The sequence below is a fragment of the Porites lutea genome, chromosome 5 (assembly GCF_958299795.1).
Source record: "Porites lutea chromosome 5, jaPorLute2.1, whole genome shotgun sequence".
NCBI classification, from domain to species: Eukaryota; Metazoa; Cnidaria; class Anthozoa; order Scleractinia; family Poritidae; genus Porites; species Porites lutea.
The window spans coordinates 21,170,700-21,313,863 of NC_133205.1; the positions used below are offsets into that span (position 1 = coordinate 21,170,700).

The 143,164-nt window shown below is 39.2% G+C and overlaps 8 protein-coding genes and 1 long non-coding RNA gene across 13 annotated transcripts in view; 7 read left to right on the top strand and 2 right to left on the bottom strand.

The window, feature by feature from the left end:
• Positions 1-2,030: 2,030 nt before the first annotated feature.
• On the top strand, positions 2,031-8,307 carry LOC140938766 (probable iron/ascorbate oxidoreductase DDB_G0283291). The gene is made up of 5 exons (XM_073388295.1): positions 2,031-2,153; positions 5,418-5,645; positions 6,602-6,749; positions 6,921-7,171; positions 7,563-8,307. The coding sequence occupies exons 1-5, from the start codon at positions 2,099-2,101 to the stop codon at positions 7,859-7,861; spliced, it is 981 nt and encodes a 326-aa protein (XP_073244396.1). The 5' UTR covers positions 2,031-2,098; the 3' UTR covers positions 7,862-8,307.
• A 1,789-nt stretch (positions 8,308-10,096) lies between these two features.
• LOC140938076 (histone H3.3) lies at positions 10,097-10,507 on the top strand. Its single transcript, XM_073387616.1, has one exon. It carries the CDS (start codon positions 10,097-10,099, stop codon positions 10,505-10,507), a length of 411 nt encoding a protein of 136 aa, XP_073243717.1.
• Positions 10,508-11,518: 1,011 nt separating this feature from the next.
• Positions 11,519-26,403, top strand: LOC140937275 (isocitrate dehydrogenase [NAD] subunit alpha, mitochondrial-like). Its single transcript, XM_073386815.1, has 12 exons — positions 11,519-11,661; positions 11,777-11,812; positions 12,171-12,254; positions 12,516-12,630; positions 13,727-13,784; positions 14,196-14,325; positions 15,567-15,700; positions 18,152-18,254; positions 19,609-19,673; positions 20,199-20,283; positions 22,582-22,734; positions 25,784-26,403. Exons 1-12 carry the CDS (start codon positions 11,554-11,556, stop codon positions 25,856-25,858), a joined length of 1,146 nt encoding a protein of 381 aa, XP_073242916.1. The 5' UTR covers positions 11,519-11,553; the 3' UTR covers positions 25,859-26,403.
• A 424-nt stretch (positions 26,404-26,827) lies between these two features.
• LOC140937276 (uncharacterized) lies at positions 26,828-30,119 on the bottom strand. Of its 2 annotated transcripts, none has more exons than XR_012165449.1 (3): positions 29,993-30,119; positions 28,287-28,372; positions 26,828-27,333 (listed from the first exon to the last, which is right to left on the bottom strand). It is a non-coding gene; the product is annotated as an uncharacterized lncRNA (long non-coding RNA). The 2 variants fall into 2 exon arrangements; XR_012165448.1 differs by having other exon boundaries at positions 29,890-30,067.
• A 16,730-nt stretch (positions 30,120-46,849) lies between these two features.
• LOC140938818 (proprotein convertase subtilisin/kexin type 5-like) lies at positions 46,850-69,439 on the top strand. Of its 2 annotated transcripts, XM_073388345.1 has the most exons (18): positions 46,850-47,195; positions 47,371-47,475; positions 47,569-47,664; positions 48,521-48,623; positions 50,720-50,757; positions 52,241-52,317; positions 52,735-52,823; positions 54,486-54,658; positions 55,387-55,599; positions 56,310-56,410; positions 57,262-57,483; positions 58,475-58,767; positions 60,697-60,887; positions 61,385-62,018; positions 63,079-63,403; positions 63,906-64,123; positions 65,035-65,730; positions 66,526-69,439. In XM_073388345.1, the coding sequence occupies exons 1-18, from the start codon at positions 47,016-47,018 to the stop codon at positions 67,536-67,538; spliced, it is 4,767 nt and encodes a 1,588-aa protein (XP_073244446.1). In that variant the 5' UTR covers positions 46,850-47,015; the 3' UTR covers positions 67,539-69,439. The 2 variants fall into 2 exon arrangements, with proteins under 2 accessions (XP_073244446.1, XP_073244447.1); XM_073388346.1 differs by lacking the exon at positions 47,569-47,664.
• A 714-nt stretch (positions 69,440-70,153) lies between these two features.
• LOC140938820 (swi5-dependent recombination DNA repair protein 1 homolog) lies at positions 70,154-75,477 on the bottom strand. Of its 2 annotated transcripts, none has more exons than XM_073388348.1 (5): positions 75,376-75,477; positions 74,439-74,529; positions 73,616-73,714; positions 72,517-72,720; positions 70,154-71,239 (listed from the first exon to the last, which is right to left on the bottom strand). In XM_073388348.1, the coding sequence occupies exons 2-5, from the start codon at positions 74,493-74,495 to the stop codon at positions 71,057-71,059; spliced, it is 543 nt and encodes a 180-aa protein (XP_073244449.1). In that variant the 5' UTR covers positions 74,496-74,529; positions 75,376-75,477; the 3' UTR covers positions 70,154-71,056. The 2 variants fall into 2 exon arrangements, with proteins under 2 accessions (XP_073244449.1, XP_073244451.1); XM_073388350.1 differs by having other exon boundaries at positions 75,361-75,442.
• A 15-nt stretch (positions 75,478-75,492) lies between these two features.
• Positions 75,493-81,321, top strand: LOC140938819 (uncharacterized protein C3orf38 homolog). The gene is made up of 3 exons (XM_073388347.1): positions 75,493-75,690; positions 78,780-78,958; positions 80,550-81,321. Exons 1-3 carry the CDS (start codon positions 75,570-75,572, stop codon positions 81,126-81,128), a joined length of 879 nt encoding a protein of 292 aa, XP_073244448.1. The 5' UTR covers positions 75,493-75,569; the 3' UTR covers positions 81,129-81,321.
• A 12,498-nt stretch (positions 81,322-93,819) lies between these two features.
• LOC140936808 (GTP-binding protein Rit1-like) lies at positions 93,820-100,879 on the top strand. Of its 2 annotated transcripts, none has more exons than XM_073386308.1 (4): positions 93,820-94,026; positions 96,614-96,670; positions 97,426-97,499; positions 97,836-100,879. In XM_073386308.1, exons 1-4 carry the CDS (start codon positions 93,942-93,944, stop codon positions 98,253-98,255), a joined length of 636 nt encoding a protein of 211 aa, XP_073242409.1. In that variant the 5' UTR covers positions 93,820-93,941; the 3' UTR covers positions 98,256-100,879. The 2 variants fall into 2 exon arrangements, with proteins under 2 accessions (XP_073242409.1, XP_073242410.1); XM_073386309.1 differs by lacking the exon at positions 93,820-94,026 and adding an exon at positions 96,303-96,412.
• Positions 100,880-141,864: 40,985 nt separating this feature from the next.
• The window catches only part of LOC140938612 (uncharacterized), a 4,262-nt gene continuing 2,962 nt past the window's right edge, over positions 141,865-143,164 (top strand). Inside the window, exon 1 of the mRNA XM_073388111.1 lies at positions 141,865-142,005. The gene's annotated coding sequence lies outside the window, so the exon portion shown is untranslated. The remainder of the gene's footprint in view (positions 142,006-143,164) is intronic.

Genomic DNA, 143,164 nt, shown 5'->3' on the forward strand with positions numbered 1-143,164 from the left:
ATGTACCTATGTACACCTATAAATTACCTTATATACACCTGATATACAAGTATATACATTTCATATACACCATATATAGACGTAGTTACTAAAACAAGGAATGACCTACAATGACCTACAATGACCTACAATGATCTACAATGACCTACAATGACCTACAATGATCTACAATGACCTACAATGAGCTACTATGACCGAACGTGTAATCCCTGTAATGAGCTAAAATGAAGATTTTAGAAAAAGACAAAAAAAAAAGATCAGGGGACACGTGTGCGTAAACGTAACGCGTTTAGTCTACTGCATGACAGCCCATTTAACGATGACAGCATCTCTAATTATTACGCTTGGAGATAAATTTACAGTGTAATAATATGTGTATGATGATACTGTGACTTTTGTCCAAACCATCCCTTGCAACCTTTCGCATTAGTTTTATTTTGTCTTGTCTTTTTTTCAAACAAATTGAACAAACACAGTCACCCCAACAGCCGATCTGGGGGGATCTTCAAGGGACGTAAGGGTAGAGATGAACAAAGGAGGCCTTCAAATTCTGACCCTGTTCAAAAGAAAAATTGTTCATTTTTTTTTTAAGTACCCTGGCCTGTATAAGACATCATAAGACCCTTTAAATGGCTTTCGGTCCAACAGGATGCTCTGTTTGTAACGCTAAATAGTAAAATCCATATCCTGCTCAGCGGCCCATACCCATCTAGGCCAAATAAGGGAGTGCCTGCATGACTTCCGTCAATACAGGGTATGATAGTGCTATACCAGTAAAAACGCGATTGCAATAATCTATTTTCAAGTTTCTCAAGTTACCTGAGATCAGGCACAATTTTTGTTTTGCCTTTCCAAAATGTGCTTGGCAATTTAATACTATGAGCCTAGTGTCACATCCAAGCGTGACACACGACAAACATCATTGTCTGTCATTTTGTAGCTCATTGTAGGGTTTATTTTAACTCATTTTAGCTCATAGTAGCTCATTATAGCACGTAGTAGCTCATCGTAGATCATTGTAGGTCATTGTAGGTCATTGTAGGTTATTCCTTGTTTTAGTAACTATGACACATGTCCCCTGGTCTTTTTTTTTTGTCTTTTTCTAAAATCTTCATTTTAGCTCATTACAGGGGCTACACGTTCGGTCATAGTAGCTCATTGTAGGTCATTGTAGATCATTGTAGATCATTGTAGGTCATTGTAGGTCATTGTAGATCATTGTAGGTCATTGTAGGTCATTGTAGGTCATTGTAGGTCATTCCTTGTTTTAGTAACTACGCATATATAGAACCTATATACGTCTTATAGAGGATATGACACGGTGGGGCGAAGATATGAATTTTATTTTCGAGTGGCAAAACATCGATAAACTCACGTGTGAGATTATGGAAGATAAACCACTGGGGCCCTGGATGTAGTTTTTATGAATTTTACGGGTGGCATATTTTCCAGTAAAACACTCGTGTCTATATAATAATAATAATCAATATTGTTGTTATATGCCTCTTTTATTTATACAGTTTTATACAGACCAGCCTGCTCCTCAGGCGCTTCGTTTTTTGCATGGTAGAAGCGAGCGCGAAACGCTAGTGACAGGTGATGAACCGCAAGGAACCATGGGAAAGGTACAGACGGGAGGAGAAAGTTGTGTACCGTTTTAATACGGGCAAACCGGTCGGTCCATAATAGCACGCAAAATTCAGGCCTGGTAAATTTTGTCCCGGAATCGCGTTTACCGTTTGTACAAATCAGTTCCATTTTCTAAAAAACGACCGCGAAAGCCTGAACCCGGTTTCAAATATGGCGTTGAAGAAATGGCACACGAATTTCAGTTTGGAATATTCCGTCCGGAAAAACAGGACTACCTTTTCAGATGTTTTGTTGCTCCCGGAAATTTTCCGATAGAACGACCCAAAAAGTCGTATTCCATTTACTTTCCAACCGGATTTTCCGGAAAATTTTGGTGAATGGTAAACAACCGAAGTTACAGGCGAAGCCTGTTATCTCCTTTAATTTCCCTCCTTCCTTTGCGCGCACATTGACGTATGAGTAGTTTGATAGCGTGACTTTTGTATACAAGGCTCTGCATCCTGTTATCATGTCTCCCATACCAGTGATAGACATTTCTCCACTCTGGACACTCTGTGATACTGGTAAGCTCTTTATTTTTCTCACACTGACGCCAGTCACTTCGTTTTCAATCCAGAATTGACGGTGAAATGGTACCTTGCGACTGGTTGCGTGACGGTCAACGCTTTAAAATTTTAAAAACCCAAAACCTTGCAGCATTAATTAATTGGAGCATAAAACCAAACTGTGTCTTTAATGAAAAAAAAAATGTCTTTTGATAAATAGTTATTACCTTGCGAGCAGAGGCCCTTAGAACTTCTTAGATAAGTCGGGAAGATCTAAAATCTAACTAAGAAAATCGAATGGCCTCTGCTCGTCTGCTCGCACGCAGCGTATTGTAAGGGGTTATTACACACCGTGCAAGGTTAGAAGGGTTATGTGAATTGTTTTTCAAGGTAACTCACAAACCAGTATAGATTCATACAGACAGTAGTCTGCTACACAGGTTCGATTCTTAGCAGCCATTTGTGGAGAGGAGAGTTGTGTGATGACACTACAAATGGCCATGTAGGAGACCATACAGAACGGGGGGGTGACAACTCTAACCAAGGCTGTTTGGGCAGTCCTATTAATAAATATTTGTCTTTATGTCCTCCCGGAAATTTATTCGACCCTCCCGAATTTTTCGGTGGCATTCCCCATAAATGTTTAACTTCCCAAAATTGTTTTAACAATTAAAATTAAAATTTTGATTAGAGATCTTTTGCAGCTTCTTGTTAATTATGTAACTTGTTAATTATCCGACCTTACTTATTTTTTCGTCTAGAGGGATCATGTTAACACAGAAAGACTGTCAAACTTTTTAAGTATATAAAATCATGTTTTTTTGTTCTTTAATCACCAATGAATCAGGCGAGCAGTAAAGGGGCCAACCAGTAGGGGGGTCTGGGGGCATGCTCCCCCAGAAAATTTTGAAATCTTGGTGCTCTGAAACGCCATTTCTAGTGTTCTGAGAGGACAAATTCTGTCCAAAATGTTCTCTAAATCAATTGTCCTTTTTATGCTTATTTTTATTGGCGTGACTTTGCGTAGAAGAAGTCAATTTTATTTCATACAAGTTGTGCGGTTTTTGAAATTGCTCTGGATATCACTTTCAGCTAAGTATACTCTGTGTGGTGTCATTATTGTATGAGTATCATAAGAATTCATTTGAAAATTTCAAAACAACTGTCGAAATCTGAAATTTTCCTATCCCGAACGCATATTGATCGGGATTTTGGGATTTTCGAGCAAAATCGGAAGGATCCGACGAGATCAAGATGATTAAAGAGTCTTTACAGACACACTTGTTTTTTTCTTACATACTTCTTACGTACTTCTTTCAAGTTTTCCAGTATGCAATCAGTGGAATGTGCTCTTAAAGCTTGTTAACGTGCAGCGTAAAAATACCCCTGAACTAATGAATGATGGGATCTGGTGTGAACTGATAGTATGTGCCTTGCACTGGTACGGTTCTTGTGTCAATCCACTGGGGATAGCACATGGTCAATGGTACTCAAACTTCATGCTATTTTAGTTGGAAACGTTGCTGATTGGTCTTTTCATATCATGGGGAGTTCAGCCGTTTTCAAGTGTCAAAATACAAAGAATACAGCGCATACACTGGGTGCATATCACTGTATATATATAGTTTGATAACATGTAATATCAAATCTTTGCTCAATGTCCCAAAAATATCTCATATTTCCCGAAAAATTCCCAGGTTTCCCGATTCCCGGCAAAATCTCCAGATTCCCGGAATAATTTTTTTTTTCTCCTGAAACAGCCCTTGTTAGAGCTGTTACCCCCGTATACTGAGAAATTAAATGTGGTTTGGAAACTTGAAGCTCAAATTGCTAGGAGGGGCGTACCTGACTGTAAGCCAGTTAATTAAACACGGGCGTAAAATATTTTTTGGTGTGTTTTTTTTTTTTGGAATGGCAAAATTGAGAAAAAAAAGTCACAATCTTTTTTTGTGTGTTTTCATATTCCAAATGTTTACCAAGAGCATCATTGATGGCATGCAGCCCCTTAAGACAGAGCCCTACTGAGCTCCTACACTATTAAGTTTTATTTAAGTATAGACAGATGTCACAAGACTGTGCACAGGCAGACAGGCGATGCTGAGTCTCGCCCCAGTCTTGGCTGTATAGTAGCAACTGTTTTTGTGTCATAAATGTCTACTATGCGAGCAGAGAGGCTGTCTGGGCTCGTGCTTCTACATACACACAGGGACACGAGTATCGACACAGACAAGATGGTCTAAGAGTCTTGCACCAGGAAACCCCGCAGTTTGGCATTTGAATTCTTAACACCTGTATCCAACCTTCCTTTAGCCTTACATTTTATAATGCCACTCTGAAACAGCTTTGTCTATGTGTTATTCATATTGAATAGAAGTAGGGAAATACAACATTTACATTAACTGATTATAACTTGAAGGTCCAACTAAGTTACTTTACAGGCCGTAAAAACCCAGATCGTTTATCGCTGTAATTTCAGCAACATTCTGGTAGCAGACTTAAAGATGGAAAATGCCCAGGAACAACCCTGGCTATTGACAGTGGTTATTGGAGTGTGACTGGAATCCCAGCTTCTCCTTCAACTGCTACTGTAAAAGTTGTAAACTAATTAAGTGTCTGACTCTCCTCCCATGTATGGGAGATGTGTACATGTAGATGGGGGTGATAAGGTTATTACGCTACTCTGTTGCTACTCTCCATCCCTGTGTACAAATTGTAAGAGAAAACTGGGAGCAAGTTAGACATGAAGCATATTGTCATTGAAGAAGTCTGATTGGTTAGCTCTATATGCCACTTAATTTGCTTCAAGCGTTCCGAGGGGTGGAGGGGGGTGGGGTAGTCCCTATAATTACCTACATGCGGAGGCTCCACCCAAAAGGGGGTACATTCTTCAGGCTTCAGGTATACAAGAGGGTAGGGATTTTGCTACTTGAAGTATATGAAATGGTAGGGAAATCGGTCATTTATGTCTGTAAAAAGACCTAAAAGGGCTAACAGAACAGTTTATGGCAGTGAAGATGTTGAGAAAATGTTTTGCTTTTTTATTTATTCATATTTTTTTACAGCAGTTAAAAGGGATACAAAGTTCTTAACTGGGTATGTGAAGGGTAATCATTAATTTTATCAGAAGATGGTATACAAAAGGGTTACCTTTCATGTCAAAAATAGTATATAAAAGGGTAAGGGGTTGGACCTCGGGGCGGAGCCTCCCTGTATAAACTGTGTTGAGTATCCCTCCTCAGGCAAGCATTTCAGAGTTAATTCTTGTATTCTTGATTGTACCAGATGGCAGTAATACAGAGGTTGACCAAGGACTCAAAGATAAAGTTATTCAACAGATTCACCAGGCCTGTAGAGATGTTGGCTTCTTTTACCTCACTGGCCATGGGGTTGAACAGTCAACCTTGGATAAACTTTTCACCGTTATGAAGAGCTTTTTTGCTCTGCCACTGGCAACCAAAAATACCATAAATATTCACAACTGTGAGTCTTATACTGGCTACATTGAAGCAAGTAGGTTCCACTATATGCACTAACCATTCATTTCCCTCGAAACCATACCTGATTCCAGACTAAAATGGGCAAAATCTATACCTGTTTTGTGACCAAGAAAGGTGCAAAAACCCTACCTGTTGGGGTGGCAAATACCTATATGGCTTATATCCCCCCTCCCCCCCTGGGTGCCTAAGCAATTTAGCTGATGTTTCAAATCTTTTCAAATTATCGGTAAAAATAGAACCACATTATACACAGTGCAATTTTAATGGGAAACTTTTCAGACTTGCCAACCTCCCAAAAGGCAAGATTCTGAACCTAAAGAGCTGGGAAAAGTCAAGTGAGAAAGGGGTAATAAGTAAAGTGAGATGTCCCAAATTTCCAAGTGGAAGAACTTCCAGCAGGGATTTATGGGTAATTTGGAAGTCACATATCACTTCAAAGCTGGCTAGTAGTGAACATCAAGATCAATTTTCCGATTTAAGTTTTGTACTTTCTATATTTTGTTGGCGGCCACCTTGAAACAAGAGAAACAGTAAGTCTGCACATTTGGTAGCAGCAAGTCACTGTAGGGTGAAAGGATGTAATCAAATGTGACTGCTAAGTGTTTTCTTTGGATTGAGCTAGCTATCTACAGTGACTTGCTGCTACCACCAAATGTGCAGACTTTACCGTCGTGACACTTGTCAGGTCTGATTTTTTCAAAAAATTGAAAATTCTTATTATTATTAGCACAATAAAAAGCACTGAAAAAAGTTTGAAGTACTTCTAACACACCTCTTGTTTTTGGTTATTCTCAACAAAGTATAGCTTGACAAAGCCCATGTTTTCAACCATATTTTCAGAAAGAACTGATTATCAGGATTAACAGGGAGAAAGTCTTTTCAAGACCAGTACAGTGAACTGTTTAGTAATGTCTCAAAGCACTATGAGTTTAATGTAATATGGAATATATATATTTTTTCATGTTCAAGGATCAGAAAGAACTCTGAACATTGTTGATATCAGGGAAGGATTCTATTTTTACCCAGAAATGGAAAACAACCAGCTTCCAGATGAGAGGGACCTGCCTAGTTTTGCTGATGTAATTGCAGCATACTCAAAGCAACTGAATCAATTGGGGTACGATTCGAATCATATTGCCAATAAACAACTTACACTACAGCTGTACATGTACAAAATTATTTACAAAAAATAATAAGAATTAAAAATTAATGCATTTAATGAATAATAATTAGAATAATAATATACATGTCTGCAGATAATCAATCTAGTCCTGTTATGAATCAACAGATTACTGATGATGAAAGCTTTAGCAATTGGGCTTCAACTCCCAGAAAACTTCTTTGATGGAAAGTTTTCTAAACCCACATTTAAAACACTGGCCCTCATGCATTACCCTCCCCACCCTGCTGAGACAGACTCCTGGGGGGTAGGACCACATACAGATTATGGCATGTGTACCTTCCTATTGCAAGATGACATTGGTGGTTTGGAAGTAGAAATAACAGATGGAAAATGGATTGAAGCAAAGCCCATACCAGGTACATAGAAGACACTTTTTATTTATCCCCGTTAAAACGTTACTTTTAAGAAAATTTTACCAAGGGTTCTTGTTGAATTTCTCCTGAGTTTTGGCTAAAATTGCAAAAAAAAATAGTCACAAAAAGGGAGAGCTGGAAATTTTATACCATATATTAATATAAGAAAACAACATGCCAAGTTTATGACCTGCAAATGAGGTGGAGAGAAGCGGAGACTGGAAAATTATAAGTCTAGCAGCATTTGCATGGCTTTTAATTTTGTGGCTCTTGTTCCGTCAGGTGAAACAAGACCTGAAAAGGGCGTCTGCTCTTGCAGGCTAGAGTTGATAAATTCAATGTCATAGTCGACATAGATAAAATAAGAGTTTCAACTGTTTCAACTAACTTTCAGGTACATTTGTGGTGAACCTGGGTGATTGCCTGCAGGCCTGGACCAAAGGACTCTACCGGGCAACAAGGCATCGCGTAAGACGGTCTATCAACACAGACAGATACTCAGTTCCATTCTTCTTTAACCCTAAGGGAGATTGCTTAATAGAGCCCATTGAAACTGATGCAACAAAAAATCTGACTATCATTACTGCGGTCAAGGGTTTGGACATGCCATTCCGGTTTGCTGATCTCAAAATGTCACTGTTGCAAAAGAGCCATGATTGGAGTAAAGATTCTCCAAGACCTGGGACAAAGTAGTAGAACATGGAAAACCCAACAATTGTCTCATAAAGAATGCATGTACTGAGTTATATGATTTTCCTTGTAAGGTTACATACCTGTATCAATCTTGTATCCAAAGGCTGCAGGCATTTGGTCAGCATGAAGATGCCTATCTAACATGTTACTACTGTGCTGTCAGATAGCAAAAAAAAACCACCAGGCAGTAACCCATAAACAATTTGCTAGACAAAGATTCTTTTGGATTGATTAACGCCACAAACTCATGATTGAAACTGGAAGACATAATCAAACTTCCCTCAACAATAGATTCTCCCCTATTTGTAACTCTGGTATAATTGAAGACAAATTTCATTTTCACTTCCATTGTCCAAAATATTCAATCCCAAGGGAGAAATTCTACAATCAAATCCAACAAAATTTTGTCGACTTTAATCAGCTATCTTACACAGAATTAATAATTAAATTGATGAATTCACAGAACTTTTCCATAAATTCACATTTGTTGAAATTTGTCTCTTTATGTAATGATTTACGTACTAATTTGTTATCAAATTATGCTGATGACACTCGATTGACTGTGGTAATCATTGCATTGAATTATCATTGTTATAAATTGTAACTTTATGTTAAAGCTTTTGCAATACTGTAACTACATAATTATAGTCATGCAAATAAAGCTTATGTTGTTGTTGTTCTTGTTCTGGCCTACTATGGAAAACATTTTCTCTGGACTGATTACATTCAGCAAGTATCTAGGCCTCCTGTTATAGGTTGTCATTTTCACAGAATTTATTACTTTCTGTAAACACGAAAACAATAACATTCTCTTGCGGAAAGGATTTAAGCAGGACAAAAGAAAATTTGAGCCCTGCAATTGGAAACAGGGTTCGTACACATTTTTGAACAAAAAATTCAAGAACTTTTCAAGGACTTTCAAGAACACATTTCCCATTTTTCAAGGACTCCATTCAGTGCAAAAAAGGGCCTTGAGTCTATCTCTTTTTAAGTTCTTCCACAACATGAGTAATTTCATCCCAAAGGTCTTTCTGTGTACGCTCCTTTTTCTTTGGAGTTCTACCTAAACTATAAAGTTAGCACTGAAATTCAAGGACTTCCCTGCACCAACTGCAATTTTCAAGGACTTTCAAGGCCTTGAATTTTTATTTTGAAAATTCAAGGACTTTCAAGGTGCGTGCGAACCAAGTGGAAAGATTTTACAGCAGTGGCCATTGCAATATATAGATTATTGCGTTTCATACCTGTACCCACCCCCACCCCCCTGTTGAGGAACTATGAAATTCTTCAGGGGTAAGTTATAAAATTGAGGATTTCTTTAGGGGTAGAGTAAAAAAATATGGAATTAACTGGAAATGGGGCTTTGATTTTCACAAAATTCTGTAAGGGTACACCCATATTCTTTAGGGGTAAGACCCATATTCGTCAGGGGTAAAGATTTCCATATTGCCCCATACGTTTATCACTATGCATACATGTTTCGACTCTGTTCATGTTAACTATTTGTGAGAAAAATTATGAAATCGTTGCAGACATAATAAATATATAGGGTTATATGGAAATCTTACCAGAGCTTGTTTTCAACCAGGAAGGGTTAAGTCCCCAACCGAGAGGCATATGGATATTAAATGCAATGACTGCAATGGCCCAATTATCGCTACTTTTGACTTTAAGATCTGTTGCTGAAAGTTTACAGGTTACCTAATTTGCCCTTTCATTTTCGCTAAAATCATTAATAATATTTCCCCCAAAATATTGAAGTTCCTCTGGATAATTTTTAAAAAGTCTTTGCTATAAGAACTTTGTTTGGATGAGCTTCTGCTTAAAACTGATCATGAGTTGTTTGTTTCCAAAAGAACTCAATGATAAATGGCTCTTATTCCAGTGATACCTTGCGGTGTGTATAATGATAAGAAGCAGATATTCCTTCAAGATCGTGCGTGGATTTCACTTCGGAGAAAGAGTTCCCTCACCAATTATTCCTGCCAGACTTGCTGTAGTCTCTTTCACAACAAGACAAGCGAGCTTGACTTTTTCGCGGATCGAACGCAACCAATCAGAATTTAGCAGCACAGAAATTCGACCAATCAGCAAGCGAAGAAATTGACCAATGACGGACGTAAAATCTACATATATAATATTCAATCACCTTTGATTGACGCCATTGATAAATTTTAACCGCATTGAGTAGGAGAAACGAGGTAGAAAACATTTCATCACTGTTGAAAGTGAAAAATGGCTCGTACGAAGCAAACAGCACGTAAATCAACCGGAGGAAAGGCTCCGAGGAAACAGTTAGCGACTAAAGCAGCTCGTAAGAGCGCCCCATCGACCGGTGGAGTGAAAAAGCCTCATCGTTATAGACCCGGTACTGTCGCTCTTCGTGAAATTCGTCGTTACCAGAAGTCTACTGAATTGTTGATCAGAAAGCTTCCGTTCCAGCGACTTGTACGTGAAATTGCCCAAGACTTTAAAACTGATCTTCGTTTCCAAAGTGCTGCCATTGGCGCCCTACAAGAAGCCGCTGAAGCTTACCTGGTTGGTCTCTTCGAAGACACAAACTTGTGCGCTATCCACGCCAAGCGTGTAACAATTATGCCAAAGGATATCCAGCTTGCCCGTCGAATCCGAGGCGAACGTGCTTAAAGTCAACTTAAAATGTTTGCTGTACATAACTAGACTTTTATGGAAGTTTTCAAGCAAGAATCTGACTGAACTTATCATAATATACATGCGCTAGTGGCGAACGATCAAAGACATTATTCAAAATAATCATTTCTGTGTATACGTTTCCCGTTATTTTCTCTGTAACTTTCGTTAATTTTTAGTTTGAGTTGAATCAAATCATCTCATTGTAGTTGATTTTTGGCCTGTAAACTTGTGTGTTTTTAAGAGTTTTATCCTGGAAGTGTTGTTTTAAGTTGTCCGTTGTTATTTTGGCGCATTTTATTCTGGGCGACAAGGCGTCTTTGTTTCCCAAGAATTTAAAAAACGCTCACTGCCATAAAAAGCCCGTGTTCGTTGTCGAACGACTGAGATGTTGCTCATGGCCGTATTGGGACAAAAATAATCCCGTGTCGTTACTTCAGTAGTGCAAACTGGCAACCTTTCTGTAAATTAATTATATACATTTTTAACTAACCCTTATTTAAGAGGCAAATAAAACTGTCTTGTAGTAAACCAGTGTACAGTGACGTTTATAGTAGCTTTAGAACATAAACTTTCGCTATAAATACATGCTCACGGTTCGGAAGGAAATGTTAGCGGCGATTTCCCCATAGTCGATCCAGAGCGTGAAATTCGAAAAAATCTGGCAGCGACCTGTGAATCGATGCCCAAAACGGCAAAAGCTAAAAAGTTTTTAGCGAAGGAAAGCTGTAAAGAGCAATCGGGGAATTGACATCACCAGCCATTATAAGCCGTCGTGTGCGGCAGCGGCTGTTTCATTTTTGCGGGCATAGTCTCCTTCGATCTTCCTAGAAAATAGGAAGATCGAAGGAAACTGCTTTCTAGGAAGATCGAAGGAGACTGCTCCCTGCGGAGGATGGTATCTTACTTTGAGCAAAGTACAGTGATTCACGAGTGATCGACAAAAGAAACACGAGTTTTCCTTTTTCGTAATTGTTCGTCACCACTTCGGAATTCTTCGGTTTCTCAGTTCCAGTCTCCCAGAGGCAACGGCATCAACAAAGATGGCGGCCACCCGGTTTTGTAGGTTCAGAGTCCCATCTGCTTCTGTGAAAGTTACGACAAAAGTATTCGGCAAAACAGGGATTTTTAACCTAGCAAGGCAGATCTATGTAAGATTTCATTTATGACTTATTGTCTATACCTGTTTTTCATTTTCTGTGTACTTTCTTTATCAAACAAATGCCCTGGTTGAACCGTTCTCAAAATGATGTGACCCCGTTGCAGGTTCCAGGTACATGGAAACGTTCATACTCTACAGAGGTAAGTTACCTCGCTGAACCAATTTGAAATAAACTTTTGATTCTTCTATACCAACCTGGCCATCTGCTTTGAACTTTATGTTGTTCACAAACAGCATGCATGTTAATTATAAAACCTCAAGTAATATTTTAAAATATTTCTCCCCGGGATTGTCAAACCCAGAGCACGTTTTTTTTTTTACTATTATTACAACAAACAGTACTCAATTTAAGGGAGAATTAGCACAGAACCATAAATAGGAGGAGCTGCTGAGAAGAGACCTTGACACTCGACACAGCTTCTAGTAGATTTAACGAAGAATGTACTGATATTGCTGTGAGCATGTTCAAAAGCCATTTATATTGTAATCTTTTTCTAGTCCAGAAAGGTAACACTTATTCCTGGTGATGGAATAGGACCTGAAATTTCCGATGCTGTCAAAGATGTATTTGCTGCTGCCAAGGTTTGTGCTATTCTTTCTGTACATTTTTTGTTATGTTACACCATAACATAATTTATTACCTAACAAGCTAACTTTATGCACATGTCACGGGCTAACCCCAGAGTTAGGACTTCATGTTTTAGCTTGTTATTATAGAACATTTGAGTTGTCACATGTATTGTGTTATTTTGAACATTTTGACCCTTCAGATAAGAGACAGAACCAAGTTAAAATTTCTTGAGCCCTGTTGATATGAATCTCTTATTGTGAATTGACTTTTAGGTTCCTATTGAATGGGAAGAAGTCACAGTGGCCCCTATTCTTCTTCCTGATGGTAAAACAACCATCCCAGCTGCAGCAATAAACTCTATGAATAAGAACAAGATTGGACTCAAAGGTACCTTTACTATAACTATGATAAGACAAAAAATATAATAAATTATTAGTTACTACAAAGAAGTGGTTATTGCCCATTTTGATTAATTTTTTTTTATTTTGAGCAATATTTATTCAGGGGTGCCCAGTTCAGCGAGGCTGGTTTGAATGGGGTCCTGGTGAAAAGGAAACAACAGTTGAAAATTGACGTCAAAGTACAGTAGAATATAAAATTCATCTTATAAGTCATAAAGCAAACTTCATGCTGAAAGAAATAAGGTTAAATATTCCTTTTAACTTCACCATTGTATGGCCATTTTATTGGTTTTTACGAGCTCCGTTTGGTTTAGAAACCTGGCCTTAGTTACCAGGCCTGTTAAAGTGTTAGCAACTCCTGCTATTAGGATTGTGATTAAATTGCTTTTGAGTTTTGAGTTTTAAGCAAAACCTTTTTGGACAAGAACTCTTGAGTTTCGGACAACAAAAATTAATATAGTGCTTTTCTGAAGGACAAGTGGATAAGAAAATTTTTCTCTTACTCTGATTTTGTCCTAATTTACTAGATAAGGTAAGAGATTGTTGAGGAGAGATAATAAGAGACTACAGAATTCCTAAGCCCATCTGTTTGACTTTATTCATTGCTCTCAAAGTGCAAACATTTTGTGCTTTGATCATTTTTTTGCATGGCTTTAAAAGTCAAGCATTTTTTTCACTTGTGGAAAAACTGAAAATCTCTTTGGAAGTTCCCCAAGATAAAGCCAAAAAAGGGATAGGGCTAGAGAAGGCAAATATAATGAATTGCCTTCAGTTTTCCACCACAGTTTGAAACAAAGTAGCTAAGAATATTTAGCTCAAGCAGTGATGTAGAAACAGATTGAAAATGTTGTAAATGTTGTTTGCAGTGTTGTGATTCCCTGATATATTTTACTGTTTATACATATCCAAGAGAAGGACTTCTGTTGGATACACGTAATTGGTGTAAACAGTTATGTGAAATTCACACCCTTTAATTGGTTGACTAGAATGGTTCAAATGTCTAGGCTTAGCAACAACAACCACAACTATTTTCTTCTAGAGTATAGATGTGAGTCTTAAGAATGTTTGTTTTACTGTGATAGGACCACTGGAGACAAAGATTGGTAAAGGACATGTGTCTATGAATTTGACTCTCAGAAGGTTAGAAGGGTTAATATATTAACTTAAGAGGTCTAATTTACCGTACTTAATACTTGAGATGCCACAATACAAACATAAAACCTGTGACAATTAAACCCAATTGGATTGGAGGTATGATTGTTTCTTAATTTACATAGAGGATTGATGTCAAGACTCATTAAGCCTTTGCAGTTTTTGGCCTCATCTCAAGCCCTGTTAGGAATAGCTTAAATAAATTGAAACGAATAGTAAATGTTAGTGACAATGATGATATTGTTTTACATGTATTTGATTGTACATTTGTATAAGGAGTAATAATCCAATTTTTTATCCCCATCTAGTTAGAGGAAAGGGAAAATGATTGTGTTGAGGGTGCTAGTAAAATTCACTTTAAAACAAGCCGTGCTTTTTGACATTGTCTTCCTTCTCCAGGATTTTTAATCTGTATGCCAATGTACGGCCTTGCCGGTCCATAGAAGGCTATCCCACAGCATACGATGACGTTAATCTGGTCACAATTAGAGAAAACACCGAGGGAGAATACAGTGGCATAGAGCATGTGGCAAGTCAATAGCTCAAAATTTGTTGAATATAAAATTAATTATTTGTTAAATTTGATGGCATTTAATATTATAAATAATATGCTCAGATATTTTGCAAGTTGCCTAGTATTTGGTGTGTGGAAAACTACCATCATGTATAAGCAGTGACCTAAATGTCCACAAATAGTTATTTATGGTACATCAAACACTCAAATAAAGGATGTATTGTTCCATGTAGTAACAGGTCTGTTAGCAAGTTTTTAAGTTGCCGGGTATATGCAGCTAGTAGGTGGGAAACTGAACAGCTGTAAAGTTCTTTATGTTGTATTTTACTTATGTTTCGCCTCAAAGTAGCCAGGGGTCATGCTCATGGTTGCCGGGGGAAATCCCCTGCCCCTGGCCCTTTGTGACGGCGCTGAATAAAATCACCCCACAAATTGAGACTAGTCCAGTGATTTTGTTGACTCTTTGCTCCACCAGCAACAGAAACATGACGTAATAGTGAGCTTAACCAAAGATGTTTTGAGCAATGTACATCAACCAGGCCCCAGTTGTTCAAAAGGTTGATAACGCTATCCACCGGATAAATCACTTACCACTGGTTAGCGCAATTGGTTTTCCTAACGCTTGTCGGTTGGATACTGATTTATCCAGTGGATAGCGCAATGTGAACTTTTTGCATTCTTGGGCGGTGGTTTTGCCCAGATTTTTGAGTAAATCATCAAGATAAGAGTAAAGAAATCTAGCAATACACATTCCAAAATGAAAGAATCAAGGTATAAATTGAAAGGGAAAAAGGCCTCACCTCCTGTTGATGTGCATCCCTCAAAAACACCTTTGCTTTAAGTGCCTCCCGGGGGACTTAAGAATGGAATGATAGAGTGGGTTACAGATTGTGTTTATGAGGCTGTTTTAAGGTGAGGTGAAACACCTGACTAAGTAAGTGTCCCATGTTTTTCCAAATTGTTCTCTTCTTTCACAAGCAAAGACAAGGCAGCCAAGTTTGAAGTAAAATGCAGCCATTCATCAGAAGTCACTTAGCATATTTCTTTTCAGACACTATTTAACCTGTGAACGCAGAGGTTCTGGTCGTTGCCTCTCTCCACCCACAAAGTAACTTACGTTTTGGGTGGAGAGAAGTAGTGACTAGAAATATATCTGTGTTTCCAGGCTAGACACCATTTAATTTTTAGATTTTTTTTTCAGAAATATCTCTGCAACATCAATGGGGCAAATTGATAACATTTTATTTGCTTGGTAGGTTGTTGATGGTGTAGTGCAAAGTATTAAACTGATCACAAAGGAAGCTTCACAACGAGTTGCAGACTTTGCATTTAGCTTTGCTAAGGCAAATGGCCGACGTACTGTTACTGCTGTACATAAAGCCAACATCATGTAAGTATGAAATATTATTGTAAATCATTTGATGAAAAATGTAATGCAGTTACTTATTGTCTTTCTTTTGAGTGCCTATTTTGTAAAACCAAGTGTGCATAGAAAGTGGTGTCCTGTAGCCCGGGGCTAGTGGATTTTGTTATCAGGCTAGTGATTTCTATTATTAAATTGTCCGATGGGCAAGTGAAGTTTTTTGGGGGAACTCAAATTACAGAAGAACTGTAACCAATGCTCATCAAAAAATTTTTTTCAGGCTAGTTGAAATGACTTTTGGGCTAGTACGTGCTAGCTATAGTTTGCCCGAATGACAAGCTGTAAAACTGACTTTCTTTGCGCCCTGAAAACCTAAAACAGTTCATCAAATCCAAGTCCTTTAGAGACATCTGTCCAACCCCCTGCTGAAACTTGCCTTAATTTTGCCATGATGCTTGTACAGTTGAACCTTTATTAAACAGCCCTCTCCTAAGCGGCCACCCCCTATTAACCCTTTAAACCCTCAGATCAAAATTTGAATTCTCATTCATTACCCCTATTCATTTCCTACAGAGGTAGTGGGGAGAAGTTGTTAAAATATCACGCAAATTCATCTTGTGCACATGATCATGTCTGTAATTTTCATGACCGCTCTGTTTTACAAAGCATTGATATTTCAGGGAGAAATTTGATGCTGATCACTTTTAGGGCTTAAAGGGTTAAGTGACCAGTTATCAAAGTCCCCAAGTAATTGTAGAAGAGAATGGGAAATTAAACCTCTGCGGCCCCCACCTCTATTAAGCGGCTGCAGCCACCTTTTTGCCGTCCCAATGAGAGTTCTCCCATTGTTGTCACCTCTATTAAGCAGCCATCAAGCACTTGATACACTTTGTTTAGCTTTTTCTTTAAGAACATGATGAAGGAAAATACACTGCGAGATACAAAGCGACAACTAATTGTGGACCAGAAATGCTGGTCTCATCATGAGACAGTTTGTTTCAAAATAAAGTGATGTTTCTGATAAATATTATGCTAATTTATAATGAGCACCCAACCCCATTAAGTGGCCACTTAATAGAGGTTCAATTGTATTTTTGACCCCCTTTTGGGAAGTTGCAAATCTGTCACTTCATAGAGTGGCCACTTTGAGTATAAGTTTGTTGTAAACTTGATGCCTTTAACTCCTAAAAGTGATCAACCTTTAATTTCTCATACTACGTCTACTAACTAAGATTTCCTAGTCACTCAAGACAAAAGGCAAGGTGCCAGAAGCCACTGGGCACTGCAAGAGCATAGCCCTTTAGAGTTTAAAGAAAGGACCTCCACTGCCTATTTTGTTCTTTATTCACATTATTACAGTGAAAATTGGTCAAGTGGTCAAGTATTGCCAAGTAGAATAAGTCGATTATTTAAATCTTGAGTTCATTTTTTGCTTCAATATTGCATTCTTTAGTTGTTAAAAATTCACACCAAGCCTTGATTTATAACTGGAATACTGTTTGGATTTAAGTGAGACATCAGTCATGAAAGTGTACAGAGCACCAGAGTTCTAGATTGGGAATTCCTGTTTGTTTGTTTATTTGTTTATTTTCCCCTCCATTTATTTATTTTACAAGCCATTTATATTGTATTACAAGATTGAAGAATTAAAGATGCTATTTGTAGAATTAAATATCAGGTTACAAGAATAAATGGAGAGGGCAGGATAAAGTTATACTAATTACTTGCCCTTTGATTAAATTACAGTTTTATTTAGGTTAAAAGAGAAAAAAAGAGAAAACTATAAACTATGAAAAATAATGAAAAATATTCAAAAGAGAGGAAAAAAGAAAAGCACATACACACACACACGCATAAGAAAAAAATGTAACATTTGAGAGTCAGTGTGGCGATGATTAATACTGAGCAAGATAATAGTTGAAAAGTGCTCTTTTAAACAATTTTTTAGTTGTTTTTTCACGTATAGATAAAGGAATTCCTGTTATAATTTTGCAGCATCCTGGGGGAAAAGTTTACACTTTTGAACAGTATTATGCTTTTTTCCATGTATGATGAAGTCATTAATTCTTCAAGTCATACCTTTTAAGTGTCTTCAAAAGAGATATTCAGGATTTCACTCAAATCTTGGACATTTTTCATTTCAATCTTGTAGACAGCTGTCGCACTAACAATTGTTTAACCTATTGAACTCTGCGCCTGTGCCTTTAAATATTGATGCCTTTTATCCAATTATAAGAACTCCATTCTTAAATCAATTCAAGAAATGAGTTCTTATCATTTTGAAGTTTTAAATCCTTCAACTAAACAATGTGATATTGAAACCAATAAAGAACTCAATTTTGAAATACAGTATAATCAAGTTCAATTCTTCCTAGGAACGCTTGACCACTTTTCACGGTAGCTACGGTTGTAATAATTAACTATGAGTTGTAACAATTCATCCTGATGGTTTTGCTTTGTGATTTGCTGATAACTTAGGAGAAAATCTGATGGTCTGTTTCTGCAATGCTGTCGAGAGGCTGCTGAGAAGAACAAAGATGTCAGATATAATGAGATGTATTTGGATACCACTTGTCTTAATGTGAGTGTAGAAGGCAATAAATTACTTAACTACTATGGTAACCATGAGGTGTATGATAGGACCATTGCAGCCTTTGCACTGTGTTGCATGAAGGCAGTCAATAGACCAGGATATGGACCAAGAAATAAAATTTGCTACCCAACCGAAGCTAATAAGCCTGGTTGGCCTGTGCAGTCTCTTAGTCCTGGGTTTGCTGTACAGTAGATTGCACTCTCTCTTATTTTGGTAGGTCACATTATTATGCAATCAGTTGGACCCCATGCACACCTCCTGATGAATGTCTTCAGCCCACTGGGTCCGTTTAATATGGCCAAATGTCAGATTATCTCACGGATATTTCAACAGTACAGTAATGATCAGTGCATTCCCATTTTTATCGCCAAGAGTATGTCTTGCATAACAAAATTTAATGCAGTTAGAAACAAACAACAACAAAGAGCACCACCTCGCCTGTGTAGCAATTGTTTCCTGTGGTTTCAGAGCAAAGAACAAGGAACTAGAGTCAAAGAACGCGCAAAAAATGTCACTCTCGTTCCATTTTTCGTGAGGCCAAAACCGAAAATCCCGTTCGTTGGTCTTTCTTTGCTAAGAAACCAAACAGAAACGCTTGCTACGCAGGCGAAGCACCACATCATGTCATTGGTCAGCAGTCAGTTTAGTGAACCAGGTACAGACAGACTTGTTTGTGCATGCAACAGCTCCATTTACTTGGTACAGCATTTCATGGCGGCCTCTGGGCCCCGGGGGGTGGGGGGGGGGTACTTAAGGAATTTCTGGTTGGGGATGTGCCGCTGGGACCCTGGAACCCTTAACCTATACCAGAGCTAGTTCAACTGAATTTTGCCACCCTATACTAGAGTAAACTCCCCAAATCCCCCTATCCTAGAGTAGCTGTTTCCCTTGTCTAGATAAAATCTTCAACCAACTGATCAGTTTCCTGAAAAATGATACCCTATTCTAGACCCAAACGCTCTGATTTATATATCCTATCCTAGAGTAAACTGCTTGAAAACCATACCCTTCACAGCGGCACATACCTATATAGCCCATATATGGCAGTACCCCCGCCCCCGGGCTCTGGGGCTTGTTTAGCCTTTGTATCTTGCATTTACCCACAAATCTCCATTCCTTTATTTTTCTACTAAAGTTAGTTAAACAGGGGCCTGGTTATGTTTGCATAGGAGCTCAGGGCTGTGAGACGCAGATTTACCAGCTATTGTGGCATTACTGTATGTAGGGGTTGGCTTTGTCAAAAGTGGAAGCCCTGGACATACCAGGCATTCACCACTACCATAGTCTCTCCCTCTACTATGCGATGCAGTAGTATTATCATTTAGCATTTCTTTATTGTCAGATTGTAAAAGATCCTAAAGAATTTGATGTTATGGTGATGCCAAACTTATATGGAGATATTTTAAGGTAAACTTATTAATAACGATGACGACAACGAGAACGACGGAAGACGACGACGACAACGACGATAGTTTTTAAGGTTTTGTCGTATGAGACAGAGTATTTCCGAACTGTTTCTGATAGCAGTTCGTCAATATCTTCATGAACTTCAACGTCTCCACCAACAACATCCTCCCCTGAAGCCGCCATATTGAAAATTGTGCCTGTGGGAGACTAATTTCGATAGTTTTTGACACGTTCTGATTGGTTCTTTGTTTTGCTGTTACATGTATGTCGAAGTGTGTTCACACTAGTTTTGACCTTGCATAACCGAAACATAACAACAGAACGACATAAATAAACGAACAAACGACGTAACCACCTCCTTATGTCGTTATGGTAGTGTCGTTATGTCGCAAGTGTGGACCAGGCTTTATAACGTTCTTAACATTATAAAGAATAATTATTATTAAAGACTCGACTTTTTTTAAAGTAATATCAAGGTTCTTATATTATTACAACTGACATAATCTTTCTTTTCTTCCATTATAGCGATTTGTGTGCAGGTTTAATCGGTGGGTTAGGAGTCACGCCCAGTGGAAATATTGGAGCAGATGGAGTAGCCATATTTGAATCAGTGAGTGTGTTGTTCTTTGTGTTGTGGAGTTGCAGGAAGGAGATGTTTGCTCTTTGAGCATCAGTTCTATTAAAGCAGGAAAGGAGTGATCGGACTATTTATTAATTAGATATACAGTGTAAAGTAGTTGTGCGCCTGATTCTGGGCTCAATTCTTTAGTACTGGAACAATATTATACTACGGGTCAGTTACCGGTCGTTTCGATACAAAGCTGTTTCGATACAAGTGGTTTCGTTACAGCTTTATTCATTCGAGGTGTAAATACTTCCACGTACTTGGCTTAAAGAACGAAGATATTCACCCAAAATGTTTTCTTGTTCACTCGCAAACTATACTTGAAGTGAACAAACTTTTTGTGCAATTTCACTGCTTATGTTTGTATCGAAATGACTTTGTATCGAGACGATTCCTAGGGGTCTAATCACTGAGTAAAGCTAAGCTGAGCTAATTGTTCTACCTTCCTTTCTTCTAGTGAGGCTCTGCCTCACATCGCTTCCACTTAATCTCACTCTATCAGCGTGAAAAAATAAAAAAAACACTGGGAGTCGGTTATTTGAGCAAAGTCCAAGCCATGACGCGGGTTAAGAAGCTCCGTGGCCTGTAAAAGTTGTTTACAAGCGGCGTATTTTTAGTAGATTAATATCCTTGTTAGCCCGGCTGTAAACCTCCCTGATGCTTGGGCAGTGGCTTTAAGCCGTTGGCCTTGTCTCCCTCATCCTTCTTTCATTATATTAGTCAGTTCGATAGAGGATTTAAAAGAACCCACGCTACCGTTCTATAAGACTTTTTTTATCCCACATCATAAAGAATACAGCCAATTAGAAAGCTAGAAACCCGTTGCATATTCAACGGTATATAGCGGGTATTATATTTCTTCCTTTTCATTGGCTGAGAGCCAACCACGTGACCTGCAAATAACTGCCTACAAATAATGGTCTGCTCGTGCGCAAACTCGTCTAACTGTGTTTGGCGGCAAATAATATTCTGCTCATGCTTAAATTAAACCACGCTTTCCTCCTTCTTGCGATCGCTCTTGCATGAAGATGGCAGATCGCGTCGCTTACCTTTCAGAGTTTAAAAAGCAAACTCGGTGATCGAATGATAAAACAATTATTTGACTAGGTTATCGCAAAATATCGTGATTTGTCAGTGTCTCGCAGTCAATTATTTTCCTTAGCCTTTGATATTTTACTCAACCTCGTCCAATATCTGTTAAGTATTTCACGAATCCCTGCGATGCTCGCGGCCTTTACGTTTTCCCGCCGAAAACAAAGCAGATGCCGATAGCAGAAACTTTCATTCTACAAAAATTGCCAGAAGCAACTTTAACGAACATTATTAAACCCAAGTTTCAACTACCATTCGGACTTCTAGAAAATCAAAGTTGCAAAAGCGATACAAAACGAAATAAAACAGACTACAACAGACAAATCTATTTGTCGAGAGCAGCAAAAACAAACCAGTTAATCCGTGCTGAGATGGATCTGCATTTCAAAACAGCAAGTCTACCGAAATCCCGCGAGAAACGTTCGACAGATGTGTTACCATTTTCTTCAGGATTCAGGTAAAGTAGACAGAAGTGAACACGACCTTTATTCATTGATAAGCTGTCAATTATTTAAACATTGTTGTTTACAGATTACATTTATTGTTAAAAATGACTTTCTTTTAGTTTACCTTTTGTAATCTTTAAGGCCTGATCGCGGGTTACTTCATTATTAAACATGTTTAGGTGTAGTTGTGTAATTCTTGTTACCAACCACATTGGTAGCAATGGTAAATAATATAATCATATGTCTTTAGTGGTATTTTGTAACTGGCGATTGAAATTTTAACCTCAGAAACATGCCTTCAGAACTGAAATTTTTGTGTGTTCTTACAAATCTAAATGAATGAAGGATATCGATAAAGTTAACTGTAAAGATGAAGGTATTGGTAATGGGGCGATGGCGATGGCATTAGCGACGGCACACGGCCACGGCGACGGTGATGGCGATGGCGATAGCGTTGGTAATAATTAGTATAATAAATCTGACTAGGTGCTGCTAGTCAAAGGTTAATGGCCTTGATCATTAAACTCTCCATTCCTTTACTAGCCTGAGATCAGACCCAATTTTAGTAGCTTCCATGCATTCTCTCCTACGTGGTCGCGCAAAAATTGGGCTCTCTTTTTCATTTACGAACCGAAACGAAAATAGAGCCTGATCTCAGATTATCCTTTACTATTGAGAATGGACGAGTATTTCATAAAGCATATTGTCAAAAACCGTAATGCATTTTGGTTTTTATTGTTTTCAGGTTCATGGCACAGCTCCCGATATTGCAGGCCAGGACAAAGCCAACCCCACAGCTCTCCTACTAAGTGCTGTTATGATGCTCCGGCATATGGAACTTCACTCACATGCAGACAGTGTAGAGGGAGCAGTACTGGAGACTATCAAAGAAGGACAAGTAAGAATTTACCTGATCCCTAACAGTCCAAAGCTCTCTCCTCCCCAGAGGCTAAAAAAGTAGTAAGCGCGAAAGGAGCGATGAAGGAGAGAAAAGGCAAAGTTCTTTTCTTCTCTCTCCCCTACCCATCACTCCGCGCTCTGTTTTTTCTGCTCTCCCCAGCCTCCCTGTGACACAGTAGGGAGTTTGAGCAAAGACGACGGCGACGACGACGGCAACGAGAACGTCAAAAAATCAATAGGTTTATCAAGTAAAACATCAAGTTTGCACTTGCATCACACTTTTTTGTACATTTCTTTGCCGTTTATAGAGGACGTAAACAAGTGACGAAGAAATTTTCTTACTCTTTCTAAACTCGAGTGCAGTGCCCAAGAAATCAACTCCAGGGAAGTTTGCCTCCATTAGACAATTTTAGCGAATTGGAATAAACGCGACAAAGTCTGAAAAAACGTTTTCGCTGCCGTCGCCGTCATCGATGCTAAAACTCCCTAGAGAGTCCTCTGCGGTGGAGAGAGAGTTCAAGAATTGTAAAAATTCAAGAAATGCACCAGATTTCATGTTGTTTAGTTCTGAGGAATATATAGCGTTATGTGAAAATCCTGCTAGTGTAGGGGGTGTGTGCGAGTAACTCGCTCGTTACACGAGGTGGTACCGAGAGTCTACTTCTTTCATCTTGGTTTTTGCTTCTCTTTGCTTCCTCATCTTCTTAACTCCTTCTCTTACCAACTCGTAACTCTCTTAATCTTCTCTTCCTCTCTTACTATTAAGGCCCGGTTCAGACGCCGAACTTTTCATGAGCCGAACCTAATTCGAATTAAGGCCGACCCAAATTATTTAGACCGGCTGAATTGATTCAGACGCCGATCTTAATAATTCCAGCCGAAATAAATTCAAAACGAGAAAAAGGCTCATTTCGGTCAAACTACGTACAAAATACGTTAATAGTAATTTAGGCATTAGGTTCGGTGCATGAAAAGTTCGGCGTCTAAATCAAAGCTGTTCCAAATTAAGTCGCTCCAAAGGAGAAATTCCCGGCCGGGTCAGGCGAAAAGAACGGCTGAGCCGTTCCATATTAAAATAGGCGTTCCTAATTGATCCAGAGGCCGAACTTTTCATGTACTTAATTCAATGTATTAGGTTCGGCTCATGAAAAGTTCGGCGTCTGAACCGGGCCTAAGTCAAATAGTAACGATTTTTATAGCCAAAGGTGGACATGTTTGGGCTAGCTGACCGTGGGAATAAAAACAAAGTAAAGGAGCTCGGTGTGGGTAGTGTTTTGGTACAACTGAATGTACACGGCTATGATCGGCAAGAAGCTACAGACCAATGAAAAGCTAAAATGCTTGTTAAAAAACCCAAACAGGAACTTCAACTGGACTTATGAACTAAGGTCACAAACACGACCACCTACAGTTTGTATGAAAAACTAACCTCTGACAATGGCAAGCGAAGAATATTCTTAAAATGGCAGTAAGTAAATTCGCCAGCTAAGCAAAAATTCGAGTACTAGTAAAATCATAGAGCAAAACAGGAAATCACCCATGACAACATCAAGACAAACCTTGACCCACTTAATGAGACAAAAACCAAACTTAAAAAATGAGACAGGTCTAAAAAGTGAAATACTTCACAACACTAGCTTGTAAACGCGAGAACTTTTCCGACTCTCGCTTCTTCGTCTGCGTTCGCAGTCTTAAAACTCGTCAATAAAATGAATTATTTCAATGGTTAGATCGCGAGAAGGTTTTTGTCCTCAGACTCAAAAGTTGGAGCTCTGTTGCATGAGCATCACTGAAGGAGATGCTAGTTTTTCGTAATATTCAATATCCTGTTCTAGTCGGTTTTCTCTCTCCCATCTGCGGACTAACTTAGCCCTGTGGCTCTCTCGTATTCTGAGATGGGACGAGAAGGAACGGAGAGGAACTTGTTTCTCTAATTTATCGCCTCCTCCCCTGCCCTTTGTCCAAATTTCTTGCTCCTTACATTGGTACCCTTCCGGAAATGGCTTCATGTAAAGGAATCCTGAAATAATTAGTGACCTGATTGTCTTAAGTTGTTATGTAGCTGAAGTTTAACCCCGACAATTCGCGCTGGCTCGAGCTCTCAATGGCTACGTCTAGGTCACAAGACCGTATCGAAAATGAAGAGTCCCTCTGCTTCGGGGACTGACATAAACGCCAGTAAAATGCTCTCTACGAAACTATTCGTTGTGCTTTCTTTCTTGTAATCTCACTGTAAAATAATCCTGTTTTGTGCTCTCTCGCCGTCTGATATCATTACCCTCCATCTTGCAGTGTTTATGTTTAAGTTCCATAACCAACTTTTACCTTCAGTTTTTGATACCTTTTTTAATCCTGTTAGGAACATACATAGATATAACACTAGGTTGTCCTCCAGGAAGACTTATGCTAACCCTAAAGCCAGAACAAATTATGGAATTTTCAATTTAAGGTTCCAGGGTGCTAAAGTTTGGAATGATATAACTGATGACATCAAGCTCCTCTATCTCCAGCGTCTTAAGAAAAAGCTAAAGTCAATTCTTATTGATAAATATTAACTGCAGTTTTATCAACACCATATTTTTTTTGGCTTTCCGTTGTTTAATATTGGCATACTCAGGTTTCTTTTGTTGTCTTTCTTTTTGAACTAGTTTTTTTCCTTTTTTTTGCGTCTGTGTTTTGTGTAGCTGTGTGTAGTGTGTGGTACGTGACCCTTAATTTAATCATTTATTAATAACCTAAGTAAGGCTGCCTTATCTTTTTAGCCCTCAACGGTTATTATGGACAGCCTGTACCCTCTCCATATTCTATAGTAATATTTTTGTATCATGTAAATCAATGTAGGGTACAAATAAAGTTGTTGATGTTGTTCTCTCGCAAATACAGTTTCTCGCCCTCACAATTCTTGCACGTGCTCCAGTACAAATATGGAAGTAATTTATGCAAAGTCTTCCCGTAAAGGAAGGGTAAATCTAAACTTCTCGCACAACTCTTCGCCTTGAGACCAGTTAGTGTTCAAACTGTGAATTGTTTGTCTACTACCCTGACAGGTTTTGACTGGAGACCTTGGTGGCCGTAGCACGTGTTCTGAGTTTACACAGGAGATCTGCCGGAAGCTTGAATAGTTTTTTAACGTCTCTGAATCTGTCCAAGCTGGTTTTGGAGTTCATCGATGTGATTGGACCTAACTTTGATGGAGCCATTTTATCATTTGGTGATTAAGTTATCGTTTTCCACAGATGTATTTTTCCGGCCGTAGGTTTCTTCGCCTTTGGATATCGAAATTTCAATGGCAAATTTAAATTTTGTTCTTTCTCGCCACTCTCAATCCCAAGATTATACCTTCAGAAACTGTGAATTGAAATATTTTCTGTTACAACAAGCGAATGACGTTCTCTCCTTTTCTTCTTATTTTTGCGTATTTCAACTGTAAATTATCAGAACGTTACAAATCGAAGATGCTCTTATGACTAGCAACTTATTTCTATTAATGTTCTAAAATGATTTGTAAATTTTAAAATCAGGCTAGTTTATTTGCCCGTTGTTACAAAGTGGTCTTAGTTGATTGACTTTCGGACATAATTCCCTTGAGCTGTAAGATTTATGTAAGTTCAATTAGATTATTGCAAATTGTACATTGAAGTCATAAAGAGAGAAAGATAGACGCTGATTTATGTTTTCATGTGTTTGTGTCACCATACTCACGATCAGCAAAGGTTTCTCTCCCCCTCCCCCTCCTCCTTTTTTTTGCCCTGACGCCTACCCCAAGGGTTGATATTTCTACTCTCCCCAGTCTTCCTCAGAGACGAAATCAAAGATGGCGGTCACGTCAGTACGAATTTTAGACCCTGGGGACGGGCTTGGCAACTTTCGCTTGCCCAAAAATACGCGTACAATGCAGGCTATCAAATGGCGGGAAGCTTTTCTACAAAAACAAACGTGAGAGTGGTAACTACGCAACCGTGATAATCTGTTATGTACCACGCGCTAAACAACTCCGATAACTGTAAAATAACTGTGGAAAAATAGTTCGAAGGAATTAAGTAAAGCGATGAAGGGAAACCAACAAGGATGTGTAAAATAGTATAAACCCCTTTTGAGTGAAGGTTTTATTGTCTGTCGCTCCTCTTTTGTTTTTTCCCTTTTCTCTTCACGGACAGTTCTCTTCCAGGCCACAGTAATTCCAGTAGCGAATATCCTCTCCTTCTTCGCTTCCGGTACCAAATGGCCAATTACTTCTTCTAATATGTTGTGGATTAGTTGATATTGTAGTGCCAGCGCTAATAAAAATCCCTACATGATAAGTGTTGTCAATCGGGTCACGAGCTGCCACTATGTCTCCACGCTGAGGGGCGTTTACGAGTGTCCAATTTTTCAGCGTACTTAAGGTACCCCACCCTCCCACGCCCGCCCCTATGGGGACCCCCTCCGAAACCTCTGGCATTTTGACGCCGGCTAAGTTGCCAATGTCATAAACAAAATAATTGTTCTTGTTCGTGTTCCGTCCACTGCCGCTGTAAGCAGCATTCGACCAGTAGGCGCAGCCAACTTGTAGCTCTGCCCTGGCAGCAATGCCTTCTCTGATGGCGGGTACGTCAGGCTAAGAAGAGATACAGACCCACATGCGTCATTTTTAAAAATGTTAGTACCTATGCATTTAATTTATAACCAGTAGCAAGAAAATAATTGCCATCCAGATTGATTTTAAAATTGCAAAGTCTGAGGCTTTGTTCACACTATACGGGATAACGTTTCGTGCCGACACAAAAAGTTATCCGGTATTTTATGAACTTCTATCCGATATGTGACTCTCCACTTTAGATATCGGCCAGGCGCAACTTCGCACCGTTACAGAAAATCGCGCCGAAATCACGGTCCATTATGTGTAAACAAAAGCCCCATCCTCTGACCTATTCGGTATGGTTTTCGTGCCGGCGAAAAAGGTATGCGGTACAATCTAAAAATAGCCTTAATCGCGCCATGTTTTATAGTCATCTATTTTAGTAGGGGCATACATAAGGGTTTGGTTTGGAACTGAAATGACAGCAGCCGAAAAAACGTCGCCATTGTCACTAAGTTTCAATCTTGGGCAGAATAAAATGGAATAGCAAACTTCCTATCCCCCCGAAATCAATGAAGCCGAACAAAGAACAAAACGCGTTATTTTCGCATCCTTGATTGGGGGAGGGAGGGGGACGGGGTCTAAATTTTCAATTTACTTCTTAGCCTGCGTGCAGACGACTCCTATTTCATTATTCCATTGCTGCACGCATCGCAGCAATGGAATAGGAGTCGTCCGCACGCAGGCTGTATTAAGCGCGATGGCTCAGAACGTACTTATAGATGGAAGACTTGAACGATCCCGATCGCCGCCTTTTAATCTCCTTTTAATAAAATTAAAAAGATAAATTTAGATTTCGTCAAAGGTAGTCATCCGAGTTTCCTTTGAGAAACATCACGGCAAAAACAATGCTCGGGGTTCTGAACACAAAGGCACGTCTGTTTAACACCCATGAGTCCCCACTCTTAGCGGGAATCAAAGGAATGACGTACCTCAGCAACGATGTTGGATATAAGGCTGATTCCAAGAAAAAGTGACAAAATCGTCCGAGACTTCATAGCTGTCTTGATCCTGGGCTCTGGAAAAATAGGGAAATTGTGCATTGGTGAGTGAAATGGTAGAATGATAGTCTCTGTTGTGGAATACAGTCGAGCTTTCCTTAAGCGACCATCCGAAATACTAACACTTTTTTGCATCGCTTACGAGAGTTGGTCGCGTACAAGAGACGGACCACAGGGATGTTGCACTGGCGACAGGATCTGGCTCACCAGAGCTGCTTGTTCAAAAAGATTCTGTTGCAAAGAGTTTCTAAGTATGAAAGGGAAGGGGAAGGGGATTTAAGGCTACTAAAGAAGTACGGGCCTCACTGATACTCTGAGTTTTGTATTAGATACGGTAGACACAAGCGAGTGGGAATAAACCCGCAAGCAAGTTCTATTGGGGTGTGGGGGGCTGGGACACCCCCTCCTAAACTAAAGCTACACAGCAAGGGATTTTACTAACAAATTTTGGGGGGCGGTAACTGTGCTTAAATTTCTCCAGCTTTTTTTGCTTCAGATTTTCTATATATATGCCTGCAATTTTTCCCGGGAAATTTTAGTCGTCAGGAAGAGAAATTTTTACCGACAAATGTATAGAAAATTTTAAAAAGGGGTTCTAGCACATGTAGCTGCATGTAACACCCTCAATTTTTTTTCAGTAGAATCGTTAGAAGTGGAACTTTAGTTCACACTTCGTATTCTTTTTAGAACAGCCGTTTTAGAGAAATTATTCCGACATTTGATTCTCATACAAACACTGTAATTTCTCATTCGGTTGCCTACTCGTCAAGGTGGCTTCCAAAACCGGGATAAGGCCTATGGAGGCTCGACAGGGAAGCTGCTGAGTCACCAGGAACTCACTAAGGTTATTCCGATTGAATTTTGGATTGCTGGCATTTGCTTGCGCGTGAAACATGCTTGCTTATTTATGTCTATTGAAGCCTGACTTCTGCAATCCGTGTAACAAATGTTCCTTAACTGCAGAAGCCGACGTAAAATCAAAGCTATCTTCTCCTCAGTATGCCATCATGATTTTAGCAGCAAACTAAAGCGATCGATAGGTTTTAAAAATTCCTATGCTTAGTCAATAATCAGTCGATTGTCGTTCATTAGAAATGCGGAAGCGTATATGTATGTGTGGTATGTAAACCACCCGGGGTTAAAACACTGCTTGCATGTAGTAAGGATTGTGTTCTCATTAATTCTTGTCCATATTCACCCCGCTTCACTGAGAGAAACACTATCGACTTTTCAGTTTTCCCAAAACTTTATTCGCCAGTAGACATTCCCAAGTTATTTTTTATCTCATTGTCGCGTGCCTTCGGCAAATCGGAATGATTTTTGAGACTATTTAGCGGATTATCCTAGACACTCTTTCTTCACTACGCTGTCTTTGCCTTATGTAAAGTTAAATACAAGTTTTAAGATCGGGTATATTTTAGAACAGTTTTCGTCATAACGTCGATTTAACTTTTTCACTGAGTCATCAACGGCCAAGTTTTAATGACAGTGAATGGTCGTCAGTACAATGAACAAACTTGAATAAATTACTTACCAAAACTCTGTCTTTTTCGGAACTAGAAAAAACCTTTACAGTACCCTGTGTGAAGAAAAATTTGAAGACCAGGGGAAGCAAGCTTAACAAAAAACATCCATACCTGTTTTATTTTTTGACTGCACGACTCACCTTGCTTGCGAAATTAGAGCAAACACAAACAGATCCAATATTTGGGTTTCTAATGTGCCCTTTCCCACGCTACAATAGGCAGGAGGGGGTTAACATGGAATAATTGAACCGTCGGGCAAAAGGAATTTTTGGATTGGAGTAATGGACTGCTAGCTATATATATGTTTTTGAAAGATCCATATTGAAAAGAGTAGGTTGATCTCTTAGTTTAAAAACGACAGACAATTTTGCAGATCAGTTAGGGTACTATCAAGATGCTGTTGATTTTATGATAGAGTTTGATAGAGCTGACTGAACATCAAGTGCAGTCAAGCTTTCCAAATAGAATTTCTATGAAGCATCCGCTTTACAGGCTCAGGTGTCAGTACATAACTTAAAGGGGGGGCTTGACTGTATTTAAGAAATAAGGAAAACAAACATCATTTCAAACGAAACAAAGGACACATGACGCAAGTGATAAAGCCCGTGACAGAGATGTTTGTCAGCAAATAAGCTTTCTGAATGCTTAATTTGGTGTTGCCAGGTCTTGTCAGAACCATGGCTACTGCGCAGCTTTGCGCCATGGCGTTAATCCTAACACGTTACGTGCTGCTTTGCAATTTTGTGTGATTTGGTGATCAAGCCATCCGTAAATCATTAATAATACACGGTACAATGTACGTGAGCAGCAAATGCTAAACTGAACGACACGGCAGCTAGTTGAGTTAGTAAGCAAAAATCACAGGAATGTCAACATGGAGGAAGTTGTTTCTACAGTTAGTGACACTGGCTTTGCGTAAAAAGTAAAAGATATCACATTTATATCATTGCGAAAATGCTATCTATCGATTGGTTCGGCTCAGCTCCTGTCTGTAGAACTCCTGGTGGGGAGGAAGTGGGGGTTACTCAAAAACGTTTTATACAGGAAGGCTCCCCCCCCCCCCCCCCCCCAGGTCTAACCCCTTACCCTTTTATATGCCATTTTTGACAGAAAAGGTACCCCTTTCATATACCTTCGATTGAAAAATGGCCGACCCCTTTCACTTACCTAGTTGACAACTTTGCATCTCATTCAACTGCTGTAAATGCGCTGTCTTTAAAATGTGAATCAATCCGGCAAAACCAGAACATTTCTTCGACTTCCTTTACAACCATAAAGTGCATCGTTAGCCCTTTTGGGCATTTTTACAGACCGAATAAACCCTTTCATATACTTCAACTTGTGAAATCCCTAACTTTTTTTTACCTGAAGCCTAAAAACAGTACCCCTTTCCGGCGGAGCCAATCTCTTATAGGCCATTATTGGGAGTACACTCCCTGTCCCCCTCCCTTGACGTAGAACTCCGGTTTCTCTTTTTCTGAGTTGCCCGTCAGTCACTTCTCTTGACTTAAGAAATATGGAACTCTGATACAAAAAAAGGAACTGTTTGTCACATGGCAACTCGACTGTTACTCAACAATCGACAACAACCATGAGAAATGAATGTAAGAAATGAATCCTTAAGTTTCAATTCTTTCGTCGTTTCTCGTGAATTTTTACCCGGGATGACATAGGCAGCCAGCTTCTTAAATTCGGTAGCGCATTCCTCTCGTATTTTTCTTGGGAGTCAAAAATTGCCTTTTGTTTTTAACTTTCCCGTATCCCGCGCCCGTTCAGAAAAATTGTGTGATTTTATTGGCTGCAACTTCGAATCACTAGCAAGTCAGGTTGGATTGCACAAGCAGAAAAAAGATACTGCGTCAGCAAAGGAGGGAAAAGTAAGCTTACTGCGTAGAGGAGGTCAAAGTCAAGGCTGTGCTCTAACTTACAGCGCGGGCTCGCCTGAGGCGACTAAGACTTGGCCTCGGGCGACTTAAAATATTGTCCAGGTCACCCAGCCGCGCGACATGCTTGTGTTGGTTTCTTGATTTAAAGTCAAAAAGCTAGAATTTATTCCTTGCGACTTCCTTGCTCGGCCGCTTCGTGGCCTGAACAGAACGTTCCGCTCGCTAAGAAACTCTTGAGGTCAACGTGTATATAGCGTGTCAATCAAAAAGCTTTTTACAAGGAAATGTAGGGCACCAGGCGCGCGTTGATGTTCAAATATGGCTCCACTTGAATTCACATGTAGCATAATCCTTGACTCTGAACGTGATAAGCTGCACATTTTTCGATTTTAACAGCTTTTCAAAATTGCATTAATATTTTTTCTTCAAATAAGGATGGTTCATTAGTTAGTTTTAAAAAGAAATTGTTACTTCTGCCCTGACAGGCGTAAAGTATTTTATGAAATCTGTGAATAAACACAAAGTCGCCTCAGTTTTCAGATAATTAAATATTTTTACCTGTTTTTTACTGCTGTGTCTGCGAGGCTAAAAAATAACTTAAGATAAAAAGAAAAGGTACGAGTATTGTGATTTTTTTAAAAAAAGGTATGTAAATCTATAAAGTCCTGCATTGTCTTTGGTGTCGTGACAAGTCATTACGTATCGATTAAGTACTAAATATAAATGCGCGAAAGCTAACTTTAGTGGTCAAAGTAGAACTAGCTGGCTACCGAATCCAAAAAAAGCTCATTTGTCCCGAACATTTCACCGATAATATAAAACGAATACTTTCCAACAAGATTATTCAAAAGAGATAATAGTCTTGAGGCCGGGTTTTGAGGCGCCCGCGGTTTCTTTGCAATTCATAACAGCTTTTCCAGAAAGCTCCACGGGAACTCAGTTATTTCTCTTAACCCAAGTCCCAATAGTGACCAACCACAACTTTTCTCCTAACAATATCCATATGTTGCCAAGAGAAATGGTTATGAGAGTTAATAAAATGATCACTAAAGAGGAAATGCTTTGATCTGTTATTAAACACTCTCAACTAATTCTTTAAAAAAATGTATGAAGATCAGTATGGAGAATTTATATGTGGATATTGGGGCTTAAAGGGTTAAATGATTAGTAAAAAGAATAGATAGTGTCCTTATTTTTTACCCAAACTTTTTTATGAAAGTAAATAAACACACCACAATCTTACTCACGGTCCCCTCTTTCCCTCGTGTCCCTTTGTGTCCCCTTGTGTCCCTTGTGTCCCCTGGTGTCCTTTTGTGTCCACTTGTGTCCCCCGTTTTTCCTTGTGTCCCCTGTGTTCCATGTGTCCCCTCGTTTCCCTTGTGTCTCCTGTGTTCCTTTGGGTCCCTTGTGTCCCTCGTATCCCCTTGTGTCCCCTGTGTCCCCTTGTGTCTCCCTGTGTCCCTTGTGTCCCCCTATGTCCCCTTGTGTTTCTTGTGTCCCCTGTGTCCCTTGTGTCTCCTGTGTCTCCCGTATTCCTTTGTGTCTCCCTGTGTCCCTTGTTTCCCTTGTGTCCCCTGTGTCCCTTGTGTCCCTTGTTTCCCTTGTTTCCCTTGTGTCCCTTGTGTCCCTTGTGTCCTCTGTGTCCCCTATGTTCCGTGTCCCTTGTGTCCCCCGTGTCCCCTTGTGTCCTCTGTGTCCCCTATGTTCCCTGTGTCCCTTGTGTCCCCCGTGTCCCCTTGTGTCCTCTGTGTCCCCTAGTTTCCCTTGTGTCCCTTGTGTCCCCTGTCTCTCCTTGTGTCCCCTGTGTTCCATGTGTCCCTTGTGTCTCCTGTGTCCCCTGTGTTTCTTTGTGTCCCTTTTGTCCCTCGGATCCCCTTGTGTCCCCTGTTTCCCCTTGTGTCCTCTGTTTCTCTTTGTGTCCCTTGTGTCTTCCTGTGTTCCTTGTGTGCCTTGTGGTCCCTTGTGTTTCCTTATGTCCCCTTGTGTCCCCTGTATCCCCTTTTCCCTTTTAAAAAACATGAAATATTGGGCGGCGTTGCCCCTGTTTCTCAAATGGCGCGAAAACGTTGATGGGTTTTATTGGTTTCATTTGACACGCACGTTCAGGAGTTCAAAGGATATGATATTTCATGAAAATCAAAATCAAAACACAAAATTCTGCTTGACTTGTTTAGAAAATAATTTGATTAATATTTAATAATCAACTAACAGCTCACGGATTTATTAATTTAGGCCACCAACTTGGAGGCCCAGGCACCCCAGCTAAAATGTTTGGGAGTCCGAAGGGCTCTCCGAAAGATTTATTTGTGTGACCATCTTTTAGGCCTTGGCACCGCAGGTAAGATACTTGGGAGGCCCTTTCCGTTTCTCTTCACTCCGGCGGCGAAGAGCGAGGAGAAACGGATGTTTTCGCAGGCTAACTTTTGTTTGAAATTGCTAAATCTGAATGATATCAAACTCAGGCCACTAAAATATAGCAAATAATAACCATAACCTCTAAACCTTTCGAAGGAATGATTAAATAACAAATTAACTGCAAAGAAGGCTCTGATTGACAATCTGAAGAAGATAAAACACCCATTGCAATAATTATTGCAGTTTTCAAACCTAACCTAACCGTTTTTCAAAGTTCAACCCTGTTGTTTGTAACTAATGCTTGTAACTAATGCTTGGGAGGCATATTTGTTTGTCAAGAAGTTGTGACTTTGTAATTTACAAGTTATTTCTTATAGCTAATGTTAGGTTCCATAGCGAGTACGGTTGATTGGGGGAATGGTAGCCTGCGTGGCATGACGGTTTTTGTTGGGCACGCTAAATAATAAAGGCGGGCGAGGGAGGAGAAACCGCAAGGAGATTGGGGCGGGAGCTTCGCCGCTCTTTCGCGCACGCTTCCGTTCAGTCGTTCTCCCAACAAAACCGCTATGCTACGTAGGCTAGGGGACTTTACTCATTCCTGATACATGTACAGCCCCTTGACCAGGTCTAAGCTTCTTTTGGCGCCGAAACAGTGTTAAATGTGTCCACAGGATTGGAGTAGTAGTACTAACCTACTACTAGGGGCAGTTAAGTTCTCCACAGTAACGCCAGATCACGATCTGATCTCCTTCATCGTTTCCGGTACCAAATGGCCATGTACCTTTAGCAATGTCTACTGCATTAGCTGACACCATTGTATCAGGGCTGACATAAATTCCTACATGGTAAATTCCACCACTATCTAGGTAGTGAGCTGCAACGATGTCGCCACGCTCAGGTGAGTCCACAGCCACACGTTTCCAGTAATTCAGGGTACTCAAGGTACCCCAACCTCCGTCCCCCGTCTCTATAGGGACCCCCTCCGAAACTTCTGGCATTTGGGCGCCGGCTAAGACACCAATGTCATGAACAAAATAGTTGTTCTTGTTTGTATTGGGTCCACTACCGCTAAGGGCAACATTGGACCAGTAGGCGCAGCCAACTTGTAGCTCTGCTCTTGCAGCAATTCCTTCTCTGATGGCGGCTGAATCCTAAAGGAAATAAAAAACAAAGACCGACAAGTGACTGCTTCGTCCCCATTCGCTCGCGATCACTTTTTAGGGGAATATTGAATTAATTATTAAGGAAAGCGGGGGTGAAAGGAATCCCCGCTCCCGCTCTGTGCTCGTTCCCATCATGCCTCTCTCGCGCTCTTCGCTTTCGGCTTCAGCTCTCTCGCTTATCGTCTTTTCTGTTCTTCCCACTAAGGCTTGGGAACGACTGTGGAGGAGGCAGAGCTAGTGATGTTCATCTCAGTGTCATTCTGGTCCCCAGAATCTCCTGTTGCCTTAGCCGGCGAGGCCTGAGCACGAGGACATGCCTCGCCGGCTAAGGGAACAGGAGGCAGAATGTTTCAGTGTCTGACAGGAACCAACAGTTTACCCAGGCTAATTTATCCAATAATTAAGCTTGTCCGACTTGGAAACGCAAATTGGCCTCATAAGAGTGGTAATCCCCTCCTTTAAAAGCCCGGTCAAAATATAAGCCCCTCAACAGGCCTTTACAAAGAAAAGTAATCCTGCGGGGCTTATCTTGAAAATTTTGCGGTAGCTAATTACTGAGAGCTAGGTAATCCATCCAGACCTCTCTTAAAATCTAGATTCAGAAAATGATACAATGGTCTTGAGAGAAATAAAAATCAGCTTCCTCCTGTTTACCTCATATAATTCTGATAATGTGCAAAATCACAAATGGACGAATATGCTTTAAAGGTATTCTCATTATCGTGGGCGACAAGAGAAGCCCGCAATCCTAATATGCTGGTTTCTTTTTCACATGCGCGGCAAGTATGTAGCCAGCATTTCGTCTGGTCTTCCACTAAAAATATATGAAATACATAGGCCGCATCTGATCACGCCCGTTTTGACTTTCTCTCACGTGAAACTTGCGCATAGCACGGAGTTGTCTAGCGTTGGAGCAAGCGCGTTTTGCTATTCTATTAACATCGCCTTAGATTATTCTCTCTTGTATATCGATGTATAGCCAGCACTCCATAACCTTTGGTTATCATATCAGTAACATAGGAAGAAACATGGGTGAGTGTTCCTGTAGAGGGCATAGATTCTAGGTATAGATTCGTCTGGGTTAAGTTAAGAGATCAGCGATCTCGAGTCTTGATCCGAAGAGTGAAGGCCGAAAAAAAAAAAAATGACGGAAGCACAAATGAGTAAGCTAAGTTTTTTTGCTTTTAAAATTCTTTGCAGCAGGGGAGCGTAGCGTGCGAAGCAGGCGCCGGTTTTACGAGGGCGAAATGAGAAATTTAGATGCGGCGCGCGTCCATAAGACAAGCCAAAAACCTAAGCAGCGTCTGCCACGCAAGCTACCACTTTCGGTCCTTAAAAACGACTTAAAAAATACCCATAAGACGCGCTCAGCTTTACCTTGACCCCCTGATGGCTGTAAAACTTAACGTAACTTTTTCCTGTACATCATTGTAATTAAAGAGAAAATCAAAGAAAAGTGCTAGCTTACCGCAAAGGCGCTAGGGATGTTGACGATCAAATCCATTCCAATACAGAGAGACAAAAACAGCATCAGCATCTTGATTCTCTGTTCTGAGATAACATAATAAGCAAATTAGTGGATAATATGATGTAGCTGGCCATGATAATAGAGTCGGTCAGGAGCCCATAACCCGGTCAAAACGCCAAATTCTTTACAGTATTGTTGTCTTCCTCTTCATTGCTAGTGAGTTAATTTTCGTATTTTTTAGATCGAGCAGGACTCTTAACTTCTTGATTTTGATATAGGATTTAGGGACATTTTGGGTTATTTTGTTTGCATTATAAAAGGTTTCCTTAAATCTGTGAAAAACTTGATAAAATACGTAAGTAAGTAAGAAGGTTGTGTATGATCGTCAGGGTGAACGTAGTGCTGAATAAGACTGTTGTCGACAGTGACTGACGTTTTGACAACCTGTGGGGTAGTTATCTTCAGAGTCAAAGTGAGTTGTATCACGTCAGATGATGGTATTAAACTCTGGTTAGCTCAGTCACCTTCAACAACAGTCCCGGTTTCAGGACTACGTTCACCTGGACGAACATACTTAACCATCTGAGAGAGAATCTCATCCTCTCTCGACTCAACCTACTCATGATCATGAAATGACTCCTGGGTTCTGACCTTACACAGTCATACGAGTAAGTATGAAAGATAATGAACGCACCGGTGCAAGTTTTTGGCGTAATATTTGGTTACCTTGTATTGTTAGTCCTTGGCTACTTTCCTTTCTTGGGTTTTGAAATAAAAGCGCTGAGGTTTCCCTCTAAACATGTAGCGGTACAAGTTGCGTCAAAGTGCAAGCTGTCTACGTGTATGCGGACAAAGAAGTAACAGCACACTCAGTTGAAACTAAACTTTTTAAAAAAATTGTAAATTTAGGCCCGTTTCTGACACCGCACTAACGCCTGCGTGGGAGGCTATACATGAGCCGAATCGAATTCAAGTTTAGGCTGACTCAAACGATCATTATTCCAGCCAAGCTAAATTCAAAAGAGAAAAATGCGCGTTTCGGTTAAGTATATCATAAAAATTTATGCATTTGCGTTGGTTCGGCTCAAGTGAAGTTAGGCGTCCGAATCACCGCCGTTTCACAGCCGCTATTCCCGGCTGAGCCGGGTGTAAAAAACGGCTGTGCCGATCCAAATGCAATTAGCTATTTTGCATGAATTGATTCAGCCGCCACACTTCAAATGAATTTAACTCATTCAATTCGATTCTTGTCATTTCAACCGGCCCTAACAGGAAACATCGCATGTCTTTACTACCGGCATTCCTATGCAGTTGAAATCGAGTCAAGTTCTGCGTTGCAGGTGCCGGCTTTTTTAGCGGCAAGGGAAAAAGTTTGAGAACGCACGCGCGCTCGCGCGCTCTTTTAAGAGATCTACAAATTAAACCTAACCAAAAAAAACTAACTGGCGCTTGCCATGCCGGCGGTAAAGACTGGGTCACTGTTGCTGACAACTTCTGCTCTCGTATTGGAACAGTATCTTAGCTGTCGATAGTTGGTAAGAGTGAAAAAAAAAGTTACCTCAGCTAGAAGGGTGACCCTCATCCAATTTACCCTTTTTCGATAGTAGGGTCATCCTCCTGAGCCGGGCCAACGTTTCTCCAAATAAACGTTTTGGCTCGCCCAGCTCGGCTCAGAACATAAGCGAGCGCTGTTGTCAGCTCTTTGCTCGGGCAAAGGGGGCATCTTTTTTCTCATATAAAGTTGACTTGGCTGGAAGGGTGACCCTCCCATTCCGAGACAACTATCTGTACAATTCTTCATATAAACGGAGCATATGTTGCAAATGAATCCGGTCTAAAATTTTGCACTACCAGCACTTTATTTACCATTTTTGAAAATGAAAAAACGCATTAGTGTCTCAGAGGACGGCTTACACATTGTTAGCTTGTTGTTTTCATAACAATGGAGATGTAAGGCACCGGAAAAATTATCATAATCTTCAGCTGTAAACACAGCAAAGAAGGACGGAAAGTTGAAAAAAATTGTATCTTAGATCTGTTCTATAGGATCTCATGTGCACTTTTGTTAGATCATACCTGTCATAACTTCTTTACAACAGCTTTTGATTTTCATTTAATTTGTTTTAATACAACAACTGCATATGGATGTAAGCTTTCTGTAGTAATTGTTCTTCCGTCAGCTGTTTCGTTGCCCCTTAATGTCCGTTTAGTTTCTCTCTTTATTTTTTCAGGATATTGGGAGACAGTTTCTTAGATACAATGAAAAGAAAAGCATGATGTTGTTTGCCGCATAAGCGCAAAAAAGATTTAAATTTCAGTTATGATTAATATCACTGTCCAGGAACACACATTGTCATGACAATATAGAACATCGCGTCCATGACTCTTGCCTCTTTCTATCCAAACAACGAAGCGAAAACTCGGTGATAAAAAACCTAGGTTTCCCAACCGACAGGTTTGTTTGCTTTTTTTTGTACACAGGCCAACCGATGAACAACGAAATCCGCTAATTAAAATACCGAATATCGTCAAAAGGGACTTTATTCTCTAGAGCTATGAGATTCTGAGCAATGCAGAATAAATCTACCTGTTTAGCTTACAAATTTAATCTTCTGAAGTTAAACGCGAATAGTAAAGTAAAACCTGAAGAATCTGGGTGCAATTTTTGCACAACTTTTTTCGAAAGTGGCGGACCGGAGGAAATTCGAACGTTGTACCTGGTTTGGGATAGTCGTATGGATTGTATTGATCGTTCTAAAAGTTTTTGGGACGATTAGCACAATATGGACGATCAGGCCAGGGCAATTATATGAAAGCTTACCTATTTATCCATGAGACTTCAGATCTAACTAGAATGTCCCGGATCGCAAGGCAATAGCCCGGATCACCCCGCTTTGAATCGAAAGTGTTTTGTTTAGTGTGGTAATCTCAAAACTTGTCTTGATCACTTGAACAAATTTTGAGGGACTCTGTCAATCGAGGCAACCCGAGCCATTATTTGTAAGCCAGGCTACATTCAAACTAACAATTAACTTTACATGGGCCTATATTCCAGCGATCGCAACTTTGGCTAAAGAAACGTACAGTTGAATATATTTTATTTTTAAACTCTGCTCGTTATAATTATGTTTAACCTTAAACACTATCTATGGAAATTGATTGATTATTTTGCAAGTATCTGCAAACAGGTACTATGCCAAAACGGACAAAACGTTCGCTAGCAAACAGGTGCTCCTGAAAACTGTAAACATAGGGCACGAAGCAAATACAACTAGAATGATTCTTTTTTTCACATTCTTTATAGAAGAAGTTTATACTACATCGTAATTTACGGATTAGCCGAGGTTATTCTTTTACACGCAGTTCCGACCCCAGTAAACATTCATTAATCGTTTAATCTGGTCCAAGCATAGCACTGCACCTTGAAAGCCAGATTTCTACTCGGCCGTAAGACGAGAGACTAAATGATTCAGCTCTTACCTGACTTGTGATGACTATCTCTTGTACGGCTTGAACTTGCTCGCAAACAACTTTTAAAAGCTGCAAAATGGAATTTCAGTCCTTCGCGAGGCTTAGTGATAAAAAGCGCTTATTTCGGTAGCCTCGTTTCGAGGTTTTTATGTGGGACTTACGTACTTATTTGGTGGGTATCCTGTTTCATAGGTATCCTGTTTCGTGGCTTTCCTTTCCTGTGAACACCACGAACCAAGCCTTCAACATGTTCCAACATTTAACATTGAAAACATGACTGATCTGAATGCTAAGGGTTGGTAATATATTTGCCCAATCTTTCGACTAGACAAAACTAGTCTTAATCAGGGGCTAGAAAAGCTTTCTTATGGTGGCCCTAACTGTCACAGCAAAACAAGTACGCAAAACCAAAAACCTCACGGCAAAACCAAATACTTCGCAGCAAAAGCAAAATAGCTTTGGTTTTGCCGTGGGTATTTGCTTTTGCCTCTGGGTATTTGGTTTTTGCTGTGAAGTATTTGGTTTTGCCGTGAGGTCTTTGGTTTTGCCGAGAGGTTTTTAGTTTTGTCCTGAGGTATTTTGATTTTCCCGTGAGGTTTTTGGTTTCGCCGTGAGGTTTTTGTTTTTGCCGTGAGGTTTTCGGTTTTGCCGAGAGGTTTTTGGTTTTGCCGTGACAGTTGTGGGCCACCGTACTTTCTACCCCCTGGTAAAAACCTAGTTTTGTCTAGTCGAAATATTGGGCAAATAAATTACCAACCCTTAGCTGTCCGATCAGCCTTGCCTTCAATTTTAAGTGTTATTCTATATTGCTGATACTGATTTACAACAAGATCCGGCTTTCCATCGCTACTGTTTGTCCAAGTAGGCCTTGCAAGAATTGTAGGCTAACATTTTCAAACCTCTGAGGTCACTGTTGTTTTAGATTTAGTTCAAATCAGCTGGGAGGGGGGAGTGCTCCTGATCCAAATAAATGAGTTTCTTTTAATTACTTTCTACGTCAGTGCTTCTTATTCAAGCAAAGTGTCTATGACAAGTGGCGCGGACAAGTCTGCAGCTACTTGTGAATCGCAATTCTCTCTGGATTGTTTTTAAAAATTTATCTCGTTTGGCCGCATCAGTACAGAGTATTACAATAAATAAGGCCAAAGAGAAGAAAAAACTATAAAAAGCTAGTATCTTTAAAATATGGCACTGCCATGTAATTCAATAACTACGATAATAATTAGATAACAAACAACCAAGGAAAACATACGTCTGATAAAATGAGACATTAACGGTTAACAGTTGAAACTATGAATCTGAATAAGAAAATCATGGAAACGTTGAAGGGTAAATACTTCCCGGAAGGCTAAAATAAGTCATTGTTGGGCCCGGAAACCCTGCAACCCTACAAAGCCTGCGATTAAATTAGCCCAAGTTAGGGCTTGATTATAACTTGAAAAGTCCGATTCTAGGTGGGATCCAAGCCTCTCTCTTCAGTCACCTTCAAGCTGAGTGAATGGTCAGCATTTCTGCTGGGGACCGGTCATTATTTATCGCCTAGGGGATGGGGGAGGGGGGGGGCGGGATTTGGGGCTAAGCAAGGTGAAATTTAGCCGATCCCCCCTTTGAATGTTACTTCACTGAAGTGATCCCCCCTAATAACTTTTGATAACTTTCCCACCCATGTCTTCATTTTCCAAGCAAATTTGAGTGGTCCCCCCCTGAACCCTTCCAAAGTTTTCAGTGATCCCCCCTTTTGGGTTATCAGTTACGACTGATCTCCCCTTTGTTCTCCTAAAATCAAGTGATCCCCCCTAAAATCCTCCGCCTTCCTCCCCAGGTGATAAGAAATGACCGGTCCCTTAGGCTCGATTCCCGCTCCTCTCTCGGTCCTCCCCGAACAGCAGCTAATCGAGCCTACATTTCTTTCACTGAGGGTTTCACCGGGAATGCGCCAAGGTTCTTTACTGGGGCCCAACTATTTCGGAAATGACATATGAGCACTCCCAGGAGATCTTAGTATCTATTGCCGACTATTGACAGCTTTGGAAGTACACGTACTGTCCTGCGCAAATGGAGATTATAAATAAATCTCGTTTATTAAATACTCAAATTAGCGCCACGGTGCTTATTACTTAAAATGATAATTATGACGGATACTTAAATGACGAATATTAAAAGTAAAAAAGTTCTCTGATCTCTTGGTTGTCATGAACTTATTGAATGGTCGAGAAGAACCAGGTCTGAGGTTATAAGGTTTAGTTCTTTGTACTGCAGAGGACACCAAGCACGATAATGGGTGGTCACGGGGGTCTGTCTTCTCAGCCATAAATTTATGAAATAGGAGCTCGCGTCTGTTGGAAAGTGTAGTTTCGTTGGCTAGCGACAGTGCGTAACTGTACGAACAGTTAAAATATATATTTGTAAGTGCCTTTTTTGTACGCACTCTATTCTATCTGACAGATAGTCAGGAATGTCTTGCAACACGCCTGCACGGCATATTCTAAAATCTGTCTAACACTACTTCTAAAGACTTGTTCTTGTTGTTCTTGCACGCCAGCTCTCTTTAATAGTCTGAGAGCGTAAAGTTTCTTTGATGCCTTAGCGGTAATATAGTCAACATGGCAGTTTCATTTCCAGTTCTCATTAATGATTACTGCAAGCAAATTGTATGATGAAATTCTTTCTACCATTTGATTTCCTATATGCAGGGTCTCATCATAGTGTTCGGATTTTCAATAAAGTTCACGACCATCTCCTTACATTTTTTGGGGTCAAAATGATAAAAAATAAAATAGATAAAATGCTACCATCCATCAATCTCCAATATACACAGGCTCCTACCATGCACTTTTTAGATCTAGTACTTGAGAAAGTCATCTCCCATATTTACCTTAGGAACACTCGATATGATAATCATACATCTCTAGTGAAGCCAACAAAGAATTAGGCATAGTTAACTATGGAATCCTGCTGTAACGGAGGGAGTTTATGAGTACTTACGCCCTGTTTTTACTGTGCGGCATGAAACATACTTTACCGCAAAAATCTTGAGTGCAGAAAGAATAGCATCCATAGCCAAAAGAAAACAGCCCAAAACCCAGTTTCGAGCAATCTTTTTACCCAGTGTGATATTCATAAACTGGTCCATGAACTCTAAAATTAAACATAACTGCGTCCAGTCCTGTCTGTCTTTGAAAGCAAGTAATTAATTAGCGAGCCTTGCCAATAAAACCCTTGAGACAAATAAACCGCGCAAGTGGAAAAGATTATTTTCCGGAAACATGAAATGAAACCCTTATTGAGATTTTGTGGTGGTTTCTCCACTATAGCTGACATACCGTACCTCTAGGAACTCACGAACTTAAGGGTCCGCGCCCTAACTGACAGTACCCCAAAATAAACTGCTGTAGCGATAGCCTTAGTAGGGATATTACAAGCAAGCCTCTTTCATTTCTCATCACTTTCTTTCCTCCTAGTCTTTTTGGGGTTCAACAATGCAGTCAGGAGACCAGACGACAGTTGGAGAGAAGGCTTTTCACATTATTTCCATATTACAAAAGTGTTTTATGTGTATTAAAGGTGGGCACTTTTTTTTCATATTAGAATTTACTTAAAATGAAGTTTATCTCGAAGCGGTCAAGTAAAAACACTTCTTTTGACCTTGTTTCAGTACGCCTAAAAATCGTGCCAAAGCCCACTTCCGGTATGCTGCACCGGGGGGGGGGGGGGGGTGGATGCTCGTCATCTCGCCTAGGGGTGTAAATTTCGGATTTTGGTCTCACTTAGGATGTTCTGGGCAAAACGCCATCATATTTAGCCGTAAAGGTCTCTTATTCGTCTGTGTTTTAAAATGGTCTTTTTTAGGGGTCAAAAAATGGTTGGGTCACGCCCAGTTTGGTCTCCTTTACGTCGGGGCTTAATTCAAAACCTGACAAAGGGAACGGTGTTGTTATTATTAACAAACTTGATTATTTAATTCAAAATTGCAGATGAGCATCCACGCCCCTTTCATATGGGAGTACCCTCCCGGATTGCTGCAATTATTAGTTGCAAACTATTCAGGGGTAACTTATAATCAATGGAGGCGAGTTTACGCTGACAGATACATACACGAGGGTCTGAATGGGGTTAACCGACTAGCGACAAACGGTGAAAATTATAACTGACTACCCACAAAACGAGAAAATCATTTACCGACTACCGGCAGGAAAACTGTTAACCGACAACCCGCATGGTCCGACATTGTAGGGATGTTTTTAAACAGAAATAAATCGTATTTTTTTCTTCCTCAGTCTTATCAAAAGTATTGCGTGAAGGTAGATCACGTTAAATCCCAATTTCTTTACTTATAGAATTTCATGTCATCAACTTACTTGTGTCAAGGTTCGTGCTGCGGTAACTTCTCGGCAAAACATTGTCCTGTTTGTTTGTTTGCTTGTTTTTTTGTTTTTTGTTAGTTTTGTTTTGTCTGTGTTTTTATCACCCATAGGATCTATTTGCAAAATACAACTGAAATTCCACAAGGGGAGATTTTTGCAAAAAGCTCAATGGAGCTTTGCTTAAAATCTTCCAGCCTTATGTTTCTTGATATTATTATCTTGTGTTAAGCCTAAGATTTTTTATGTAAAGGATGTAAGGTAAATAAAGAAATCTTATTACAACAATTTGTAGCTGGGAAAGCTAAAATTTAATGCAAAAGCTGGCTGGTTGTCAACAAACCATATCAGCGATAATCCACTACAACAAAATATGTCACTTAGGAAAGCTTCCCTTTCAATTCGTGTAAAATTAATGACTTGTCATGTCAAACGTAATTAATATTCGATATTCTTTTCCTTCCGGCGGCACGCCGTCGTTATACTCGATCAAAACACCTCTACTGATATCACATTTGACAATTATTGAGTCAATATAAAAAAATATTATGATCAGTGAACGACGGAAATAGGCTACTGTAGCTGAAGTTTAAGGCTTAGCTAATATAGCACAGTGGTCTTTTTATAATAATAAAAAGGTTTTTAAAAATTTTTATGAGTCAGTGAGAACGTTTTCTTGTAACTGGTTATATTTTTGGGGAAATACGGCGCAAATTGCCTCATGGATAATCAAATATTTACACGTTATTTTATGATTTCTATTCTGGGACAGGTTTAGATCCGTTGCTAATTTTGTTCCACTGATTTTCACGGCTTAGTTTAATTTCACACGAAAGGTGAATTAGAATAAAACATATTGTTTAGTTCACTGTCCTAAAGGTACACATTCATTAAATAGGCGCGGTCTATTCACCATTTTCGCTTTTTCAGACCCTTAAACCGATATTGAATCCCAGGCTTACGAAACTTTGAGCTATAGTGATTCAAGTTTCTATCACTCCACTTAACTGCCTGCCGGAGACAGTCTTACGGCTTCGCTTCAATCCTCCAATACACTAACTGCCTGGGCCAGTAGCAGGTGCTGAATTCAAAATATTCCAATTGCGCAGGAGGCCCTGCTTTAATTATTTTAAACCAGCTCTCACAAAAAGCCCTCCTAAATTGGGGAAAAATCTATAAATTCTACATTAATTTTGAAACATTACGATACTGGAAGTTATATGACCTTTAATAGTACTGAAGAGTAGCTCATAGGGGTTTCACATGGACAGGATTTTATCCACAGACTCAAACCGGCTAATCGATCTATGTATCGGATAATTACCGTATCTATCTTGACTATCTAGTGTGGTTAACGCATTGGATTGACTTCGTTTAATAATTGGCTTTATATTTGAATATACAGATAGCTCCTGAATTAGATACATAATCGAGGCCAGAATCAGGCGTCCAACAGTACACATGGTACAGCGGTAAACCGTTTCGACCCCTTGCACTCAGTCACGATTAAGCCCAGCTTCAATGTGACATGGCGTTTCTAGCCGTCCGTTCACTGTAGTCTTACTTAGTTGAGCAATGATTTCGAAATCACAGTTTTTTTAAGAGGCATAGAGAGAAAACCAAAAGGCAGACAGTAAATATGTGACCATTAAGTTCACCCAAACCAGTCGAAGGCGACATGGAATTCACCTTAAGATCTTGAAAAATTAAAACAAGGCAAGATAATTAAAACATAATATGATGATTTTCTTACAAGTGAATGATACAGATATTGTATTGCACGCAAATAGCTTTGTAAAACCTTCTGAAGGTCAAAAATTTGACAAATAGACATCGATCAAAATGATAAATCATGATAAATGAACAAGTCGCCAGTCTGTGGCCAACTGAAACATGTAAGATAAATTACTTATCTTTCCTTTCAGGCTTTAAACATACACATCTCAGATTTGTAACCAAAAATAAGTTTTCTTTGGTGCGCTTGCGTCACCTCCTACTTCGAAAGGAAATAGCCGCCTGTGTAATCACAGCTTTTACACAAAAGCAAATAACTACGCATCGTTCAATTTTTCTTTCTGGTATACTTTAAGACACAGCGCTAGCAGTTCTGTGCTTAAAGGAAGGGGTTTTCTGTTCCGACTCAGAAACATGAGCCTATTTCCTGGTTTATTTTTGAGCGCTTCAGCGCTAAAAGCCGTATTTTGAAGCGCGATCTAAAGGAAGTAGGAGTCACCTTAGTGACGTCACAGAGGGATTCCTTTTCGGCTGTTGACATTCAGCATACATTTCCATGCAAGAGATGAATTAAGAACCAGAAATTTCACGATACCATCCTCTTCCACTCTTCGGGTCTTTACCTTTTCTTTTTTTACCCTCTAGTTTTTAGTCCTTTTATGTTAGTTCAGTTTACTACTAATCATTATCTTTGAAATGGCTGCAAGCTGTAAATACATTTTCGTCTGTATCGCCTTTTCCGGACTGTTGTGGGACTTGGCGACGTGTCGTAGCTTTCGAAAATTATATTCTAATACATGGGTCGTCCAAGTCGACGGGGGCCAAGAAGAAGCAGAGAGAATTGCTGCAGAGAAGGATTTCATACTTTTAGGACAGGTAAAGAAGAAAATTATTGATATCATTCCTTGAGATTTTTATCGCGTATGGAATAACATCCCTCGCTCTACGCGACCGTTCGATCGTTTGCAGGGCAATTCAACTGATTATTCTCTTATTGTTTCCTGGTAACGGGAGTTTTGCTTGATCTAAAAAGATGTTGTTTACTCTTGAGGTTGGAAGTTTGGAAGGATTTTACATGTTCAAGCATAAGTCACATCCTAGGCGATCGAGACGCGATGCAGTGGATCTAACCTGGGATCTATCCGATCATCCAAATGTGAGTAGTAACCTTTAGCAGCTTATGAACTTACTGTATTGCGTGTTTGTATACGATGAAAGCTTCATGAAACGGAATTCATGTGCATTTTAGGTCGTTTGGGTAGACCAACAGATTGTTAAAAGACGCGTAAAGAGAGATTATTCTCCGCATTGGAACGACCCTGACTTTGGAAAGCAGTGGTTTCTTGTAAGTGTGATAATTTAGCATAGCGGCAGTTTATTTAGAGATCTTTACAGCCAAATCGCGAGGTTTAGTCTCGTTATAAATGAAGACATCGACACATTTTTATAATTATTGGTCATGTAATGTCAAAGTCGATCGTAATATAACGTTCCTGTGTATTGGTGATTTTCGCCGTAGAAGGGTAAATAAACCCTTTTAAAAGCACCAGGTGGGCTCATGAGGTATTGGTTAACTAAAGGTTGCGAGTTTATTGTAAAAACATAGTGTTCATCGTGTTATTAAGAAACAGACGTTCCGGTATTCCGAAATAAATTGTTACATTAGTCAAGTAAGGATCTTTTTAAACATTGTTGTTCTTGGAAGGACTATTGTTCAATGCTAAGTTGTAAATTAATCATTCATTCAGATAATTATCATGTGTCGCCTCTCCGTTGCACAATATTTTTTAACGTTGTTATCATTCTTTCGGGCCAGTTTACAATGTATACGTTTTATCAGTGATGATTCCTTGATAAATCGGAAAGAAATTTGGAATCTTTTCAAATCTAAATTGTTTGTTTATTCATTCAGCCGGTTTCATCCATTTTGTATGTTGGAAGTCTCGTGTTAAGGGTGGGGGTAGGAGATGGGAGGTGTGGGGGAGGGAAAGGGAGGGAAGGGGAGGGGGTTATAAACAGCCAGGCCGCTTTGCTCTGGGTCACAGCTATTCGTTTGAGCCTGCAATATACATAGCAAGCAGCATTATTCTTAACAACAGAGTCAAAGTAAGGAATCTAGCCATTTATTCAGTTACATGACAAAATATTGCTCTTTTGAAGTTACAACACTGAAATTTTTTATTGATACTCCATATTTGCAGCATAATACAGACAGCATATTCAGAGGTTATGACCACAATGTTCTTCCAGTCTGGGAACAGGGTGTCACTGGAAAGAATGTTGTTGTCTCTATTCTAGATGATGGTAAGTCATAAAAAGCAGAAACTGGTTAGTTTGCTGCCATTATGTTATCAGTGTTTGACTTTCAGGAAAAAATGTTGGGGCCAGCTGACCTCATTTTTTCAATTTCATTTTCATTTTCATTTTTCGTTTTTTCATTTTCAGTTTTCATTTTTGGTCACCTGAGAACAAGTATTCTTGTCACCAAAAATTATATTTAAGAACTAATGGAATACAATAAACTTAACATATTTTACTTAGCCTTAACAGAAAAAGAGTGCTTTAGACTTATTTTGAACTTTCTTTCGAACGGTTTTCGCTTGAGGCTCAATTACTAGCCGGTGTTTGGGAAAATGAACCCACACTCAAGCGTAAATCTCCTCAAACAGGTATTCAAGCAATGGAACACACATTTAAATAAACAAACTTTAGGAATCACAGAAAACTTATTTGGCGTATGAAAGAGCTAAATCAGACCGCAAAATTTGTTTTGCGTCCCAAAACAAATATTTTCAGGTTCAGGAATGAACATCAGTGAAACTTGATCCATTTCGCGGTTGCCTATCATTTGATCGAAAGTCTAGAGAAAGAGGAAACGTCGCAAATGTTTTCGGGCAAAGAAGTTGATTTCTCGAGAAGTCTGTTAGACAAACAGCATGAGTTCAATGGTACTTCATTAGAAACCAATAAAGTATGGCAGAGCTCTTATTTGGGTCGTCATACTCAACAGAAATTTGCATAAAGTTGTTTACAAGAAGTTCGAGAAATAAGCGCTGTTCATTTTAGATTAGCTTAAGCTTTTATCAAACTAATCTGCTATCGAGTCCACAATTGACATACATGATGTTTGACATAAAGAAATAATAATATTGTTTTAAATCAATGCGCTTAAAGTCATTCCTGGAGAAACACAGGACGACCTGTTGAGAATTGGGATGATTTGCCCGAAAGTTGATAAGACTTCTGTCGAATTCATCACTTGTGATTTTTCACAATCCTCTTTCAAGTAAAAGTCAAATGTTAGATGGACCAACTGTTAGATCACATAAGAACAATCTGTAGAGTGTTGGAAGAAATCGTTGAAGCGTTTAGACAAACTGTTAGAGTGTTAGAAAAACTGTCAGCTATCCATTAGTTATGTAAAGGATAACAAATTATCATTAGTACACTTTTTCCCAAAGAAGAAAGTCATCTATCTTGGGGGCCAGGTTGGCAACCAGGCATGAAAATTTAGTCGCCACTGAATAAAAGCTGGTTGCATTGGCGGCCCCACAGGTCACAACATCGAGCCCTGGTTATCCTCCTAGATGTATGCATTAGCTTTGTTTAATTATCCCCTAGATGATACTTCTGCAATTTTTTATTGATCTGTTCATTCCTTTGGGTACAGATTCAAAACAAAGTATGATTATTTTATTTCACATTCCACAAGACAGAATCCTTGTAAGAATACAAGGCATGCCATTTTTTTCACACATGCTCACAACATCAATTTCCTAATATTCAAATGTTTTTTAAATTTTTTTATTCCTGTTTTATATGCCAACAATTCTGGTTTTCAAGTTTTTCCTTTCATTTACAGTCCCGCTCAAAAGTAAGTTGACACTTGAAGCTCAAAACTCGAGACTCGATCCTTGCCTCTCGAAGCTTGAACGCTTCAAGTTTCCAAATGCAAGGATCGAGTCTCGAGACGGGAGGATCACGTTTCGGTGATCAAGGATCGAGGATCCAAGAAGCTAGGTTTTCCGAAAAAGCGATGTTGTACAGTCACGTATAGGTGATCCAACTTGATTACCTAAACCTTCTGCAGCAAGTTTGCACCTACGTGCCTTCTTTCCTTCTGACATCCCAAGCGTATGCCTCTAGCAGCGCCCAAAGGCCCCTCACAACTTACTTTTTCTTGACTTAATCTTAGCTGTTCCATAGAAATCATATGCTGGACCCTGGATTTCACGGGCTATAAGAGCGCTTCAATTTTTCTCACAGCAAAGCTTTTTTTATTGGTTTGATCTAGTAGTTAGTGTCTGCCATAATGATAAGTAAAGAGTAAAGTGTAACAGCATAATTTGAAAATCAAGAGCATGATGCTACATGTATATCGTTTGTTTATTTGTTTGTAGGTATTGAATATACACACAATGACTTAAAGGCAAACTATGTAAGTTACTGAACGTAGATTATTTCCAAAAAATTATTTTGCTTCCTCACAAAAATGTCTAAGAGATTAAAGGTGATGTTACATGGGACGATTCACAACAACAATTTTTAGTTTAACACGATGTTGCAATGTTGGAACAATGTTGTACCTATTCGAAACAATGTTGCAAAGCTGTGCTGCGCTAAGAATTGTCATTGCGAATTATCTCGTGTAACATTACCTTAAAACAGTCCAGCTTGAATGACTTCTCCAGTTGGACTGGATCATTCCATATTCGAAACAATATTGCAACAATGTTGCAATGTTGTGTTGCGTTAAGAATCGTCATTGCGAATCGTCTCGTGTAACATCACCTTAAAATGGTCCAGCTTGAATGACCTGTCCAGTTGGACTGGATCATTCCATACAGTCTACAATACTTGTCACATATCGTTAAAACAGAAGCCATTTGTCTTGAATTTTCTCACAATTTCTTACATTCACTCTCCACACCTTTGTTATCACTCAAATGTGCCCCTCTCCTTCCCCAATGTTGAGCCACATGTATTTTGGAGCACTGAGGTGACTGCAATCCCAAATCAACACTGGGGAGGGGAAAATCACACAAGTGTTTCAAGATTTGTGACGAGTATTGTAGCTTGTACCAAAATTCCTGAAAAACCTCAAGTTGGTTGAGTGGATGACACCCAACAAGTAGAGCTTGCTTTTGTCTTCTTCTTGATTTGGGAGGAGAAAAAAGGGCTTTGCCTGAATCGTCTTAAACTTATAAAGGTGCCACAGCCCAAACTTGTGGACTCAGCGTGCAAAGAAAGTCATGTCTGATAGCCTGGGGCTAGTGGATTTTGTTATCGGGCTAGTGAATTCTGTTCTTAATTTGCCCAACAGGCAAGTGATGTTTTTTGAGGAATTCAGTTTGAAGAAGAACTGTGAAATCAATTAATTATTCGGCTCATCAAAAAGCTTTGGGGGCTAGTTGAAATGATGTTTGGGCTAGTAAATGCTAGCTTCAGCTTGCCCAAATGGCAAGCTGTAAAAATGATTTTCTTTGCACCCTGGACTAGTCAATATCGTATCCTCTCCTCTTCAAACAGCTTTTTTGAGTTAAGTGTGAGCATCTGTATATTGATAAAACGACGGTCATTATTGAGCCCGCTGCACTAAGCACACGGCTTTTAGACCAGGGTTCAAAACTGTGTTCTAGTAACTTGAAGCGCATGTTCAACTCTTCAAAGATCTAACTTGATTTATGCAGAGTGTTTGATAAGTTCGCCAAATTGGGCAAGTAAAAGAAAGACTCAGCTGGCAGCAGGGTGATTCCATATCCACCTAAACTCTGTTATAATGAATATACATGAAAGTATGTTTTTGCTTTCTTTCTTAACTCCTCCACCACCTACAAATTAAATGAAAAGTAGTGAGGTATTTACTTTCCCGTAGTTGAAAATACTACACTTTTTTTCTTTATATTTTTTTACTTTTTTAGGATCCCAAAGCTAGTTATGACTATAATAGTAATGATGCAGATCCTGCCCCTAGACCAACCTGGAATGATGAAAACAGGTTTGTTTGCCAGCATAAAAGATTAGAAGAGTACTTTAATGTTCTGTTTGTGAAAACAATTAGCAAAAACAACAACAATAAAATACTAGACATGCGCTTGAACTATTTTGGTATGGTTAGTTCAGTTTACAACTTAAATTGACCTCTGGAAAAGATGACAGGGATCCTAATTCTGTCCATTCTGTGTATCGGAATGACACCATGTATTTATCTCAGACTGAATTAGACTACGCAGATTTAATTACCATTATGTAATGGGTATGTAACAGGTCAAAATTAAATTCAGGTTAAACCTTTTTAAACAAGGTTGATTTTCAATTTCCTTTGTCTCCTAGCCACCTAGGTTAAAAAATTTTGACCTGTAACAGATATTCAGCGTAAATTAATGTTTTTGACATGTTGGGTTGTATTTTGCAGGCATGGTACAAGGTGTGCAGGAGAGGTGGCAGCCACAGGAAACAACAGCCTCTGTGGAGTGGGAGTAGCACCTCAGGCTAAAGTTGGAGGTGTGTATGTTATTTGACAACTACATGTAATGAATGACAGTCAATCACACCTCTTGACTATTAAATACAGTCGCACCTCCACTAACAGTCACCTCTCCACAACGGCCACCCCTCTACAGTGGCCTCTTTATTTTGTCCCAGCGGACAGTTCATACATTTACTCTTATTTAAAGCTCTCCTTAATTACCACATCTCTACAATGGCAGCAGCCACTAATGCTTGTCCCCAACTGCCAAAAAAACTTCTCGACAACAGCCAGTTTTTTCAGTGACTGATCAAAAAGTCAAGAATGCTCATGAATTTTTTCGTGGCAATTGTATTTTGATGTTGTTTAATTTATTTTGCTGCAGTAAGCATAACTTGTCTATGATACTTCTAGTGAGTGTTGCGAACCTTGCACATTGTGTCACGTTAAAATTTTGATTCAAGACATAATTCAAGCTTTTTGTGTACTTATCTCTACACATTATATATGATTGGATTACCATGATTATGGGACACAGTAAGCATAAATTAACACAGCACAAAAATTCATGTTGTGCTCCCAAAGAAAAACTTTGTGATATAACACCCCTACCTCTCCACAGGGGCCACATTCTTCTCTCCTCAAGCTGGCCGTTGTGGAGAGGTTCAACTGCAGAAAAAGACAATCAAGTCTTCTTACTTTGGGACTTGATACGATGATACAGTGTTTAAGTATCATAACAATGTGTACAGGAAAGATCAGATCAGTATGAGATTTTAGGAAACTCCCCTCCCACCCCTCCCCTAAACCGACATTTTTAAGAAGTTTGCATGCTACAACTGTAATGTTGAGTTAGGGTAGGGGTTGGCAGGCAGTTGCTCAGAGTCTTGACCCTTTCACAGCCAGAGTGTTTGATAAAGGTTTGCAAGGTGACCCTAACTTTTGAGTCCGTGAACGAAATCCTATGGTGTGACCATTCAAATGAAAGCTCTTTGCCTGTACTTTCACATGATACTATTTACTAATTTATTTCTCAAAATTTTAGACAATGAAATTTGGTCGAAATTTGCCTTTGGCCACATTTGACAGTGAAAGGGTTAAACATGTACTTATATATCTGAGAGGTCTTAAAAAGGCTGCATAGAAGACTAGTGTTCACTTTAATTGATAATTTGAGCCCTTACTAAGTGTTACCAGTGGAAAGGTGTCCACCATAGAGAGGTAGGATATGCTCAGTTGGTAGAGCACGTGGCAGCAGAGCAGGAGGTGGTGGGTTTGATTCCTGTCGTGGACCAATACTTGGGGTCTTAAATCACTGAGAAATGAAGGTAGTTCCTTCACCCCGCCAAAGGCTAGACTTTTGCTTAGCTCGGATGACCATGTGAAAGGGTGTTAGCATCTATAGCAGGAGACGTAAAAATAGTGTCCTCAATAATTAGTAATTTTTTAATAAGTGCTAAATTTAATACATTGACACCCAAATAAAGTGCGTTTTTTAATTTATAGAATGTTAAGCTATCTTTTTCACTTAAAGAAAACTTTCACCTAGTAAGGGAATGATATTGACTGTCTTTCTTGGGAAGAGAGTAAGTCAGCTATGACCAGCCATCCCTCAAGAGGACGTGTCTTCCTGATAGGGATGAGGCTTTGCAAAGTGACCAGAGTTGACTATATTTTATTGTTGTATGTATCTTCAGGTGTACGGATGCTGGATGGTGATGTAACAGATGCGGTAGAGGCGTCTTCATTAAGTCTCAACCCTCAGCACATAGATTTATACAGCTCAAGCTGGGGACCAGATGATGATGGGCGGACTGTGGATGGACCAGCTAAGTTGGCAAAGAAGGCATTTGCTGATGGCGTGCAAATGGTAAATTATAATTTTAGAAATAATATTGTACTTATTGGTAATCAACAGTGCTTCATTTGCTGGAGCATGAAACCAAACAGTTTGTACATGTAAAGGCAATTTACTCCTCCAAATTACCAAACCTGGTAATCAACTGTATTGTGTCGATTGCTAGCAATAAAACACTGTACATGTTTCTTTATTTGTGGCAAATTGAACGTTACTTAATACCGTAAGTGCTCTATTAAGCCCCCCCCCAAGGGGGCTTATCTATTTCAAACACATTTAAGGAGGGGCTTAATAGAGACAGGGGGCTTATTTGAGAGGGAACGGTGGGGGGAGGGAGCTTATTTAATTTGGCAAAGACAGTGGTATCAGTTCTCCATAAAGCACTGGAATAAAAAGTGGAAAAGCTCAAGTACAAGAAGTTAGAGGTCGTGCAGCCGAGGATCAAAAACAAATCTGAACTTCCAGTTGGTGAATAAACCATCCCGGATCAGTCTACACGAAATTTTTGCAGTTGTGATTGATTAATACAGTCTATCATTTATTAGTGAAGAATAATAAAGGGAGGGGAAGGGGGGGGCTTATTAACTTGCTTCCCCTGAAAAGAGAGGGCATATTAGAGAGGGGAGGCTTAATAGAGGTTTTACAGTATTACATGTACTAGCAATGTTGCTCCTTTCAAGAAAATGAAATTCAATAATTCAGTACAATTCATGTAATATATATTTTCTCTCTTGATTTAGGGTCGTGGTGGATTAGGCTCTATTTATGTGTGGGCTTCAGGTAATGGTGGTAGAAGCCAGGACAGCTGCAGTTGTGATGGTTACACAAACAGCATTTATACGCTCTCAATTAGCTCAGCAACAGAACATGGCACATCACCATGGTATTCTGAATACTGTGCATCCACTCTGGCTACCACCTTTAGCAGTGGAAATTTTGACATGAGAAAAATAGTATGTATCTTTTCCATTTTTTTTTAGCCAAATACCAGAGAATATGATAACTAGTGTAAATGTTTTTCGTAATGAATGACTGGATTGGTAAGTGGTAGGTGTTTATTGATAGTGAAAGTGCACTTTTAGCTAGTTTACAGGCACTCCTCTCAGATCTCCCTAATAGTAACACATAGTCATAACATAGTTCAACTCCCCAACCATTAGGAGGGAGCTAGTCAGCAACAGATCCAGAGGGGATGAGGTTCTAGGGGTTCCATCCCCCCTCCCCTAAATGCATTAATCAGACCAGAAACAGTCATGAAATTTGATAGCTGAGTGCTTTGATCTTGGGTTTATTACCCTTGTTAAGGATAACACATTTAAGAGAAATCAATGTGTAATGACCAAAAAGCTAGTGGGGTGGAAATGATTTGCTGTAAAAGGGTTGTTAAAAAGCATGTTGAGCTCAAGTTTGGACTCCTCCAATAAAGAATTTCTGGCTCTTCCCCTGCCAGTTAGCCATTTATAAGCTTTGCTGAGGAGTTTGATGCAGGACTGCTGTAACACAACTCCGACTAATAGTCAGGGCGGGACTCTTAAACCAGGGCCTGCTGCCCAGATTGCATATTTTGTGACACAGTGGACGCTTTTACCTTCTTTATGAGTAACAAAGTTTTCTTTGGCAAAATTAGGACAAGTGTATAATTAATTTGTTTTATCTTCAAAAGGTTACAACAGACCTACATGGCCGATGTACAGACTCACACACAGGTACATCTGCCTCAGCTCCTCTTGCAGCAGGAATATTAGCGCTTGCATTAGAAGTTAAGTGAGTATCTGGGTATATTTCTTGGCCTATTTTTTATTTGTTTGATTAGTGCACTGGAAATCGTAGTATAAGTGCGTTGTTAACTGCAGGTGGTTTTTGCCTAGTGGTGTGTATTGTTTAGCAAGAAATGATGTTTAGAGTGGTGTAGTGACTGTACTAATATTAATGTGCTTTGTTTTATCAGTCTCCGGGGGGGGGGGGGGGGGGGCAGAGACCATTTTGGAGTAATAAAGCAGGCATTACGGTTCACTGTTCCTCCACTTATCATGCATTTGCAAGCCATCGTATTATTTTACAAACCAAATAAAAAAACATGGCAGTTGTCACTTGGTATACCATCTAATACAGTAAATATTTTGTATAAAAATAACTTATTTTGTTACTCTTTGAAGCTCCCAAAGTTTCTCTTGCGGTTCTTGCTGTTAAAACAGACTCCTTTGCAACCTCAGCTTTACAGATAATGTCTGTTCTCTGCTTATGGTCATCCAATACCTTTATTTGATGTTTGGCAGTCATCTTTTCTTCATTCTTAGTTTTCTTTCTTTTTTTCTTCTCTTTTTTGTTGGGGGTGGGGGGGGGGGGGGGAGTGATCTCAATTATTTTGGGATACAAGGGAGTGAGGGCACCCAAAAAGATTTCTAATGAAGAGGCGGGTCATCTTATACTACGGGAGATACTCATCAAATCCCACACCCCCCCCCCCCCCCCTTGCCCAAATGAACGGTCCCTAAATTGGCTTTAAATTTTTTACAGGTTTTTTATTTTTGAAAAATGTGAAATACAATATGTGGATTCTTTTAGAGGAATTATACCATCATTGACATGCACATAATTATGTTATTTGCTTATAGCCGTAACTTAACCTGGAGGGATATGCAACATTTGGTTGTACGTACCTCCACCACAGTACATCTTCAGTCAGATGACTTTATTGTAAATGCAGTTGGAAGAAAGGTCAGCCACAAGTTTGGTTATGGTTTACTTGATGCACTAGCACTTGTCAATCTGGCAAGAAAATGGAAAACTGTCCCACCACAGCACATTTGCCGCGAGACACCAGAAGCACAACAGAAGTAAGTGTTATTTTAATTAAGAATGTGCCAATTATTATTTCATCAAAATGTTGAGACTCTCTATGGGTTCCCGACGAAAATGAACAGAAGTCGCGTCGATCACTGTTGATGGAACCACGATCTTAGAGATTCAAGCGACGATCGCATTGCAAGAAATAAACTATTAAACGTCTCTATTAAACTGGCAAAAAAGTGTACGTGGTTGGTGTCGCTGCATTGATTGACCGGGTAGTTGTCGACAATGTAACTCTGTAGTAACGAGCACTGATTGGAGGATCCAACTGGAACTGGAATTGGATTGCCATTCCTATCAAGTTTGACAACGATAGTCGTGTGATGACTGCAAAGAAATCTGGCAAAAATTGTGCTGCACGTTCAGAGTTTTTAATTATTATTTTCTCGTTACCGTCGTCAACTTCGTGGTAGCTCAAACTCGCTATTAGCTCGCAAAACAATTATTCAGATATGAGACGATTTCGTTGAAAAATCGACAATTTGACGGAAAACGCACAACGCAAACGATGTTCTCAGGTACCCACAGAGAGCCGAGGCTCAGTGTTCACTTTGGTACCCACGTTTTGGCTTGAAAGTGTCCTTGAAAAGTCCGATACTGTTCCACAGAATTCACCTGCAGATTTAACAACAGTAAAAGCCATCCTAAAAGACTGTGTAGTAACCAAGAAGGATTTCATTTTAATAAAAAACTCAAGCTTTAGAAAAACAGTTGAACCACTCTCTCCAAAGTGTGAAAACAATCCAAGTTTTCCCTCATGTCGTTGCCGAATCAACAAGCTCTAAACATTTGAGTAAATTTGCCAGGTTACGGTGCTACCGTCTTTTTATTTTAACACAGATCTTATATTAGTACTTTTTAGGGCCCCTGTTGATACACTGTAAGCAGTTTTTATTTAATTTTACATTGAAAAAATACGGAAAGTGTAACCCTGTTGAAATAAAGGTATCTTTTAATTGTCAACAATTCGCGTTCCAGACCTATCCCTGGTAAAGGCACTCTGAAGGTGACCGTTACAACAACAGGTTGTGAAGATGACAGCCACCATGTCAAATACCTAGAACATGTGCAGGCCGTCATCACGCTGAGCTTTTCTCGCCGAGGTGACCTCAGCATCAAACTAATATCCCCTCGTGGCACGGTAGCAATTTTACTGGCTCAACGGAGACAAGACTACTCAAGCAGTGGTTTTACTGACTGGGAGTTCATGTCAACTCACACCTGGGGTGAAGATCCGAAGGGAACATGGACGTTGGAAATCGAGAACCACGGTAAAATTTTGAAATTACGATCGTTTCGCTACAAAGTCATTTTGCTTCATAATGAAGTCGTTTCGCTGCATCAAAAAGTCGATTCGCTGCAACCAACTTTTTGTATTAAACAGTGTAAAACAATTTAGAATGAACTACTTAATGGGCAATAACGCATTAAGTCAGCGAAACGACATTGCAGCTTCGCAGCGAATCGACTTCATTATGCTGCGAAACGGCTTGTAGCGAAACGACCATACTCCGAATTATGGATCTCTGTGAGTCTGTCATGATCAGTTTTGGGGAGCCATGTTGGCGCAGTGTTGAGAGCACTTGCCTCCCACTAATGTGGCCTGGGTTTGTATCTCGGTGTTGACGCCATAAATCTGTCGGTTGAGTTTGTTGTTGGTTCTCTCCCTTACTCCGAGAGGTTTTTCTCCGGGTACTCCGGTTTTCCCATCTCCTTAAAAACTAACACTTTCAAATTCCATTTCGATCTGGAACGCACGAACACGTTTCAACGAGTTCTTAAGAGCTCCTAAGTGCTCCGTGGTTAAATAAATAAATATACGATAATTAATTAATTTGAAGCATTCATTAGAATACGGTTAAACTCTGTCAAAGAAAACTGTTCAGGGCACAAGGAATTACATATTAATTTTTATATAATTATGGAAAAAACTCGTTGGTCTAATCGTTCAAAGCATATTTGTATGTCCCGCAACAGAGAAATTTTGCAATATTATTGACAATAACAATTGTTTGAGAGATTTAGCATTAGTTTACGACAAACGGCGAAGCGTCAGAGTTAAGATTACAATCTATTACATTAGGAAATGATCATCTATCCAGGAAATGATCAGCTATTCAAGATAATTCTTATGGAAAAACAATTGGCATGAAGCTACTTATTTTCATGAAGATACGATGAACTGTAAACAACAAGTTCATGTAAAGGGAAAACTTTGTCTGTGGTACAAAGTGGTATTTGCCGTTTACTGTAAACATGATTCGAGATCTCTCTTTTTATGAGTTGTAGCGCCTAAGTGACCTCAGATAAGCAAAAATGGTAAGCAAATGGTTAAAAGCCTGTCAGGCAAAAATATAGCAACAACTGAGGCAGACAACTTTCAAGTTCAGATTTGGCATTCAAGACCCCACATAAAAATAATGGTGTTTCAAAATCTTGTTTATTTATTAATTTCATTTATTCCAAAGTAGAACAATTACAATAATTATCTCGCAGCATCTGCTTGCAAAGAAAGTAATGTCCGATAGCATAGGCCTAGTGAATTCTGTTCTTAACTTGCCCGACGGGCAAGGGAAGTATTTTGAGGAATTCAACTTACAGAAGAACTGTGAAATCAATTCTGCTCATCAAAAAATTTGGGAGGCTAGTTGAATTGACATTTGGGCTGGTAAATGCTAGCTTCAGCTTGCCCGAATGGCAAGCTGTCAGAATGACTTTCTTTGCACCTTGCATATATACACACACACAGACTACACACCTAAGCAATCATAAACACGCAATTATACAATTTATTTACTACACAGGATCAGCTTATTCAAAGCTATGCCTATCGTTATTTTACAAGTGCAGGGGTAATTTTCAAAAAGAAAAAAAGAAGAAACTAAATAAAGTACTTACAAAGTCCACTTGTGTAATCACTTTTGTAAAAGAAGAAAATAAACAGATTACCAGGTCCACTTGTCCATTAGCTTTTGCATATAAACTCTTATTCTTAGTGCAAATAAATTTTTCCATTTCTTACTTACTGTTAACTCTAACTATAAAACTGTCTGTCTGTCGGAAGTTTCAAAATCTTGTTGGAAATGTGGAAAGGAGACATTAAAAGTTTTTAGGTACACGTAGTTCTCGAGAAGTTATCCTGCATTGTATCACGTACACCTCCATGTGTTCATATAAATGAAAATGGGATTGTTTTTAAGGCTCTTCAAGTAACAGTGGTGTTCTTAAAAACTGGTATTTGGTAATGTATGGAACTGAAGAACCAGCTGTTTCCAGTGATTCCAGTAAGGAACCAATTCCTGCCTGTAGCATGGAATGCCAGAATGGCTGTACAGGACCAAGAGCTGACCAGTGCAAGGACTGTAAACACTTTAGGAGTAGTACCAGCAATGTAAGTACACGCTCATTATTAAAGCTCTGTTGGACGTAAACTGTCTTCACAGAACTTCCAGAAAATTTTAGTCTTTTTATAGTGAATGTGGGCTCACAAATTCTATTTGATTTGCGCACTTCTTAGGGTCAATTATCAGCTACTGTGCGGTAAATAAATGTGCGCTCTTCCCCCCAAAAACAGCGGGACTCGTGAATTTGTTATGATAATCATATATTTCCACCAATTAGCTCGTTGCCTGCCGAAATCGAGTAGGCGGCATGAACTATTTTTTCCAGAGCAGATTTCAGTAGCGGATATTAAGGTATCGTATTTTCCAGCGGTTTAAGCTTCAAAACCTGGCAGATTTACAACAAAAAGCCTTGAGAAGCTGGTGAATGGTGAGGATATTTTGTAATTTAACCAACTGTATTAGGAAAGTCACCTATTTTCCAGTCTGCGTGGACAGTCTGCAAGTGACCAGCTTTTAATAGAAATATATTTTATTTCAACTGTAGGAGTGTGTTGCTGGTTGCTCCAAGTCAGAGTATCAAGATGATGCTGGAAAGCTTTGCAAACCATGCAGTCACACATGTGCAACTTGTCACGGACCCAGCACATCAGACTGTCTCTCTTGTACTCCTCCACTAATCCTGCACAATGGAAGCTGTGTAAACTTTTGTCCTGATGGCACATTCACACATGTGCAAGATTCTGTCTTGATCTGTGCAAAATGTGACTTCACGTGTCTGACATGTGCTGGCAATGCAACTGCCTGCGCTTCATGCACATCAGAGTACAAGCATGTCCCTGGTCGATGTGTGAAGAAATGTGGTGAAGGGAAGTATGTCGACGCAGAAGGACTATGCCACTCTTGTCACCCATCCTGCAAAAATTGCGATGAAGGCAGTGCAAGTGCCTGCACAGAATGTGCAGCCAAAGATAACCAGAAGTTATTTCTACACAAGGGTGAATGCAAGGCTTCTTGTCCAAGTGGTTTCTTTGAAGAAGCAGCAAGTCAGGACTGTAAACCTTGTGATTCAACCTGTGACAGTTGCACTGGTCCGTCCCCATCGCAGTGCATGTCCTGTAGTCAGGGGCTTTTCAGGATAGGAGCTCCAACTGGCTCGTGTAAACCAACCTGTCCAGAGGGTAAGAAGTTTGATGTACTTGAACTTGAAGAGTAGATGTGTTTCATACTGTACTCATTTTTTGTAGAAAGTCGATTAGCATTTTATCCCGTAGGGGTCTCCCAGTCTCTTGTACTTGACTGAAAGCGTTACAAAATGTATCAGTTGCTGGAAAGTTAGGGCTGTGGAAGTGAACACAACACAAGGATTATAGTTACGTCGAGACTTACAGATTCTAGATATTTAATCCAGTGAAGAAAAAATGGAATAGATTTTATTTAACACGAAGTGCTTACAAAGCGCGCTGTTGTGCATCTACGACTGGAGAGAAGACCGCCATCTCTATGTGATCATTCAAAACATGTGAAGCTCTGACCAACAGAATCTTCCAGGGTTTTTTCAGCTTTTGACTAGGACCAGTTAGCGAAAATCTGTTAACACGGCTGGATAGAACGCCTTCAAACTAAGAAACTAGTAAAAAAAATGCCAAGTTTGAAAGTGATTTGTTGAAAAAAACGAAGATGTAGCTCCTTTAAGTCGCAGAATTGTACAGACGTTTGTATGATGGGGGCAAGTTCGTGCCCCCACCATACAAACGTCTTTAAAATTTCACGACTTTTTGGAGAAATATCTTCATTCCCTTTGGACGTATCACCCTTAAACTTGGTTAGCTTCCTAATTTTAAGGCACTCTTTCCAGCGGTGTCGATGGATATTCATCAGAACGTGAAAAAAAAAAAAAAAAAAAAAACGGAAGGGTCTGTTGCAGAGCGAAGGCAGTATCCTCTTCCTTGAGTTTTGACCCAAGCATAGGTCATTTTGAGGTCAAACTTGGTCGATGTTTTGGGGGACAAATTTTAACCCGGTTTTCTGCACAACTTTAAATAGAAGAAGCCATAGCAACCCAAAAAAGTCCCATAGTGCAATTCGAAACAACACCCACCCAGTCTACGCTCAGCCTCGAATTAATCGGGTAACCATGGTAACCTCCTACTCATTAGACCAGCGCTGTGCCAAATGAGCCAACCCTACCATAAAACTAGACAGTGCATCCTCAATCATACATCACTGTTCTCTCTTCAGGCCAGTATCCTGAATCATCTAATGGCACATGCACGCCTTGTCCATCACTGTGCAAGAAATGTAACCCTTCAGATCCCAGTAAATGCACCAGTTGTCCTAAAGGCGAGTTTCTTTATGCACATGGATGTATACCTGCTGAGCAATGCCCAGTGGGCACGTATGCAAACGGCACAACTGGGAAGTGTGAAACTTGCCCACTGGGATGTTCATCGTGTAGTCAGTCTTCTGACATGAAGTGTCTGGCTTGTTCAGAAGGTTTTGTCTTGTACAAGTCTAAGTGTTTGATACGATGCCCTGAGGGTACCTTCCGCAAGCATTCCAACAGGTTAGTGCGAGTATTTGTATTCTGTATGGGATGAGCAAGTCATCCATACTGTCCTTGAAGAAAAATTGTTCGAGATTAAGATTAAGAATCTTGATAAGCAAAATTTGTACTTGATAATTGGTCTATATTGGTTGGTGTACGTTCGGCAGAAGTGCTGCAATGAGCAGCGTGATGTCTTCATGTGCTGTGTTAAAGCTATTTTAGTAGCAAGTTCAAATCTCGCGCGTAAACTAGCGGCGATTTCATGGCGACTTGTTGTTATTGGCGAATTTCTGCGCGAAAGTTGCCAACAACCTATCTTTGTCTTCTTGTCGGTTACCTTTTGATTTAAGACCCATACACTACAGTTACCGCTGCGTAAAGATTGGAAAATTACACCAAAACCGCCACGAAATCGCAGCAGAAATGGCGTGAAACTTACCGGTGGACTGAATAAAATGACTTTTGAAAGTAGCGAGCCTGTCCCTGTTTCCTTTTGATCTACTTATTTTACCATTAACAGTTGCGTGCCATGTAGCCCATCGTGCCAGACATGCTATGGTGATAGAAGTGACCAGTGTCTCTCTTGCACTCTTCCAAAACATCTCATGGGCTCTACATGTGTCTCTGAGTGCCCAAAGGGGATGTTCCACAGCCAGGTGTCTCATACTTGTGCAGCTTGTTATGCAACTTGCGAATCGTGCAGTGGACCAAACGACAACGACTGTCACTCTTGTAAAGGTACGTAACTACTATTCCTTATTACGAAAGGCTGATCTTGGTTTTTTTTCTTCGGTTGCAAATCTTCCGTTCGCCACTTAAGAGCTGAGGAGGAAACCGGGCCGAGTTAACTTTTGCAAAGACTTCTGGGACTGTTGCTAGGACATGGAAAACTTGGCCAATAGCTGATCGGCGCGTCCAACGATCCCAGAAACAATTGCGGGAGATATCTAGGTTCCAGTTCCCTTCTCATTCCCGAAGTGGCGAATTGACGTACATGTACTTTGCTGTCGGACTACGAAAGAAAAATCTAATCATGCGTGTGATAGATATTCTGAAAATAGTAAGGTTAACCATGTTGTGTGTTGCTTGTTCTTTTTACCCCCCTGAGTAATTCTCTTAAGAGTTTTCGTAAGTTTTACAACCAAAATCGTATTTTAATTAGGGAATTGTTCATGCATCGTTCCCCAGAAGTGTTTTTCACAGTTTCATTTTGAATGATTTACTTTATTTATTCACGTGAACAGTACACTCTGCCAGAAGCTGACCAACCCTCAAGAGTCGAATACTTTGTCAATTCCATCACAACAAGAACCTACCGTGAAAGATCTAATAGATGCCCTCTCTCAAATAAACGCCTCTCGTGTAATAATGCTACTACGCTGTCAAGTGTATTAGACACCCCTAGTAAACGCTCCCTATTTGATAGATGCCCCCACCCCGAGACAGATAAAGGCACAGTTTTCCGTGCTGAATGATCAGCCAACCCTTCCAGACCTCAATTGTACGTAGTAATTCCTTATAGCGAAAGAATAGTAAGATTGTTGTTATAAGGTGGATGGGCTACAATTTTTCCACCATTTTAACTGAAACCAAAATATTCATAAGTTAGTCTCTACATACTCGGTACTTACCTGTTGTTCTTCTTTTAGCCGGCTGGTCTCTTGTTGGCGGCAAGTGTCAGTCATCTTGTCCAAGTGGTAATTTCAATGGAAGTGAAGGTTGCCAGGCGTGTAATCCGGTTTGCCTTGAATGCAATGGTCCATCTCAAGAAGACTGTCTCAGTTGTAGCGACATTAAATTTCTTAACCTGCAGACAAACCAGTGCTCTTATGAATGCCCCGAAGGCTATTTTGGAGATTTGGACACCACCCATTGTAAGCCGTGTCCCGCAGGTTGCAAGGAATGCAAAAATGGTGCAGAATGTTTGTCCTGTGGACCAGGCCTATTGCTTGTTGGTAATTCCTGCCAAACTCAATGTCCCACTGGTCACTTCCACAGCAATGTATCAGACTCTTGTGAACCGTGTGATGGTATGTGCAAGGAGTGTGTACGGTCTGCCAGCAACTGTATCAAGTGCCGAGACCATGAGGTGTTGAGTGAAGGGCATTGTGTCAGCATTTGCCCAGCTGGTTCATTTCTATTGTCAGACAATAATAACTGCATGCCCTGTCATCCGTCCTGTAAAACATGCACAGGGCCTACCGACAATGATTGCACAGGCTGCAATGCTGCTTCTGTTTTGACAAACTCAAGGTGCCTGGCATCTTGTCCTTCCGACTACTATTTTGATAAAGAAGCGAGTCAATGCCGACCATGCGACTACTACTGTTCATCTTGCGAAGGAGGTAAGCTTGTGATATAATGTAAATTGGATGAATAGGTGTAGTCAGTTGCATCAACGATGTTCTGAATTGGTAGCTTACATCCTTACGTCTAAAACAATGTAGGTGTGATGGAAAAATGGGATACCTTGCCGAATTATAAGTTTAAAAAAATTAATTTAATCCCTTTCATTGTATACAAGTCGTTATAGTCAGACACGAAAAGAGCAGCGCCGAAGGATTATTATCGAACAGTTCATATAAATGGAACAAGCAAAATAGTTTTATTACGTTTTATAGACATAAATAATTGATAAAGGAAAACATTGCCGTGAAGCAGGTCAGTAAGTGGGATCCTGATTTGGATAGCTGGCCAAGTTCCTTTCCCAGCAATCTCCCCTGTTAATTATGGACATTCGGCCCTCCTAACAAGGAAACAGAGACCAATCCAAACCAAAATAACTCTTATGAAAGGCTAACGTTAGAATAGAAAATTCTGTTCGGCTACCATATGATGGAACCTTTATTCTTGGAACACGAGTGGGAACAGGACAAGTGTCCCCCGAAATAGAGGTGTCCCTTCAATAGTGGTAACTAATACAAATGTTGTATAAACTGTTTGTTATGGGAACAAAGTTGTGTCCCTTTGATGGAGGTGTCCCCTATAAAGAGTTGTGCAAAAGGACAAGACAATGGGTGTTTCCTCGGAAAGGAAGGCCCAGTGCACTGAGTAGATGCAACCTGTTTGCTTTTCTTTCCAACACTACTGATCAAACCAGTTTCCCTTTGCTGAATGTCTTTATCTCTTTCTCCTTTCAGGCAATGGTATCAGAAATTGCACCAAGTGTGTACCTCCGTTTGTGTTATTTAAACACTATTGTATCCGAGAGTGTCCCAAGCATGGGTGGGTATTAGACAAGAATAGTCAGAAGTGTATAGAATGCCATGCGTCCTGCTCAAGATGCATTGGACCCACGGAAAATGACTGCATAGCGTGCAGTCGACATGACATGAGCCTTGTTGGGTTTTCGTGTAAGAAAGAATGCCCTCATGGAACATTTCCCAATCGCTTGACAGGAGTTTGTGAGAGGTGCCATCCAAGGTGTGAAACATGCTCAGGACCTGGCGAAATGCACTGCAAAACTTGTGCAAAAGACCTCTTTCATAATAAAAGGAATGGAAGCTGTAGCTCACTTTGTCCACCAGGGCAGTTTTCAGTACAAGGGAAATGTAGCAGTTGTCATGCAACCTGCAGAATGTGCAATGGTCCCGGTAGTTCTGACTGTCTGGACTGCCCTGATGGTCAGGTGCTGCAAAATTTTACTTGTGTCAACAGCTGTCCGGATGGCACATATGTCACTAAAAAGGATGGAATCCATCAATGCCGGCAGTGTCATCCAGTCTGTGACATTTGCCAAGGACCAACAATGAACAGCTGCATCAAATGCAAGAAACCGCTCTACATTGAGGGCAGGTTGTGTGTCACGCAATGTTCACGCGGTCATTCCCTGGATGAACACACAAGGACTTGTCTTCCTTGTGGAAGTGAGTGCAAGAATAAAGCTGGAGCTCGGAATCGTTCTGTTCATGACCAAGGTAATCAAGTCCTGAAATATGTACTTGATGATTCCCACAAGAACAGTTTTTCATTAGTTGCTGTTGCAGTTGGGTCTGTTTCAGTAGTTGTTTTTCTTCTTATTTTTGGAATTCTCCAATTCCGAACAAAGACGATTCTTAGAGGTAGAAGAGGTATCAAGGCAACAATCACGAAAAGTGAGGATGAGGAGGAATGCAGGGCTTCTCTTATAGAAGGTGAAGAAAACAGAGCTTAAACCCCTTTCGTCCTTATAGTTGATTTTTCGAGCTGCGGGTTTTTCAGTTATTATTGTTATTATTGAATTTTACTTTTATATTATGAATAATATAGGGCATATATATTCAATTTTATCGAGATAAGGTTCTTTTTAGAGCCTGATATTTAATAAGTACTTCTGTATAGTGTTAATACACGTGCAATGTACTTAAACGGGTCGTATCGATCTTGGCGTCGCAAATAACTATCTTCTCGAAGTTTAGCATACCTGAAAATTGGAAAGTTTGTCATTCAGCCATAAATGTCTTCGGTAGAAGCTGTCGTAGGTCGTTTTTTATCCATGTTACGTAGCGGAAATAACAGCCATGTTGTGTTCACTCCAGGGGAAGCGTGGCTGTTACACTGACTGGGAATACATTATGCCTTACCATGTGCCTATTGCAACGCATTGCAACAATAACGATAGTAACACGTTTATTCTAACCGTAACTATCACTTTCTCAACGTTTTCTGGAACTAGCCTTGGCGTAAATACGCATATTAAACGCTTAAACGTTGTTTTTCTTGCGCAAGAGTGCATCATGCCTTGCTTACACATTGCTTGAAAAGCGAGACTTCATACTTAATAACAGTAAGTTCAGCTATAAATGTTACCCGTACTAAGCGTCTTCTTTAAAAGAAAAGAAATTGCGCATATGTCTCTGAGAGAGATGCGTTTCGTTGAAATGACACTTTTACTCTAAACATGTTTTCATTGAATATGAAAGGCAACTTTACTGTTTCCATTTTGAAGTACAATAACACGTGAACTATCAAGTCATATCTCTGCTACACATCTAAAATGTTAATGCGAACACAAAATTTTACTTACCAGTTATATCCTTCAACGTTTAACTGCAGCCCTAATAGTGATAGCATCAACTTTGTCTTTGTAATATCAATGCTTCATAAAACAGTAGTAACAAGAATTAAGATCGTGATTTGCTTGATATTGTAACAGCTTCTCCCCACTACATCTATAAGAAATGTATGGGGGCATCAAGCGAGAATTTAAATTTTGATACAAGGGTTTAAAGCTAAAATCAGAGAAATGCTCCGTGTGTAACAACTGTTAACGGTTAAATTATGCAGTAAGCTGAACTGTGATGTCAGTAAATTTTGCTGCTTCAAAAGTGAGTACCAGCCAAACCAACAATTGTACATCATAAATATGTATCAATGAAATGTTACAATACGTGTACACTCTTTTTTTTTTTTCATAGGAACCTTTTTTATAAGAACGTTCAGCCTGAATGTTGCCTAAATATTAAGAACACGCTAAGAACACACCCGAGACTCAGAGAAGAACGATTTATTTTTCACTGCTTTTACTTTCGTAAATCTAGAAAACCTGAATTTATCTTCTCTGGGTAATGTCCTACATGGAATCAGAGTGCATGTACAATTTTGTTCTTTCAACACATTCCTACTGTGTATGGTCTATAATACATGTACATTGTACTTGTACAATTCATTGATGTGAAAACTATAATCATTGTCTTATCTTGTCTACATGTAGCTTAAAAGATAAGAACGACGCGGGCTCAACTCGAAAAATGGACGTTCTTATAAAGAAAGAGTGTACCGAGATGGAATCCGATTTCTTTGTAAAGTGTGTGATTATTTTTTGTAATTTATATTTTCAAAAATTAATGTAAAACTATACGCGAAGTATTTCGTAGTTTATTGACTTAATATAGAGCGGGGATCTTTTTAAAATTGATAGGTGACTAAATTGTTTGCTCTGCAACAAACAAGTCGACAATACACTATTAATAATAAGGTTATAGATAGAATGATTGCAATATTTACGACTATAATGCAAGTCGTGGAAAATTTTAGAGAAATATGAAGGAGAAATAAAGATATTTTTGTACAGAATTGATTGCTTTATGTACGTGCTGTTTTGCTGTTGATGTTTATGATGTGTGGTGGATGCTAGAGTGGTGGGACACCTATAGCGGACCTGTATACCGCTATTCACAGTTGTGCAACATAAGGGATCTATACAGCGCAGCTATGGATGACTTTACTATCATACATAGCCTGGGACCAGGCTCCGCAATGGGGAAAAGCAAAAAACGGATTGAGACAGCAGAAAAAGGGGGTGTAAAATTTGATGTAGTTGTAATATTGATAGACTAAAATCAATATGAAACTTTAATCAATAAGATCTCAGCAGCTGCCTTTATCAGTGCCCACTTTACAATTCATCACTATTTCATTTTTTTCCCAAAAATGCAACAGCATCCTGTATAGTTTACAGTTGCTTTGCTAAATCTCTTGGTAAGTAACAGCATGTAAAAGATAACAACCCTTAAAATATTCTTTGGCACGGTAGGATGGTCAATAAAATTGGGCAAAACACTGGGTCACAGCAGAAAGGGTGTCAAAGCGTCGCGTATGACTTCAAACCCTGGTTGCGTGACACTACGGTAACACGACTCAGCTGGTATACATCTGCACTGTTTTCAAAATATTACGATGCAATCGGAATTAGAAGACGACAAGGTAATGTTTCATGATTGTTGAGTGCCAAGAACATGTACAGCTCTAGGAAAATCTACTCTTTGAAAGAGAATTTATTGCATGCAGTTTCTCATATATTCAGTTTATTTTATCAAATATATTTAGCTTTATGATATGGGTAGTTTTGTTTTCACTTTCAAAAGTTCTTCGTATATTCTGAGTTGCCTAGTCCCTGTACGGCGTTTTCCCAGGCCTTCTTGGTCAATTCAATTCGGCGACGTATCCGAGGCAAACGGGTGGGAAACGCCTCACTTCTTCGCTCGAACCACGTGGGCCGAAACGCTTTGGCCGCGCGGAATAATGAGGCCTAGGGACTAGGCAATATTCTGAGTAGCATACTACGTAAAGCCAACACCAGAGATCAGAACATGTGTCAATCCTGGTCGCTTTTAAAAGGTTAGAAAAATGTAAAATAATATAATCGTCATCTTAAATAGTGCACGCGGTCGCTTTCGAGAGGTTCCAACCAAAGGGCATTGACTGGAGGTTTTGGATCTGCGGTCGCTTGTGGGAGGTGGTCGATTGCGAAAGGTGGTAGCCTGCGTGGTAGGCGTTCGAAACGGAAGGGAAAGGGAATTAGGGCGCGAGACCACGCGCTCTCGCGCGCCCAAATTCCCGTTTCCCCTTTTAACGCCTGCCACGCAGGCTAGAGAGGTGGCCGCACATGGATATTTAATTGTATTTTTTGACTTACGGAAATCACGCAATGCAGTAATTACTTTTCGCGAACATGGCAGATGTTTCTATCGCCAGTTTGAAGAGTTGCAAAAAAAAATTCATCACGAAGTCGCCCGTAGTTTGCTTTGGTGATTTGAAATTACACCTAACATTGTTGCCAAAATAGTACAAAAAATCGCCTGTGTAAATGGGCCTTTACTTGCCAGACCAATAAAACATCCAAACCAAATGCATGTTCACTAATAATTATTTTACAATGGCTTATTATCATGGCTAATTGTAAATCCACATTCAGTAGAAACTTTCATCGTCTTCGGAGTAGTGAATAAGTTCTTTATCAACCTGCAGGTTTGATAACAGTTGTCCCATGGTGGGCTGAGGATCCATGTGTATTTTGCCCAACAGTCTTTCAGCGGCTTCTTGACTCACTGTCCGCCACTTGTCTATAAGAGATTGAAGCTGGGTCAGGTCATTCTACAAAAAGAAAAAAAAACCGAAACATTACAAGTTAAAACTTTTACATTCGAATACTTAGCAGATGCTGGCAATATCCTCTCTTGCTTGTAAGCAATTACACAACTACCCTGATTGCCTGATTGACCCATGCTCGTGGCTTCGGCCTTCTGCCTACCCCAAAGATTCCCGACGCATTCCACAGAAAACCTCTGGTACCTCAGTGTCACACAACATTAAGCAGCCATTTGAGAAATCCAGGAATATCCTTATTTGAGAAGCTGTGAACATGAAGAGCTTCCGTTGCATTTCACGTCCTATTTTCCGTTGGGCTCACAATTACTAGGATTGTTTTACACATGCGTCCTTCAGTTATTTTTCTACTTTTTTATTCAGGTTCTGATTTTCTCTTGTTTGTGTTCCATGTTGGACAACATCATGCCCAAAAACGAGTGTATCAGTTGCATGACGAGGAAAAAAATCGTTTTCACGTGGGCCACTTTTATAGTCCACCGCTAGAACGTTTTGTGACGAGCCAAAGAACGGCTGCGTAGAAGATTAGTCTCCTTTCTTTGACGTATCTTTGCGCCTCACTATCACTACATATCAATGAGGAGGGACACAGGGATCCAAATATCTTATCTCCCGTCCCTTTTTTCTTGGCTTCCTTCTTTTAGCCCCTTGTTGCAGTATTAAATTTCCCCCTATTACTCGCGCTTCCCACCCTTTAACAATTCTCAGATCCCACCCTTTCCTTTTCCGCGTCCCATACCCCTCCTGCCCCCTACTTTCCTGGGCTTCCAACCCCCTGTCAACCCCTTCATTTCATCCAAACGAAGTGAAGAAAAAAAGACTAAAAAAGGCGCACAAGAGCCATAGGCTCAAACGGCAGGAGCTTATCCCGGTTTCCTTAACATGAAGCAAGCCTAGGAGTATTGCTGCTCCCCTGGACGGGATGCTAGTCCATCGCAGGGTTACCCCCAAATAGTATGTCGCCGGTACCCATATATACACTTGGGTGAACAGAGACAAAGTGGAGTAAAGCTTCTTGTACCAAAAAGACGCGGCAGGCAAGGCTTGAACCCCGGACCTCTTGATCGTAGCCTGCGAAACATCCGTTTCTCCTCGCTCTTCGTCGCTGGGGACGTTTCGCGAAACGTCCCCTGCGACGAAGAGCGAGGAGAAACGGATGTTTTCGCAGGCCATCCAGATCGGAGTACGAGGTGTTAACCGCTCGACCACAAACGCCTCCTCATAAAAAGAAAAAGTATCTATGAAAAGTTTGTCCAAGAGACTACCTTATTCCTATACATCTTGACAAGTTTAAGTTTTCTCAAAGATTCCTCCTTTGTTTGGATGATTTTTGTTAACTCTCTTTTTCTTGCAAGTAACTCATGTGAATGTTCATTTTGATCGCCTTTCTTAGAACACAAGTCCATTGGTGCCTTTAACGAAGTGTTTCCATAATCTTGCTTGCTTCTTTTAGGTGTATTATAAATTTCCTGCAAAGTAACGACATTTTAAGATTATTATTTTAAGTTATTTAGGTTTAAGATTGTGCATGCTACGTTTCCATTTTGTTGAGAGCAGTATGCTTATAAATTTTGCACCTTTAACACCAGAAAGAGTTGCTTAATAGAGGTTTTGTTTGCAGTGATTTACTGATAATTTTTGAGTTTTGACTGTAACTAAACTATGTAATTATTTCTAAACACTATGACTTTCCCAGTGTTGACAAAAGTTTCCAAACCTAAGGCAATTTTTTCCAAGCTCAACAAAAGTGTTCTATAGAGTTTTGTGCCTTGTCAAAATCTTGGGTCTGAGATGTAAAATAAGACATCTAATTTGAGTGTTTCACCGTGGTTTATAATCATCTGAAGGTAACAAAATTAGTGTCTCTCTTGCTGTATGTTTACACTATTGAGTTCAAGAAGTGATCTTTATCCAATGGAACAGTTTCAGATATGATAATCCCAGCTGTGCTCTAGCTGTGCTCAGTTGCCGTTAGCAACTAACAGTTGTGTCTTTAAGTGACTAGGAAATCTTAATTTTTCCATGAAAGGTGTGGGCTCCATTCAAAATTTCATTAGAGCCCAACCTTATTGTACTTAATAATTTAATGTTGCAACCCTTTACATGAGGCGCACAAAACCCCAACAAGGTGCAGTACACTTTTCCGCTTGCTATTGGCATTATCAATATAATAATTACAGCCGACTCTCTCTTAGCGGACACCTCTATAACATGGACACCTCTGTAAAACGGACACTTAGAGTTGGTCCCTGCCTTTCTTTACTCCCTTTATTTGACTCTCTATAAGACGGACACCTCTCTAAGACGGACACTTAGGGCCAGTCCCAAAGGTGTCCATCTTAGAGAGAGTTGACTGTATTCTACCTTGCTACTCCCCTCATAGGGACGTTTCATCACAGGTGACACAAATGGAGTTGATGGCCTTCGCAGTCCACATGACCTTCTACCAAGAGCTGATATACTCTGTGTTTTGAAAAACACAAAAGGCATGATTTCTTTTATTGATACCTACCATCTTGCTTGCATGTAGCAGTAAGATGAAAGTAGTGTCTTACAGTCTCTCAGAGGGCAAATCTGAGCTGATGAATGGTAACTGCCAGTTCTTGCAGTTGAGTCTGTTTATTCTAGACAACAGACAGTGAAGAACTTAAAATGCCAGAAAACGATGGCAAAATACAAGTGAAGGTGATCGTTGGGTCATTTTTAGGATGACTAAAGATATCCATGTTTATAAGCAATTATAATGACGTAAAACTTGACCAAACTGGATCTACACATGTTCTTGTACAAAAATAATTTTACTTGCACTCCTGCGCACCTGCAAATGAAACACTCTGTTTCATCCACAGATTTCAAAGTTTTTAGACATGTTAACTAATATGATGTCTGATATGAAGACAGCAAAACATTTATGAGTGAAATCAGGACAAGGAACCACAAACCTGGCCATAATCCTAAAACCTTCAGCAGGGGGTTCATTACGCATCGGAGATTGGAGAATTCTCCGTCTATTATGCCATATTCTCTGGCTAACGTTCTGTAGCCTACATGTGTATGACAATTGTTTTATTCAGAGGTGGAGCCTCTTTCAAAAAGGTTGAAGTTCTTGGTACATTTTTTCTTTAACCAACATAAGGAGTTAAAGGTTAAGTTGTTTCTCAACCAGAAATACCATCATGATTAGTACCTTAGGAGTTGTGGAAGCTGTGGTCTCTGTAGTTGTGGGTGTCTTGGGTTGAAGCATAGTATCTAGATACACAACTTTTCTTTTAATTTTTCTGCAATCCGAAAAGAACATTTTGTTATTAATGACTTTTTTACACTATTATTCACACGGCTGTTGCATGAAAGTAAGTGACCAGTATACATCATCAAGTACACTGTGACAGAAAACTTACACTTGTCCTTTTTTCTTATGGCTGGGGTATTCTAATCATTTTGAAGCTATTAGAATGTCCTGTTGTCACATTTTTATGGTCTTAATTAACTGATAACATTTCTCACACCTTATTTCATTCATGTCATCCAATTCTGTCTGTAATCATAATTCTGATTAAACATATTGGACTCCATCAGTTCTGTGACATGGCTGCCCAATTATGTTTAACCAACACAATGTACTACTGCAGAACAAATAAGACTCGCTATTCTGTCCTGTGACTATTACTTACACATCATATTGTCCATATATATTCCGAGCAGATGATCAATAAATAATCAGTTGGCCAAAGGATAAAGATTGTTTAGGGCGTTTCTTGTATTTGACAAAACAGATCAGATGTGAAAGTTCCCTTCCATAGTCAAAGATAATGATTGAAAATAATCTCTCAGTTTATGTTTATAACTAGAAGGAGTAAGTGAATTACGAAGTGAGAGAGGAATGTCATTCCAAATTTGAGGACCCTGTACCCGAAGAGAAAAAGTAAGTTGTAAGTTGTCTTTTTGCCTAGTGAGATATTGATGACAATCCGAGTTAAGAACGAAAAGAGATGAAAGAGGAGAGGGCAAGAGAGGAGAGGGCAAGAGGACCTGGTTTGAGATCTTGCTTAAAAATAAGCTTATTACAGGGATGCTAACATTTCAATACTGAAACCTAATTTTGTGATCACCTCTTCTCTTCGTACCTTGATCAGGTTTTCTGGATTTTTTGCAAATCCCCCACGAAAACACCAGTATCCGCCATGTTAAATTTGCGCGCCAACAAATCAGCGGTCACGCAAACGACGCATGAGCAAGCGTACATCTCATCCAGTTTCCAGTCTATCTGCGAGTAGTGCAAAAGAGGAAGTGTGTTGTGGTGGACGGAAAAACGTGGGAAATGTTATCCGACAGAGAAAAAGAAGGGTGCAAAACCATCTTGAACAAACTTCCTCAAAAGGACTTGCTAACTCTAACAGATACAGTGACGAACCGAGTAGTAACTCCTGAAAATACCCAAGGTATTTAATTATTAAAAATTCATCCATGGATTGAAAACAGAGGAATGCACTGCCACAGCTTGCACTCATAATTTGTACAAGCTGTGGCAGTACTTCTGTACAACGGTTATTATCATTCGATGCAAATGTTTCTTCCTTTTCATTGGCCGAGAGCCCACCATGTGACCTGCAAATAATGGTGTGCTCGTGCGTTTAACTGTTTTTGGCTGCAAATACTATTCTGCTCATGCGTAAATGAAACCACACTTTTCTCCTTCTTGCGATCGCTCTTGAATGAAAATGGCAGATTGCTTCGCTTCCTGAAGATATTCCTTAAAAAACAAACTCGGTGATCGCATGATAAAACAATTATTGAACTCAGTTATTGCAAAATATCGTGATTTGTCAGTGTCTCGCAGGTCAATTATTTGCCTCAGCCTTCGGCTTCGGCAAATAATTGATCTGCTCACCACCGACAAATCACGATATTTTGCTCAACCTCGTCCAATAATTGCTAATTGTTGTACAAGTTGTTAATGGCCAGCTTGGTGCAGCTTTTCCTACCACAGGATTCTGTGTATGTCTTTTAAGGGGCATACACAGAATCCTGTGGTGGGAAAAGCTGCACTAAGCTTGTGAAAAAAAAAAAAAAAATTCCTTTGTGAAACTTTGTAGGTTGATAATAGTAATTGTGTGCTTTCCATGATGACATGCCTTTGGTGCTGCTGTTCCATGATACCAGATTCTGGTATCATGCTCTGATTAGTCAAATGTCTTCTTTTTGACAAAATCGCGGTGCTGTTGACAATATCGTGCCCTTTCAATCACAGGTAGTCCAAGCTCTCTATGAAAGCCCTGAGCAACATTATCCATTAGCTAATTACTTATTTGTACGGCAACAATTATAAGGCGTTGTATGAGAATTATCCTATTTCTACGGTGGCCCAGAAGGGTCACACATGCAAATTAAAAATGTTGCTGCAAACTAAAAATTTTACCCGCAAATTAAAAATGTTGCTGCAAATTGAAAATAGGACATGCAAATTAAAAATCGCACATGCAAACTAAAATATTACAAACATGAAACATGAATGGGCCAACAGCTGTAAGGCCAGGTCCCACGGCTCAGACCAGGTCCTCATCACTCATACTGTGCGCGCAGGACTTCTCATTTTTAATTTGCATTGATATGTTTTCTATTTTCAGTTTGCAGCACAATTTTTAGTTTGCATGTACTATATTTAACTTGCAGGTAATATTTTTAGTTTGCATGTACAATTTTTAATTTGCATGTACTATTTTTAATTTGCAGCAACATTTTTAATTTGCATGTGTGACCCTTCTGGGCCACCTTATCTTTCAAGCTTGCATTTAGTATTTTATTATGTTTATTTGTGTGTTGACTGTGTTTCAGGCCTCTTAGGATGCCGAGAACAACACTATCCCTTTAGGCTAATTAGTTATTCATACAGCAAGAAAATTATGAGACATTGTATGAGAAATACTCTTTGCTGACTAAATTAATAAAATGTGCATTGAATAGCGCTTTGAAGCTTACCTTTAGCCTTTTCTTGTTTTTCTTTGCGTTCTGACTGCATTTCAGACCTCCTAAGCACTGTTTAATACCTCTTTTTGAGCGACAGTTTTTCATCCAGACGACAGTAGAGAGAAGAAAAGAGAAGGTTCACTTCATTGACGATTTAGGACCTTTGAAATGGGAATTTTGGCATTATTTATCAGGACATCTGTTTCTGGCGGAAATGTCTCCATGTCGCAAATGTCGTGGAATTTATCCCCACCGCGAGCGGAGTCGGTCAAGAGAGGTTTGCCAACCTTCCCTTCTCTTCTCTCTACTGTCATCTGGGTGAAAAACTGTCGCTCAAAAAGAGGTATTAAACAGTGCCTAGGAGGTCTGAAATGCAGTCAGAACACAAAGAAAAACAAGAAAAGTCTCTTGTTTGGCTTTTACTAGTTTTAGCATTTACAAGGTCCGCCTCGCTTGTCAGTCGCGTAGTTAACAAACCAAATACACAACTGACAAGCAATGCAGACGACTTCGTAAATGCTAAAAACCATGCATGCAAGAGAGAAACCTCTGCTCGCAGGCTGGTACAAAGATAACAGCAGTTGAGGAAAATCAGGGAAAATGATTATTACTAATTCTTACACAATTTTTAGCAGACACAAATTCAACAGGAATACACTCAAACTGAATAGTCTGTCGCATAAGGTGCTAAACTTACACATTTCATTTCTCCTCCACGGAATATCAACTCTACCAATAGCATTGCTATATGTATGTCAACAAGCATTATAATGGGAACTGCGAACTTGACGGATATCCTTGAAAGTCTATTCGACTGTTCTTCCCTGGTCGCACGTGGCACATTTTCCTCTGAAACATCTTTATTTCTCTTTGCCCAAGCTGCTGTTACTCCAGTTGGCAATCAAAGTCAAGTAGATCTCTTTGCTTGCACTATTACTTCATTTCGAATTCAAATATTTTTTTACAAAAGTGACATAATAAGCTCACTCTGACATCCATGACGAGAACTTGACGTGTTGACATTTTAATGATTAGTTAATTACTGGAGGGTGGATCAGCGGCATCAAAGGCATGTCTCCAGGCTCTGCCACCCTTCCCTCTCCCCAGACTACCTCTCGGCTCGCTTTGCGCCCCAATTTTTTTTTTTTCGCCAATGCTGATTTTTACTCCTTTTTTAGCCTGGTCTCAGGCTAATATGGCAAGGCAGGTTTACACTCTACAATTTGTCTGTTTGAAGAAAAAGCAAATTTACAGCACACTGCGACTTAATTATTGAGCCAATCTCTTTAACTAAAGAAATTTGCTGGGAATAAAATTGGCTTAAAATGGAGCCAAGTCATAAAACATCAGTTTACACAAAAGGGTATGGTTCACGAATCAAGAAGCACAAGGGTGCCTTGGTTTTGAAAATGCACACATATAGGTTATAATTTACATAGTATTTACGACTATTTAGAAATTCTACTTCTTGTGTTTTATAAAAAACAAAGTTGGGAAATTATCTGTACTGTTATAGCTTTTGTCATTTCCCACCATTTATGTGCTTTTTTCAAACACTTGACAGAGGCAGTGGATGCCATAATAACATACAGTCATACTGCAGGTCAATTGCTGAGAAGGAAAAAGGTCAAACGTGAACACATTTACCAATACCTTGCTGAAAATGGTGTTGTTGAACCTGGTTCATCAGACAAGCCAACTCTGATAAGAAGATTGCTTCTGTATTGGGGCAGTTCCCAAGAGGTACACTGTAGGCTAAACTTGACACTACAACCCTGGAGACAGGGTTGTAGTGTCAAGACAGTCCCATCTAATTTGTAACTTTTGTGCCATACTACCATCTCCTCTAAACAGAAAAAGTAAACCCCCTCCCCACCCTCTATTCAAAGTTGTTTTGGCCTAAAAACCACCATGTGTAATTATCGTGTTATCATAAACAACATTGGATAAAGCCAGGAGGGGGAAAAGTAAGCATTTATCCAGTGATGGTTTCCATTTTTGCCAGGATAATGAGAAAAAACAGGTATTATTGCAATGTGTCTCAACTGGTTTTGTCAGAGTTCGTAGCTTGGGATATATCGTGCTATTTGCTATCTTTCTGAAAAGCTAAAATTTGTCTTCACATCATTATTGAATTCCAAAAGTAATAGGTCCAGTTTTGTTACTTTGGATGGCTAGGATAGACATGGATTGAAACATCAAAAAGTTGAGGCAATTTTTTCAAGTTTTAATGCCATGCCTGCAAAAATTGCCCCAAAAATATTATGGTTAGTGGTCCTTGATGAAGCTCATGTGATATCTTTTTAATAACTCGACAGGGGGCAATTTGTGTGTGGGTAAAGGAATTAGTTAATTACTTCAGCACAGAATTGACCTATTAAAACAGCAATATCCCAGCCCCTCTAAATAGTGAAAATTCCTTCGAGGGAAAGGTGTAACAAAGTGTTTATAAAATTAATAAAATATATAAAGATTGAGATATAGCACATCAACGTAGAGATTCTTGGTCTAGCATTCCTTGTCCAACTGGGATTCGAAATATTGGGTTTTGAGGCGAGGGGAAAACCGGAGTGCTCAAAGAAAACCACTCAGAGCAAAGGGGAGAACCAACTACAAACTCAGTTACACATGGTGTCAACACTCGGATTTGAACCCTGGCCACATTGGTGGGAGGCGAGTGCTTTCACCATTGCACCACCCTTGCTCCTCCTCACAAACGACTCACACTTAGACTGCAAAACAGTCGGGTTTTTTCTCAAAATCAGTAAAGAAATCGATAAAGCGTGGCGTAAGAGTAGCAGGGCGTGTGAGGCGAGAATCCCCTCTCTTCTTTTCATAAAGCTTCCCCGTTCAGATGTTCGCACCATCGATCAGTGCTTGCGGTGTGGTTACAGTAAGTGAAAAATGAAATGATGTAATCTGCATGACAAAAAAATGATGGTCAGTTCAGCTAGGATGAGTGAGACAATATTGCTGTGTACCGAACACATTGTTCACACAATTCCCAGATATCTAGATATCTGATGATCTCAGAATGGAGCATTTCTCATAAATAAATGAAAAGCAAAGTGAAAAACAGAAACTATGAAAATAAAATGATTTATATTTAAACAAATATTTTAAAGCTTTTAGTTGAACAAGGCAGCGCAAAAGAGATCATGCGATCGCGAACCCGGGACCGCCGGATTGCTAGTCCAACGCGCTGACCACTCGGCCACGCTGCCTGTTGTTATCTTTTGTATCCATTCAGTCCGGGAATTAACCGATGAGTAAACCTATTGGCCCATTCATCTTATGGACAAGTAAAGAATATTTTCCAATTTCTTCCTTTCAGGACAGTGACAACGAAAATGAGAACGAAAGTGAAAAATTGGCGGATAATGGAGAAGAACTTAGAACAACATCGTCAAATCCTTCAGGGACAGTCTCTTGTAATTCCTCTTTTGATACTAATGTTAATGGCCAACAGTTGGCAGAATATTTTATACCCTGGTTCTACAAAATCCTGAACACTTTTAATACTTCAACGGATGGAACGTCTCCAGAATGGGGTCCGCAGCATTTTTGGGCAGATGCTCGAGCTTCTGTTCTGATGGTGTCGGATGGACAAGAGCATGACGAATGTCAAGGAGCGTTGGCAGTCAGTGAAAAGTTCCGTGAACTGGTCTGCAAAGAAAAACTACTCTTTAATGCCAACGTTGGTGGGGCAAAGGGTCAGATAGATGCTTATGGACTTGTAAAAATCTCAGTTGGAGGGACTGTGCATAGATTTTCCAGTTGCCTGGGCATTTTCGAACAATCATTTGGACTCATTCGAGACCCTCAAATGCAGAATAACTGGAAAATAAAGTTTACTGATTTGAAGTTAAAGGCGCATGGCGTGGAGGGTGAAAGTAGAAAGGCGATTACATAAGACTGTAAAAGAAGGCCCTGATGATTTGAAAGCAGACACTCTGGAAGGCCGTGGGTAGACCTCGTTTAGAAAGTATTGTCAGCATTTTGCTGGAACTGGTATACAATTTCAAATATCCAACGAACAGTTGTTGATTAACATGGAAAATAATCGCTAGTTGTGCAGACTCATCCAACCCCCCCCCCCTCCCCCCCCCCTCCTCCTCCTTCCCCCACCTCGTACACTGCAGGGGCTTAAAAGCCTTAGAACTATACTCCAGGTGAACTTTAAAATTGTATTATTGCGCGTCGGAGTTTTCGGCAATAAATTCACATGGAGAAAAAACTGTATGAAACACAGGAAACAAGTCGAATTACTTTACGTGGTTCTATTATAAAAGTTAGAAGAGTGAAACTCTTAAAAATCTGAAAATTACTATTTCCCCTTATTAAAGTCTCATTTAACAATAAATAATCACTCCAAATGCTTCAAGGTTGTACCAAAGTGGTGTTAGAGAATGTTGTTATAATGGGATGCTGCAATGAAAACCTGTGCAGCCGATCTGAGTATTTGGAGGGGCGGGGGGGCGGAGAGGCGCAAAAAAGGGGAACAGCAAAGGGAGAGACCACGAGGGTCTGGGCAGGGTCTGTTTAAACCACACTATTCGCTATCTCAGTTTTTAAGAGTTGAATGTGTTGGGAATTGGTCCAGTTCTTTTTTTTTCCCCCACTATATTAAGCCAACGAAACGGTTTCCCGTTGTCTCTTGTTACTGACGGAAGAGATAGACATGGATTGAAACTTATTTTTTTTCAAGTCATTACTACTAGCTACCAACAAAAATCAATAAAAAATATAATGGTTATTGCTCCCTGATGAAATTTTTTTGATATCCTTTATAATTTTCAAAGCAGCAATTTGTGTATGGGCAAGAGCCATTATGGCTCTTGATATGGGTAAAGGTATGTAATGACTTGTAACATCAAACTAATTGCAACAGAATTGTTTTCAACGCCATTTAAGTAAGAGAGGCCTATCTAGCAACATACTAAAAATCCGCCAAAATCCGTTCGGTGGAACATGTCAAAATTAAGCGTGAAACATTTTGAGCTTTTAACACAGGACACCCACGTTAGTTGAAATTATAAGTTCAAACAAAAAATGCACAAAATGTGTTTGTTACTTTTATGGGAAAGTGAAAGAAGAAAGAATAACTGCTACCTAGGTTTCGGTGATAAAAACCACTTTGTTTCTTTTTCTCAAAAAGGATAAATATTTAATACGGTTTGCTTTTGCACAGGACGCCATGCTTCGCTCAAGGAACCCCAAAATAACAGGAAGCGTCTAGAGTAATAGAGGGAACTGTTGGCTGTAAAACTACAACAAATTTAGTCGTAAGGCTTTAAATCTGAAAATGAAAGCCGTTACTTAATCATTAGATTTTAAAATATATCCTTTTTAAATCAGAATTCTGAATTCATTTTGCCTTCGGCTTTTGGTCTTTTTCTCAGTCAAAAGACTGCAATTTCCGTTCTGTAGGTTCTCAAAAATCCAGCAAGATAATGCTTTGGCTTTTACCATTACCAATTTCGTTAACGTACCGTCATCCTCAAATATGCAAGTTTTACTTTTTTGAAGCTTTTCGTTTTCTTCTTGTTAAAAGTGAATGGAGAGGAGGGGAGGCTAGTTTTACTAATTCTTTACGATGCACAACAATGCAGAGTTTTTGAGCAGGTTAAGCTCCAATGCCTATGAATTTAACAAGAGGGAAATGCGTTTTCATTTAAGGAAAAGTCACCTTCGCAAAAAAAATTATAAAGGTTAACGGAACAGTCATCGCATAAGAACTTTGGTTCCAGCAAACGTTTGTTTCAAGAAAGCGAAATAGTATAATAGGGAAGCTGCTTTTTAAGGGAAAGACAAACTCTGGGTAGCCAAAACAATGCGCATGTAAAAATACCTTGTTAGAGTCTATGGAGTAATGGAAATTCCCCACGCAGAGCATAATTCACGCAACTCAGTCAGAAGGTAACATGCAGTAAGTTGAAGTGTTACACAACGCTCATCCGAAAGGAAACATAGGTTCCGCAAAAAGAGGTGAGCCATCAGAAGCTATGTCAGGCAAGCCCATTAATGTTGTACATATGTCCACTACCTTCGCGCCTTCATTGACCACTGCAATTATTTTCAGACGTATAGGATCCCATGATCGTTTAGAAAAAGAGGTCCTCATTTGCCAATGGACGAGAACAAACTGGTCAAGGTTCAGGGTTGTTCTAACAAAAAAAATGCAAGGAGGGAATATAAACGCCTTTAAACCACATAGCGATTAAACTACTTATTCATCTCACCAAGAAATTAACGGCTGCCGCAAACTGAACACTCAGATACACTAAACTAAATCTGAGACTCGTTACAAGAAGAAGATTAAAAAAAAACTATAATGATAATAACACTTCGCTTGGTTTTCTGGATTTCCCTTAGGGACTGTGCAATAATTATCTGGAGGGGGGGGTTCTAAGATTAATAGCGGGGGCCTGAACTTAAACCAAAGCGCAGGGTAGGGGGGGTAAGAGGTAATTTCTTAAACATTTGTAGGGGGGGTTAGAAGTTAAACTGAGAGGTCTGATCTCAATCCATGGACTCAAGATAATGTATATTACATGTAAGCTAATCAAAATCAATTTTTGGAATCTTTTAAGAAATATTAATATTAACAGCTTCAAAACCTTGTACTAAAAATGAACAGTTTATCTCAACAATATTAAACATATATTCAAAAACTTGAGTTAAATCCCGAGTTGGTTTTGAACCAGCACTTCCGCTTCCCCAACGAAGCATTTACAGGAAAGCAAGTCCCTCATGACTCGGCGCAGAACGAGGCAGAACGCACTAATGCTGCAATTGGAGAAGCTCTTACGACAGGAAGTCCGGTCGCCCCACCCAATGACCCTTTTCATGGGCTTCCTACTGCAGAATTGGAAAGAATGTGCTTGAAAGACATAGAACAACACTGCATTGCCTGGGAGGAAGCAAATACTTGGTCAATTGCCAACCAAATTGCACAGCGCATTCATGACGAATCGGGTCCTGGAAAGAATGACTTCCTGATCTCCCTTGCCAGCTACCATCCGGAAAGTCACATCCAGACTCCTGCTTCATCTCTCGAAGTACCTTCTTAAATGGAGGAAGGCTTCTCCACAGCAACGACACAAAATATGCGGGAACGGAGTTTTTTCAAAGCTTCAAAAGATGAAAGATGCCCATGTGAAGCAAGGACAATACTACCTTGAGTACTTGAAGTTTTCATGTGACCCAACCTGCGATGAATGCGAGGAAGAAGGTTGGACAGGTGGCATTCCCATTACACGATCTCCATTGCCAGCCCTTGATCCGTCCTCGCCAGGAAAGTATCTCCCAGTTGATGAACCTCGTTTGGCTCCAAGCGAGGTTGACAGTATCCTTCCTAGTGTACAAGTGAAGAAGATGTTTGTTGAAAAGAAAGTGACCTCTTCTGATAACCAGGCCATACGGCAAGCATGCTTAAAGCTTAACATCGACGAAAGTTCTTGCAGAAGATATCTTCAGCACCTTGAATTCTTGGCTCTAAAAGCAGACAAAAGAAATCTGGAAAGAAACACCATTCCAGAAGATATTTGTTGGGAGAGCAGAGACGATGTTGAAAAACTGACTAACAAGCAACTTCGGCTCTATCTAAGGCAAGAAGGTCTAATAGTATCTGGAAACAAGGCACAATTAGTTGAGCGAATACTTAAGCATGCAGATGGTTCTGTAGCAAGAACATTTGATGAAGACATCGAAGATGATGATGAAAACATGCCCTCCAGTTCTCATGATGATACCTCAAGTGATTCTGAGGACGAGTCAACCGAGTATGAAGGTGGTTCATCAGGCGACGATTATGTGGAGCGCAGCTTCCAAGTTTTATTTATTGATGATGCAGACATACCAGAAGTAGTGTAAAGGTAAAGAGGGATGTAGAGAGGATCGGAGGTTGGGGAGGGGGGGTTGAAAGTAATCTCCCCTCTAGACGGGGGTGGACAAGAATTTATTTTAACTTTAATTCAGGGGGGGTGCAACTTTATTTTAAGGCTTACTTTGCTAATTTTAGAACCCCCCCCCCCCTCCAGATAATTATTGCACAGTCCCTTACTACAGATTCGGCCAGGTGTAATGAAAAGCGCAGAGCGTTACGATCTGTGAAAAAAACAAATAGACGGAATCCGAAGCAGAATATTTATTAACTCACTTTGTAAAGTACAGAGTCGTAATCCTAAAAGACGTTGCGCATGTCGCGAGAAAAAAAAAGAATCCCTGATTTCGGTCACACATATTGTCTAAGGTTTGAACATATTTACCTCACAAAACTGGGAATAGGTTAAACAGTTTGAACTGATACAAAGCTATCGTCCGTTGCAAACATTTAGTCGCACGTATCTTGCAGCATGGATTCAAATTTAGTAGCTGACCGAAGGAGATCAAAATATCAAATCAAATCGCTCACCATCAGTCAGCTACAAAATTAGCATCCATGCTGCAGGATATAAAAAAATTACAAGCCTGTTTAACTGCTAAAATACTTACTGCATTTCTGATATTGCGCAAAAAAAACAGTTACTAATATTTTTAACCATATTAACACAGACTGACTAATAATTTCCATTTTAAATACCGTCCTAGAAAAAACAGAATGTGGAAAACCAAAACAGAATCTGAAGACAAACGAGTAGCTGGGTAACCTGTGCAAAGCCTGCAAGACGGAACACTGACCCACGTGCTTCTCACACCTTTAGTCGACGTTTTTAAAAACAAAACTACTCAAAATAAATTAGCGATGTTCTATCGAAAATTCTTGAGGAAAAAAACAACACAATTATCAGATGTTTTGTCTGAATTTGTGATCTTCCTGAAATTGGGTGTCCTGTGGTGAAAGTTGAAAATCTTCATGGCCAATTTTTCTCATATTTCACCGACCCGATTTTGGCGGATTTTTAGTATGTTGTTAAATAGCCTTCCAACAATTAAAGGGCGTTGAAAAAAAATCTGTTGCAATTACTTTGATGCTAAACCACAATTTGACTGGACTATTGGCAGAGAATTGACTTACAACAGCAATTTCCTCTCGTGTCATAGCCCATAAAAACTCGTGGTCGTGTGCCAAGATCTTTGTCTTGGTTGACAAATTTGAGTCCTTGAGCAGGGTCATTTTAGCGACAGCCTTGTCTCGTACATTTTCTACAACGTGGAAGGGGGAGTAGGCGAGGTTATCACTCACAAGTGATTCAAGCTCCAGAAGCAAATAGATAGCGTAACGCAGGGATCGCGGAGCAAGGATGAGAGTGGAAGAGGGTTGGGGAAAGGGGTGGGTAAACTGTGGTTACTGCCAGTGTTTGGGGGTGTTCCGGTGTTCTAGGTTTTCGAATATGCTGCCATCGTCAGGTTCTTTCGTTACTAAGCTGATTAACATGTTTGATGTTTCCGTTTTTTGTTCTCGAAAATGATAATAAAACCGTTTCAAATATCGATGGCAATATAAAGCAACGTCGGTAGTCTGAAGCAAAAAAAGCAGTGACTGCTTTTCTTGCTTCCCTCTATCGACGCTTCTTATTGCCTTCAATAACAAATACTTTTTCTCCGAACTTAAGGAAACCGATCGTTAGGAGAAACGTTTGTCCAAAAGTAAATTAATTCTGAATAGAAACAGAAGTCGTTATCTCCATTATTTCACAGTGGAAAATCTAACCGTTCTTTCACCTCTCGGAAGACTTTGAAACCAGGCGACCCGTACGCTGTGGGTAAGAAAGTCTCAAAGAAAAGGATTAAACTCACAAAGAAAACCGCGCAAAGTTTACAAAGTGCTCAGCATGTAAAGGAAAAATCTGGAACTTCATTTTGTTTTGTGTGTGTGTGTTTTTGTTTTTGTTTTTTTTTCAAGTAATGTATCTGACGATTAAAAATAAACGCGGTAAAATATTCCCGCCCCCCGCCCACGACTTTTTACCCTCCCCAAGCCCCACTCTCTCCGCTGTCCCTGCAACGACAGGTTCACTGAGTTCCAACGCATACTTTGTTTTTGTGTCATTGCGTGAAGAGACAAAAACGGCTGCCGGCGAGGGAGACTAAGCATGCTGTTGTCTTGCGGTCGATCGGAAACGAGATGTGAGAAGGATACGTGCGCTTCACGTTCAAGCGCCCCGATTTCCCGCCAAAACCCACAATCGTGTGATGTTCCCTTGGCAGAAATGTCTAGTCTTTTCTTGCCTTGACCTTTTGTTTACAATTAGTGGTCTGTAATTTCTCAACAGTTTGCCCATACCCGAAGAAATAGTATCGAAAACTCACGGACGTGCCTCGGCTCTAGGCCAAAGGAGGATATTGTCAAGACTCGGAAAGTTTTCTCCACCTTCCGTTGAAGGCCAGTTAAGGTTGCCCAGACTCGCAATATCTCTGTGGGAAAAGTCAATAATTAATTACATAGAGTTGGATATAACTTCCTGAAAATATATCGAAATGATATGGGAAACAATCTTATAGAACTGCTGCCTTACTAAAACAAATAGCAAAAAAAAAAAGTATTTTGCATTTGGCAGGCTTTACTAAAAAAGAAAACCAAACTGTGCATGAGAGAATTTTTATGTGTTGAGGGTTTCTGGATTATTGTTTGCATGCATGAAAACATTACTCTGGCATTACTCTGTTAAACGTGATATAAGCCGAGTGACAAGGTCAAAGTTATATTGGCTTGTTATTGTATCGTCACTGCTATACATAGTCCCTTTTGCACTGAAGCACTCAGAATTTTACGACATAACTCATTTCTTGTTATTTTATAATTCCTTATTTAGGCCCAGGACATAAGTTGTTCGCTCTTGATGTATTTTCAGAACAATCGATCATCGCACAGGCTGCCTACACTTAAAATTCTTTTACAATTATGATATACCCATGCAGTAGAAGTGAGACTGGGGGAAAGCGGTTTCACTGAATATTTCAGCGTAAGATTTAATGAGGTTCAAATACCTTATTTATTCTAGCAAACCAGAAGAAACACCCCGGCTTTTATCAAATTTTTAGCCTACTCAATGCGTCCTTTAAGTCATTCAAGGGCGGCGTTCATATAAAAATCACATTCCTAACACACTGACAACAACTACGAGAAATCATTTGTAGAACAGAAAGTTCTTAAAAAGACTTGAAGGGGCTGTGTCGAGGTTGTCTAGGTCATTGGCCATGGGTTAATATTGCCTATAATTTTTTTTTCGCTAAGGAACTTGACTTTAGCGAGAAAATAATTGGTAAATGACAAAATAACATCTTCAGTGTCAAGCAAAAATTTCTCCCAACTCGACACTATATCAAACATTACAAACAACAACTGGAAAATATATTTTGAACCGGTTTGTCCATTCGTGCCTTTTTTTGCATTTGCTGTGCTATTTATAACTTCTTTTAATGTTTTTAGCCGTTTTTTTTTATGTTTACTGTTTGAATTTTGATCAATTCTGTAGACTGCAAAACAGTCGGTTTTTTTCTCAAAATCAGTAAAGAAATGAGTAAAGCGTGGCGTAAGTCTTACGCGCGCGAAGCGCGCGAGCCTCACACGCCCGTAGGGCGTGTGAGGCTCTCCCCAGTCTCGCTCTCTGTTTTCAGCCTCGTTTGACTGCTCGCGCGTACTTGAATACGCAAAAATACGGACTGTTTTGCAGTCTATCAATTTCGTGACACAGCTCGTTTAAAGTTCCATTGTCTCTGGCCGAGAGTAGAACCTGGATTGTGTAGATTACAAAGTTCTACTGAGTTTTTCTTGATCCTCAAATGAACGCTGCAATCTTTTGATTCGGCGCGGCGTTTATTGGTAATTTTGCTTCCATATACGGCGATCGAGATCGATTTTAAAAATACCGTAAATGGTACCAGTTCCCTTCCGCAAGAAATGTAGCCTCCTACTCAGGCATTTTTAGGGGAGGGATGAATCAAAGGCTCCTAGGAGCGAGCTCATGGATGAATTGAAGTAGTGTAGAAAAAACATTCCATTTTGAAATTCAGGTGATTGAAACTGCCTGGGCCTTGTAACAAATTAACCTTTCTCCTTAGTTTTCTTATATTTCATGACTTTCTCTCTGTGTTGATATATTTGATAGATCATGTTTACATTAATCTTTGGCATGTGTTTTTTGGCATACAGTAATTAGCATTTGGTTTTTGGCATCTGCTTTTTGGCATACAGTGTTAAGCATTTCGTCAGCATTTCTTCGGTAACTTTTTGGCATCTCTATAGCACTCACGCTTTCCACCAGCGACTAGCAAGCTCCCTTGCCCGAAGCTGTACGTGCTCTGACCTTTTAAGTGCTTTTAAAAAAATGTTTCCATATGCTGTTCACAAAGAGTGCGTAACGGTTAGTATATGTACTACGAGCTATTAAGTACAGAATGCAGGCGTTTATGGCTAAATTAAACTGCTTTAGAACGCGCTTTTGCTAAACACTAGCTAAAAGTTATTTTAATAAACGGACTAAGCTCGAAGCTGTGTGTGCTCTGACCTATAGACTGTAGCTAAGTAATTAAGACGCAGTCGAAGTATGCGATTGCCCTTCTGTACCTGAATATTTTAGAAACTTGTTTATTCCGGCGCAGCATTTAGAAATTACATCAATAGGACTGACAAATGGAATCAGCGACAAAGAAAAGCCTACTGGGCAAATATCAGCTAATTACAGAATTCAAGCAAAATCGTCCAAATAATAATAAACCGCAATAGATACTTCTCAACGTCGCTTTAACAATTCAAAGACCGTTTTTTTTGGCAGCTAACGCTCTTTGGCTTATTTGCTTTTCACTGAATGAAATCCCATCGTCAGGCTGCGATAGCTCTTTCACACTCCAGTCGATCGCATCCTCTCCACATAAAGTAATATTGAGAACAAATGTGCACAATTCGTCGAAATATACAACAATGATGCATACTCAATTATTTCAATGTCCTTTTAACAATTCCAAGTCCATTTCTTGCAAATGATATAGTCAGTGTTCTTTAGAATATTTCCATTTATACAAAACCCATCTTCGGCTGGCTACTCTATCAGGGGCACCCAATGAGAATATAGTTCAAAACCACTTAAACATAGCATTGTTAAACGTATTTTAGTATTTAAACGGTATATATAGGCATATTTTTATCCCCTATAAATTTTTCATCTGTTCGGATTTCCTAGCTGAAAGTCTAGTGATCCGAAAATTATAGGGATCAAAACTTACCTTTTCGAAAATTTCAGCCAGAAAAAAGGCTCCCGAAAATTCTAGGTGACCTTTTGAGGGTAAAAATCCGTTAAAAAATGGGCAATTATAGTAGTTTTTAGATGTTCGAAAATCCTAGGAGAGAGAGGCATGCAAAAAAATTTTACAACAAATGTTCCGAAAATTCTAGATCTCAAATCGTCTTCCGAACAGATATTTTCCGAAAATTGTCGTTGGGTGCCCCTGACTCTATGATGTGTCGGGAAAAAATGTAGGCCTTACTAGCACCCTCTAGAATATGCCAAACATATGCTCACAAGGCACTTGGAACAAACGTAATACTGAGAAAGGGAGGTAAGAGTGCAGTGTTTAATCTGCCTTTAATGAATAAATTAATGAGAATCGAGTGAGTGAGTGAGTGAGTGAGTGAGTGAGTGAGCGAGTGAGTGAGTGAGTGATCGAGTGCCATTCGAGTGCCTCCAAAAGCCCATGGCATGACTACGTCACCCATGAGCTAAAAACGAGCTCCCCTAAAAACGCCTGCGTGGGAGGCTACGAGAAATGGAGCGAGGGCAGCTTAAGAGGCGTCGAAAGCAAAGGAAAGCTTAATGAGACCGCAACTAGGATGTGCCCTTAGGATGCAATAAGAAAATACCGATAGGTTGGCGAGAGAAACACTCTTCTTCTGTGTACACAAGAGTGAGGTGTAAGATCAAGTTTATTTTGTTTGTTTGTGTGTCAATTACAGTGAGACTACTCGAACTGGGGCCGGCAATTTGAGGAAGATTATCCGATGGCAACGTTTTTCTGAAACTGAAAAGTTTCTCAAGCTTTTTTTCAAACGGACCAACGAAAATTCAAGATTCTAGAGAAGCCGTTGATTTCGAAAAACGTAATTGAATAACTGCTTCTTCCAAGTGTCCCGGTTCGAGTAGTCGCACTGTAATATCTACAGCATGAGCTCCTGGAACTTCCATGCATTTCTTACGTAGATATTTGATACCAACCTCATCCCCAGGGTCTTCTCGTTTTCCGATATGGTGAGAGAAGACCCTGGGGACAAGGTTGATGGAGTGCGGACGAAAATTTAACGAGGGAAACTTTAACGAGTGGAGACCAGCGCGAAAAAGGAGAGTCTCCCCTCGTTTTTTCCTCTCGTTTTCTTTTTCCGCTGGCCGCGTGCAATTTAACTCGTTTTGAAACAGTCGAGGTCACTCAGTTTGTTTGAGTTTTCCGCAACCCCATCCAAATACTGTACAGCATATGATACAATATACCCACCCCCGAGACACACACGTCCCTTTCGCCCTTCTGGGTATGGTTTTGGAACCATTTCAGGTTTAAAATTTAATTTCGATTTTGCCGTAAAGACCTCGCACGGAAAAAATAATCATTTTGCTCTATACGCGCCTAAATAGTCTCCCTCGCAGGGACAAACCCGGTTGCGAGGGAGACTGGCCTCCTGATAAATTCTTAACGAATACTCCTGGATGGTTTTAAGAGGCTGCTCACGTGCTTCCAAGACCTCTTGCATAAACTGATCAGCATCCATCCTAAGCGGAGTGAGCGTTGTCATGAGATGATGCTTATGAAGATTAATATCAGCCTTAACTAGAATGGTCCTAAATCATGATTCATGTGAGAGACACGTTCAGGTTTTATTTTATCTTTATTTATTTTCATTGAGTCTCTTATGGGCTGGGCATGGGGCCGCACGTACCCTCTGCGTGCTTTCGGTCAAAGTTTAACATTTCACTCTGCAAACTAGCAACAAAATTCTCCACTGCAACAATTTTTTGGTAACTGATTGAACTCCATCACCGCTGACCCCTGAACGCCATGTACTAGGCCTAGGTACAAAAATCCAGACTTTTAAGGAGTCAAATGGAATTTTTAGTAAAAATTAGGATTCTAGGAAAATTTTTAGACATTTTAGGATTTTTAGACGATAATGTTAAGAAAAATACAGTTGTCATGTTTATGGCCTCGCTCGGTTATGCCACATGAAATGTCAAACTTTACTAAGTGCTTCTTGTCGTTATCGTTTGTTTGAAAGAAAAATTATATGTAAACGAGACGAACCACTTACATTGTCTAGTAAATAAATGTGATTATTGAAAAAAAAAATTGGGATAAAACGGGATTTTTAGAACAAATTTCGAGGTTTTTTAGAGATAAAATTGGGATTTATAGGCATTTTTTGGAGAATTTCCAGATAGATTTTTGGGGTATTTTCGGGCCATGTATTCCGGGGGGTACTCGGGATTTCAAGTGACGGAGATGTTCGAATGGGGGCAAAAATCAAAACCCCAAAAAATCCCTGGACCAAAAATTAACCCGAAGGAAAACCCTTGCCGAATTTCCGAGCCTTAAAAACCGTAGCCGAAAAACAAGCAAGTTTGTTTTTATTTTTTACTCGTAGAATGGCTACCAACGCGGCTGGGATACTCGTGGGCACTACCACGAGTCCTCAGATTGTTTTGAACGTCCTCAAAAAATCGTTACTTAAATCCACCCACACAAAAACTTTCTTGCCAAATTTTCCTACCCCAGAAAATCCCAGAATCGAAAATTTCAAACCCCAAAATAACCGGATAACCCCCCCCCCCCCCCCCTGGGCCAGGTATACGTTGTTTTCAAGTTAAGGAACCCATCCTGTTTTATTATTACTATTATTATTATTATTTTCTTCTCTACGAATGTTGAAACATGCGAGGTATGTATTTAAGAGCCAACGATTAAATTCGAATATTAAACGATATCAGGTGGTATTTTAGTTCTCGTCGTAAAGTATAGAAGGATATTATTGAAACTTTTCACAGCACGCGTTTAATCGGATACCGGTAATTGCTACGTTTCAGTTTGATGCTTTTTGAAGAATAAGTCCTAAAAAGAAAGCTTATCATGATTCAGTCAAAATTAATTTACACCCAAATTGGGAAAAAAACGTGGAGTGGGAAATGGGTGGTTGCTTTTGTGGGAGAAGGCCCCGAAAGACTTCCACACTCCACAGTGAGACGTGCCGGGGATGCTAAACGGACAATTCATAAAAAAAACCTAATCTGGGCATGGCTAGAATGGCGTTTCTGTTTTCTTTTTGTGCTTTCCGTCTTGAAAACCGCGTGCCCTGCAGAGCAACCAAAATCTGCAATTCCTACCCCTAAACGAAGACCGTCACTTCCGAAAGGAGTCCGATTCGGGAGGAGTGAACTAATCTTGCATTGGTTTGTATGCATTAGTCACGTGGAATTATGAAAATAGTGTCGTTTCTTTTTATCGGGAAGTCGTGTTGTGTCCTATTTATTTGCTACCACAAATGTGACCAGCCCAAAACAGTGATGATACGAAAGTGTGTGACCCGTCAGCAAACTCTTCAGGTTTGTTTATCAACTTCGTAGAAAGGAACCAATCAGGGGCTGGTCCAAAAATAACTCCGGTCGCCTATAAAATTAAACGCAGAAAAACAATTCATGCAAATGAAACGAACGTTTACGCTGCGCATTGACAGGGAGCATTCGGGAACGAAGAGATCAGAGCCGGTATTCATAAATCATACTGGAGCTGTTATATAGTGCAGAGAATGCATCCAACGACTGCCTCGTTTCTTGGTGGTCTTCGCATTTACAAAATTGTGTTACTTGGCGAAGGAGGAGTTGGCAAATCAGGTGAGTACGAACTAACGATACGAGCTCAGTCTGGCGTAAAGATCTCACGTCCCTTGACCAAAGGAATTTGCGAGCAAACATTCAAAATTGATCGCTAATCACTGAACAAAAACCATTTCCTGGATACTCTCTTTTTTAAAGGAAAAATTATGGTGATATCAGCTCCGGAGAACTGTAAATCCGATTAGGAGACGTTTTTGTTATGAAATATCGCTATGCGCCATCGCCGCCGAAATCGATCGATCGACCATGAACTGTTTGTTTGCACTTTTACAACGCTTTCATCCTTTGGTTAATTATAAAATGCTTGGAATACCACCAGTGTGTTTGTCTACAGTAGAGGGTGTACATTTCGCAAATTTCCCAACTTTATTGTTTATTTTGTCCGGAATTCTAACTTTTCTGGCATGTGATCAGAGGGAAATGTAACAAGTAGCGGCTTGAAACAATGATTTTAGTAATTTGTCTGTTCCACTCTATTTCTTGCCCGGGGAAAATTTTTAAATGCTACTTTTCTTAGATAAGCAAACGACGTTTTTCTATAAAATCTCGCAAGGGTAAGAAAACTTATCATCTCGAACATATTGTTGTACATACCATTTGCAAGTTGTTGTGAACTGGTGTTGTTTTGATAGTGAGAATGATAATAACATACTTATGTTCCGATGTTGTTTATTTCAGTGAAGTGTGACGTTCGATTTTCAGCAAACCTTAAAGAGCTTACTATGTTTGACCAATTGTGTCGAGATAATTAAAGATTGCTACGTTTTTTGCTTTAAATTCTTGTGAGCTATCACTAAAAAATAATTATTTCAAGTTTTTTTGAAACGTCATCTTAGTGAAGAGAGGTGCTCGCGCGCGAAACGCGAGGTCGCGTGCGTTTTGGTGCTAAGGAGTGTCTTAAGAGGAAATGTAACAGAGTTCCAGATTTATTTCAGCCTGTTGAAATGAGTCTAACGAATGATAACTTTTGAGAATTTAGAACTGAGGGAAGATGCATCCTGCCAGGATGCAAAAACAAGGACTTCCCTTCTCCCCAGTCAGCTGAACTCAAGACTTCCTTGTTTTGTGCATATGGTTAGGAGCTACATCCAAGCAGATGTCTTTGTGCATTATTTTAAATTAATTTGACAAGTGTATAGTAAACAAAGCCAACTTTCATAAAAATTTAATTGCTGCTGTTACAGTATTGGTCTCACTCTTAAGTAAATGGCTCTATCTGTCTTTAAGGGAAATGGAATGCTACAGTTTCTACTGAAGGGAGACAGAGTCTTGGCCTTAATGAGCCCTAAGAGTGATTAGTATCAAAATTCTCCTTGTGATATCAATGCTTTATATAACAGATTGGTGATGAGAATTAAGGACATAATCACACAAGATACGATGAGTTGATACTTCAACAACTTCTCGCTACTACTTTTACAGGAGATGTATAGGGGCAGCAAATGGGAATTTGAATTTTGATATTAGGGCTTAAAGGGTTAAACGTCTCATTATAAATAGTAGTTTTGCACTTTAATTATGAGAAGTGACACAGAGATGTAGAGGTGGAAAACACGAAAGCCTAAGTTACTGACAAAAAGCAAAATTATGTTGTTCTTCCTGTTATTAATTACCCGACATGAAAATCATTTTGATAATCCCCTTGAGTAAAGTAAAATTAATTATTTTCCTTTTACCTTTTTCTTTCTCCTCATTTTTATTATTACTGACAGCTTTGTTGTTGTTGTTGTGTATGTTTTTTTTTTAACGTATTTGCCTTTGTGGTGAGCAAGATGTAAAAACAAACTTATCTAATAGAAATCGGTTTTCTTTTGTTGCTTTGCGAGTTACTGTAGAGCCTGTAGAATTATGACTTTTTATCCTTAGTGATAGTGTTGTGTTAGAGCAGTTTTCATTTGAGTGTCGAAAAGTAATTGGTTTTGCACTTTCTACACGATGCGATTGGCTTAAAAGATTCGCGCCACCTTTTCATCCAATCAGAAGTAAAACCAAAGCCAATTGTGACGCGCTCGCATGCATTTTCCCGCGCTTTGCGTCAGCCACATGTAATTACTTCGAGTTTTGATTGGTTCAATGTATTGTCTGTGTCCTATGTGATTGGCCAGAGTAATTACTTTGGTTTTGGTTTTACGACACTCAAACGAAAACCACTCTAAACCTTTATAAAAATACCATCATTCAATGTCTGATATGCTGAATCGATCAAGGACACTATAAGGGATCATACACAAAGTATGTACTTGAAATCCAAGATGGTGTCTGTTGACATATTTTCTTTGTGGAACATGTGCTGACTGTCTGACATAAACACAGATGTTGATAAACCCTTCACTGCTACAGATGAATCTTAATTCCACATTTTTAAAATGAATCAGGTCTTCAAGTAGGTTGACATGAAGAATTAGTCACTAATTTGGCTACTTATGTTAAGGATTTGAGCTGGGGATTTGAGGTCCCCAATTTACAGAACAAATTGGCATCTGTAGGTACAATTTCTAGTGCAATGCCTTACCCCTTGACCTTCATGGTCTTTTTATGCAAATGAAAATATGACTTATCAGATGTAATCTGTTTTATTTTTCAGCTGTAACAATGCAATTTGTGTCCCATTGTTTTTTGGATTACCATGATCCTACTATAGGTGAGACGATAACCAAACTGTGAATTTTTTTATTGATTTATATCGCTATTTGACAGTGTTCTCCCTAAATTTTAGCACGGTAGGTAAGGGATCATTCGCAGCCGGTAAGGCAAAAAATGTGCACCACAGAGGTGCATGTTTCTGGGGGAAGGTGGGCAGTGGAGTGCGGGACATGGCTTCGCCCTTGCTGGGAAATTTAGGAGCTAAGTTCTCTGGAACATCATTCTCTCATTTTAAGACCTATTTTATGCAACTCGGCTGTTCTCATCTTAAAACAACAATTTAAAACAATTGATTCCAATAATTTTACTCTGTCTTCAATGTTGTTTCCAAAATGCATGGCCCATATAAAAAGAAAAGCTGTGTATACATACTTTAGCACTTTTCCACATATTCATTCATTTTCTTGTGGCATGTGAGAATCAGATCGGATCACAACTTGTGTATTTTTTAAAAGTACTTCTTTAATTTTAGTAAACCTTCAGTTTGTTGCAGGCAGTAAGAAGTGACTTGCTTCAGACGGTAAATTTTACCGGTTACTGCCTAATAGGGAGAACACTGTATTTAATTAATAATTAATTACACTACTATTGTACTACACATGTAACATTAATTTGTTCTGAGCCATCAAAGTTTAATTGCTTATTTCTTCTTTAGGTTTTCTTGTGAATTATTTATGTGATTTTTACTTTGTTAACTAATTCAATTAAAAATATCTTCTAATTTATGATAAGTTTTTTTCATCTTGTTGTTAGAGGATGCATATCAACGTCAAGCTGTTATTGATGGTGAATCAGGGCTGCTGGACATTTTGGATACCGCTGGACAAGTAAGCTAATGCACTTGTTCAAGTTGCCTGCTTTAATTTGTTTTATATTTAAGAGTATACACAAATAAAATGGCACCTTCTTCTGTTGTAAGTAACTTTTATTAAATATGATTATTATTGGTTTGATTTTCTGGGAGTTGGGTGTACTTTCTTCAGATGTTTTGAATTTTTTTATGATAACTTTTTTTTAATAATCTTTTTATATAAGTTGTGGCAATTGTAACAATGGTGGCATGGATAGTTCTATTCACAGCTTCAAAAGATACAATTGTACCAAAAAGAAATTTGTTCGCTCATGGGAAAAACAAACTTGATTTTCTGTTCTTTTAATTGCAGCAAGAGTTTACATCTATGAGAGAACAGTACATGCGAAGTGGTGAGGGATTTATCATAATGTACTCCATAACAGATAGACAAAGTTTTAGAGAGGCTTCACAAGCCAAAAAACAAATTGAGCGTGTGCGACGATGTGATGACATACCCATGGTTCTTGTTGCGAACAAAATTGATTTGGAAAGTAAACGAGAAGTCACAACAGAAGAAGGGCAAGCACTCGCTCAGGAGTTTGACTGTGCATTTTTTGAAACATCTGCTGCCTTACGGCATTTTGTGGACGATGTTTTTCACAGTTTAGTACGACAGATAAGGAGAAAGGAAAGACTTGGGACAAAGTCAGCTCAAAAGGACAAAAAACACCGCAAGAGAGCAGGAACTATTCTGCAAAACCTATTCAGGCGCCAAAAGAAAACAGCGTAAGAATGATATGAAAATTGTGCTTCAAAACTGTAAAACTGTTCATACTTACCCGGACCATAATCAAATCAACACAAATTTCCATCTTTGGAGTGGAAAGTGATACAAAAGAGTGAAACAACATACACATCACGGCTTAGAAGCTGTTCGTCTAAATTTGGTCTTGTAAAATAATTTTTTCCTTGTTTTGTTATCCTTAAACTATCTTGGGTACTGTATTCCCTTATTTGCATGTTTCTGGGAAGGAAATTAGGCGATTGGATTAATTTGAGAGATTTAGAGTTACGTTTATGGGAAATATGAATTTGTGCCACATGACCAAGTTTTCCCTTTACTTGTCTTTAACTGTTCTTTACTTCTACAAAAAATAAAAGTAATTTCACATTATTGCCATCTGTAAGAATATATTATTTTAGACTGTTTTTATCTGTTCATTTTCTATTTTGAGAAATTTTCAACATGAATATTTGCTGTTATTTGCCGTTTGCCTCAATCATAGCTCTAAATCTCTCCAACATTAGGAAAATCCAACTAGTGGTCTATTATCAATGCAGCGTTCCGATTGGCTGAGCTACTAGGCTATATCATCTGTTATAGCCCACTAGTAGTGAAAAGTGCCATCTTTTTGGTGGCCAAAAAGGATTTAAAGTTTACCTTGAACTAGCTAAAGTTGTTTTGTCTCGATATTTTTGACCAACTATTTGGATTTTTTCCTCTCGCCCTCATGGCCTCTGAGTCAATAGCCCATTCAGGCTTGAGGAATAATTGTTAATTATCTTTAATGTGATAACTATGCATATTATCATGACTGTTTAAAACTAAAAATATTCAGAAACTTTTTTTTAAAACCTAATACTACCCTTAACGCCATAAAAAAGTTAATATGCATCTGCAAATGCCCCTGCATTTTGTTCTTGCAATATTTGCTAACTAATTGGGTCAGTGTTGACAAAGTACATACCAAGAACATGCAATTTAAAAGTATTTGCATATGATCCATACTACATATTGACCAACAACCCTCCAAGTTAAAGTTTTGGCTCGGTTGCCATTTGGCAACCAACTCTTATGGTTTAGGGAGCTCCAAAATTTTAGGCGCCATGGCAACCAAAATGGTAGCAACTTGGAGGGTTGATCAAGCGTGTAGTCAAGATGGCAATGGCTTAAAATGGACCAAGAGGTCAATAAAAATGAAAAAAGAATAAGGCCAATATCCAGCCAACTTGACAGAGCTGCGTCAATGAAGGATCTATTATACAGCCAAAAAGAAAACAAGATGGGACTATCTTGTCCTCTCATGTAGCCAATCAGAAAACAGGATTAGCTTCATCTTGCATGCTTTTGGATTCTGCCATATACCAATACCAAAAACAAAGCTAGGGAGTTAATTATTGCTTTGAATCAAAGCAGGTCAATGTCATTATTTCTGCACAGAAATGGAGAGTGACCTGCCACAGATAGCAAGGAATTTATGGTGTGTCCATATAATAGAAGTATATTGTTCCCAAATCATATTTTACAGTGTAATTAATTTTAGATTTAACTCAGAAAAAGAAATCAACAAAGTTTCATACGGGGAGGCTCCACCTGGGGTTCAACTTTTTACCCTTTTAAATACCATTTTTGACAGGTGCCCCTTTTATATATGTTACAGGTAACATTTTTTTAACCTCGGTGGATTCTCAATTTCCCTTGTTTCCTAGCCGTAATTATTCATGAATTAGGGCCAAGAGACAAAGCGAATTGAGAATCAACCTAGGTTAAAAACGTTTAACCTGAAATCAAATTTGACCTGTAGCATATGCATCCTTTTGACAAGTGGTACCCCTTCCTCATACCTAGCGTAGAATGCTGCATCCCTGTAAATGCATTGTCTTTTAAAAAACCAGAATGTTTTCTCAACTTTGTCACATCCATAAAATGTTAGCCCTTTGGGACATTTTACAGACTGAAATGACAAATTTCTCTACTCTTTCATATACTTCAACCAGTGATTTCTCTACCCTTTCATATACCTGAAGCGTGAATAAGGTACCTAATCGGGCTGAGCCTCTCTGTAAAGGTCATTATAGGGAGTACCCCCCCGGCCCAAGATCACTTTTTATGAATTATAAGAGACGTAGGCGACGTGAAGGGAGAATTTGTACATCAATATCAAGGGTTAAAAGTCTTGAATGCTTAAGGCAGTGAACTTTAGGTGCTGAAACAATATGGAAGAGCAAAAATTATCTTAGATTTTAGGCTAGGTTATATGATATTGTATATTTTACAATTTGATGAGATGAAAAAGGATCACCCTAATATTAGCGATAGGAAATTTTATAGAATTTATTTACTTTATCATTATAGTCTGACGCGTAGGAAAAACTTCACAATTTCAGTTTTATTTTGCTTGAAAGTTAAATATTTGTGGGCCCAAAATTAATTAAGTATTGGCAAATAACTGCATATATTTTTCCTCATTATTTATGGCTGAATGTATTCAAATGTAGTTGGACTGAGGATTTCTTAGAATAAAGTAAATGTAAATTGCTCTCTCTTACACAAAAGTTTTTTAAAGTACAAGTTAATGAGGTAAATAATTTTCTTGTAAAGTATAGCCTGAAAAAACAGTCAACATTTGATAACGTCATCACTGGTTTATAATAACAATAATATAATAAGAACTTTATTGGATAACACAATTACTGGAAATTCGGTAGTGTTTATGAATGTGTTCGTCATTTCAATTCCAAATGAATAAGAAAGAAAGTGTTTTATTATATAAACACCAATGAATTAACAGGTGAGCTTTCTTGCGAAAACAAGATATCTTCACACGTGAATTATCACCGTTGCTATGGCTGCATAATAAATTGCGCCTTTCAGAGCAAAAAACTTTTAAAGTGAAATGGTTTGGTATTTCATTGATGTTTACATAATAAATAGAACATTCGGCTCTCACTGGTGAAATATTTTTCAACACTCGAAGACAATTTCGTATCTTCGCGTGGCCATGTTATATTCTCTATATAAGCTAATGGCTTTTATCAGGTGCCCATCTCCTGACTTTAGGGAAATGTTGCAGGCGTTCTAATCTCAGCAAGAATAACATAATTTCTGTCTTTGAAAACATGTATGTTGCGTTTATTAACCACCTCCAGGTCTGAAAACGGGAATGGGTTTTAGAAGCCAGGGGTCCGTTTCTCGAAAGTCCCGCTAACTTTTCGGGCCCGAAATCAAAACATTCAAATCGAAATACAAAGAAAAAGAGCGCGGGTCCTGGATAGCAAACTACTCCATTTTGTTTCATTAACTGATAGTTTTATCTTGTTAAATGCAAAACTATTGAAACCTCGATCTTTAATGTAAACGGAGACAGCTTACCGGGCCGGTTAATTATCAAGACTTTCGAAAAACGGGCCCCAGGTCTGAAAACGGGTGTGGGAAGTGACATCTTTTGGTCTGAAATAGGGTCAGCCAATTCGGAGAACCGGGCGGCACATCCCCACCAAGAATTCCCAGTAGTGCCCTCCGGTAGGAAGCACAGGATTTTATGTTGTACTCCTGTTTCGTGTGACGCAACGATAAGTTTTGCTAGAAACATTGACAGCTGAAAGTATATCCGCAATTTGCTATGCAAAATCTCGAAAAATTCAGTCTCAGCTGTGAGAAATGGGTAAGGCAGCCAATAATATCTAAAAATAATTTTCAGTTCAGGCCCCAGTTGTTCAAAAGGTAGATAACGCTATCCACCGGATAAATCTCTATCCACTGGATAGCGCATTTGGTTTCACTAACACTTATCCGCATAGGGATTTATCCGGTCGATAGCGCTATCCAACTTTTGAACAACTGGGGCCAGATGGCAGATGCCCTGAAAGCGATGACGATCGGATCCTGCCAAATAAGTTGTTTTTCTCCGTTTTTTTCACTGTTTCCAGGCCATTCAAACTCTGACAAGACAGATTTTTTTTCTTTCCCAATTTTATTTCCATATAGATGTAGGCTTTAAAGGAAGCAATTTCATTTTTATACTGTTTTAGCCATAGATATAACCTACTGTTAAGACAACACAACTGAAATGTTTGTCAGCTGTAGGACAAAATGCTTTAAGTGAATACAATCGTGGAGGCAAACGACCGCGGACCCCAGAAGTCAAGTGAGAAACTGCGACATTCCTTTCTGTGAACAATGCAACTTTCTATCGCTTTTATCATAGTATACTTCTCCTGCTCTATTGCTAGCGCTGGTCCGATTGTAGCAAAGCTAATGTTATTCCACGCTCCTGCAAGTAAAACTACCGTGTTTTCGCCGCCGAGTGTCTTGACCGTCTCAAAGGAAACAACGATTGACAAACGTTCAGTAGACAGCCACAAGGTACCAAAAAAGATCTGCTTGCCGGGAATGTGGACCTGCTTACCGGAGAAGTTTTCAGAAAATACAATGAAGAAAACCAGCCCCAAGTGATGATGGTCCGCCGAAGAAGCAGTGAAGATGATACTATTAAAGCGGCCCAGATATGAAAGCTTGACTGTATTCATTGTTGTAAAATTAAATGAAGATGGCAATTTTCGTCTTTGGTGTTACGGAGGCTAAGAATACCCAGGATGGATGAAGATGTGTTACATCAAAATCGAGTTTATAGAACAACAGGGAACTGCATGGATTTTCTAGAAGCAAACCCGCACAAATCGCCATAAGTATCGCTAATGTCCTAAATTTGCATTGCTTGAATCGTTGCTTTGAGACCTATGAAAAACATAACACGGCTATTTGGGTGTTTCTTGGTGTAGCGGAAGTCATGCATTGCTGGTTCGCTTGTAGAGTGTTGTGGTGGCATTACGTCTTCAAGGTGGTTGATGCAACTAGAAGCATCGCCAAGAAACTACCAGCAATTTTTTTGGAATGTTTAATTTTAAGAGCAGTTCAAATATTTAACGGACGTTTTCTTACTTAACCTTTAATTTCCAATAAAATCATTTTCTAAAAAAATACAGGTTTGAAAGAAGTGTAAAAGACAAGTTAACGCACCTTCATGGGCAGGAGTAGCCTGAGGAAACAGCCGACATCTCACGACACCTTCACTGATTTCCCCGCGAAATTCATGACGTCTGATAAAACGAGCTCCGAAATTCCATATTGATGACGTACACTTTCCAGATCTAGGTAGTACGTCTTCTTCCCTCTCGACATGACCAATCAGAAGCACTACCCCGATCTGGGTAGTGATACGTCATCAGTTTGGAATTTCTGCGCTCGTTCCCCTGACGTAATTTCCCAGGAAAACCATTGATGGCGCCGTCAAATGTCGGCTTTCTTAGGCTTCCGCAGGAGTTGATGCCATTTTGTGACATTGTACCTTCATTTAAGTAATACTGTTCGTAATCTAGCACTTGTTAATTTACCTCATTTACAGCAACTTCCAAAGAAACATACCTTTTGATGTGACTCAGGTTGAGTGGTTGGCTGGTTCTTGGCGTCTGAGATAAAATCACTGCATGCCCGTGGTGTGGATAAGATTCTTCCCATTGTTTGCCTGTATGATGCTCTCGTAAACGGCGCTCACCTTAAAAGCATCATTTAACTTGTAAGGAAAAGTAACTCACCTACAATAAGCAGTCAAATTGGGTTGCTCCGTTCGGAACTTATCTAAACCCATGCACAATCCAAACTCTTCCCCTTCCCCTCTTTAAAGTTGGGGTGTTTATTGTTTCCTACAGGTCAGACTCAAACAGCGGCACAACATTGAATGGAGGCGATGTGGGAGGAAAAGCTTCATTTTGATTCGAAGTCGGCAACACGTCAAAAAGGCCCTATAGGGAAAAGTGTCAAAAGAGTCTCGACGCTGTATGTTACTAGACGACGTATGTTACTAGATGCTAACTGTGATAAGCGGCGGAGCAGGGGGAACAGGCGGCGTTTGTTTCGAAATCGACCGTTTCCTTAAATCACTGACAAAAGTTACTGTAAATCGTTTTTTTAATACTATTTACTTTAAAGGTTCCAATGTCTCTCTTATTTTGCCGAGATAGAATCGTAATTGTCTGGATGGTGTAGATTAATAACTTGTACCGAGTTTTTTGTCATTGTTCTCGAATAGACGCCGCATTAATTAGGTGCGGCGTTTATTCGAGGGCGGCGTTTATTGATCATTTTGCTTCCACCTGCGGCGTTTAATCGAGGGCGGTGTTTAATCGAATAAAATGGCCTTATATGGATTCATTTTTCGAATCGATAGGTGCATTAAGCGCCCTCGCTATAAAATGGTCAGCAGTGATGTTCGAATTCATGGAGCGGTCGCATGGCAAGGCGCGGAATTTCAGAAAGATTTTTGAGCTTTAAAGATGTTCAACCTCCATAGCAAAAGAAATATGACTTGTTGCACGGCTGTAAGGGGGTATAATCAATTACTTGCAAATGTAACGAAAGCTTCCCAACTCTGGCTGGATTCGGGAATTAACGATTGGTGAGTTCTCTCTGTTACCTAATACCAGCTGTTTATACCAGTCTTAGTACAGATAACTCGATTTCAACCTTCTTAGTTGTTAGTAAATAACCGTAGCAACAAATAAAGGTTGTACACTGTATTATTTTGAACTAAACTGACAAAAAATGTATAGACGAACAATGCACGGCCCGGAAGCTAACAGCCCTCTGTATACTAACCTGTGAGTACTGGCACCTCTTGGTTGGGAAATCTCCGTTTTGGCCCAAAAAATTCCATACTGATGTGCATGTACATCTGTTCAGAATCTGGTCAGAAACCCTGATTGGAATGGTTGACAAATGTAACTTTAATAACTCAATCAGTTATTGTTTACAGATCTCAGAAAAGAGACAAAAGGTCACAAAAATCAAATCACATGGTAATGAATCTACCAAGAGATGATCATTTCCTTGGAAGATATTTGATTTAAACTTGGATTCTTTCAGTTTTGCCAGCACCAAATACACAGAAAAACTCAGATTTTCATGTGATTGACAAGGAGGAACAGAAACCAGAACAACCGCCTTAACCAGATTAATTATGTAAACAATGATTTAGATCAGCAGAATAAATTCTTGAGGCTAAAGCAAAGAAATCTATCTGCTCATGAAACATGTCCACTAACGTAAAGTGTATGTAATCACAAGCTCTGCTGTACATTGTATGACTATTATTTTATATTCTCTGGTGTGATTGAAATAGTTGCTCTTTAACAGGCTTATGTCCACAGTAATAAGGTATGAGGACTTGCAAGTTGGAGGTTGATTGTTCTATTCTAAGTTAGTGGTAAGTTAATCATGAATCTTTTTTTCAATCAAGCAAAGTTAGCTTTTGTAATTTAAGGCCTATATAGTTCAAAGCTAGTTAATTTAGTTCATGTATGTCTTGTGTATTCACAAAACCATAAAACTCAAAATGTCAGTCAATTCAAGATGAATGTTTTACAATAGCAGGCAGCAAAGGCCAAGATTTGTGTGGTCATTTTATTATTTTGATATTACAAATCCAAAATGTTGAGTAGGTGGCAAATATTCCACTGAAAGCACAGGTAGCCCAAGCTCGAAATATGAGCATCGGTGAGCATCGGCAATGTTGCGTAACATTCAAAATAAAAGGATTTGTATGGGAAAAAACCTATCGTTTCTGTAACCTACGAAAATGAAAGGATTTCAATAAAAAACAGCTTACCTTACTTAAAATATGTGTTACATCTCTGCTGTGTGGTCCACGGGCTGATTTATGGCCATAAAACGGCCATAAATCAGCCCGTGGACCACACAGGAGAGACGTAACGCATATTTTAAGTAAGGTAAGCTGTCTTTTATTGAAATCCTTCCATTTTCGTAGGTTACAGAAACGATAGGTTTTTTTCCCACACAAATCCTTATATTTTTTAATGTTATGCAATCACCGATGCTCATATTTCGAGCTTGGGCTACCTGTGCTGAAAGTGGCAAAACTGCTGGCTGTCTGCTCATTTTAACTGTTTTGAAACTCTATTATTTAAAATATATCTGCTTAAAAGGTTTCTTTATTTACCAGGGATCAGAGGGATCAATCACAAAAATGAGTAAAAATTGGGATCAATAATAACCCACACAACTCTTTATGCCCTGATTTACAGTATGTCAGCATCTGCAACTTAAAGGGTTCAACTTTGATAAAGCTTTTCTATCATGCTAAAAATAATAATGAGGAGTTAACATTCAATCCCCAGATCATTGAAATAGGATTTTAGTTACTATGCAAGGGTACATGTATAATCAGTGCTGACCCCAACAACCCCTTTGCAGGGTTCACAATAGAATTTTGTACAGCCATAATATTACTGTGCTAATCTTACTGGCATAACATATGGCATGCTCTATGAATGGATTTACTGGTTGATGCTCTTTGACAGCCGTAACACTTACCTGTGACACCAATGACAGGTGTTACAGGTTGTGGGTTCAATAATTTATTATTGAGAACCATGATTGGGAAGGCCAGACTGAGTATAATATTTTTTTTTTCCAAAATAATAGTCTGTTGACAATAATATTGGCCCTTCACCATGACATATAGAAAAAGTAGTTATTGCAACCAAAGGCGAGTATGTAAAATAAAATGTTTCCCCCAAGAATAACTGCTGTACAAAATATTAATTCCAGTCCTTTACCTCCGTTTAATATTGGAACCTTTTTTAGAGTTATTTTCTCTTTTCTGATGTCATGATTAATGTAATATCATTCTTCTTTTCATCAAAAAATTTAACTACAGTGACAATCTATTCTCGACAATTCAAGCAGAAAGGGCTGCCTGGCTCAAAAATCAACTTACATACATGTACATACATTCCTGAACCACTTAAATATTAACCCATTCGCCCCTGAACTGCCCGTAACCCACCCATGCAAATCCACATCCCTTCTACCGCTTGTGACATCATCAGTTTTAACAGTCAAGGACAAATTTAGCTAACTTGTTTAAGGTGAAGAGATCCTTCAAACCATACCAGAATGAGCATGATTCAGTCAAGCACACCAGGGAAATGGGCAAACAGGCATGTAACATTGACCTGAAAATTACCATGAAAATCTTGTTCTACTAACCACCTACCTCTCACTTCATCTGATCCTAAGATCTTAAGAGCTTTCCCTAAAAAGTTCACACCAATGTGAAGCCTGCTAGAGCATTAGCAAAAGAAAAAAAAAAACAAGGAGAGAAGAGGGGAGGAGAGAAAGCAAAAAGTGAAAGTCAAGACTGCTGTGTCATTGTTAATCACTAGCGTGGTTTTAGGGGAAAACTGGCTCTACCCGGATTTCAAGGAATTCCATAGATAACCAGGCTTTGTTTATTCCGTTTAAGCCTGGTATAGCGTTTTTTTCAAAGATCTGCTTAGAACTAGGACTTACCAGATTTGCAAGTTTTCCCTGGGTAATAAGGCTTTTTGATCAGCTTGGTTCAAGCCTCGTTAAAGGGGCTAATTTGTCACAAGGTTAGTTTCAACCCATTTCATCCTTGCCGTCAGTAGTAACAGACAACAGAAAATAGTTTTAATGCCTGAGTGTAATCTTAAATAACAAAACTGGACAATTATTTTTTGGATCTCAATTAATGCTTTTTAAAAGGATGGTAAATAGCATGCCTGGTTAATTCAGTTCTTCAAAAGCCTGGTTGATGATGATGATGATCTATATTTAAGTGTCTGGTCTTCTAGCTGGCCTGGTAAGGCCTACTATAGGGAACACTAATTAAAATACCATCAAACTAACTACTTAATACAAGAAAAATATTTACAAAGAATAAAATTAAATACTACCAACCTAACTACTTAATATAAGAAGAATATTTGCAAAATAAAATATGCCTCCTAAAACTATTATTTTAAAAAAATTTGACACATTTCATAGAAAATAATACTCAGTAATTTAAAAAAATTGATTAAAAATTTTTTGAGCCTGGTTGAGCCTGGTTTTCATGTTTCTTTAAGAGAAACCAGGCTAACCAGGAAAACCCTGGTAGACCAGGGTAACCCCCAGGTTCATTTACTTACTTCAAGACTTAAAGCCTGGTTTTGTGGTTCATGGAATAACCAGGCTTGCCAAGCTTACCAGGAATAACCTGGTTAAGAAGGCTTTTTGCACACAAGGTTCAAGCCTGGTAAACCCTGTTCATTTAGCATTTCAAGAGCCTGGTTGAAGCCTGGTTTTCCTGGTTCATAGAATAACAAGGGGGTACCAAGGAATATCCTGGTCACATATGCCAATGGTAAAGCCCGGTAAGCCTGGTTTGACAACGAGAAAACCCAGGTAAGTTGAACCAGGCTTGTACCCTGGTTAATCCTGGTTTAACCAGGCTTTTGGTGAATCCCGTAATGTTAGGCTCTTACTCCTAACTTTGAATGATGCAAAATTTCTTCAAAATTTTTCGAAATGGAGGCAATGTATTAAAGTCGCACTATGCAAATCGTTAATTAACTGCATTCTTTCACGTCATTACGAACCGTGAAAGGAGTAAAGTGCAACATCTCCATGTGCAGGTTGCGTGCATGACAGTTACTTTTAAACCCCTACTTTCTAAACGTCGAATTCTCACACGTACAAACCTTCAAAAGGACAAAGTTCAACAGCTTTGCGTTCAAACTAGGTGTTCAAATATCTCTTAATGACAGGAACAAACCTAACTTGTAAGCAACCATCTATATTGATGGGGATAGTAGACTCAGTTTTGCGCAACGTTTGGTATTTTCCTTCCCTTATTTGTTATACAGCAAAGCCCAATTTTGGGTAATGTCGAAACAATAAACCAGCCTTAGTTTTAAAACTTCTAGAGCATTTTTATTTTTACATTTTACATTTCGTATACGTGCGTCGAGTGTGGTAAAGACGTGATGTCTTATTTTGCAAGTAGTTCAGCCTAATTTCATTTCCCTGGTAAAATGACTTAAGCTCCTTCCTAATCTTGTTTGTTGGTCATAATCGACCATAAAACAATCCAAACATGTGTGCAAACATAAAATGTTTCCATTCCAGCAAAGTTTATGTCCCGGCGGGGCACTCCCGTAAATAAGCTATATAGGGTATGTGCCGCCCCATCGGGTAGGGTTTTTTGCGCCGTTTTGGTCAAGATAAACTTGTAAGAAAATATGGAAACAAAAATAAGGACGTTTCGTTTTTTCCCCTCTGTTCGTAAGAACTAGCAAAACTTGTTAGAACGTTCACTGCTGTTGTAAAGCAACGGATCAAAACTTTAACCCCTTTGATTTATATGTGAAATTGGTTTTGACTTTCAAGGAAAGATTTTATAGGTTACGTTATTTCCAATGGCATCGTCCAATTCTCTGTTTGAGTTTAAGGCATAAATGCCCGCATTGTTTTAACAGTATTTGACGTCACAACTTGTGCAGAGGGCTGTGTTCTATGACAAGTGGTTTGGAAATGATAAAGGCTCAGGTATGAGTTAAGGGGTTGGTTCAACTACATTTTATTGCAACCGTAAAAAAGTGAACTAGAGCCCCTCGTAAAACTAACAACAACCAACAAAAACACGATGATTTCCTCATGTTCCTTATGACAAACTCTTTTATTAAAAACTGTCATACTCTATATGCTGGTAAAAACAAATATTCAAGCTCGTTAAAGATATTTTCTTAGTGCAGTAATGATAAGCACTGACATAATATTCCTGGTAAAATGTCCCTTTATTCTACTTATAATCTTGTTTACTTTGATCATAGAAACAAAATCCACTTCATGTATTTTTACAACCGTAAAATGTTTAATTCGAACAAAGTTCTCAAGCAGACATGGTCTCCTATTAATCGTGGCAGGAAAGGCTTTATTGAGTATACAATCATCCCTTGTCGCCGGCTAAATCGTCAAGTCACATTAGCTGTGTATTTTTTTTACGCCTCTTATCGTTTTCCAGTAGAACATGTCCAGACGCCTGAAGGGCAAACAACTTTTGAGTCTTGGAAGCCCTTCATTGTTGGTGTTCTCTTTTTAAGCATCCTCTTGAACATTTTCTTCTTTCTACCCGTTAAGATATGTCGTGATCTGTAGGCTCGGTCTTTGCTACCATTATCTTCATTATTGTCTTGTACAGTTACAGCAATGGCTGTAAATTGTCTATTTGGTATGTGTGATCGCTTTCCAGTAGAGCATGTCCACACGCCCGGGGGACAACTACGTCTGGTAACGCTATCTTGGGTTCTTAACAGTAGTTTGCCACTCAGTGATCGTTTTCCAGTTGAGCAAGTCCATACTCCTGGTGGACAAACAGCGTCTTGTTCAGATGAGAAAGTGTCGAACGACTTCAGCCTCTCCGTCACAGGACCAGCATTAATAAATAGACTTGAAGAGCAGATAATACGAATAAAAGTAAGGAAGAGTACATGTTGAGATCAAGACTATTTTGTTATGATCTAAATGGCTTTAAAAGTGGAAATTGTTTGATGGGTGAATGCTGTGGCTCCTTTTATAGGTAATAGTACAGCTGAGCAACATTATGTTACCAAATCAGCACTTTGCTTTACTAAGTTCTGACAAATCTTACCTTCGGTTTTGTTGCCAGCTGGGTTATTTGTAAAACATACTCAAAACCCTCTAACTCAATATTTAGTAAATAAACATCTCTCGGCGGCTGGAATATCGCAGGAAAATGCTCGCGGCTCAGAGGTTGTTCGAAACATAAACATTTGCCCGAGAAGCGAAGCTTCAAGGGCAACTGTGAAAGTTTGAGTACCATCTCTAAGCCGCCGGCATTATCATTCGAATAAGGTCATAAATGTCTTGAACCAGCAGCCAAATTAACATATGAACCCTTGAACAGCTGCATCACTACACTCGAAGTTTGAATCATGAAGATATTTAACTGTTATCCTTCTGAACACCTTCAGCTGTGATAAAAGACGACAAAATTGTGAAGAATCAAGATAGCGATCTCAAAGTGCTCTTGTTTGACCTTAAGCGCAGCAATGTCATGTTTATATGCGAAATCTCATTCGTTCCTTAGCCATCAACTCATAGTACCTTCAACCTTATTGGTCCCTGCAACACACATCCCAACAGACAAAGCCACAAAGATAGATATGCTCACACTACTCACATATGAGCTTTTCTTTTCAAAATAGCTGAATAACTGTCTCATAAATGGCCCTGCATGGTCTATATGTATGCGGGACCAGCACGTTTCAGGCCACTCCCAGGAATGCAGAGGTGCAGCTTTATGAAATTGACGTACTTTGCATGACTTCATCTTATCCTCAATTTCTGTATCCAGCGCTGGCCACCATAGGTAGCTCCGCGCCATATTTTTCATCTGACCATTCCTGGGTGGGCAGTGAGCAGGTGTTCTATGAGCCGTTTCTGACCCCGAGCTGGTATCACCACACGGTTCCCTCACGAGATACAACCATTGTGTGTGGTCAACTCGCTTCTCCTCACGTAGAAAGGCTCCAGGCTTTGGTCAGGGCATCTATCACCCCAGCCGTGCTGAACTCTTCTGAGAACCTGCTGTAGAACTGGGTCTGAGTCTGTCCAAGCTGCAATGTGATCAGCTTTCACAGGCATGACTTCCAGGCGGTCCATTAGGAGTATTGTTTCATCCGGTACTAGGGCTGTGACTACTGTATCAGACAAGGGTCAACGACTGAGACCATCAGCTTTACCCTGTTTTCATCCCTCTCGGTACACAAGTTCATAGTCGTAGGCTGTAAGAAGCAGAGCTCACCTAAAATAACTAGTGCAACGCGCGTACGATCTAAGAATTCATCAAATATTTGCCGTCGATCTAAAGACAATATCAATGTATGGAAACAAAAATAAGGACGTTTCTTTTTTTCCCCTCTGTTCGTAAGAACTTGCAAAACTTGTTAGAACGTTCACCGCTCTTTTAGAACAATGGATCAAAACTTTAACCCTTTTGATTTATCTGTGAAACTTGTTTTGACTTTCAAAAAAAGATTTTATAGATTACTTTATTTTCAACGGCATCTTCCAATTCTCTGTTTGAGTTTAAGGCATAAATACCTGCATTGTTTTAACAGTATTTGACGTCACAGCTTGTGCAGAGGGCTGTGTTTTGTGACAAGTGGTTTGGAAATGTTAAAGGCTCATGTATGAGTTAAGGGGTTTGTTCTATTACATTTTATTGTAAGCATAAAAGTGTGAACTAGAGCCCCTCGTAAAACTAACAACAACCAACCAACACACGATAATTTCCTTATGACAAACTCTTTTATTAAAAACTGTCATACTCTATATGCTGGTAAAAACAAATATTCAAGCTCGTTTAAGATATTTTCTTAGTGCAGTAATGATAAGCACTGACATAATATTCCTGGTAAAATGTCCCTTTATTCTACTTATAATCTTGATTACTTTGATCATAGAAAGAAAATCCACTTCATGTATTTTTACAACCGTAAAATGTTTAATTCGAACAAAGTTCTCATGCAGACATGGTCTCCTATTAATCGTGGCAGGAAAGGCTTTATTGAGTATACAATCATCCCTTGTCGCCGGCTAAATCGTCAAGTCACTTTAGCTGTGTATTTTTTTTACGCCTCTCATCGTTTTCCAGTAGAACATGTCCAGACGCCTGGAGGGCAAACAACTTTTGAGTCTTGGAAGCCCTTCATTGTTGGTGTTCTCTTTTTAAGCATCCTCTTGAACATTTTCTTCTTTCTACCCGTTAAGATATGTCGTGATCTGTAGGCTCGGTCTTTGCTACCATTATCTTCATTATTGTCTTGTACAGTTACAGCAATGGCTGTAAATTGTCTATTTGGTATGTGTGATCGCTTTCCAGTAGAGCATGTCCACACGCCCGGGGGACAACTACGTCTGGTAACGCTATCTTGGGTTCTTAACAGTAGTTTGCCACTCAGTGATCGTTTTCCAGTTGAGCAAGTCCATACTCCTGGTGGACAAACAGCGTCTTGTTCAGATGAGAAAGTGTCGAACGACTTCAGCCTCTCCGTCACAGGACCAGCATTAATAAATAGACTTGAAGAGCAGATAATACGAATAAAAGTAAGGAAGAGTACATGTTGAGATCAAGACTATTTTGTTATGATCTAAATGGCTTTAAAAGTGGAAATTGTTTGATGGGTGAATGCTGTGGCTCCTTTTATAGGTAATAGTACAGCTGAGCAACATTATGTTACGAAATCAGCACTTTGCTTTACTAAGTTCTGACAAATCTTACCTTCGGTTTTGTTGCCAGCTGGGTTATTTGTAAAACATACTCAAAACCCTCTAACTCAATATTTAGTAAATAAACATCTCTCGGCGGCTGGAATATCGCAGGAAAATGCTCGCGGCTCAGAGGTTGTTCGAAACATAAACATTTGCCCGAGAAGCGAAGCTTCAAGGGCAACTGTGAAAGTTTGAGTACCATCTCTAAGCCGCCGGCATTATCATTCGAATAAGGTCATAAATGTCTTGAACCAGCAGCCAAATTAACATATGAACCCTTGAACAGCTGCATCACTACACTCGAAGTTTGAATCATGAAGATATTTAACTGTTATCCTTCTGAACACCTTCAGCTGTGATAAAAGACGACAAAATTGTGAAGAATCAAGATAGCGATCTCAAAGTGCTCTTGTTTGACCTTAAGCGCAGCAATGTCATGTTTATATGCGAAATCTCATTCGTTCCTTAGCCATCAACTCATAGTACCTTCAACCTTATTGGTCCCTGCAACACACATCCCAACAGACAAAGCCACAAAGATAGATATGCTCACACTACTCACATATGAGCTTTTCTTTTCAAAATAGCTGAATAACTGTCTCATAAATGGCCCTGCATGGTCTATATGTATGCGGGACCAGCACGTTTCAGGCCACTCCCAGGAATGCAGAGGTGCAGCTTTATGAAATTGACGTACTTTGCATGACTTCATCTTATCCTCAATTTCTGTATCCAGCGCTGGCCACCATAGGTAGCTCCGCGCCATATTTTTCATCTGACCATTCCTGGGTGGGCAGTGAGCAGGTGTTCTATGAGCCGTTTCTGACCCCGAGCTGGTATCACCACACGGTTCCCTCACGAGATACAACCATTGTGTGTGGTCAACTCGCTTCTCCTCACGTAGAAAGGCTCCAGGCTTTGGTCAGGGCATCTATCACCCCAGCCGTGCTGAACTCTTCTGAGAACCTGCTGTAGAACTGGGTCTGAGTCTGTCCAAGCTGCAATGTGATCAGCTTTCACAGGCATGACTTCCAGGCGGTCCATTAGGAGTATTGTTTCATCCGGTACTAGGGCTGTGACTACTGTATCAGACAAGGGTCAACGACTGAGACCATCAGCTTTACCCTGTTTTCATCCCTCTCGGTACACAAGTTCATAGTCGTAGGCTGTAAGAAGCAGAGCTCACCTAAAATAACTAGTGCAACGCGCGTACGATCTAAGAATTCATCAAATATTTGCCGTCGATCTAAAGACAATATCAATGTATGGAAACAAAAATAAGGACGTTTCTTTTTTTCCCCTCTGTTCGTAAGAACTTGCAAAACTTGTTAGAACGTTCACCGCTCTTTTAGAACAATGGATCAAAACTTTAACCCTTTTGATTTATCTGTGAAACTTGTTTTGACTTTCAAAAAAAGATTTTATAGATTACTTTATTTTCAACGGCATCTTCCAATTCTCTGTTTGAGTTTAAGGCATAAATACCTGCATTGTTTTAACAGTATTTGACGTCACAGCTTGTGCAGAGGGCTGTGTTTTGTGACAAGTGGTTTGGAAATGTTAAAGGCTCATGTATGAGTTAAGGGGTTTGTTCTATTACATTTTATTGTAAGCATAAAAGTGTGAACTAGAGCCCCTCGTAAAACTAACAACAACCAACCAACACACGATAATTTCCTTATGACAAACTCTTTTATTAAAAACTGTCATACTCTATATGCTGGTAAAAACAAATATTCAAGCTCGTTTAAGATATTTTCTTAGTGCAGTAATGATAAGCACTGACATAATATTCCTGGTAAAATGTCCCTTTATTCTACTTATAATCTTGATTACTTTGATCATAGAAAGAAAATCCACTTCATGTATTTTTACAACCGTAAAATGTTTAATTCGAACAAAGTTCTCATGCAGACATGGTCTCCTATTAATCGTGGCAGGAAAGGCTTTATTGAGTATACAATCATCCCTTGTCGCCGGCTAAATCGTCAAGTCACTTTAGCTGTGTATTTTTTTTACGCCTCTCATCGTTTTCCAGTAGAACATGTCCAGACGCCTGGAGGGCAAACAACTTTTGAGTCTTGGAAGCCCTTCATTGTTGGTGTTCTCTTTTTAAGCATCCTCTTGAACATTTTCTTCTTTCTACCCGTTAAGATATGTCGTGATCTGTAGGCTCGGTCTTTGCTACCATTATCTTCATTATTGTCTTGTACAGTTACAGCAATGGCTGTAAATTGTCTATTTGGTATGTGTGATCGCTTTCCAGTAGAGCATGTCCACACGCCCGGGGGACAACTACGTCTGGTAACGCTATCTTGGGTTCTTAACAGTAGTTTGCCACTCAGTGATCGTTTTCCAGTTGAGCAAGTCCATACTCCTGGTGGACAAACAGCGTCTTGTTCAGATGAGAAAGTGTCGAACGACTTCAGCCTCTCCGTCACAGGACCAGCATTGGTGAAATAGACTTGAAGAGCAGATAATACGAATAAAAGTAAGGAAGAGTACATGTTGAGATCAAGACTATTTTGTTATGATCTAAATGGCTAAAAAAGTGGAAATTGTTTGATGGGTGAATGCTGTGGCTCCTTTTATAGGTAATAGTACAGCTGAGCAACATTATGTTACCAAATCAGCACTTTGCTTTACTAAGTTCTGACAAATCTTACCTTCGGTTTTGTTGCCAGCTGGGTTATTTGTAAAACATACTCAAAACTCTCTAACTCAATATTTAGTAAATAAACATCTCTCGGCGGCTGGAATATCGCAGGAAAATGCTCGCGGCTCAGAGGTTGTTCGAAACATAAACATTTGCCCGAGAAGCGAAGCTTCAAGGGCAACTGTGAAAGTTTGAGTACCATCTCTAAGCCGCCGGCATTATCATTCGAATAAGGTCATAAATGTCTTGAACCAGCAGCCAAATTAACATATGAACCCTTGAACAGCTGCATCACTACACTCGAAGTTTGAATCATGAAGATATTTAACTGTTATCCTTCTGAACACCTTCAGCTGTGATAAAAGACGACAAAACTGTGAAGAATCAAGATAGCGATCTCAAAGTGCTCTTGTTTGACCTTAAGCGCAGCAATGTCATGTTTATATGCGAAATCTCATTCGTTCCTTAGCCATCAACTCATAGTACCTTCAACCTTATTGGTCCCTGCAACACACATCCCAACAGACAAAGCCACAAAGATAGATATGCTCACACTACTCACATATGAGCTTTTCTTTTCAAAATAGCTGAATAACTGTCTCATAAATGGCCCCGCATGGTCTATATGTATACGGGACCAGCACGTTTCAGGCCACTCCCAGGAATGCAGAGGTGCAGCTTTATGAAATTGACGTACTTTGCATGACTTCATCTTATCCTCAATTTCTGTATCCAGCGCTGGCCACCACAGGTAGCTCCGCGCCATATTTTTCATCTGACCATTCCTGGGTGGGCAGTGAGCAGGTGTTCTATGAGCCGTTTCTGACCCCGAGCTGGTATCACCACACGGTTCCCTCACGAGATACAACCATTGTGTGTGGTCAACTCGCTTCTCCTCACGTAGAAAGGCTCCAGGCTTTGGTCAGGGCATCTATCACCCCAGCCGTGCTGAACTCTTCTGAGAACCTGCTGTAGAACTGGGTCTGAGTCTGTCCAAGCTGCAATATGATCAGCTTTCACAGGCATGACTTCCAGGCGGTCCATTAGGAGTATTGTTTCATCCGGTACTGGGGCTGTGACTACTGTATCAGACAAGGGTCACCGACTGAGACCATCAGCTTTACCCTGTTTTCATCCCTCTCGGTACACAAGTTCATAGTCGTAGGCTGTAAGAAGCAGAGCTCACCTAAAATAACTAGTGCAACGCGCGTACGATCTAAGAATTCATCAAATATTTGCCGTCGATCTAAAGACAATATCAATGTATGGAAACAAAAATAAGGACGTTTCTTTTTTTCCCCTCTGTTCGTAAGAACTTGCAAATTTTGTTAGAACGTTCACCGCTCTTTTAGAACAATGGATCAAAACTTTAACCCTTTTGATTTATCTGTGAAACTTGTTTTGACTTTCAAAAAAAGATTTTATAGATTACTTTATTTTCAACGGCATCTTCCAATTCTCTGTTTGAGTTTAAGGCATAAATACCTGCATTGTTTTAACAGTATTTGACGTCACAGCTTGTGCAGAGGGCTGTGTTTTGTGACAAGTGGTTTGGAAATGTTAAAGGCTCATGTATGAGTTAAGGGGTTTGTTCTATTACATTTTATTGTAAGCATAAAAGTGTGAACTAGAGCCCCTCGTAAAACTAACAACAACCAACAAACACGTAATTATTTCGTCATGTTCCTTGTGACAAACTCTTTTATTAAAAACTGCCATACCCTATATGCTGGTAAAAACGAATATTCAAGCTCGTTAAAGATATTTTCTTGGTGCAGTAATGATAAGTACTGACATAATATTCCTGGTAAAATGTCCCTTTATTCTACTCATAATCTTGGTTATTTTGATTATTACAAACGTGAAATGTTTAATTCGGACAAATTTCTCATGCAGACATGGTCTTATATATTCATCGTAGGATGAAAGGCTTTATTAAGTACATTATTCTCCTTGTCGCCGGCTAAATCGTCAAGTCACTTTAGCTATGTATTTTTTTACGCCTCTCATCGTTTTCCAGTGGAACATGTCCAGACGCCTGGAGGGCAAACAACTTTTGACGCTTGGAAGTCCTTCATTGTCTGTGTTCTCTTTTTAAGCATCCTCCTGAACAGTTTCTTCTTTCTACTCGTTGAGATGTGTCGTGATCTGTAGGCTGGGTCTTTGCTACCATTATCTTCATTATTGTCTTGTACAGTTACGGTAATGGCTGTAAATTGTCTATTTGGTATGTGTGATCGCTTTCCAGTAGAGCATGTCCACACGCCCGGTGGACAACTACCTTTGGAGACGCTATCTTGGGTTCTTAACAATAGTTTGCCACTCAGTGATCGTTTTCCAGTTGAGCAGGTCCATACTCCTGGTGGACAAAGAGCGTCTTGTTCAGATGAGAAAGTGTTGAACGACTTCAGTCTCTCCGTCACAAGACCAGCATTGATGAAATAGACTTCAAGAGCAGATAAAACGAATAAAATTGAGGAAGAGTACATGTTGAGATCAAGACTGTTTAGTTATGATCGAAATGGCTTTAAAAGTGGAAATTGTTTGATGGCTGAATGCTGTGGCCCCTTTTATAGGTAATGTACAGCTGAGCAACATTATGTTACGAAATCAGCAAGTGTGCTTATATAAAATGTCATTTTGTATAAAGTAGCCTATCAAAAACAGCAACAACAATTTTAATATGCGTTTGAGTGGTTTAAAAAGTAAAATTACCACAGAACAATGATAACTTTACAACTTACAAAACTAACGTAATTTAAATAAACCTTAATATGATTGTCGGTTCCTGCAAATAGCACAGGCTACTCGCGGCAGATAGTCTATCGGTCTGAATTTTGGACTCGTAGAAACATCGTAGGCTACAGGACATTTTCTTCTGTTCAGCCTCCATACGCCATGATAAATTCCTGTCTTTTAAATAACACTTTGCTGTACTAGGTTCTGAGAAATTTTACCTTCGGTTTTGTTGCCAGCTGGGTTATTTGTAAAACATACTCAAAACTCTCTAACTCAATATTTAGTAGCTTTTAGTAAACAAACATTTCCCGGCGGCTGGAAAATCGCAGGAAAATGCTCGCGGCTCAGAGGCTGTTCGAAACATGAACATTTGCCCGAGAAGCGAAGCTTCAAGGGCAACTGTAAAAGTTTAAGCACAATCTCTAAGCTACCGGCATTATCATTCGAATAAGGTCATAAATGTCTTGAACCAGCAGCCACATTAACATATAAACCCTTGAACAGCTGCATCACTGCACTCGAAGTTTGAATCATGAAGATATTTAAATGTTATGCTTTTAAACACCTTCAGCTGTAATAAAAGACGACAAAATTGTGAAGAATCAAGATGGCGGTCTCAAAGTGCTCTTGTTTGACCTTAAGCGCAGCAATGTCATGTTTAGATTGCGAAATCTCATTCGTTCCTTAGCCATCAACTTATGGTACCTTCAACCTAATGGCCCCTGCAACACACATCCCAACAGACAAAGCCACAAAGATACATACGCTCACACCACTGACATATGAGCTTTTTTTTTTTTCAAAATAGCTAAATAACTGTCTCATAAATGGCCCTGTAGTCTATATGTATGCGGGACCAGCACTTTTCAGGCCACTCCCAGGAATGCGGAGGTGCAGCTCTATGAAATTGACATACTTTGTATGACTTTACCTTATATTCATGTCTGTATCCAGCCCTGGCCACCATAGGTAGCTCCGCGCCATATTTTTCATCTGACCATTCCTGGGTGGGCGGTGAGCAGGTCCTCTAAGAGCTTTTTCTGACCTTGAGCTGGTATCACCACACGGTTCCCTCAAGAGATACAACCATTGCGTGTGCTCAACTCGTTTCTCCTCCGGGAGAAAGGTTCCAGGCTTTTGTCAGGGCATCTATCACCCCATCCGTGCTGAACTCTTCTGACAAGCTGCTGTAGAACTGGGTTTAAGGCTGTGGAATCTGCAATGTGATCAGTTTTCACAGGCATAACTTCCAGGCGGTCCATTAGGAGTATGGTTTCACCCAGTACTGGGGCTGTGACTACTGTATCAGGCAAGGGTAACCGACTGAGAACATCAGCATTACCATGTTTACATCGATCCCTCTCGGTACACAAGTTCATAGCCGTAGGCTGTAAGATGTAGAGCTCACCTGAAATAACTAGTGGTTGAAAATATACCTTATTGTGATATGATGCAACGCGCGTACGATTAAAGAAATCATCAAATATTTCCCGTCGATCTAAAGACATTATCAATGAATGGAAACAAAAATAAGAACGTTTCTTTTTTTCCCCTCTATTCGTAAGAACTTGCAAAACTTGTTAAAAAGTTTACTGCTCTTTTAGAACAACGGATCAAAACTTTTACCCTTTTGAGTTATCTGTGAAACTGGTTTTTACTTTCAAGGAAGGATTTTATAGATTACCTTGTTTTCAACGGCATCTTCCAATTCTCTGTTTGAGTTTAAGGCATAAATACCTGCATTGTTTTGACAGTATTTGACGTCACAGCTTGTGCAGAGGGCTGTGTTCTGTGACAAGTGGTTTGGAAATGTTAAAGGCTTAGGTATGAGTTAAGGGGTTTGTTCAATTACATTTTATTGTAACCATAAAAGTGTGAACTAGAGCCCCTCGTAAAACTAACAAAAACCAACAAACACACAATTACTTCGTCATGTTCCTTGTGATAAACTCTTTTATTAAAAACTGCCATACTCTATATGCTGGTAAAAACGAATATTCAAGCTCGTCAAAAAAATGTTTTCTTGCTGCAGTAATGATAAGCACTGACATAATATTCCTGGTAAAATGTCCCTGTACTCTACTTATAATCTTGTTTATTTTGATCGTTACAAACGTGAAATGTTTAATTCGGACAAATTTCTCATGCAGACATGGTCTTATATATTGATCGTAGGATGAAAGGCTTTATTAAGTACGTTATTCTCCTTGTCGCCGTCTAAATAGTCAAGTCACTTTAGCTGTGTATTTTTTTACGCCTCTCATCGTTTTCCAGTAGAACATGTCCAGACGCCTGGAGGGCAAACAACTTTTGAGACTTGGAAGCCCTTCATTGTCTGTGTTCTCTTTTTAAGCATCCTCCTGAACAGTTTCTTCTTTCTACTCTTTGAGATATGTCGTGATCTGTAGGCTAGGTCTTTGCTGCCAATATCTTCATTATTGTCTTGTACAGTTACAGCAATGGCTGTAAATTGTCTATTTGGTATCTGTGATCGCTTTCCAGTAGAGCATGTCCACACGCCCGGTGGACAACTACCTTTGGAGACGCTATCTTGGGTTCTTAACAACAGTTTGCCACTCAGTGATCGTTTTCCAGTTGAGCAGGTCCATACTCCTGGTGGACAAACAGCGTCTTGTTCAGATGAGAAAATGTGGAACGACTTCAGCCTCTCGGTTACAGGACCAGCATTGATGAAATAGATTTAAAGAGCAGATTCGGAGCAGATAATACGAATAAAATTGAGGAAGAGTACTTGTTGAGATCAAGACTGTTTTGTTATGATCGAAATGGCTTTAAAACTTGAAATTATTTGATGGCTCTATGCTGTGCCCCCTTTTATAGGTAATGTACAGCTGAGCGACATTATGTTACGAAATCAGCAAGTGTGCTTAATTTGCGTTTAAGTGGTTTAAAAAGTAAAATTACCACAGAACAATGATAACTTTAAAATTTACAGAACTATCGTAATTTGAATAAACCTTAATATGATCGTCGGTTCCCGCAAATAGCAGATAGTCTATCGGTCTGAATTTTGAACTCGTAGAAGCATCGTAGGCTAAAGGACTCTTTCTTCTGATCAGCCTCCATACGCCATTAAAAATGCCTTTCTTTTAAATAACACTTTGCTGTACTAAATTCTCAGAAATCTTACCTTTGGTTTTGTTGTCAGCTGGGTTATTTGTAAAACATACTTAAAACTCTCTGACTGAATATTTAGTAAACAAACATCTCCCGGCGGCTGGAATATCGCAGGAAAATGCTCGCGGCTCAGAGGTTGTTCGAAACATAAACATTTGCCCGAGAAGCGAAGCTTCAAGGGCAATTGTGAAAGTTTGAGTACAATCTCTAAGCCGCCGGCATTATCATTCGAATAAGGTCATAAATGTCTTGAACCAGCAGCCACGTTAACATATGAACCCTTAAACAGCTGCATCACTGCACTCGAAGTTTGGATCATGAAGATATTTATATGTTATGCTTCTAAACACCTTCAGCTGTGAAAAAAGACGACAAAATTGTGAAGAATCAAGATGGCAGTCTCAAAATGCCCTTGTTTGACCTTAAGCGCAGCAATGTCATGTTTAGATTGCGAAATCTCATTCGTTCCTTAGCCATCAACTTATGGTACCTTCAACCTAATGGCCCCTGTAACACACATCCCAACAGACAAAGCCACAAAGATACATACGCTCACACCACTGACATATGAGCTTTTTTTAAAAAAATAGGTGAATAACTGTCCCATAAATGGCCCTGCATGGTCTATATGTATGCGGGACCAGCACTTTTCAGGCCACTCCCAGGAATGCAGAGGTGCAGCTCTATGAAATTGACATACGTTGCATGACTTGTCCTTATCCTCAATTTCTGTATCCAGCCCTGGCCACCATAGGTAGCTCTGCGCCATATTTTTCATCTGACCATTCCTGGGTGGGCAGTGAGCAGGTCTTCTATGAGCTGTTTCTGACCCCGAGCTGGTATCACCACACGGTTCCCTCACGAGATACAACCATTGTGTGTGCTCAACTCGTTTCTCCTCACGAAGAAAGGCTCCAGGCTTTTGTCAGGGCATCTATCACCCCAGCCGTGCCGAACTCTGCTGAGAACCTGCTGTAGAACTGGGTCTGAGGCTGTCCAAGCTGCAATGTGATCAACTTTCACAGGCATGACTTCCAGGCTTTCCATTAGGAGTATTGTTTCATCCGGTACTGGGGCTGTGACTACTGTATCAGACAAGGGTCACCGACTGAGACCATCAGCATTACCATGTTTACATCCCTCTCGGTACACAAGTTTATAGTGGTAGACTGTAAGAAGCAGAGCTCACCTAAAATAACTAGTGGTTGAAATTATACCTTATTGTAATATGATCCAACGCGCGTACGATCGAAGAAGTCATCAAATATTTCCCGTCGATCTAAAGGGATTATCAATGTATGGAAACAAAAATAAGAACGTTTCTTTTTTTCCCCTCTGTTCGTAAGAACTTGCAAAACTTGTTAGAACGTTCACTGCTCTTGTAGAACGACGGATCAAAACTTTAACCCTCTTGATTTATCTGTGAAACTGGTTTTGACTTTCAAAAAAAAGATTTTATAGATTAACTTATTTCCAATGACATCGTCCAATTCTCTGTTTGAGTTTAAGGCATAAATTCCCGCATTGTTAACAGTATTTGATGTCACGGCTTGTGCAGAGGGCTGTGTTCTGTTCTGTGGTTTGGAAATGTTAAAGGCTCAGGTATGAGTATATCGGTTTGGTCAATTACATTTTATTATAACCATAAAAGTATGAACTAGAGCCCCTCGTAAAACTAACAGCAACCAACAAACACTCAATTATTTCGTAATGATCCTTGTGACAAACTCTTTATTAAAATCTCTCATACTCTATATGCTAGTAAAAACAAGTATTCAAGCTCGTTGAAAATATTTTCTTGGTGCAGTAATGACAAGCACTGACATAATATTCCTGTTAAAATATCCCTTTATTCTACTTATAATCTTGTTTATTTTGATCATAGAAAGAATATCCACGTCACGTATTTTTACAAACGCGAAATGTTTAATTCGAACAAAGTTCTCGTGCAGACATGGTCTGCTATTGATCGTGGTAGGAAAGGGTTTATTGAGTAAACAATCATCCCTTGTCGCAGACTAAATCGTCAAGTCACTTTAGCTGAGTATTTTTTTTACGCCTCTCATCGTTTTCCAGTAGAACATGTCCAGACGCCTGGAGGGCAAACAACTTTCGAGGCTTGGAAGCCCTTCATTGTGGGTGTTCTCTTTTTAAGCATCCTCTTGATTGTTTTCTTCTTTCTACTCGTTGAGATATGTCGTGATCTGTAGGCTGGGTCTTTGCTACCATTATCTTCATTATTGTCTTGTGCAGTTACAGCAATTGCTGTAAATTGTCTATTTGGTATGTGCGATCGCTTTCCAGTAGAGCATGTCCACACGCCCGGTGGACAACTACCCCTGGTGACGCTATCTTGGGTTCTTAACAACAGTTTGCCACTCAGTGATCGTTTTCCAGTTGAGCAGGTCCATACTCCTGGTGGACAAAGAGCGTCTTGTTCAGATGAGAAGGTGTGGAACGACGTCAGCCTCTCCGTCACAGGACCAGCATTGATGAAATAGACTTGAAGAGCAGATAATACGAATAAAATTAAGGAAGAGATCAAGACTGTTTCGTTATGATCGAAATGGCTTTAAAACTGGAAGTTTTTTAATGGCTGAATGCCGTGGCCCCTTTTATAGGTAATGTACAGGTGAGCAACATACTTTGCATGACTTGACCTTATCTTCAATGTCTGTATCCAGCCCTGGCCACAACAGGTAGCTCCGCGCCATATTTTTCATCTGACCATTCCTGGGTGGGCGGTGAGCAGGTCCTCTAAGAGCTGTTTCTGACCCCGAGCTGGTATCACCACACGGTTCCCCCACAAGATACAACCATTGTGTGTGCTTAATTCGTTTCTCCTCACGTAGAAAGGCTCCAGGCTTTTGTCAGGGCATTTTTCACTTTAGTCCTGCTGAACTCTTCTGAGAACCTGCAGTAGCACTGGGTCTGATACTGTCTAATCGGCAATGTGGTCAGCATTCACAGCTTTTAAGGGACATCTGAGGTTGACTTGAAAAATTGGTGTTTGTTTTGTTGAAAACTAGAGTTTGTTCTCAAAAATTGGAATTTGTTTTCGAAAATGGCATTTTTTTTGGAAACGGGAGTTTGTTTTCAAAAATTAGAGTTTGAAAATCCTACTTAGTTTTCAAAAATCTGAGTTTGTTTTCTAAAATCGGTGTTTGAAAATCAGCTGTTTGAAAACCGGAGTTTGACAATAGAGATTCACCTGAGCTTTGGTACCAGAATGTGCGGAAAGGTCGTGTGAAGAGGTAAGCTCTTGTCGAGATGCTTGATTCCTTTACAAGAAAGTACTTGATCTACAGATTGATTATTCTTCTAGGTAGCTGTTTTCATGTCCAAAAAAATAGGGGCAGGTGTGGCTGAAAGGTGAAGAAGAATAATCACTGGCTGTAGATCGATTACTTTCTTGTAAAGAAATCAAAGCATTGTGTTGACAGGAGCTTACCTTTACATGTATCCCCCAAATTCCTCGCCTTAAGGTCGGCCCAACGTGGCTGAAGAAAGCGCACAGCCTGAGACGAAGTTTAAGTAAAATTCCGATTTTTAAACTACGGATTTAAACCTCCTTTTTGAAAGCAAATTCCGATTTTCGAAAACAAACTCCGATTTTTGAAAGGCAAACTCCGATGTTCAAACTCCAATTTTAGAAAGCAAACTCCGGTTTTCTAAAACAAACTCCACTTTTAGAGAACAAACTCCGATTTTCGAAAACAAATTCCAATTTTTGAAAACAAACTCCGATTTTCAAGAACAACTGGCAAAAAAACTCACCGATTTTCAAGTCCAACTCAGATGTCTCTTTCGTCTTCAGTAATTGTTTCTTCATTTGTAACGGTCTGAACTTTGGACTCGTAGAAACATCGTAGGTTTGAGGACGTTTTCTTTTGATCAGCCTCCATACGCCATCAAACATTTCTGTCATTTAAATAGCACTTCGCTGTACTAAGTTCTGACATATCTTACCTTGGGTTTTGTTGCCAGCTGGGTTATTGGTAAAACATATCCAAAACTCTCTTGCTTGACATTAAACAATATCCTGCAACAATGATGGAATTTGTATGGAAATATGCATTTCATAATTAGAGGCTGAAAATATAGACTGTTATGAAATGTAACATACCGGGATTTAAATTTTGATTAAACTCACTTCCGATCGATCTAAAGACATTTCCCACAGATGGACGTGAAAAGCAGTCAGGTTTCTTTTTTTCCTTTTAGTTGGACGAACTGTTGAAATTTATTGGTATAGCAGAACTATCTAAATTTAAAGGCTGTTAAGACATATACACAAACTACAAACATTGTTGAAAGAGTTTGTGACGTACGTCACAGCTTGTTCAGAGGGATTTGCTTCACTTGTTACATTATACCGTAAAATTCCGAAAATAAGCCCCTCCAAATATAAAACCCCCAAACTCGTAACGCAAAAAAAAAAAATCCGTTAAATCGCCACTTCGAATATAAGCCCCTGGGGGCTTATACTTGGAAATTGCCCTCAAACACAAAGTAACAAAGCAGTAACGGTAACTTAACGTATAAATTTTTGTCTTTGCCAAAGGACTATTACATGTGCCAGGGGCACCCAACGAGGATATAGTTCAAAACCACTTAACATAGCATTGTTGAACGTAGTTTAGTATTCAAACGGTAGATATAGGCATATTTTTATCCCCTAAAAACTTTCCATCTGTTCGGATTTCCTAGCTGAAAATCTAGTGATCCGAAAATTATAGTGATAAAAACTTACCTTCTCGAATATTTCAGCCAGGAAAAGGCTCCCGAAAATTCTAGGTGGCCTTTTTTAGGGTCAAAATCCGTTAAAAATGAGTAATTATACCATTTTGTAGGTGTTCGAAAATCCTAGGAGAGGCAGGCAAGCAAGAAATTTTACAACAAATGTTCCGAAAATTCTAGATCTCAAATCGTCTTCCGAACAGATATTTTCCCGAAAATTGCCGCTGGGTGCCCCTGATGTGCCAAATCATTGCAGTCAAAAAGTGTTACAGTTTATTGCTGTTTGCGGAGTTCACTCTTCACTCTCGGCTTGGATTTCCTCGGTCCATATGGACAAAGAACTTGCGTGGCTGCGTTTTAGGAAGGTCTACGTCCTCACGGAGAGTTTCAGTAAAACCTTTCTGCAAATTACTGACATAAATTTCCGTCCAAGTATAACCTAGCCCAATCGATTTTGAGACGCAAATTTCCCTCCGAGTTTCCCGGCTGCGACACCCAACTTCTCAGTTTTAATCGATGAACTCGCTAGTGCCCTTGACCAAAGAAAGCAGATCGATCTAGTTATCATGGACTCCTTTAAAGTATTTTTCAATGTCCCTCATCAGCGGCTATTATTAAAATTACAACAACATAGTTTAGAAAGTTCTATCCTTGGATGGATAGAATGTTTCTTAACGCAACACTCTCAGCGAGTAGTCCTGGAAGGCGTTAAATCTGTGGAGGTCTTAATAACATCTGGTGTACCACAAGATACCGTTTTAGGTCCGTTGTTGTTTTTTATCTTCATTAACGACATCCATTATAACACAAACTCTCATATGAGACTCTTTGCAGACGACTGTGTTATATATAGGATCAATTCTCTAGTTGACTGCCTCGAGCTACAGAAAGATCTTTCACTCCTATGTTAGTTGGGAGAGCAATTTAATAAATCCAAGTACTATGTTCTTGACATGTCCCGTAAGAGGCAACCTATAAGAACTATGTACCATTTACAAGACACTCCTGCGTTTGAAAGGACTCAATATCAAACATGTTTTCACCTTTCTAGGGTGTAGTAAACTGTTCTAGAATGTTTCAGATTATAAAGAATATTAGTAGAGGCCCATAATTAAGTTGATTCTAGTAAATGTTCAACCTCGCCCCCAACGGCCTATCCCCGGGGATTGGCCGGGGGCGTTTCTCTCTGAGAAGTCTTCAAAACAAGACTAGTAAGTCTTACGACTTTGATTGAACCGTCACGAGGTGTTTCGAAATACTTAATACAACCTATTTTACATTTCAGATCAGGCAGCTTAGAGCTCTTACAACAGCAACAGCAACAACAGACTCTATTTGCATGACTACAACAGAAGATTAGAGTATTGCAAAAGCATGTGGAAATATATGAACTTAATTAATAAGTGTTTATAATATAGTAGCTAATAGTCCGTTGAGTTCATTAGATGCGACAGCAAAGTTTCTTTTGATGACAGACGTGAAGAACATATCTCTTGAAGGACAACGTGCTAAGTGTGGGCAATCTGGTAAGAAGAGAGTTTCCCCTTTGAGGGTTTTACAGTTACAGAGACTGCATGAAAATAATGATAATGATACTATCATTATTATTATTATTATTATTATTATTATTATTATTCAGTTATTGTCAATAATAATAATGATAATAATGATGATAATAATAATAATAATAATAATAATAATAATAATAATAATAATAATAAACACGAGAAAGCTTAAAGTTACCATCAGACGTTGTTGCTGGCTCTCAGGCAATGAAAGCCTTTTAAGCCTGAGATTCTACAATATTACAAAAATGTTAACGATTATTTTCACAGGATCTAAGAAAACCCATCAGTGTAAAAAACAAATAAATAAACAACTAAAACATATTAACATCCTTTAATTCAGTCTATGCCCCTGCGGGAGGCAGATTTGGGTTATCGAAGAAGGCCGTCTTGGCATCCGAAGTTTGAACCCCGACTGCTCTTCAGAAGCATTTTAGTTCAAACTAGCACGCCTTTGATAAATAGAAATCTGAAGTCGTAAAACTTTCGTGCTTTCGAAATATTATACCCGTTGCTTTGAAATGTCTCGAGTTGGATCCCGTTGAAGATTAATGGTGTAAAAACCACCGGGACACCTTTTTACGCCGAGTATAAGCGGCCTTCACAATATACTCCACTTAGGACGCCACGCAACTTTAGCGGCAAAGATAAGTACACTGCTAATACAATATTCACGTCTATGATTCTAGGGCCTGAGCTAGCCGCCTGTGAATATAATTATATGGCTACTCCTAGCTCCCAGTAATTCCCACTGACGCTTGGAGCTTAGGCCTCTCCCAATTGCCACAGAATAAAGCCATCCAGCCCTAACTCCAAATAGCGTGACCTTGTCTCTTTTGCTTACAGTGTCTTAATGCTAATTTGCTTTAAAATTGACAAATCCTATGATCTTTTTCAAGTACTAAATATCCATCTTACACCTCGTTCACACCTACTTTAAGCATGTTGAAATTTTGTTTACTTCATGACAATTTCAGTCACCTTTTATCTGGAGTGTTAATTAAGATGTTTTAACATTAAAATGATTCAGATTATAGGAATATAACTTTCAGCCACTGACGTTACTTTTAGTAAGTCTTCAACCTCGCCCTCAAGGGTTTTTCCCTCATAAACGTCCTCAAAACAAAGCTAGTAAGTCAATCTTACCATTTTGCTTGAACCACGAGGTGTCTAGGGTACTTAACAAAACCAGTTTTACATTTCATAGGAAGCAGCTTACATCTCTCACCTTTATGCCACTGCAGGAGATAGATTTGGGTTGCCGTCTTGGCCTCCGAATATTTTACCCCCGCCTGTTAGTAAGAAGCATTTTCGTTCAGACACGCACGCCTTATATATTTTTGCTAGAAATAGTCAATTTTTCAACTCTCCGTTTAGATATTTATTTCGCTGGCTGACGTCGTAAAGCTTTCGTGCTCTCGAAATCTTATACCCGATTCTTTGAAAAGTCTCGAGTAGGATCCCGTTGAAGATTAATGGTGCCAAAATAACCACACCTTAGTGCGGGACAAGCCTTCACCTTCTGAAGTTCACAACAACATATAACAAAGCAGTCTGATGGACTTTATAACCAATCCAATCTATAAACTATTTTGAGCAGCACTATCAGCTTTCTTGTCGGCTGATCCTTTAGGAAAATATTTTTATTTAAAAGGAGTTTCTTTTATTAGCAGTTTTTTCTTTTGCTTATTTTGTATTGTTACCCCTCAGTTGCATTTAGCTTTAAAAATATTGAAAAAGAAAATAGCTTAGACAAGAATAGGAGTAAAATGACAGCTCAACAACATCAATATTTTTTAGTTCTATTTTGGTACTGTTTGATACGGTACTCAACTAGGACTTGTTTTTATTGCAAAGCAGGTCTGTGGGCCCCTCCGTAAGTGTGCAAAAGGGTAATACAGCAAAAAAAAACGCTGACCTAAGATAAGTTGGACTTCCTATGAAGGCTATATGAAAAAACATCATTCCCTTGGTCGTTAACTTCAGTGCCATCTACTGTTACGTTGTGTAGGCATCGTACGGTGTCCAAACTCCTTCAGTTTCTATGTTACATTGACTTTACGGGAAAAAAATGTCGTGTCTTCATTTGAAGCTATAAGACGACAACAACGATTATTTGAGAAGTAATAATACTGCCTTGTATAAGATAGAGGGATTGCTCTAATCAATTTCGCATTTGTGTCCTTTGAGGCAAACCACGTGCTTAATACCGGCCTTATCAAACAAACAACGATTATTTAAGAAGTATCAATCCTGTTATGTAACGTACGTATCAGTGTGACGCAACAATAATTTCCACGTGGAGGACTTCAAGCGTGTTCTTATGACCCGGCTTTGGGTGGGTTACGTAAAAGAAGTCTATAAAATTCACGGCTTAAGCCGAGCTCAAATCTTATTAAGTCTCCAGATCTGTTCCTAGGTGATGAAAGCCTTTCGCCACAATATATTCTTTCGTGAAATTGTTCACAATAAACGAGGTTTAGATAAAGCATTGGGCAAACTGAAAATGGCTAAGGACATGGTTTTGTATAACACTGGCTAAATTTCGATTAGATAACCAGCTCTTTGTGTTCTTAGGAGAAACTGTCTTGTACAAAACTTGTTTACATCGTGGCGTGCCCAATAGAAAAGCTATTGAGTAGCTGCCTTGCTGAAGTCATGGAAGTTCTTTCACCTCACCTCTTAAGAGCAAAAAACTCAGTTTTGACCATACACTCACAAAATACAGCATGTACAGGGAGTTTGCTTTCTTCTAACGGAGACCCAGGAGTAGTTAAAAATTTTCGTCCCGGTACAACCCCGGCGAGAGATTTTCTGTCGAAAAAATTTCAGCTAGGTCTAGCAAAATGTCGGTTAACCGAGCTGACCCGCCCTCCAGTTGAGCACGTTGATTATTCTACAAAGACGAAAAGAGGTGTAACTGAGGTGTGGCAATATTTTGGTTAACCGGGGCTCACCAGAAATTAACCTTACCAGGTTGAGAAATTTGATCAACTTTACATGACGCATGTTTTTTAACTCTTGAAAAGAGTTTCATTTTTTATTTTCTGTACCATAAAGCTGGTTCCAGTACAAGAAGAGAAAGTTGGGCATTGGTAAGGAAAGAAAACAAGGGTTAGATTCAAAATACTTGTTACAGCAAGTTCCTTGAAGAAAGAATAATTATAAACAGCCGTATATCGGAACAAAATGTGGACAGTGGATTTCTGAGTGAAATAAAAATTAGTTTCATCAACTCACAAGTTCATAATCATCGACTCAGTATACTGATCAATATGATAAGGGTAACTAATCACCCATTACGACTGAAATTAATGTTAACTGCCGTCTTTTCTTCTCAAGGGGAATGAAGGTTCTTTGTGTTGTCTACATGTATGTTCGTCTCATTGCTGAAGGGGATGGTGGTTCGCGTGCTCGGTAAAGACCTGCATTATTTTTTCTTACCGGGGATGCTTTAGCAAACCAAACCACACAAAAATGACAAAAACCACAATTCGTGATTTGCCCGTATCGAAAAGGTACCGCCTGAGACCGTGTCGGCTTTTGCATGAATCCTCAATAGATGACCAGTAGCTCAAGTGACCCCGTCATATTCGATGAGAATAAGGTCCATTATCATACCTTAATGCAATATTTCACGGTGGGGCATATAACAGGATACTTTACCCTGAAGTTGATGTAATACATAGTAACAGAGTCGCTAAATGTCTGGGGTTTGCCCTGCGAAGACCTGATCAGTAAATCGTATATATAATATAATAAGATGCTGATTAGTTTTACACCTCAAATCTCGACCTTAAGCTTCCATTACTTTGCCGTACAGTACGTTTAGTCGCCTTTTGTATTTCAGTCAAACAAACCGGATCGGACCTCTCACATTTTCAAAAATTTAAAACTACAGCTATAGTGCCGCAGGCTATGGCCGATTGATGCTCCTTGATATAAGATTATAGCACGAGTAAATGATTGTGCTAGTTAAAGAAACCGCTCATGGGAGAAGCTCATGATCATCTGAATAGTTTAAAACTGTGCCTTGGTGAGCTAAATTTGTCAATTTATCTCTGCTTCGCTGACACAGACAGTCAAACTGTTTGACATCAGCTTGATCACCTCTACTTTTGCACGCCACTTCGACAGGGATATCCTGGTAGGTGTGTTAGAGCATCTCGCATTTTTCCGGCTTTTTAATATATCCCTATTTACTTATCATTAAGGCTGATTCATCCTATTTTCTTAACTCACTTTTTAAAACATATTTAGTTATTCTGTCCTCCTTTTTAAAGAAACACGCGTTGTGACTTTACTTTTCTCATTAGCTACTGTGACGTCTTGCACTTTACACTATAGTGTTTTTAAAAATTTTATTTGTAAGAGTCGTCATATTTAGACTATCTTACAAAAAAAAAACAACCGAGAATGAGCATCATCGAGTGATGCGAACAGGGCGACTTTGTGTTTCAAGTCGTACTGTGGGCGATTGAAATCATGTTTAGACCGCAAAACACCCTCTTTGCGGTAGAAAGAGAAAACAGTTTTGCACATTCTTTGTTAGAACGCTGAGAATGTTATGCAGGTATAGTTTAAACTTTATTTAAAACTTTTGTTTCGCATGTCCTACAGTTGTGACTGAGTTATATACCCCTTGCCAAGCAAGACGCAAAGCTATGTTGCTTCAGCCATCCTAAACGAATATAGCCAAGTTATAGACCGCATAACACCTTCTTTGAAAAATATGGAATCATAGGAAGAAAACATTTTTATTTTTTTGCTTTTCGTGAGAATGCTGAGAACATTTTACTGAATACTGTTGCCGTTTCAGGCCTTTAGAAACAAACGGAAGGGGGAAAAGCGGTTAGCCGGAAAGAACTAAACACGTAAAAAACAAGACAGCAACTGACAGGGCATAATGTATTTGTATGACCCAGACAAACTAAATAGGGTCAAGAATCCAATAAGCAAATATGGTCTTTAATTTAGGATAGACAAACTTCCTTTATACCCATATATTTCCTGTTTTTTTAAGTTGCTAACGGATTTTACCCATGCTCTTCTTGACACGAGTGCAAAAGATGTATTTAACAAGTGATCTGTGTGTAGTTCTTGCATTGTAAAGTGTTATTCAATTTTGAACCTCAAGCCTTGACCCCACAGTATCGCGTGAGCGAAGTCTGGTTAAGACGCAAAGTAAACGGTAGTCGTTTCTGCCCACAATGTTTTCCGGGCAGGAGAACTTTCAAGGGCACTTTTAAATGACTTGGGGTGCTTCTGGCCAAAGACGCTCTTTACTATTGAGTTTGAAGTCTTTCTCCATGGCCTCTCTGTCCAGGTTGAAGTCACCGGCAAATACTTCACCGAGGGTGGTGAGGTATAACTCAGTCCTAGAACTCTCGTTCACTTTCAGACAATTCATCTGATCTCATCATCTCATACATGGTGTTTTACAGACAGCTGTGAATTGGTTTAAAATATAATTGTTAGCTGAAAATTTAAGAATGAAGGGTTTTTGTTAATGATAGCTGCGACCTAAGATTTAAAGAATCAACTATAACATTGCTAAGAAATGGGCGGAAATGTCCATAAACAGTTCAGAAATCGCTGCAAATCTAACTAATTACAGAGATTCGAGCAACCCGAGATATCTGCGCCCGACTCTTTCCAGCAAGACCAGGCTGTAGATAGAGCATCTCTAACAATTTGTGGAAAAAGGGTAATTTTTAAAACCTTAAAGAATCACCCCCCTGGCCTGCATGGGTGACCCACATAATAAATGTTTATGTAGCCTAGAGAGTAACTTACACGTGCAGTGGCTTCTCGTTGTTCAGTGGTATCAGTAACAAGGTTAAAGATGAAGCATCACGGGTCAATATGGCCTGTTGTCACATGTATATCACATGGAAATTGATGCAGATACGGAGGAGTCCATCTTTTGATAGCATTTGATAAAAGTAGTTTGCAACACCGATCAGAGCCAGTCATTAAAACAGGTGAAGTCTTTAGAGAGCTGGAGACTTTGGCAATCATTTTAAGCATTTTTACTTTATGAAAACAAGTTGTTTGTTTGATTAACTTGTTCAGTGGGAGGGCATGCTCATTAGGCCGTAATATTATATAAGGGGTTTAGATTTATATCCAGTAAATATTGCATTAAAGTATTGGAACAGAAGAGTGCTAATAGAGGATTAATATCAAAATACCTGCCAGTTTTTCACGTGAAAATTGAGTTAAAAGCAAAAGAAGAAAGATGTTCGGAGGTTTAAGATTGCACACTCAAGTTATATGTAAAGTTCTCAATTGAAAGTAATAAACTAGAGAGAAAAGGGACTGACCAAAAAGGACCTATTTAGCAATTGAGGATGGTTTTTAGAAGCTCTGTTATTTGTAGGTCCTCTTCATAACTCGAACCAAGTAGATTTTCACTGCTTTTTTATTATATGATTATTATTTTAATATAATTTAATCCCCTATAACGTGAAACGCTAACTGGAGCCAGGTACAGTTGTCCCCGCTTTATTTTCAATTGCCAAAGATTTATCTCCACACATAAAGCGCGTTTAAAATAGGGGTTTCTAGTATATATCAGCTCCAATAATCAGTGAATGAAGCACTGGAACAAATGATTTCGAGGGCTAAGGGGAATGCAAGGTAGCCGATTACCAGATGAAGATCTCACAACTAGGCCTAAGGCTTTAGATTAACAAGCGAAGTTAACGGAAAATCAAATTGTCCACGTTTCTCGTTAATGGGCATTTAAAAAGATTTGTGCAAATCATTAACTTTAAGCGCTTTAATTTCTCTCTTAACAACATTTTGTACCCTGTTAACACCGTCTGAGTTACCTTTCTACGGAAACGTTAAGTGTATTTCAACTGTATTCCCTTGTTTCCCTGAAACCCTTAATGCTATCTTTCCTGTCTGAGGTTTAGCCCCAAAGGATGGAATTATTTCTTCAATCCCGTTCCCTCGTCTCTGTGTCTCCACTGAAAATCCGGCTCTAAGAATGCTGCACGCTGCTCTTTAAAAGAAGAAAATAAGGCTTCTTAACATTCCATTTAATGGTATTCAGATAATTCAGATACTATCAGTGCTAACTATCCCTCTACTCTGGTGTCTGTCTGGGGATGAGGGAGAGAAAGTTGGCGAGACGACTAGTTTGCAGTTTATAAGGCCGCCGCGTCCTCTATAGCTCCCATTCTTTTTCGTCTCCAGTGTCTTTTTCGTCTCTTTTTCTTACCAAATTGACATTTATACCTTTTCCCCTGTTCGAAAATATATATTCCATGTAGTTAAGAAGACCAGGGGAAAAACATAAAAATTATATTCGCCAGCAAATATCTCCTAAACGACGTGTTAGAAGAGGTAGATCGCTCACTATTCAAGACTTATCTCCAGTATGGCCGGCCACCCTCTGTACCAGGGGCACCCAACGTCAATTTTTGGAAAATATCTGTTCAGAAGACGATTTGATATCTAGAATTTTCGGAACATTTGTTGTAAAATTTCTTGCTTGCCTGCCTCTCCGTGGTTTTTCAACATCTAAAAAATGGTATAATTGCCCATTTTTAACGGATTTTTACCCTTTCGGGAGCCTTTTTTCTGGCTGAAATTTTCAAAAAGGTAAGTTTTGATCCCTATAATTTTCGAATCACTAGACTTTCAGCTAGGAAACCCGAACAGATGAAACATTTTTAGGGGATAAAAATATGCCTATATCTATCGTTTAAATACTGAAATACGTTCAACAATGCTATGTTTAAGTGGTTTTGGACTATATTCTCGTTGGGTGCCCCTGTCTTTACCCTTCCGTCCCCAAAACGAAAGAAAGTTCAGCGCGCCTCCGATTTCCTAGCAGTTAACTCCCTAGGGTTAATACCCAGCGTTTTAAAAAATGGTCCTTTTGAGGTTATTTTTCAAATATGGAGTAGCTGTTTAATGTAATATGGATATTGAATGTTAAATTCAATGCTTCTACACGGAATTTTTTTGAGCCTTGTAATTCTTTCTGCTGTTTTAATGTCAGTGTTCTTGGTTTTTAGCATGTATTTTTTGCTTAAAAAACAATAAAGACCTTTATTGTTATTATTAATAGGAGTTTGTTCCTTTGATGAGCAATATACTTAAGATATGTGCGGCCCCAGAGGTTATATATTTTTTCAGCTGTTTGTGGTCTAACATTTGGGCATAGATATTTGATTCTTAGGTGTTGAAGTGGGTAGCATCTTGTTCTTTCTGGAACCAGGGACTGGCATGATTTTCGTTTTATTATTTGTCTGTCGAGAGAGCTGTTCAGGTTTAAGACAGGGTACTAGGACAATCGGACATTATGGTCTGAAACTGAGATAAACAGTTTCGGAAAGTATACCACTTAGTCCCACTAAAAATTGCCAGAAATACTTCCTAGGGCATTTCCTTACCCGCATGTGTGGCTGTAAATTATGTTAAGCTAGTTAAAGGAACTGTGTCACGAAATTCAAACGGGGAAGTCTGCCACCAAATTGAGTCGTGAAACATAAAAATAAGTGCTCAACACATTAAAAGGAGGTATAATTAACAAGGCAGAGACAAAAGGTGGCACTGATGAAGACGGATTGCAATTGTAGCTATAAATTGTGGTTCAGTTGAAAACCACAAATCTAAGCCTAAAAGCTGTTCAAAGGTCCTTTTTGTTGTTGACCGTGATGATTTCCTTGACACTGAGCTGTGATTTTATCATTCACAAGTTATTTATTAAAGTTCCAAAGCAAACAAGGACGAGTAACTGGCAGTTTTAACAAAATGAACTAGACAGCCATGACACAGCCCCTTTTGTGAGTTGAGTAATTTTCGGTTTAACTACAAATCGTAACGGCTGAGGGCTGTGTGTTTGCTTATATAGTAAAGTGCTTGCTATGTTATAAGAGTCTCCCATTTTTCAGAAAGCATTACAGGGGTTTTCAAGTCCCAGAAATTGTTTTGGTTGTATACATCTGTAAAATGGTTTTCAAGGTCAGTCAGTCTGGAAAATGACACAAATTAAAAAATTAATAGCCGAAGCCTCATCTAAAATCTGTGACTTTAAGGTGCTGTGGTTCTGCCTTCTACGTAAATAAACCTCTTCAGCAATGCTTCTGAGTGGCGCCTTCTGTTGAGAAACTAGTTAAATTTATTGAAGGGAATGGTTGGCTACTTCTTCTCAAGGGGAGCAAAAAGTTTGTATGTGCCATTTTAACAATAACAACCAACCATTTTTTTGCCAGCTTAAAAAAACGTTTACAAAAAACCGAATAAATTAAAATTGATCAGGCAAAAGCTACTCAGAATAGCAAAAAACTAAACGAGCTGAGTCGTAGCTACAATAAGTAAATTACATTCTATAGGTTTATGACACACGAAAGATAAAGAGGAAAATAACTTGAATTTAGCAGAAAAAAAATAATATTAATGAAAAATAAATTAATTAATTAATTATTCAATAAAAAATTAAATAGAACAACACAAAACAAAACGGTACCAGATAACTAACTGTAAGTCATATCATGCTAGCCAGCATCAAGAGTAAGTGGATAAAAGATTTGCCTTCATAGTTTGCTTAAAAAAAATGCAAAGAACTACTTTTTTAAATTTTCATCCAGATTATTCCAAACAGAAGGGGGACCAGAGAAGTGTATATTAAATTTACCGTAATCAGTTCTAACCTGATCAATATAATAAGTTGACAGGAAAGGACAGGACATTTCAGGAAAGGCCTTACTTTTCAAGCTGGGTTTTTGAGTGGGTCACAATTTTTTGCCCATATAGGGAGTTCTGGAAAACTTCCATCCTTATCCAAAAGCAAGTTCAAGTTGTCTTTAAAGCCATGTTTTGACACTTAAACGACATGCAGAGAAGCTATTTGCAAATCGTTTGGCACTTAACAGCTTTATTCCTCTATCCATATTCTAGAAAGCTTAACCCTTCTCAAAACCTTGTAGCTTACTCCTTGATAATATCATTATTATTAATACAATTAATAATAATAATCAGTTAAGTGAAAAGAGGAAACTCTCTGCTGTCTCCTCTAAGAGAAGTTTGGGAAAAGTTCACATGCTGGTTTCAGTGGTTGTCTTAAACTATATTCTTTAATTTTAATCAGGCAAACAATTAAACAGTTTTTGGTTATACCCTCAGAGTGGCTAGCAGTCGTTATTATGGACTGGACGTACACGGAAATTGTATACTCTGCGTCTCACAACTAATGTGCGCACCATCACGCAAGCGATACGATGATCTAAGTTGCATTTAAATAGCTTTTTTGTAATCAGAAAGACTAAAAATTTCCGTATCAACATTAAAACTATGATTAATTTGTTTGTTCTTAAATTCTCTATGTCTATGGTTAATTGGTAACAAGGCTTTGTGTCGTCTAACACCGTCCTTAATAACAATTACGACTAGGCGAAGAGGACTCAGTTACCTAACACACCCAATGTACCATTTTGAATGAGGATTCACTCTCTCACTCTTGAAGTAATATCATGATTATAAACTACATCGACAGTGTTTACCTAAACACCAATATCATCAACGTTAAAGTCAGACTTGAAGGTCCTATCTTGTGATTCCCTGTATGTAATGCTCAAGTAAATTACTGGCAAGTACAGACGTTTCTATGATGCTCAGTATTGTAAATTATATAGGGTAATGTTATCGGGGTTTTTGCTCGGTACATGAGTTTGATCAATCATCCAAATAGAGTTAGTATTGGATAAAAATGTCTTCCTCATTTTAAATCGCGTTGTTTTAATGAAAGCTACGATTCCCTTTAACATGCTTTGCAATTGCAATTCTTTGTGTTTGGTTGGATTTTCACTGGTATGTGTGAATATTTCATTTAAAGGAAAGCTGATTTCCGGCAATAATGTTTATTTTGTAAGTACAAGGCGGTTCTAAGTTCTGAGAACTGTGGATCAGCTGTGTGGATCCTTAAGTTACCAGTCAAATGAAAGTTGCAGAGCAGCATATTCAAGTATTACTGTAAATTTTACACAAGATGTTCTAGCCTTTGAGTCTTCATGAAATCCTGAAGTGACCGACCCGATTCAAAGTAAGATTATTTCAGTTAAAGAAAAGGTCGTTTGGCTTTCATTGGTTTGCTGCAAACTGGTTATTTAGTTCCTAGCCAAAAAAGAACAAATTTGGATGAAAAAGTGAAGGTAATTAGAACTCTCAAAACATTGCAGAAACTATGTTTCTATCATTCAATCTGTGGAGGTCTTTGTGCATTCGTCATTTTGTAAAAGCAATTTGGTTATTTTTAATTCGTTATTTGTTTTGGGAGCGGGTCAGCGAGAAGGAGAGTTAACACGTCCTCTAAAACTTTCGCTTTAATCTTTAACTACTGTCCAAATGAACCATAACAGTTTTCCGTAGGCATCCCTCATAAGATCGAAGAATTAGATTTTCATTTGTATCTAATAACTAACTTTTTTTATCATTAATGCAGAGGGTTATAAAATGTCAACCTCTAATTGTTAAAACATATTTAAAAACATCGATCTTATCACTGTGTATTTTCCGGCCTGATGTGTTATCAAATTTAAAATAGACCAGATTGTTGCAAGTCAAGTGTTTTATATCAAATACCGGGCTCCTGGATATGTGGGTGTTTTCAGTTATTATTTTCACTGCCTTTCTTTCCCCTCATTAAATTTGTGCTAAGTTTAATTTGGTTGATATACTATGCAATCCAAAAAATGTAACTTCATTATTATTGCGCCACGTTCATTACGAGCTGATGTTTCTTTTGACTGAATTTAGATCAAGGAAAATAATTTCTTTAAATGCTAACTACTGAAAACTCCTTTAAATGAAGAAAATTTCACACTCTAAAGGGCGACTTTGTCTTGTATTCTCACCTTTTTAAAATACTGGTAAGGCTCTGTATCTATAGTTTTATTGCAAACTTTATAACTACGGTTCTCTTTATCACTTAATTACGAAGATCCTGAAACAGAAGGAGTTTGACTTCTAAACTCTACGTCAACTTCATTTTAGCAGCAAAAAAAGTAAAGTTTCAAATTATCCAATTTCCTGCGCATATATTTCCTTTGGAGATAACATATGCAAAAAGCTTTTCGGTTGCGTTGAGTGGGACACGAGGAAATCAAAATATAACAAGATAACTGAAACTGTTGATTTGAGCAAGCACCTACGAAGTATCGCCTGAAACTAAATATTAATGTGGTACACAGATTATAAAATGCATCTCTTTCTTGCATCTCAACGCATCTCTTTAAACCTGGTTCCATTGTACTGCGCGGGAACTTTGCAACTTAAAGTTCTTCAGTTGAAAACTATACGAAGGTTATGTTCCCATAGGCCTTGCGTCACAGTAGACATGTGTAGAGACTAAAGGGTTAGCTGGGACTTCTCAACTAATCTTAAGCTTTTCATTAAGTTCAAACAAGTATCGCGGAAAAGTTAGCATATTTTCGGAGGTAAATTGGAATTAAATGTCTTTCTTGTTGTGTCTTAACCTTGCAATCAAGTTGCTCTTTGTTAACCCTTTCTGGACGGGACTCGAATCTGCAGAGCCAATCAAACAGTGTCAAGTCGACTCAAGATTTACCACTTGAGCAAAATTCAAATTTTTGGCACAAAATCAAAACGTGGTATTAGTAACAGTCTACCTTTTGGTAACAGAGGTCATAAAAACGTCCCTCAATGAGTTCTTGTTCATTTTTATTATTATTATTATTATTATTATTATTATTATTATTATTTTATAGTTCTATTGCTTTTAATTCTCGTTTCCTACCAAATTTCACTTAAAAACATAGCACTGGTGCCATATTCATCAGCTACAACTGACAAAATACGGTTAGTTTGCGCAGTTTATCGGACTCAACCTTTAATTCCCTTTGGAGTGGCATGGCACACGCCAAAACACCCAAGCTAACTAACCTTTGTAATGTCTCGAACAAGGGACCACAGTAGAGAGAACTTATTTATCAGAGGGGCGGATGCGACTCTCCACGATATTTTTCTCTGAGCGGGAAAAAGAAAAAAAATAGAAATCAAGTATCAAAGTGTCTTTCATTCTGCTGTATGACCACAAAGCCTGTCTTTTCAGTCACAAATCAGACTTATTTTTGGACGTATTCCTGTTTATGATTTCGTGCAAAAACCGGCAGTCGGATTAATTTTATCCTTTCGATCACGGAATTACTGATACTTATCTTCAAAGTTAAGAGAAATTCTTGCATTAATACTTCTACTCTTTTTGAAAGCTGTAATATGGCTGTTTATGTTTAGCTATTACGTGTCTTCCAGAGTAGAGAAACATCTATTTCTTGCACGTACAACCATGAAGGACCTCAAAAGAAAAAGAAGTTTATAAAGAGAAACGACAGGTTGTCTTTTGCGAATCTTGATCTATCATCACTGCTATTATAATTGTGTGCTAAAGATCAGGCGCTTTTTGCAAGGCTAAGAAAAGGTTCCGGAAATTTAATTCCTAAGAAAACAAAAGGTATAAGGATCAGCAAACACTCTTAAAATTTGTTTGCGTACGATGAAATCTAGCTCTCAGGCAGGATTTGAAAATAAAATGCAAACTAACACTTAAGTATCTCCGGAAATCTAGTACGCAACTCTAGAATTTCGCAAGGGTCTCATGACTATTTAATAGGGGAGGTCCGATCCAGATCAGTATATATTAACCGGCAATAACTCAACACAAGAAGATCGTTGGACCTGAAGACAGCAAAGGGATTTTCCCATCAAAGTAAAGAGGAACATTAATTTCGAGGTCAGTTCAATTAACTACTACTGCTGCAATTATTTTGTGGCTGATTATTGATTGCGTAAATTGAAAGCCGGTAGGAGCAGTTTGAACCAAAACCTTCAATTTTGTGTCTTCTTTAAATTCTAGAACAAGCGTGTCTTTCACAGTCAGTTTAAGTGTATTGAGAAGAGACAAGGTCAATTAACTGCTAAATCAATTTGAAGTTTCTCTCGCCGTAAAAAGCTATTGCCCACAAATTGAAAAGGCCGTCAACTGCTTACTTGAAATACAAAGTAGGTGAAAGCGGTTTTAAAAAAGCAAAAAAGTTTTTTTTTTTCTAGCTCAAAAGGCGAAGGTTAAGTTGTCCAAATTCAATTCGGTAGATTTTACAGAAAGGTATTTCTAGAGATAACTTCGGAGAAAATCGACATATGGCACATGGCAGTTGTTATATATATATTGTAAAATACATATGTACTTTAACCACCGTTCATTTAAACCGATATTAAACTAATCAATTCCATGGCCCTTATTGAGTAGCTGGTTATTTAAGTTTCATTTTTAGTCAATACCGATTATTCTGAATAGGATATTAGCGCAGATCTTACAGAATATCTGAGGAAATCAAGTAAAAAATATAGCAATAAAAATATGCTAAAAAAAATCACAAACTTGCCCCCTCTAGATTCGAGAACAATGATTAGTATAATGCTAGACAGTTTTAACAGGTTATGGGTGTGCTTGACAGAAAAACAAAAATAACCAAACTGGGGCTCAGCATGACAGCCGATACGGTGGGAGTAAATTGAACGAGAAAAACTTGAAACTGAAGATTTGACGTAATATTGCTGACATAGCAGAATGAAGCAAACTCGAATCATTCTTTACAGCGGGTAAAAGGTGTCAAAGGTGTTACACCACCTAACACGAAAGACGTTTGTCATGGTATTATGCAATGCGGAAACAACACGTGCTGTTTTGTACTTTGTCCTTTTCGCATACAGTTACAAGACGTGCTACTCGGTCCAGTGCAGGAGCAAAAACAACGGTGACGTGTTTTTTAAAGCGGCTCGTGTTAACACTAAGAAGATTTAATTCCGGGAAGCGTTGACATGAGATTCGCGTTCTTGATCGATGTTCCACGTGGGAACCGCGCGAGTCGGAAAAAAAAGTGATGTCATGC

What these genes read in the sequence shown, in the direction of transcription:
- LOC140938766 (XM_073388295.1), top strand. Translation starts at nt 2,099, where the DNA reads ATGTCTCCCATACCAGTGATAGACATTTCTCCACTCTGGACACTCTGT. An exon ending in CTGGACACTCTGTGATACTG is followed by an intron (nt 2,154 to 5,417) that starts GTAAGCTCTTTA and finishes TGATTGTACCAG; the next exon opens with ATGGCAGTAATACAGAGGTT. An exon ending in AAGCAACTGAATCAATTGGG is followed by an intron (nt 6,750 to 6,920) that starts GTACGATTCGAA and finishes ATGAATCAACAG; the next exon opens with ATTACTGATGATGAAAGCTT.
- LOC140938076 (XM_073387616.1), top strand. Translation starts at nt 10,097, where the DNA reads ATGGCTCGTACGAAGCAAACAGCACGTAAATCAACCGGAGGAAAGGCT.
- LOC140937275 (XM_073386815.1), top strand. Translation starts at nt 11,554, where the DNA reads ATGGCGGCCACCCGGTTTTGTAGGTTCAGAGTCCCATCTGCTTCTGTG. An exon ending in AACGTTCATACTCTACAGAG is followed by an intron (nt 11,813 to 12,170) that starts GTAAGTTACCTC and finishes ATCTTTTTCTAG; the next exon opens with TCCAGAAAGGTAACACTTAT. An exon ending in ATGTATTTGCTGCTGCCAAG is followed by an intron (nt 12,255 to 12,515) that starts GTTTGTGCTATT and finishes ATTGACTTTTAG; the next exon opens with GTTCCTATTGAATGGGAAGA.
- LOC140938818 (XM_073388345.1), top strand. Translation starts at nt 47,016, where the DNA reads ATGGCTGCAAGCTGTAAATACATTTTCGTCTGTATCGCCTTTTCCGGA. An exon ending in ATCTATCCGATCATCCAAAT is followed by an intron (nt 47,476 to 47,568) that starts GTGAGTAGTAAC and finishes TGTGCATTTTAG; the next exon opens with GTCGTTTGGGTAGACCAACA. An exon ending in GTTGGAAATCGAGAACCACG is followed by an intron (nt 58,768 to 60,696) that starts GTAAAATTTTGA and finishes ATTGTTTTTAAG; the next exon opens with GCTCTTCAAGTAACAGTGGT.
- LOC140938820 (XM_073388348.1), bottom strand. Translation starts at nt 74,495, where the DNA reads ATGCTTCAACCCAAGACACCCACAACTACAGAGACCACAGCTTCCACA. An exon ending in CCTATGAGGGGAGTAGCAAG is followed by an intron (nt 72,721 to 73,615) that starts GTAGAATACAGT and finishes GTTACTTTGCAG; the next exon opens with GAAATTTATAATACACCTAA. An exon ending in TCAAGATGTATAGGAATAAG is followed by an intron (nt 71,240 to 72,516) that starts GTAGTCTCTTGG and finishes TTCTTTTTGTAG; the next exon opens with AATGACCTGACCCAGCTTCA.
- LOC140938819 (XM_073388347.1), top strand. Translation starts at nt 75,570, where the DNA reads ATGTTATCCGACAGAGAAAAAGAAGGGTGCAAAACCATCTTGAACAAA. An exon ending in AACTCCTGAAAATACCCAAG is followed by an intron (nt 75,691 to 78,779) that starts GTATTTAATTAT and finishes AACACTTGACAG; the next exon opens with AGGCAGTGGATGCCATAATA. An exon ending in ATTGGGGCAGTTCCCAAGAG is followed by an intron (nt 78,959 to 80,549) that starts GTACACTGTAGG and finishes TCTTCCTTTCAG; the next exon opens with GACAGTGACAACGAAAATGA.
- LOC140936808 (XM_073386308.1), top strand. Translation starts at nt 93,942, where the DNA reads ATGCATCCAACGACTGCCTCGTTTCTTGGTGGTCTTCGCATTTACAAA. An exon ending in AGGAGGAGTTGGCAAATCAG is followed by an intron (nt 94,027 to 96,613) that starts GTGAGTACGAAC and finishes TTTATTTTTCAG; the next exon opens with CTGTAACAATGCAATTTGTG. An exon ending in TTACCATGATCCTACTATAG is followed by an intron (nt 96,671 to 97,425) that starts GTGAGACGATAA and finishes TCTTGTTGTTAG; the next exon opens with AGGATGCATATCAACGTCAA.